Source organism: Grampus griseus, assembly GCF_964374135.1.
Source record: "Grampus griseus genome assembly, chromosome: 6".
In the NCBI taxonomy this organism is placed as follows: Eukaryota; Metazoa; Chordata; class Mammalia; order Artiodactyla; family Delphinidae; genus Grampus; species Grampus griseus.
In genome coordinates this window covers 49624548-49765111 of record NC_139000.1, presented here as the reverse complement: position 1 = coordinate 49765111, position 140564 = coordinate 49624548, and the positions used below count along the sequence as shown (strand labels likewise).

At 43.1% G+C, this 140564-nt stretch overlaps 1 protein-coding gene across 3 annotated transcripts; it reads left to right on the top strand.

The window, feature by feature from the left end:
- Positions 1 to 27904: 27904 nt before the first annotated feature.
- ENTREP1 (endosomal transmembrane epsin interactor 1) lies at positions 27905 to 89807 on the top strand (the record flags this gene model as incomplete). Of its 3 annotated transcripts, none has more annotated exons than XM_082657486.1 (11): positions 27905 to 28321; positions 38341 to 38397; positions 64860 to 64970; positions 72146 to 72274; positions 73777 to 73884; positions 74005 to 74138; positions 80498 to 80627; positions 80801 to 80879; positions 82195 to 82347; positions 84595 to 84887; positions 87639 to 89807. In XM_082657486.1, 11 exons carry the CDS (start codon positions 27905 to 27907, stop codon positions 87840 to 87842), a joined length of 1815 nt encoding a protein of 604 aa, XP_082513612.1. In that variant the 3' UTR covers positions 87843 to 89807. The 3 variants fall into 3 exon arrangements, with proteins under 3 accessions (XP_082513612.1, XP_082513614.1, XP_082513613.1); XM_082657488.1 differs by lacking the exon at positions 27905 to 28321 and adding an exon at positions 28400 to 28483; XM_082657487.1 differs by lacking the exon at positions 27905 to 28321 and adding an exon at positions 29213 to 29293.
- Between the last annotated feature and the right edge of the window lie 50757 nt (positions 89808 to 140564).

The window sequence follows — 140564 nt, the reverse complement described above, 5'->3', positions numbered from 1 at the left end:
GCCCCACTGCCCATATATCTTTTCTTCTTTCTTAAAAAAAAGTGGGGTAGGGGTGACTATAAAATGCCACTGCCAAAAATAGAGTTCTAGCAGACACAGCATCAGGGTTAGAAATGGTCAGCATTGGGTAAATTACATTCTATACAGTGTACAGTCAACTCTCAATGATTCTTTTTGTTTTTTAATAAATTTATTTATTTAATGTTGGCTGTGTTGGGTCTTCGTTGCTGTGTGCAGGCTTTCTCTAGTTGCAGCGAGCGGGGGCTACTCTTCGTTGCAGTGCACGGGCTTCTCATTGCGGTGGCTTCTCTTGTTGCGGAGCATGGGCTCTAGGCACGCAGGCTTGCTTCAGTAGTCGCAGCACGCAGTCTCAGTAGTTATGGCTCACGGGCTCTAGAGCGCAGGCTCAGTAGTTGTGGCTTCCCGGACCAGGGCTCGAACCCATGTCCCCTGCATTGGCAGGTGGATTCTCAACCACTGAGCCACCAGGGAAGCCCCCCCAATTATTCTTATGCTTCTGCAGGTCTCTTCCCATTTTTCATGTCTTTGCCTCCCTCGTGGCCGAACTGTCTGTGGCAGCAGAACCCTCCCTGTGGTTACCCCTCCAGTCTCGGTGCGTTGCTACTGTGACACAGGACAAGTAGGAGCCTGCAGATGCCAAGGTAAGGACCTTAGAAGGTTTCACATTTTATGCTTGGTTTGCTGTCCTAGTTACTCTGGCTGTCTAATAAATTACCTTAAAAGTAAGTGGTGGAGGGCTTCCCTGGTGGCACAGTGGTTGGGGGTCCGCCTGCCAATGCAGGGGACACGGGTTCGTGCCCCGGTCCATGAAGATGCCACGTGCCGCGGAGCGGCTAGGCCCGTGAGCCATGGCCGCTGAGCCTGCGCGTCCGGAGCCTGTGCTCCACAACGGGAGAGGCCACAGCAGTGAGAGGCCCGCGTACTGCAAAAAAAAAAGTAAGTGGTGGAAATAGCCACTTATCATGCTCATGGATTCCGTGGGTTAGGAGTTTGGACAGGGTGCAGCAGGGACAGCCTGTGTCTCTGCTCCACAATGTCTGGGACCTCAGGTGGAGCCCTTGAAGGCTGGAGGCTGGAATCATCTGAGGGCTCATTCACACACACATCTGCCAGTTGATGTCGGCTGTTGGCTGGAGCCTCAGTTCTTCTCCACTTCAGATTTCCCACGTGGTTCCTCTGAGAGTTGGCTTGGACTTCCTCACAGCATGGCGGCAGAGTTCTGAAGGCAAGTGCTCCAAGAGAGGGAGCCAGGAGGAAGTTATATCTCCTTTTCTGACCTAGCCTCACAAGTCATGAATAATTTCTACCACATCCTCTTCACTGAAGCAGTCACAAATCCCATTCAGGTTCAAGGGGAGACTAAATAGAATCTGCCTCTTCTTGGAGAGAGGCAAGGTTCTGGAAGAATGCGGGACTGGAAATTTTGCTGCCACACTTACATACAGGTTGCTAAGGGAGCTTCCACCAAGGTGCTTCCAAGACTGGATAATTGCATTTTGAAATATGGAAAGGTGATGGTGTTGGGAAGGAGCAAATGGCTGGCTCTTCTGTGACAAACAAGGATAGATTTCTTTTTTTATTTTTTTTAAATTAATTTTTATTGGAGTATAGTTGATTTACAATGTTGTGTTAGTTTCTGCTGCACAGCAAAGTGAATCAGTTATACATATATATGTATAAGGATAGATGTTTGATCTACTTTTCCTGAGAGACCCCTGAGAGCAAATCCAAGAAAAAGGAGGGCCAAAGCAAAGAGCCTAGGTAAATAGTGGTTACCAGATTGGTTGAAACACACTGCCTGCCCCATGACAGTGACCTTAAGTTTAAACAGTTGAATCTTCTGACAAACCTGAAGGACAAAGCTCTGTGAAGGCAGAGACTAAGTCGGCCTCGTTCTAAGATGTGTTCAAAGAGCCTCACACATACAGCTCTGGCAACGTGTGTGGACAAGGGGGCCCTGGGGAGGGCTGGGTGTTGGCGAAGATCTGGGAATAAAGATTATGTCCCTCGCTTGACCAGTAGGGTTACATTCTGAATGTCCTGAGGGGGCACTCGTGCTGTCAATGTACTGATCTTCCAAAGGTGGCAAAAGGATTGCAAACCTCTGAGGTGCTCTATGAAGAGGACCCTCAAGGCTTGTATGTACTTTGGGGCCCAATTCTTCATTCATGCCCGTTTCCTCAGGAAGGTACCTGAAAGTTGCAGAGGATTTCATGAGATATTCAGTCCTTGCTGAGAGGGGGCAGGACCAGTTGCCTCTATTTGCGTACTCTGAGTGGATTCATTGGGTGACTGTTAGGCACCAGATGTTGGATACAGGTAAGATTGTGTTTTACTGACTCTGTAGCTCCAACAATGCTCTAGAGTCTGATGGGGAAATGCTAAACAAAAGAAGGAAGAACAAGAGACAAGCAGGATGGGGGAGAGGTGGCCCGAAGGAGAGGGAGGAGAGGAGACTAAGCCTGAAGCTTCTGCCCCCTTCCTTTTACTAGCACTTCTGGGCTACCCCTTGGTGAAGGGCCCACATGGAAGGACCCTTCTGGGTTCCCAGCACTGTGACTCTCAGGTAACCACCTGCTGATAACAGCCAGGACCTAAAAGTGGATGAGAGTGGATGGCTGGGGAAAGGGTGCTTCTCGCCTGGAGACCCAGGCTTTGCAGACTTTTTCTTCCCTTCCTTTAACAAGCATATCCTCCTCTAGAAGGTCAGCTGGCACCTGCCCTTTGCTCCCTCTTCATTCCTTCCTTCATTCCTAGAATATGAACCTGATGTCTGGATCTGAAGCTGCTATATTATACCATGAGGCAAGAGTCATGTACAGAAAATAGCAGAACAGCAAGATCAAACAAACCTACATCCCTGATGACTTTGTGATGCTATCTACCCATCCTGTACAGGCTGCGCCTGGAATTCTTTTATATCTCAGAGATAAAAACTTACGGTTTGTTGAGCCAATGGTATTTTGGACTTTCTGTCAGTCATCAAGAGCACTGAAGATGTATAGTACTTCTTAAAGGAGTGCTGAACTATTGTTTACAGGAATTTTTGGCCAAGTTTCTGACACCCATTTTGAGAAGTTTCTTAGTATGTGATGGGCAATTCTTTTGCATGCATTTTAGTCACAAAATGTAACACAGTGTCATCTAGTCCTTTCTTAGGTCTCATAAAGCACAGACCTGCAAGGGCATATCTATCTAATCAAGGTCATTTCTCCAACAATGAAAATTTCTTTAACTAATATCAATTTTCTATGCAACTGATCTGTTTCAGCACCTTTCTCTGCACACAATAACGTTTCATTTCCATGCTGAATTTTAGTGCAATCTTTTTGAAGATCGCTTAACTCAACACATGCATACAATAATGCATTCTATTCAAATGAGGTGATGATAATGTGAACAGCCATGACCAAGTTCAGTCTTTGTGAAGGTAGCAACAAATATGTCCTGACTGCTGCCTGGTGAAGAGTAATTCCACAATGTCATAGATTGTTAGATCCATGCAGCCTGATTTCAAAGATAATAAAGTGTGTCTTAGAATCAATGACATACAGTAAGTTTTGATGTCTAACAAAGAAAAATCCTTCCATCTTGATGACTGTTGTTTTAAGTTACAAAATTTTTTGCGGGTGATTGTTAGGCAACAAAAGCTTAGTGATACAATCATTTATAAGAATAACCAGGAAATGCATCTGTCTCTAAAATTATACAAATTCCTCATTAAATAAAAGTTAGACATGTGTACAGCTTCAATTCTTGACACACATTTTCTGTGCTTATGAGAAAAGGAGAAATGGCTTCTTAGCCATTGCCTTTATTTAAATGGCAACTTGTTCTTTCTGTAAATAACCATCTACATTGGAAAAATCTGAAAGTCGCCCAGATTTAGGCCAAGGAGGAAAGACAAGTGAGTTCAGATAAACCACGAATCACACCGTGGCTGAGAACTCAGGCTGATATCTCTGAGCATTTATAGCCAAGATTCAGTCATTTAAAAATGTGTGCTTAAGTGATGAGTAATAAACCTTCCGAGAATTAAAAGGGTTCTTCTTGCTGTCAACTCCATTCCAATTCCTGTTCTCTCCTCCAGAGGAATAAAGAGTCAGATGATCATTTGAGCAACCTTATGCCTACATTTTTTTTTTTTTTATGCCTACCTTTTTAAAAGGAGTACCATTTTGCTATTGACAGTCAGTGAAGCTGGGTGATGGGCACATGAGGGTGCCTTGTTCAATTTTCTCCAGTTTGTAGTATGTTTCAAATTTTTTATCGTAAAACATTTCTTTTAAAAGGCTGCCACTTTAAACAAAGTTCCAAACAATGGTTAATATTCAGTAAGTATTTACCCATATTGGTATTTGTAGTTAGGTGCTCACAATGTATATTACTCCCTTAAAAATATCTAGATCATTTCTGCTAGAAGTAGACTCTGAAGTATTTATAAATGTAATGACAGGTGTCTGGGGTTTGCTTTAAAATAATTCAGTGATAAAGGGAATAGAGAGCATGGATGCAACAAGATTGGCCATGGGCCAGTAGTGGTTGAAACTCGGTGATGGGTACATGGGGCTGCTTATAATGTCCTCTCCACTTTTGTGAATGTTAGAAATTTTCTATAATTAAAATACTTTAAAACGATATGTCTAGGGACTTCCCTGGTGGTCCAGTGGGTAAGACTCCGTGCTCCCAATGCAGGGGGCCCGGGTTCCATCCCTGGTTGGGGAACTAGATCCCGCATGCACGCCACAACTAAGAAGTCCGCATGCTGCAACTAAGAGTTTGCATGCCACAACCCAGACCCGGTGCAGCCTAAATAAATAAACAATATATGTTTATGATCTGGCAATCCTGCTTCTAGGCATATACTCCCAAAGAATTGAAAGCAGAGACTTGAACAGATATTTGTACACCTATGTTTGTAGCAGTATTATTCACAGTAGTCAAAAGGAGGAAGCAACCCAAAAGTCCACTGATGAATGAATGGATAAGCAAAAGGAATTATATACATATAATGGAACATTATTCAGCTTTAAAAAGGAAGGAAATTCTGACATATTGTACAACATGGATGAACCTTGAAGACATTATGCTCAGTGAAATAAGCCAGACACAAAAGGACAAACTGTCTGATTGTAATTATATGAAATATCTAGAGTATTCAAATTCACAGAGACCGAAAGTAGAATTGTGGTTGCCGGGGGCTGGGGGAGGGGAGAATGTTAAATGTTATTTAAAGGGTATAGAGTTCAGTTTGGGAAGATGGGAAAAACTGGGGAGATTGGTGGCAGTAATGGTCGTACAACAATGTGAATGTGCTTAGTGCCACTGAACTGTACACTTAAGAATGGTTAAAATGGTAAACTGTACACTTAAAAATGGTTAAAATGGTAAAGTTTAACCATTTTTCATATATATGAAACATATATATTGCACCACATGAAAAGACATGCCTAGTTTTAAAAAGTGTTCCTAGGGAGAGAGAAGTAGACAGGGAAAAACAGAAAGTATATGTGAACGTCATAAGCATTGCTTGATCTCTAAAAGCAACGGTAGGGACTTCCCTGGTGGTCCAGTGGTTGAGACTCCTCGCTTCCTCCACAGGGGCGCAGGTTCCATTCCTGGTCGGGGAACTAAGATCCCACGTGCCATTCAGCCAAAATAATAATCGTAATAATAGTAATAAAATAAAAGCAGTAGTAACTCTTTCCATCCTCATCCATACCCATCCATCTGTTCCTTGTACAGATGCTCTGGGTTACTCTCCTGCTCTGCCCTTTTCCCCCAAAGTCCCGGTGCTTCAGAATCAGGAGATGAGGTGTCACAGAGCGTCAGTCACAGACAAAACTGTGCAAGGGTGCTCTCCTCCGCCTGCCTCTCATCCATGCTTCCCCTCTCCTCTCAGAGGGTGTTCCGACCTGTTCCTGCCTTTCTCTCTTCCTCACCAGACCGAACCACTAGGCCACTCTCCTCATTTCTCTGAGGAGAAACCTGAGACCTGGAGGAGGAAGGTGGCTCATTCACTGTGGCCAGAGGAAGGAGGCTGTGGGGAGGGACAGACCAGTGTGACCTTGTCCTACTCTTTGCACATCACACACGTGACGTCAGACCTCTGGGTTCTTCCCCCTGGCTGTGCTGACTTTCACCACTGCCCAGGTTTGCCGGTGCTTTCTGAATAGCTAGAAGTCTGTTTTGTCGTGGAAAATACTCCCAGAATGCTCTAGCAGAACTCAGTAGAAGCTCCTTATGACACATCATTTGGAAGAAGACCCATCATGGGAATAAATTCTTCAAAAGTTAAAAATATCAAGGTCATTTAAAAACACATGCTACACCTCGGGATGGAAAACGTTGTTTTGTAAATAGAGCTGTTGAAAGACAGGCAAGGCAAGATTACCCAAAAAAAGGGAGGTGAACGTATTTTCAAACAAGTTGTTTCTGCCAATTACCCATCTGATTTGTCTTTTCACTTGTTCATACCTTCTCTCTCCCCTACAGGGTGTTTAAAGTGGCTTGCAGAGATGTCACAGTAAAATAGGATTAAAAAAAAAGTTGACACCATCACGCTGAAGAAAGCCTGGTATAGGAAAAAAAAAAGATGTTCCCAGGGATGACTTGGGTATACACGTTTCATGCCATGGGATCCTACACTCTCTTCTGGTGGTACGATACCAACTGGATTCTGAACTACTTGGCAGCCAAAACAAAGTGGGCAGTGCCATCGATGACAAGAATCACAATTACTAAAACAAAAATAAATCAGCTCTTCGGGAGAGGCAGAACTTTTCCTGGAACTTCCCTTCCTACAACTGCCAGGAAGCCCTGCGTGATGTAAGGGACAGTATCCTCATGATTACCCCCGCAGCAGAAACAGTAGGCAGTGTCAGTGTGCCATTGAAACACGTCCTGTGTTTCTGTATGTGTATTCCATGTGAGAAAGGAGTGACACAGAAGTAAAGGTTAAGGAACCTCCAGAAGTGGGCAGAAGGGTGCAGGCCAGGTGTTTAGCTCTCAGATGACCAGACACAGTTGAAAGTCAAAGTTAACTTGGGGCTATCAAGTGGAGTGCAGATAGTGTAACATTCCTATTATTCCCCATAATAATACCCTTGGCAAAATCTGGACGACAGGGAGACCCATCTGACTGACTCAAGGACTTGTCTATGGAACTCGCATCTGATCCTTGTCTGGACCCTCCCTCTGGGTGTGGAAAACCTTGCATACAGCTTCTGTGACCTGGTTCTCTTTCTTGCACACTGTACTGTCCCAGGCTCCCCCACACCCTGTGGGGCGAACCCTCATGAACCCGAAGTCCTGTCCCTGTAGTGGTCCTGGTGCTAGCAGTTCTTGCATTGGCCTGATCCTCTGTTGACTAGATATTCAAAGACACTTCCCAAAGAATGCTCAGCCTCTATAGCTCTTGATTTGACAAAAAGGTTTGTGCCAAGGTCGAATCTACTTCCTCCACTAGGCTCTAAATTGCTTTGTTATCTTCCCGGCAGTGGAAGTGATAAAAGAAAAGCCTTCTGATTGGGAACTAGAGCAGATATGTTTATGGCAGTGATAAACTGTAGAGGTTTTTTTCTCCTACCACCTTCATCAATTTAGACAAAAATGTTTCCGTGCAAAATCCAGAACAGAAATAATAGTTTGTTTTCAATTTTGGTTTCACTGGTGTTTTATAGATTAGTAGTCGTTAACAAAAGCTCAACACAGGGCCACACTTGGGCATTTTGTTCAGCCCTGCACACTTGCTATTTTTATGGGCCTGATCCTGTGTGTCCCACGTGGGCTCTGAGTGGTAGGGAGAGAATGACCAGATACCACCCATCACCAGGAGGCGCTTGAAGCAACAGGCTCTCTGGGTGCCAGGCACAACGTAGGAGGAACATCTTCCCTAAAGAATCCTGATCCTGGATCCTAAACAGCCCAGACCAGAGAAGCCTCATCAACAGGCATTGCCTAGTCTTTGGGACTTCCAAGAGTTGAAGGGAAGGGCTCAAAGGGGAGCTTTGCTTCCCCTACAGCAGATATTGGGTCTAATCAAAGAACACACAACTGGCTTCTGGCAGATGCAATGGGCTTACGGAGTCCCTCACAAGGACTGTGGGAACCACACTATTGGTCCCCTCTCAGCCCCTTCCCGAAGCTCTTGGATATGGGGACCTGCCCCTCGTTCTTTGGAAGGGAGGATTGGGGGTGGCCAGGAGGGAGTTGTGCAGATGAGTCTGTACACGATGTTGACTTAAAAAAAAAACATACACAACGTGAGAGTTGCAAGTTCAGTTTTATTTGGGGCAAAATGAGGACTGCAGCCCGGGAGACTGTTTCACATGACTCTGAGAAACTGCTCCCAGGAGGCGAGGGGAGGAACCAGGATATATAGGAGTTTTGCAACAAAGAGCAGGTAATTGGGAACAACAAAAGATTATTGTTAAATAAAGAAAACCAGGTATCTCAAGTTAAGGAATTTAGCGCTTTTCAAGGTATGGGAAGATGCAAGACTCTGGGCTCACTGAAATCATTCCTTTGATATGCACCTCAGCTATCTGGGGCCTGTATTTTCACACCCTGAGTTTCCTCAGGGCTCGCCGCAGGGAGTGGCTGCAGTCTGATGGCTGCTAGATGGCAGGTATTCTTTTCAGCCCTGAGTTTCCTCACGGCTCTCCAGCTCACGCTGGAGGGCTGCAATCATTGGTGGCTGTGACATCCTTTGTATATGGATGTGGCAGGAAATATTATATTTATAAATATTCCATTCCATTTATAAATATTCCATTTATCAACAACTTACCTCAGCTCTGTGCACGGATGCATCACTTCAACGTTTCATTGTGGTAACTTCACAAAACCACCCGTTTTCAAGAAAAACCATTTATTTGAACACATGAAAATTTTGGTATATTTACTTTAAAAATCTGTACTCACAACCTTCAATATATTTAAACAGGTACAATTCTGATTAACTTGCTTAATAAAAAAAGTTGACTTTTTTTTTTTTTTTTTTTTTTTTGCGGTACGCGGGCCTCTCACTGTTGTGGCCTCTCCCGTTGCGGACCACAGGCTCCAGACGTCCAGGCTCAGCGGCCATGGTTCACGGGTCCAGCCGCTCCACGGCATGTGGGATCTTCCCGGGCCGGGGCACGAACCCGTGTCCCCTGCATCGGCAGGCGGACTCTCAACCACTGCGCCACCAGGGAAGCCCAGAAGTTGGCTTTTGATATACAACCTTATTATTTTTCCATCTTTATTGAGGTACAATTGACAAATTGTAAATGTACATATTTAGGTGTACAACTTGATGTTTTGATATATGTGTACACTATGAAACAATCACAGTCATCCATCACCTCACATACTTACCATTTTCTTTTTTTTAACTTTCTCTTTCCCCTTTTTTTTTTTGGTGTGTGTGTGGTGAGAACACTGACGATCTATCCTCTTAGCAAATTTCAAGTATACAATGAAGTGTTATTAACTATAGTCACATTGCTATACATTACATCTCCAGAAGTTAATCATTTTGCACAACTGACTGTACCTTTTGACCAATTTCCCCATTTCCCCTCTTACCAACCCCTGGAAACCACTATTCTACTCTCTGCCTCTATGAGTTTGACTACTTTAGGTTCCACATGTAAGTGAGATCATGCAGTATTTGTCTTTCTGTATCTGGCTTATTTCACTTAGCCTCCAGGTTCATCCATGGTTAATGTCCTCCAGGTTTGTACATGTTGTCTCAAATAGCATAATTTCCTTCTTTTTTAAGGCTGAATAATATTCCATTGTGTATATATTGATATATATGTGTGTGTGTGTATATATATGTATATAATCTGCATACTGTGTATCAAAGTGCCCATTGTGAGTATATGTACACACATATTCATATACAAAAATATATACATATATACAATGTATATATAACGTGTGTCCATTGGTCAGTGGACACTTAGATTGCCTGCATATATTGGCTATTGTGAGTAATGTTGCAATGAGCATGGGAGTGCCGATGTCTCCTCAAGATACTTACTTCATTTTCTTTGTATATATACCTAGAAGTGGGATTGCTGATCGTAAGATTGTTTTACTTTAATATTTTGAGGAAATTCCGTACTGTTTTCCATTATGGCTGTAACTATTTGCATTCCCTTCAACATTATGCAAGGGTTCCTTTTTCTCCACATTCTCGTTAATATGTGTTATCTTCATATTGTAGTCAGTTTCTCCCTTCAGATCTGTCAATATTTGCTTTATATATTTAGGTGCTCTAATGTTCGGTGAGTATATATTTATAATTCTTATATCTTCCTGTTGAATTGACCCTTTTATCATTATATAATAGCCTTTTTTGTCTCTAGAGAGCTTTTGATTTAAAGTCTGTTTTGTCGAAGTGTAGCCACTTCTCCCTTTTTTTGTTTGGTTATCATTTGCAGAGAATATTTTTTTCATCTTTTCACTTTCAGCCAGTGTGTGTCCTTAAATGTAAAGTGAGTCTCTTGTACACAGCACATCACTGGATCCTTTTTTTTTTAGTCCATTCATCCATTCTTTTGATTGGGGTGTGTAATCTATTTATGTTTAAAGTAATTATTAATAGATGAGGACTTACTATTATCATCTTGTTAGCTGTTTTCTATCTTTTTTGCAGTTGTTTTGCCCCTCTCTTCTTCTTTTGTTGTCTTCCTTTGTTATTTGTTTTGTTTTGTTCTTCCTAGTGATTTGCTTTGATTCTTTTCTCTTTGTCTTTTGTGTATCTGTTTATAGGTTTTTTCTTTGTAGTTATCCTGAGGCTTGCATTAAAATATCTTGTAGTTATACCCATCTATTTTAAGTTGATAACAACTGAACTTCAATCACATACAAAAACTGTTAAATCTTGGTTTTTCTGGGGAAATGAGGTCTGGGACCTCCTAGTCTACCATCTTTCTGATGTTACCTCTTCGATATGTGACTTTAATTTCCTAAAGTATTTTGACACTTTCTGTCCAATCCTTCCTCTCCCGTGCTGCAAAACACCTCGTGGTAATTTATATTGTGGTCAGTTTGTCTGTCCTTCTCATGTGTTTATTGGTCATGTATATATCCTCTTCTGTGAAACATCACATCGTGTCTTCTGCTCATTTTCTAATTGGATTGTTTGTCTTTTCATTGTTGAGTTTTGAGAGTTCTTTATGTATTCTAGATACCGGTCCTCTGTCAGATACACAACTGCAAATTTTCTTCTCAATTCATAGCTTATCTTCATGTCCTCTTAACAGCTTTTTGCAAAAGTTTTTAATTTTGATGAGGTCCAATTTTCAATATTGTATGATTGGTGTCAGAACTAGTAAGTCTTTACCAAGATCTAGATTCCAAAGATTTCATCCTATTTTTTCTGAAAGATTTATAACTCTAATATTACATATAAACCTGTGATCTATTTTGGATTAATTTTTGTATAAGGTGTGAGGTTTAGGTCAATGCTCTTTCTTTCTTTCTTTCTTTCCTTCCTTCCTCCCTCCCTCCCTCCCTCCCTCCCTTCCTTCCTTCCTTCCTGCCTTCCTCCCTTCCCCAGGGATTTCCAGTTGATCCAGCACCATTTGCTTAAAGGATCCTTACTTTTATTTATTTCTCATTCACAAACAGGAGAGGAGACCAACAGACGGAGAAACAGATTTTAATGACATAATTGGATCTAGGCTGTGGCAGGTATAGGAACACTGGATAAAGATAATAATTAGGTAAGAGGGAAGGATTGCCCAGGGAGTAATTAGCGTAGTTACGCACTGTTAAAAACTAAGGAAAATAGGGAGACATTTGATCTATGTGTTTTCCATTTTTAAGGGGGGAGGAAGATTGGTGGGAAAGAGAATGGAAAAAGTCCATCTGCATCTTTGTCCCTAGGTGAAGTAGCAAAGTTGAGCTGTCTTATAATTCTATGGAGAAGGAGGGTGAGGAGTAAAACAGGATAGCATCCAGGTGGGTGTTTCAGGAGATTGTATGCAGCTGATTAGAACCTGGAGAAGACGCTGTTTCCCTCCAGGTAGCCTCCAGGACTATAGCGGTGGCAACACCTCTTGCAGAGCACCCTAACGTCTCTACGGCATGACCAAACTTGGTATCTCCCTGGAGAGGAATGCCAGGGCTGCCTCTAACCCTCTCCTCACTGCATTTGTCCTCTTCAGCTTCCTTGTGATGTTGGAATGTAACTACTTAAGGACTCAAGAGCCTTCCACAAGAGACAGGAAGGTTTTGCATTCCAGTGCTTGGTTCCCTGCTATGTAACCTGCTCCAAATTTTTCCGTTATTTTTTGGAATGAAAAAACCAAACGCGGTATGGCTTCTTCGGAAAAGCAAGGTGATTGCTCTTCAGCTTGTTTTCAGAAAATAGACACTCTGGAGGGCTCTTTTCAATAGAGATTTAAAATTCAAGAAGAGTGAGGCTGTAAGGAAAAACCTATTTTGAAACAGTTAATTCTGTGTGTGCACTTTGTTAGTGGTTGTAGTGAAATTTGGACCAGAACATAACCAAACATTTTGGCACTTATATGGAGGGAGCAAACAATAGGAAGGGTGATATAACTCACTTAAAATTTTTTGTTTAAAAAAAAAGAGAAAGAGCCACCTGGCTAACTGATTAGCTCTGGGATTCTTCCAGCAGGAGCTATTAACATAAAAGAGGGGAGGATAGGACTATCTAAGTGGTAATGGCTTATTTTCTGTCTTCATTATACAACAAACTGGGTTGCACCTGTAACATACATTCATGCCATATGATTCTTCCACAGCTTTTCTTAATGTAATTTCTTCACATTATCTCCAACACTTATTATTGCCTATCTTTTCTATTCTAGCCATTCTGGTAGGTGTGAAGTAGTATCTCATTATGATTTTTCCCCAATGTTGAGCATGTTTTCATGTGCTTGTTGGCCGTTTGTATATCCTCTTTGGAGTAATGTTTATTCTGATCATTGCCTATTTTAAAATTGAGTTCCTTGTCTTTTTATTATTGAGTTGTAAGAGTTATTATTGAGTTATTTAGCCTACCAGTCAGATGTATAATTTGTGAAAATTTTCTCCCAATCTGCAGATTGTTTTTTCATTTTCTTCATGGTGTCCTTTGAAGCACAAATTTTTAAAATTTTGATGAAGTGCAATTCATCTATTTTTTCTTTTGTTGCTTGTCCTTTCGGTGTCATATCTAAGAAATCACTGCCTAACTCCAGGTCAGGAAAATTTACTCCTATGTTTTCTTTTAGGGATTTTATGGTTGTATCTCTTACACTTAGGTTTATGAGGTAATTTTTGTGTATTGTGCAAGTTTAATATTCTGTACACGACAAGCAGCTTAAATACACGTTTCCTTATTGCAGCATTTCCCAAGGCTCTTCATTGTTAACAACTTGGTGATATTGACTATGACACAACTCTCCCTCTGTGAGCTGGGGTTCTCCTGCTATACAGCTCTTACCTGAAATTGTCAAGGTCCCTGGGAATATTGAAATGTTTGTGTTGCCAGAGGGAGAAATCTAAATCAAAGTAGCCAGAAAAGGCGATTTTGTTGGAAAGATATCAAGGTACCTCATGTGACGGAAGGAAGAGTTGAAGACCCTGAATGCAGGACGTCTGAGGTGCGGCTGGTCCGGAGGAATGGCTGGAACTAGGACTTGAATGCCACTAGGACAATTCTCTCTCTTGCTCTCTCCCTTCCTCTCTACCCTTCCCCCCTCTTCTCGCTCTCACTCTTGCTCTTTCTCTGGGTCTTACTTCCATTTCTCTCTGCCCGTCATCTCCACTCTCCATGCAGGCTGGGTTCCTCCACAAAGCCCACAACAAGACTATGGGCAGGGCTTCCCTGGTGGCACAGTGGTTGAGAGTCCGCCTGCCGATGCAGGGGACACGGGTTCGTGCCCCGGTCTGGGAAGATCCCATATGCCGCGGAGCGGCTGGGCCCATGAGCCATGGCCGCTGAGCCTGCGCGTCCGGAGCCTGTGCTCCGCAACGGGAGAGGCCACAGCAGTGAGAGGCCCGCGTACAGCAAAAAAAGACTATGGGCAGCTCACAAGACCCTGGACTCCAAGCTCACACCAGAGACTCTTCTTTTTCCCCAGTTCCAGTTTGAAAAACTTCTAGGTAAGATCTCTGATTGGCCACTTGGGATCATGTGCCCCTCTGGACAGTCAGCACAAGCTTTCTGGTAACACTGAGGGTGGGTTTTATTTGTAAAAAAGACTCTTCAGAAGTTTACTTTGGGTTTAAACAAGTTGTTCTCAATGTATTATAGCTCTAGTTCTTGCAGAACTTTTAATTCTACTTATCATCTTGCAGTTGTTAATCACTTTTTAAGTGCTTTAAATATCATTTGGTCTGTTTGAAAACTCAGTTAATGAAACTGTTTCAACGTTTCAAACATCCTTTATCAATTTAATGTATTTGATTTTCTTTTAAAGTATTTTAATTGCTTGACCAAACAAGCCAATCTTCCTGAAGAGTTAAATAACTCTTAGAAATGCAGTAAATTAGCCTTATAAATAAGGGAAACCTAAAATTCTCATAAGTGTTCCAGTTCTGTGCCTGAACTTGGTAGGATTTCAACATAATATCTTAAGTCTAACTTATTCAATTGAATGTTTTATACTGGAGTTACAAGGCTGTCACTCTAATGGAACAAATTCTCTTCCATATTACAAACATATAGGATATCAAATCTATTCAGAGTCTTTCTAAACACCAAAGTATTAATACCATGGTTTTGATCCCCTTAAAAGAAATTTTTTAAACTAAATTTATTTATTTATTTTTGGCTGCATTGGGTCTTTGTTGCTGTGCATGGGCTTTCTCTAGTTGCGGCGAGTGGGAGCTACTCTTCGATGTGGTGCAAGGGCTACTCATTGTGGTGGCTTCTCTTGTTGCGGAGCACGGGCTCTAGGCACGCGGGCTTCAGTAGTAGTGTCACGTGGGCTTCAGTAGTTGTGGTACACGGGCTCTAGAGCGCAGGCTCTAGTAGTTGTGGTGCAGAGACTTAGTTGCTCCGCGGCATGTGGGATCTTCCTGGACCAGGGCTTGAACCCGTGTCCCTTGCATTGGCAGGCAGATTCTCAACCACTGTGCCACCAGGGAAGCCCTAATATATGGTTTTCTGTGACTGGCTTCTTTCACTTAGAGAAATAGATGCTGAACTTGATCAAACATCTTTTTAGGAAATATTAGAGGGATAGCTTACTTTTTTATTTGGACGTTTCATATGGATTTGTCTGACTTGCAGTCACCATGATGAGGTTGTTCTATTGAAATGGACCAACCAATTGTGGTCCTGAAGGGCGGTGCTGGGAGGGTCCCCTCAGATCAGGTGCCTGCCCCATACCCAATCTGCAGATGGGGGTGGAGTCAGGCAAGAACAAGGCAGCCCTGACTGGGAACGCATGGTTGTGGTAAAGCAAAGAACAGTCCCTGGAAATGAGGACAGAGAGAATTGAAGATGCTTCCTTAATTCAGCTCTTTGTGGGCCCTCTCCCATGTTTTCTGAATCATCTGTAATGTGGTGCACAAAATATTGCTGTGGTATACCGGGAAAGAGACTGAATTAAAAGTCAGAGGCCTAGGTTTTTCCTTTGACTTTGCAGTTTGACTTGAAGGAAATCCCTCTATATCTCTGAACCTCAAGTTCTTCATCTATTTAAAGAGTGAAAATTTACTACCCAGCATGGTTGTTGGTGTATTATGAGATGATGTGACTGAAAGATCTGCACAAACGTGAGACGTATGAGTGTCCAGTGTCTGTCTTCTCACTCTTTCTGATTCTTGGTATCCTGCAAGGTTGCTCCATAGCCCACTGCTTCCTGGAGCTATTTCAGGTTTAACTCTGGTTAAGTGCAGCGTCTACCCCCCCGCCAGTGCATGTTGCCATTGGGGGTCTCTGTTTATAACGCCCATTATCAGTGACCTCTGGGGTCCTCAGAGGTTTTCCCCAGGCTGCATCCATCCACACTTCCAAGAACACTGAAAACCAGGCACCACTGCCTCCCACCCCACTCCCACTTTAGGTCTCCACTCACCCACTCCATCCCAGCAAAGGTGGTTTGGTTGTTAGTTACATCAGTCCCCTCAGAGGTCTGTCATAGCCAAGCTCATCCTTAGTCATATTCTAAGCTGCAAAGGCTATGAGTTGAAGAGGGGCACAGCTCCTGCTCTCTGAGCTACGTTCTGAGGCTGACACATAACATAGCCACAAGTGGGACACCTGATATGTGGGTGGCAGGTAGCCTGACACCAGGGCTGTGGGGCCCTGGCCTGTCTTTCAGCTTCATTTACACACACACACACACACACACACACACACACACACACACACCTTTCTTTGTAGTTTCCCATTGAGATGATTCATAATCAGGATATTCCTCTTCAAAGGAGACCAAGGCACCTGGAGAAGAGAGAAATTCTATATGCTTGCATTTAGAATTATATGTCAGAGCTGGAAAGAACCTTGTACATGATCCAGTCTAAATCCCGCCCCATCTCTCTCCCATCCCTCGTTAATGGAAAAGACTGAAGCTCATTGAGGTGATGTGACTTGTCTAAGATCACACAGCAAGTGAGAGAAAAAGCAAAGATTACTCATTCATTCATTCAATAAAAGTTTATTGATTCCTGTTTACCAGGCACTGCTCTAGGAGGTGAGAATATAGGCTTATTCCACACAAAATCCCTCGTGGAGCTTACATTTGTCATATCTCCATGGAGATAATAAACAATGTAATGCCAGATGGTGTTAAGTACCAGGAATAAATCCAGAATATGAAGATAGGGAGTGAAGGAGGAGGGGAAGTGCCACATTTGATACGAAGGTCAGGGATGATTTCCCTAAAAAGTGACTACAATAAGGGAACAAGACACTTCCGGGAGAAGAGCATTCCAGATAGAACAGCAAGTGCAAAGGCCCTGGTGCAGTAAGGAGGCCAATAAGACCAAGATGTCTAGATTTGCCATCCTGAGCTCCTTCATCAAACCACACTGCCACTGAGTCATCAGGGGTGTCCCAAGGGACTTCATGCCACATAATGTGTCCAGGTTTGAGGATGACTATATAAACCCAGAGTCACCATGCTGCCTGGGTTGGAACAGAACTTGTGTCCCCCATGTGTACAACATTGACCCAGTACCTCAGTGTAACATAATAGAAACAGCTCTGAGCTGGGGATCAGGAGACCTGTTCTATTGAGTGAGTCATCTAGGTCAAGCCCTCTTGGAAGATCAGATTGTTGCTTAAAAACGTTTTTTTTAATATTTATTTTTGGCTGTGTTGGGTCTTCGTTGCTGCATGCGGGCTTTCTCTAGTTGCGGCGAGCGGGGGCTACTCTTTGCTGCAGTGCGCGGGCCTCTCATTGCAGTGGCTTCTCTCGTTGCGGAGCACGGGCTCTAGGTGCGTGGGCCTCAGTAGTTGCGGCATGTGAGCTCAGTAGTTGTGGCTCGCGGGCTCTAGAGTGCAGGCTCAGTAGTTGTGGTACACAGGCCCAGCTGTTCCGTGGCATGTGGGATCTTCCCGGACCAGGGCTCGAACCCATGTCCCCTGCATTGGCAGGTGGATTCTCAACCACTGCGCCACCAGGGAAGCCCTGCTTTTAAAATTTTAATTAAAATTTAATGTTTAGTTTTAGAATGAGTGAGTACCCAATTTTCATGTATCCTGACCTTTTCTTGTTGTGGTTGTTATAACTAAGTACAGAGATATACACGAATCTTCAATGCACAGCTTTATGAGTTTTTATGTGTGTATATATCTGAGACTATCACCCATATCAAGGTGTAGAGCATTCCAGTGTCTCTGAAGCTTCCTTTATTATGTATCTTCCCCCATTCCCCTCCACCCCCCATACACCACCCTCCCCTCTGGCAAAGATCACCATCTGACCTCTGTCAGCGTATATTAAGCTTGTCTGCTCTTAAACTTCATGTGGAAGGACTCATACAGGATGCCCCATTTTTTTTTTTTTTTATGGGCCTCGGCGTGTGGCTTGCGGGATCCTAGTTCCCCAACCAGGGATCGAACCTGAGCCCCCTGCAGTGAAAGTGTGGAGTCCCACACACTGGACTTCCAGGGAATTCCCAGGATGCACTTTTTTTGTGCCCGTCTTCTTTCACTCAGCATCGTGTCTTTGAGATTCGTCCATGTTAGTGAGAGTAGCAGTAGCTATTTTTTTCATTGCAGTGTAGTGTTCCATTAGATGAATATAACATTTTGTTTCTGCAGTGTCCTGTTAATGGCCATTTGGATTGTTTCCAGTTTGGGGCTCTTATTGAAAAAACTGCCATGAACATGCTTGTGCACATCTTTTGTTTGGACAATAAGAACTCATTTCTCTTTTACTTAGTGTTTATACTTAGAAGTTGAATTGTCTGAGCTTTTTTTTAAAGTTCAGGTATTTCTCAGAAAATCATGTGACAGTAGCTATTTTTAGTATCTGTTAACCCTAGATCCTGGAGTCATTATGCTTTTAATGACTTTATTCATTATGAACATACCTGTGTACATTTGGAAAAATATCCATATGAAACATTATTTATTCCGTCTTCAGATAAGGCATGGTGTCCAAGTGGTTCTTGAGCTAAGGTGGGGAATCATGGCCTTAGAGAATGACTAAAGTGTCCTTGAGACATAATCCTCTATGATTCTAAAAGGCAGTGTTCCTAAAGGTACACATATATTTTAATTCTCAGTAGAGCTTTCTCCTCTTGAGCTGTATGCTGGTGCTTAGAAATGGGGCTCCAGGATTTCCTTGGTGGTGCAGTGGTTAAGAATCCGCCTGCCAATGCAGGGGACACGGGTTCGAGCCCTGGTCCGGGAAGATCCCACCTACCGCGGAGCAAATAAGCCCTTGCGCCACAACTACTGAGCCTGTGCTATAGAGCCTGTGAGCCACAACTACTGAAGCCCGCGTGCCTAGAGCCCGTGCTCAGCAACAAGAGAAGCCACCGCAATGAGAAGCCCACGCACTGCAAAGAAGAGTAGCACCTGCTTGCCTCAGCTAGAGAAATCCCGTGTGCAGCAACGAAGACCCAACACAGCCAAAAAGAAAAAAAAGAAAAGAAGAGAAATGGGGCTCCATGCTGAAATTGTGTGGCTGTTAGACTCATAACATTATTCTAGCATTGAGTGATGAATATATGCAGTATCAAGTATTTTCTTTTCCTTTCATCAGGGACCCACCATCCCCCAAATTAGAGTCTAGGGTGCCATGGAAGGGTCCAGCAAATACAGTATGCTAGTTTATTCTTGGGGATCAGCAGGGAGTAGGGGTCCCTAAGACATCCTCTGATCAGGGTGACGGCTCGTCAAGGGGTGATGTGAAGGTTTTGCTGCAGGAAGGTACAGACGGCAAACCAAAATGACAACTAGATGGGTTGTGGCGAGGTTTGGTATGGCAGTATGGGAGCTACTTGTTCTGTCTGTCTAGCGCAGTCCCTCCTCTCTCCATTCCTAGCACAGACCCTACTTCCTAAACTAAAGTAGGAATGTGACCCAAGATGGCCCGTTATGGTGCTCTATTTTCCTGGCCTCAGGGATTGCTCAAAGAATGGGCAGAGAAGCTGGGCTGCACCAATCATGATCCTTCTAAGGACTTTCCTCGCTAGAGAGATGGAAGGATTCTTCTTTTCTTGGATGTAAACTGGAAAGATGAGATGCCAGAGTTCCTGTAGCCATGTCTGCTGTCATGGACACAAGCCTGGTAGAATGACAAGAGGTAGAGAGATGGTCCTGGCAGGTTGCATCCCTGTTTCTTGTCTCTGATGGCCACAATACACCCCCTTTCTTTTTTTTAAAATAAATTTAATTAATTAATTTATTTATTGGCTGTGTTAGGTCTTTGTTGCTGCACGCAGGCTTTGTCTAGTTGGGACGAGCGGGGGCTACTCTTCGTTGTGCGCGGGCTTCTCATTGTGGTGGCTTCTCTTGTTGTGGAGCACGGGCTCCAGGCACGCGGGCTTCAGTAGTTGTAGCACACGGGCTCAGTAGTTGTGGCTCATGGGCTCTAGAGTGCAGGTTCAGTAGTTGTGGCACACGGGCTTAGTTGCTCTGCGGCATGTGGGATCTTCCCGCACCAGGGCTCGAACCCATGTCCCCTGCATTGGCAGGCGGATTCTTAACCACTGTTCCACCAGGGAAGCCCTTACATCCCCTTTCTAGTCAAACTGGTATGGATTAGCCTGTTGAGCTTTGGTGGAAAGAATCTGAACAAATACACAGCCAACTCCTTCATAGCCAAACCTACTACTTAGTAGATGGTCTGGGTGGACTTAGTCTTGAGAGCTGGCAAGAAGGGCACACATGGCTGGCTCTTCATTTGGTAATCACTGCCAGTGCTGAGCAGAAACCGAAGTCCTCCCGTGTTTCAAAAATGATCCTGTCTTGACGATGCCACAAAAATATGAGCTACCTTTCTGGAGTGTCTCCCACGTGCAGAGTCTAGACAGGAATCTAGACAAGATGTCAGGCAATCACAATAGGGTGTGGCGAAGACCATGCTGGGAAGTAGAGAGTGAAAGAAAGCACCAAGCAGGCTCACCTTACCTGGCCTCTGGGGGGCCTCGTGGGGGTGTCGAGGACAACTTTCCAGAGCACAGGAGCTCCAGTCTGTAACTGGGGGTGAGTAGGAGTGTCCTGGGAAAATGTTAGGTAGGCTGAGCACCAAGGAGGTAAGCATGCAACAGTATTTTTGGCAGAGGGAACAGCACGTTTAAAAGCCCCAAAGTAAAAATGAGCCTGGGATAAGAGACTGATGTATGTCAAGATACCAATTTATAAAATCAGAGCAAGATGTGCAAGCGAGCGTGTGAGAGGCTTTCAGATGCGCAGAACTCACATCTGCTATCAAGGGCAGCCTGTTTCTCAAATCAGAAGAGGTGCGAGAGTGATTCAGTATCATACCATTTCATGGAGAGCAACTTTATTCTCGTGCTATGGACTGTTGAGAGACAAACAGTGACTACGAGCACAAGAGGCCCAAAGATGAATAGTTTTCCTTTCGTTTCTTCCTCTTCTTTTTTGGCTCAGTTCAGCTAAGGAGCTACCTCATAGAGATGTGAGTATTCCAAATAACGCACACAAAGCCTGGTCAGAGCAGACTGCCAAGACCAGTAGCTAGTGTTATGAGGAGGTTCAGAGAAAGCACAAGGTTGCTCCTTTTCCTGCATCTTAAGCTCCACGTTCCTCATTCTCAGTTCCTGTCCCAGGTACATCCTCTCACAGGATGACTGACAGCAGTTGTGCCCTCTCCATGCGGGGGAGACCCCACCTCTTTCTCCCTGGATGACCAAGTGGTCTTCAGTAGGTCAATGGCTAACGCATTTTAAATCCAGTGAATCTGTACATTTCCCATAGGTAGTCAGTCTTGAAAAACCCAATATGTGGGGACATCCACAGCTCCGTCTACATGGGCCATACCAAGCCCAGGCCAAATCCCTCTCGTCCTCTCTCCTCTGGTTTGATGGGCAGGAATGCCCATCCTCTGACTCTCTTTGGGGGCCCGAGGTTTTGTCTTCTGTGAATAGTTGCTAGAAAGAAGAAAACATGCACATACACACGCACACAGATGGAAAGGTATATTGGTCTCTGAGACATAGCTTTTGAGGGCATCTCCAACCTCTGGGGAACTTTTACTAAATAAATATGCTTGGGCCTCACCCCAACACACACCTCATAAATCAGTATCTCAGCAACTGGGGGCTTAGAAATTATATATATATAATTAATTATTTCTTTTTTGTTTTTATTGAAGTACAATTGACTCATAATATTATATTAGTTTCAAGTGTACAACATAGTGATTCAATATTTTTTTTTTTTTTTTTTTTGGCGGTACGTGGGCCTCTCACTGTTGTGGCCTCTCCCGTCGCGGAGCACAGGCTCCAGATGCACAGGCTCAGTGGCCATGGCTCACGGGCCCAGTCGCTCCACGGCATGTGGGATCTTCCCGGACTGGGGCACGAACCCGTGTCCCCTGCATCGGCAGGCGGACTCTCAACCACTGCGCCACCAGGGAAGCCCAGTGATTCAATATTTTTATACATTACAAAATGATCACCATGATAAGTCTAGTTATCATCTGTCACCATACAAAGTTATCACAATATTATTGACTCTATTGCCTGTGCTGTACATTAGAGTCCCTGTGATTTATTTATTTTATAACTGGAAGTGTGTACCTCTTTTTTTTTTGGCCACGCTGTGTGGCATGTGGGATCTTATTTCCTCGATTAGGGCTCGAACCCATCCCCCTGGCATTGGGAACATGGAGTCTTAACCACTGGATCGCCAGGGAAATCCCAGGAATTATGTATCTCTTTATCTCCTCTTCTATACAGAGGTGGTTCCAGGGGGGAAGGGGGGACGTGGGATGAGTGGAATAGGTGAGGGACAAGTTGGATATATTTTTTAAGCTCCCCTAGTGAGTCTGACAATCACCCCAGACCAAGAGCCCCTTAGTGGAGGATATGAAGTCTGCTCACATCTGGCAAACACAGCCTACCTTGTTATCCTACAGCATTTTCCTAAACATCTTTGTTCCTAAAAGTTCTAGGCTTCACATTTGCATAACTAAAAGTCTTGTTCAAGAGATTTCTTTAAAACAAAGGGATGGTCTCCACTCAAAGATGAATTAATTACAGCTTTGACTTATACAGAAACTTGAACCTGCAGGAAGCTCTGGTATTACAAGGTGTCACACACACACACCCACACAAATACACAAGTTCTCTCTCACACACACACTTATAAAACACATTTTATTACATATATTTGTGTAGCTTATCTCCCTTAGAAAGTTATAAGCCATAAATAATTTTTACGGCAGTTGACTTGAATTGTATTTTGTGAGATTTGCGTTATAAGAAGCTCTTCAGTATTTAATTTCAGCAATGTGAAAAGTATGGCTGCAGCCCTTCCCGTTTAACAAATAAGTCTGTCTTGGGGCCGGTGGCGTTAGAAATCCTTACAACCAGTCTGCACCATTATTTCAGAAAAATGGGGTGCCTGGTTTGTCCAGCTCTGCTCAGGGTTACTTTCTTTTCTTCCTTTCTCTCTCTCTCAATTAAAAAAAAAAAATTCCATAGCTCTTTCCTTGCGAAGTGAATTGTTATTATGGAAGTTGCCATTCCATTTCCTGGACACAATCCTTGTACAAAATTGTACCTCGTGGAAAACCAGGAGACCATGGAACTGGAGGCCTTAAAGTTTAGAATGAAGGACTTTTCATTTTGCCTGGGTATTTTGGGTCTGAAAGTTTACCATTCTGCACCCCAATTCACCTGCTTTTCTTGGTCTCTGCTCTCTTACTGGTGACCTGACAAATCATGGTGATGAGAATGGCTTGATTTCAAAATGCAGGCCTTGGGGATTCCATGTGATGACATGGTCCAGCCTCAGGCGGATGAAGCATCACAAATTTGCACTTGACAGATGAAGCAGTTGACGCTAGAGAGGCTTGATGCTGCTAAAGATCACAGAGTGGAGGAGGGGCTAGGGCCCTGGATGTCTGGCTCCTAATACAGTCCCCTTTCCATTAGAACCCAGTGGTCTAAGCCCTTCCTGTGCATTAGAATCACCTGAGCAGCAGTGTCTGCCTGGGGACCAGCCAAACTCCTCCCTCCAACATATTTACATCTCAGTTTGTCTTCAAGCCAAATCCTCTGTCTTCCCCTTCCAGCTAATTTGCTACTTCTTAGTCCCTTCCCATGTAAAAATCCCCATGTAAAGATTCTCGAGTCTGGCTACTACCATCCATTAACATTTTTAAAAAATTTGTTAAAATGTAGGCTCCCCATCCTCTCCAGAGTGTCAGATTCCATGCAGGAGGAGTAAGCCCATGAACCTGCATTTTGACCTGCTTCCGGAGTGGTTATTTAGTCCTTGGACCAAACTCTGCGAAGCTGCTCCAGAGTAGCCATGTTGAATGAGGACTTCTAGATTCCATTCTGCCTTACTCAGAGAAGCTCTTCTCGTAAAATGCAAGCACTGGAGGCAGGTTGCCAGGGAACAAGTTTTGAGGAGTTTCTGCAACGGCTCTCACTCTAACGGGGAATAACCTCCTGTAATTAGCTGACACGTTGGGGCTTCTGAGAAATGGTGGGAAGAACTGAAGAGTTTGTGTTAAAGTGCCCAGCGTAACCTGAGTGAGAGAACCTGAATTCCTGGGAGGTAAAGTCTTTGAGTTCGGGGAGTGGAAAATGAGGTAGAGGGAAGGGAAGAGTTGATGGAAATTTCTCCTCCTCGGATTTGGCTTTGATATCGAGGAAAGCTGGCAGCTGGGTTCCACCCAACAATACACTACAATCGTTGTTTCCTTGAACTTTCACCTACATAATGAGATGCCTGGTCAAATTTTCCATGTGTTCTTCTTTAATTACTTTTAATATTTTTTGGTAAGGGCTTTGTTGAGTCATATAGATTCACACGTAATCTTTATTGAGATACAATTCACCCATTTAAAGTGTTCGATTCAATGGTTTTTAGTATATGCACAAAGTTATGCAATCATCATCATAATAGATTTTGGATTCTTTTCACCTGAAAAAGTAAACTGAGCCTTTAGCTATAACCCTCCCCCAATTCAATCCTCTAACACACCCCCTCTGCCCCCATCCCTAAGCAACCATTAATCTACTTTCTTTCCTACGGATTTGTCTGCTCTGGAGATTTCATATAAATGGAATCATATAATATATGGTATTTTGTGACGATCTTCTTTCACTTAGCGTGATGTTTTCAAGGTTCATTCACGTCGTAGCATGTTCCACTACTTCACCCTTTTTTATTGCTGAAAATACTCGATTGCATGGCTATCCTGCATTTTGTTTATGCAGGATAAACAAATTCATCCATAATACCACATTTTGTTTATTCATTCATCCACATTTGGGTTGCTTCCACCTTTTGGGCTATTGCAAATAAAGCTAATTGTGTCCAAGCTTTTATGTGGATACGTTTTCACTTCTCTTGGGTATACACCTAGGAGTGGAATTACTGGGTCAAATGATAATACTATGTTTAACTTTTTGAGGAACTGCCAGACTGTTTTCCAAAATCCTCACTTAATTTTTTAAAGCCAACCTGAAATCAATGGCTCTGAATCATCATATAAGAATTTAGTTACATACAACTCAGCTTGATCACGTATAAATAAGGACTTACTGTAAGCAACTGCTTGGCAGATGCAAAGAGTCAAGCCTGGGTTATAAAAGTCAAAGCTCAAATACTCAAGAGTGCTATTTGGTATAATCTTAAAGGTTGGAGCAATTTTTTATGGATTTGTGTTTATGAAAAAGAATCTTCACAGCTATAAATGTGGCCAATAACAACAACATAAAATAAAATTACTGCACAACAACTCTTAATTAGAAGCTTTGAAAAACGTTTAGTGGCCTGAAAAAATAAGTAAAGCTATTGGATAAAACTATCTATGGATTTAAGTTACCCTCGGCTATCATCGTTTCTGTATAGGGAAATAGACAAAAAATTTAAGAAGAAAGGACTTAGAAATACTTTAAAGTGTTTAAATATAAAATGCAGAGAACTGCACAAAATGTAACTCCATAAATTTTCTCAAAATGAGTCTCACTCATGTAACTGTCGTCCACAGCAAGAAGCAGATGGTTATCAGCTCCCCTGGAGCTCTCCCTTTCCAGCCATTAACCATCCAACGGAAGAGGATATCTGACTTCTAGCACCAACTTACCCAGACCCAAAGAATACATTTTTTTTTTTTTTTTTTGCGGTACGCGGGCCTCTCACTGTTGTGGCCTCTCCCGTTGCGGAGCAACAGGCTCCGGACGCGCAGGCTCAGCGGCCATAGCTCACGGGCCTAGCCGCTCCACAGCATGTGGGATATTCCCGGACCGGGGCACGAACCCGTGTCCCCTGCATCGGCAGGCGGACTCTCAACCACTGCGCCACCAAGGAAGCCCAATAATACATTTTTGACAGTATATTTCAGGTGTCAGGGACTGACCACAGGAATAGATTTAAGCTGAGAGAATTTCCCAAGACTCAATCAGACTTTTTTATATTTCACAATATAGTAGAATCTTAAAAGTTAAATACCTTTAAGCTTGTGCATAAAATAAAATGTACAAACTAGCACACAAGAAGCTTTCAGTTTAACATCACCTGCCATTTAAGAATATGTACTGTAAAATGTTTTAAAGTGCATGAAACAACATACTTCAAATGTTTATTTTAAAAGACAGGTCCATTTTTTTCTCCAGGATTTGAAGTTTATTTTCAAGAGGAGTTTGTAAAAGAAGTCCTTGGTACTATTAATCACAGGTGCTTTATTTATTTTATTTTTTAACATTTTTATTGGAGTATAATTGCTTTACAATGTTGTGTTGGTTTCTGCTGTATAACAAAGTGAATCAGCTATATGTATACATATATCCCCATATCCCCTCCCTCTTGCATCTATCTCCCTACCACCCTCCCTATCTCACCCCTCTAGGTGGTCACAAAGCACCGAAATGATCTCCCTGTCACAGGTGCTTTAATTATTCAAAAAGTGTACATGTAAACACACATGCACATTGGCAGTGCATCACACTGCGGGCTGAAGTAAGTAATGACCAAAATAAATATAGCCTTTGCAAGCAGAGCATAAAGACGGATACACATTTCCTTTGGTTTATTGGACAGGAGGATATAAAATACCCTCACCTTACTGATAAAATGAGAAGCCTAATACAAAGGCTGTCTTACTGCAAAGCGACACTGCTCTGGTTCTTAACCTGGGGGAAAAAAAAAACTATTATGATCATTTTATGTATACGAACACTTTCAACACATAAGAATTCTTCCGAGGGAAGGGTAGACTATTAGGTAAAATCATTTTACAAAGGCGAGTCAGTTTTTTAAGCTCTAAATATATCTTATAAATTACCAAAAACAGATTATGTTTTTATTAGGCTGTTTCTTTGGAAGTTTGGGATTCTACATTCTACCAGGTGATGCCTAATACAGCTCATGAGTCAAGATGAGTCGGCCACAGAGTGTAACCCTTGCCACGCGCTCCGGGCCGCCCCCGCTTCTTTCTTTCTGGAGGCGGGATACTTCCAAGGTAACCTTGGGCTCCTGCTCGCTCCTACTCTGGTGCAGGGAAAGCACTCCCCCCCGCCCCGCACCGCCACGCCTCAACTTCCAGGCGGAGGGGCCGCAGCACAATGTCAGCGCCCGGAAACCCCACGCGAACAGTGACTTGGCTCTGCGTTGTGCTTCCCCGAAGCCCTGAGCCTTAGACTTTTCCCATCAAGTCACCCACAGCTCCTCTTCCTGCCACCCTCCCTCCCCGGGGGAAAAAGTTTAAAGCCAGGCTCCCTTCGTATTAAAGGTTGCCAGAGTCGCTCTCTGGGCTGGACCTGAAGGGGCCGAGGGTCCACAGCGCTTCGGCGACGCTCCTGTCCCGCCCCAGCTTGGCGGGTGGGGACAGTCTCAGACCGTCGGCTGCCTGTACCTCCGCGCCCAGACTGCCGTTCCCTCCTAGCCCGAGGGACCAATTTTAAATATTGGGGCAGGGCACCTTTCCTGGAGACCGGGGAGCGAGCGTGGGTTCGGCCGGACCCCAAAGGGTGGCGGCGCTGCGCGGCGTGAGCGAAGGGCGCGCGTGGGTGTGCCCGGGTGGGAGTGGGGCGCACCCGGGCGGCCGGAGGCGGACCCGCCGGCTGGCAGGTGGGTGCGGCCGGCGGGAGTCGGGGCGGCGGCAGCGGCGGCGGCGGCAGCAGCAGCAGCAAGTGGTTGGGCCGTGCGTATTTCCTTCCCTCCCCCTGGGCCTCGGAGCCCGCCCTCTTGCCCAGTGCGCGGCGCCCGCGGCTCCGCTCCGCGTCCTCTTACCGCCGCCACCGGCCGCTCCTTCCCCGCCCGTCCATGTCCCTGCCCGTGGTGCTCCCGGGCTCCTGCTGCCCTGTGGCTGGGCTCTCGGGCGGGCCGCAGGCCGGGGGCCCGGGCACCGCGGCGGCCGCCGCCCAGGAGCCGCCGCTGCCCCCGCTACGGCCGCGCTGGCCCCGGGCCGCGCTGCAGCCCCCGGCGCGGCCTCGCTGCGCGGCCACCGCCGCCGCCGCCGGGGTGCTGGCCCCGCCGCCCGCGCTCTCCTCCCGCCGGGCCGCCGCCGCCGCCGCCGCCGCGGCCCCGGGATCGGCGCTGCTGCCCGCTCGCCCGCTGTTGTCGCTCGGTCTGCTGCAGCTGATCCTGGGCTGCTGTATGGTGGCACTCAGCTTCGGGGCGCTGTCGCTGAGCAGCTCCCCGCAGGTGAAGAACTCGTGCCCGTTCTGGGCCGGCTCTTCGGTGAGTGCCGCGCGTGCCCCGCTCACTTCGGCAGGGCCCACCCGGGGAGCAGGGGGGCTCAGGCCGTTCGCCTCCACTGCCCCGTGATTGATCCTTCGGGAGCACAGCCCTTCAGGCCAGTTGAAGTTTTTGGAGGCGTTGAGGCTGGGGAAAAATAAAGGGGTAAGAGAGAGAGGAATTCTGGGGTGAATTGGGTTGCACCTGGACAGTGTCTATTCCTTGTAGGCTAAAGGGTTTTGTTGTTCCTGTCAAACTAATAGAATAAACCCGATTTCCGGCTCTTTGGGAGATTGGAAGGATGGGGGTGGGTGACAAAAAAGCGGGAAGAAAATGAATAAACTTCTTTCAGCTATTGAGTATTTACTTGCTGACAACGTCCGCACGGGGAGGGCAAGGATTTTGATCTGTTTTGTTCACTGATGTATCAACAGTGCCTGGCACATAGTAGGAGTATTTGTGGGATGGATGAAGTGACAGGTTGGCGCACGTCACTTGTTTTTATTCCGGACTAAGGCACAAGTAAATGTTAAGTGTCTGGTGTAGGCTAGCTCCACTGTATCTGGGGACGAGTTCAGGAGGTAATAACAGGGTGTGTGAACGCACCCACGTACTTGGTCATTAAAGGAGGGCCCTAAGCCCGCACTAGGTTCCTGGAGCCACGCAGACTGATGGGCAGAATTTAATTCTCCAGAACCCGAACCCATCGTGGATGAGCTTGCCGAAGTCCCAACTAGCCGGAGATGTCTGCCCCGCTCCTTTACAGGCCCTACCGGCCCTGCCTCCTCGGACAGGAAGGCTGTTCTGGGGCAAAAGGCTGCTGCCCTCGAGCGTTTATGGAAACTGGTGGCTGCTCGTCCCTGCCTCCTAACGATTTCACAGCTTCCAAGGCATCCTGCGTCTTGAGGTTTGCTGAGGATTGAGAGACCTGGAAATAGGTTTTCGTGGAATGATTGTGGAAGATGAATATTTAAAGTAAACGGCCTTTCTCTAAACTAAATCTAAAAGCCTGGCAATGCCTATAGTTTTTACTAAGATCTGTAATGAATGTATATTTTGAATGGCTGAAAATTGGCCTTGCAGGTCCACACAAACCCAGATTCAAGACCAAATTTTAAGAATATAGGGAGAACTAATTGAACCCAAAGTAATTGTTTGAAAGAACTGTAAGAACATTAGGTACCTAGAGCCTGGCCTGGCATTTTATACTTAAACTGATGCCAGTTTGTTCTTTTTGAAATACTTTAATGCTGGATGATCTTACTGTGGTGGGTGGAATTCACAATCTGTGCATCGTGTAAAAGGAATCCCACCCTCCTGGCCCTACCCTTGGGCTCTCCCACTGGCCTCTGGGAGTCCTTTAAAACTTCAGAAAGAGGAGTATTCCCAACAGGGTAGGGATTAGATCCGTTATGCTCCTTAGTCCGCTTGTCAGACTAAATTCAGCCAAATGGTGGCTGCATTTTATTTCTCTAAATACCATGGGGCAGAAGTGACTCTTGCATACATTTTTAGGGATTTGCTCTTTGTAAAATCATAATCTCTTGTCTTCTCAAAGATAGCTAGTTTAGGATTATTGAAAACTATTTTTTTCTCTCCTAAAATTAAACCCCTAAATCAGTGTACTATTGTGAATTATTTCAGAGGTAAATACACTTTAGATGTCAGTCAAGCCATAGTTAGATTTGATGAACTATTAAAAAAGAAAAAAAAAAAGAGGAATCAACCAGAAGATAAAGGCTGCTAGCTTGGGCCTGCTGGCTGGGCACATCCTTGTCTGTGGGACCCAGTAAACCAGAGCTGGGAAAGAATGAGTGATTTGGAACTAAGTCTCTTCCACAAGGTCCTTTTCCCACACTGTGCCCCCAACTCTATACGCAAACTTGCAACTGTTTGTTATTCTTATTTGTTGTGGCCTGTTTCTGAGGTTGTCCTCAGAATTTGCAAAGTGACAACAGAACCGACAGATAGTACATGTCCAGAGCAACTGAATAGGATTTGAGAATGGCGTCAAGCCCCATGACTCTCCTGGTGTTGCAGGAAAAAAGTCTCAGCAGTAGCATACCTTTTGAGTTTATGTATGTGAGAGAGATGGTTTTTTTTAAACTCTGCTTTATGGAAAATTTTAAATTTATTCAGACACTGTACAATGAATCTTCATATACCCCTCACCCAGCTCTAACAGTTGTTTTATCTCCTGTACCTCTTTCTGGCTCTGCTGCCGGCTCTATGTGTTCTTTTTTTTGGGCTGCACCGGGCAGCTTGTGGGATCTTAGTTCCCCGGGCTCTTGGCAGTGAAAGCGCAGAGTCCTAACCGCTGCACCACCAGGGAATTCCCTCTATGTGTTCTGATAACTCCAGAAGGATGGGTGTTCTAAGCAGGGTAGAAATTAGCTTCAGCGTGCCCTCTAGTCCATTTGTCAGATTCACTTCCCACGTTATTTTGAAACAAATCTCAGACATCACATCATTACACCTGTAAATATTTCAATACATGTATGTTTTTAAAAAGAAAATGTAAGTGGACTAGAGAGACAGCAGAGAAGTGACCAGGAAGTCTTAAGAACCCCACTCTACCTTTAAAATTTTATTTTGAAAATTTTAAATCTCAACACATATAGAAAGAACCCCCATTGACCCGTCACCCAGCTTCAGTAGTTATCAACATTTACATGGTCACTGTATACTCACACCTACTCCCCCTTGGTAACACCCACTGGATTATTTTAAGGCAAATCTCCAGTATTGTAGTTTCAGCATTAAATATTTCAGAATGTATTTCTAAAAGAAAGGGGCTTAATAGTTAACAGGAAGGGGCTTGATAGCACGTTGTAACTAATTTAAAGACAGCTAAACTAAAGTTTTTATGAGAAAAGCTTAAGAATTATGACTTGAGGACTGCAGAATTTTTTTTAAATGACAGCTTTATTGAGATATAATTCACATTCCATTTAAATCTACTTATATCACCCATTTAAAGTGTGCTGTTCAATGATTTTTATTAAATTCACAGTTTTGCAACCATCTCCACAATCAATTTTAGAAAATTTTCATCACCCCCCAAAAGAAACCCTGTACCCATTAACAGTCATACCCCATTTCTTCCTTACTCCATTATCCCTAAGCAACCGCTGATCAATTTACTTTACGTCTCTATGGATTTGTTATTCTGACCATTTCATATAAATGGGATCATACAACAAATGGTCCTTTGTGACTGGCTTCTTTCACTTGGCATAACATTTTCAAGGCACATCCATGTTGTGACATGTATCGCTACTTCATTCCTGTTTATGGACAAATGAGATCCCATTGTATTGCTATACCATGTTTTATTTATCGCTCAGAAGTTTGACTGGCATATGAAAGTAGGTAGTTGAGTGGCAGTGCCAGCTTAAGTCTAAGGTTACTTCAAACCCACGTAGGAACACAGTAGAAGGATATCCTCATATTTCAAGCTTTGAATGACCATTATATGCCTGAGTCTGCTGTATCAACTAAGTCAGCAAATCTTTTGGCTGCAGTAAAAATTTTGCTCATAAGGGACAAATATATTCATTTGAAAGGACTATTTTGTTAAACACACTATAGTTCAAGAATATTTTTCCATATATACCGCTGTAAGTGTTATTCTCACCTTGAGCCCAAGATTTGGAGTCTTCCTTCACTTGTCTGAACCTTGAAGGTGTATTTTATCTATTGTAATACATGTTTGAGAATTAACAAGTCCTATAAAGACTCTTTTCCCATACTTTACATACTTACTTTCAACAACTTGAAGGGAGTGTTTTTAATGTGCTTATTGTTTTTGAGCACTCTGTGATCATTTATTTTCTTGCTGGTGTCCTTGGTTAATGACTCAATCTATTATTATTCCCAAAGTTCATGAAACTAAGCGAGTAGACACTTTAAAAACATGCTGAAGTTTGACCCAGGTGAGGGCAGAGGGAGGATCTCCATGTCCGTGTTCAGGCCACGCTATCCTGGCTCCTGATTTGGAGGCATAGTTAGCTAATAGTAGTTAGATTCCACTGGGACTACGGGAGACCAGCCTACCACACTGTTTTAGATTAATGGAAGAGTAGAGAGAGTTGCATTGGTTCGTGTCTCCCTCAAAAAACAAAATTCCTGACTCTGATGACGTATATGATCCTTGGGAGATATTTCAGGCAAGTGGTAGAGAATTAGTTATTGTTTTTTGTTTTTCTTTGGGGGCCCTAATAGCCTTTATCATCTACATACATTCATGTCTCTCTGTTGAAGTCACTGACCTGAACTCATGGTCCCCCCTCCCTTGAGTCTGTGATTCTTTGGCAAGATTCCAGTTCCTTATAAAGAGACAGACATTGGTGAACCTTAAGGTAAACCTATTAAAAAAAATTTACAATGACAGAGTGTAAAAAAAAAGAATGTATGGTCCAGAGTGGAAACTAACACAAAAATTCTAGTCTCTACCAGTTAAACAACAGTAAGTACATTTTTTTCTATCATAATCATCAAATACTACTTTAATATTGAAGGAGTATTTTTAAGTATAACTTTTGAGATGAATTTAATTTTCTTTAGTCCTTTATTTTACACAACAGCAGAGTCACATGATAAGTTCTTTTTCTAATTCGAGTATAATTGCTTTACAATATTGTGTTAGTTTATACTGTACAGCAAAGTGAATCAGCTATACGTATACATATATCCCCTCCTTTTTGGATTTCCTTCCCATTTAGGCCCCCACAGAGCACTGAGTAGAGTTCCCTGTGCTATACAGTAGGTTCTCATTAGTTATCTATTTTATACATAGTAGTGTATATATGTCAATCCCAATCTCCCAATTCCTCCCACCCCACCCCCTTTCCCCCTTGGTATCCATATGTTTGTTCTTCTCTACGTCTGTGTCTCTATTTCTGCTTTGTAAATAAGATCGTCTGTACCCATTTCTTCAGATTTCACATATATGCGTTAATGTATGATATTTGCTTTTCTCTTTCTGACTTACTTCACTCTGTATGACAGTCTCTAGGTCCATCCATGATGATAAGTTCTTGAGCAGGTCATTGAGCCTCTCAACCTCAGTTACTCATCTGTAAAATGGGTGGGATGATTCTTGCCTCAGAATTGATTTTGTGAGAGTGTGATTAGAGAACATTTAGGAAAATGCTTCGTTGCTGAGTCCTAGCCCCAGGCCTGGCACATACTAGAACTTCTATCAATGTTTTTTAAACATCAAGGCAATATTTAATTAAGATAAGGTGAACAGTCTAGTTTTTTTTGTTTGTTTGTTTGTTTTTTGGTGGGACATTGTGGTAACCAACAAGCGTACATGAGAAATACCCAGTTGTCCACTTTGTCAGATCTTTTACTGAGTTACCCTGGGCAGATAAAGAAGGATACATGCACACATACATTTAAAAAATATATCCAGTGTAAAAGCTATAGGGCAAGATAGGTTATTAAGAAGTGGGACACCTATAACATGGCTCTTTTTAACTCTATGTTTAGATATGGCAACTTTTGACAAACAATTCAGAACATTTTTGCCCTAAGGTATGTTAATAGATTAACACAGAAAAATAAGGTAGTAGAATTACATGCTTTTGACTTTAATGATTTGATTTTTAAGCTGGAAAGTTAAGGCACATTCACCACATATGGTGGGTAACAGTGATTCTTGCCTGGAGTATCGTAGAATCCTTCTTTGCAATATCAGAAAAAAAGAAAGGCCTCTGCTTTTCCCCATGAGCTACAAAGAATGGGTCACAAGTGAGTGAAACCAAAATTGTAATAAATCTCATTATAGTGATATAGAGATAATTTGGTGTTAGAAAATAGGTTCTCGCCTGTTTATTCCGAGCAAGTTGCATCTTGCACTGGGTGGAAAGAATGCTGATGGAGTTGCTTTTTGCTGTTGATGTACTCTTTCAAGAAGCACGGGAGTGAAAAATATGTTTAGGCTTACATAGTCATCTTTGAGCAAGTTCATCTCCTGTTTTTGACCTTCATTCATTTATTTATTCATCATCCATTCAGTTGTTCGTTGACTCTTGCCGTAACTAATTGAGTGCCTCTAGCAGCCTTTAGTGGTACTTGAGTGAATATTCAGAGATCCAAGCCCTCATGAGATTGCAAGTGAGTGTAGAACACAATTGAACAAGGAATAGCATTATGGGGTAATGGAAGGCCAGTGTTAAGGGATCTTGAGTCCCTTCTGATGGAGCTCCAGGTGCTGCTGCCATTGATGGAAGCGGAGGCATTGAATACTCTGCCTCTTCCTCTTTCACTTCCCCATCCTCTCTCCCCAGTCATGAATTGCACACCCCTCCCCGAAATGTGAACCTCCATTCCCTTCAGTCTTGAGCTCTTAAACGATTCATCCCCAGCTGCAGCACTTTTATTCCACATTCCAGAGGCTTCCTACTTCCTCTGCTTCCCCTTCTCTTATCTCACCACTCACGGGGTTCCCCAAGTGTGTTGGGCTTACTTAATCTTGAAGAATGGGAGGGCAGGGCTCAGGACTGAGGTGGATGTAACTACAACTCCCACCTACAACTAGAATGTAGTTTCTTGAAGCATCCTATAAAGAAGGGTGGTTTACAAAAATCCTGTTGAAATTTAACATTTGTGTGTGCTGAGTCTACAAAACAATTCAAATGGAAATGATATCTTTAAGTATTTTGTCTTCCAACCCATGAATGTGGTATATGTCTTGATTTATTTGGGTCTTTAATATTGATCAATAAGCTTTATATTTCTTCCTACTGAGGTCTTAAGTTTCTTTGTCACATATATTTTGAGATTGTTGATATTTCTTTTTTTTAAATTTATCTCATTTTTTATTTATTTATTTTTGGCTGTGTTGGGTCTTCGTTGCTGTGCGCGGGCTTTCTCTAGTTGCAGCGAGCGGAGGCTACTCTTCTTTGCGGTGCGTGGGCTTTGCATTGCGGTGGCTTCTCTTGTTGCGGAGCACGGGCTCTAGGTGCATGGGCTTCAGTAGTTGTGGCACGCGGGCTCAGTAGTTGTGGCTCACGGGCTCTAGAGTGCAGGCTCAGTAGTTGTGGCACATGGGCTTAGCTGCTCCGCAGCATGTGGGATCTTCCCAGACCAGGGCTCGAACCCTTGTCTCCTGCTTTGGCAGGCGGATTCTTAACCACTGCACCATCAGGGAAGTCCCAACAATTATGTTTTAAATTTAGTTTGCTCATATATGCGAAGTCCTCTCTAAAGAGAAAGGGAGGGAGGGAGGGAGGGAAGGAGGGAGGAAGAAGACTATCTAGCTTAGGGGACTTCTCTGGCGGTCCAGTGATTAAGACTTCTCCTTCCAATGCAGGGGGTGTGGGTTCGATCCCTGGTCGGGAGCTAAGATCCCACATGCCTCGGGGCCCAAAAACCAAAACATAAAGCAGAAGCAATATGGTAACAAATTCAATAAAGACTTTAAAAATGTTCCACATCGAAAAAATCTTTAAAGAAAAAGACTCTGTGCTCCCAATGCAGAGGGCCCTGCTTTGATCCTTGCTCAGGGAACTAGATCCCGCATGCCACAACTAAAGATTCCGCATGCCACAACTAAAGATAATGCATTCCAGAACTAAAGATTCTGCATGCTGCAACTAAAGATCCCGCATGTGGCAACGAAGATCCTGCATGCCGCAACTAAGACCCGGCGCAGCCAAAGATAAATAAATAAATAAAAATAATAAATAAATAAATAAATAAATAAAATTCTTGAGTTTAAAAAGAAAGAAAGAAAGCTTAGTTCTTTTGTCCTAGAGACCCTTCATTTGAAATGATAATTGTATATGTCATGATCTATTAAAAACATTTTATTTATTTATGTACTTATTATACACATGCCCCTTTCAACTTAGCAATGCTACTCCTGGGACTTTATTCAGCAGAAATAAAAAGCACTTGTTTGTAAGGTTATATGGCCATGATGTTTACTGCAACATTGTTTGGGGGCAAAAAACTGGAAAAAGAGTGAATACCCATGAATATGGAAATGATTGAATACATTAGGTAGTGGTTGTACAAAGGAATATTATGTAACCATTAAATGGAAATGAATGAGAGCTAGTTCAGTAAACATGAAGTGATTTCCAGTGAAGTATTTGTTGAGAGAGAAAAAGAAGAGGAGGAAGAGTATCTTTTATGATTCTTTTTTTTTTTTTTTGTAAATATCATACCCCTGTGCATGTGTGTGTATAATTCAAAGCCAAGTAAGGAACCTGGACCCCAAGATGTCATGGATTCCAAGTTCCAATTTGTAAGTAGATGTCACCCATACCCTCTAGACAAGCCCCACCAAGTGTGTTTCCAGGAAGAAATCGTTTAGAGGAAGGAAATATCCTACTGAATTTAAGAAGATGAAAGGATATAGTGCCCAGTGAGCAGGCAGCTGATAGTATGTTTAAACATAGACATGATACAAAGAAATTGTCTCCTGTCTGCCCATGTATGTTTTTTGTGTGTGTGTGTGTTTTTTTTTTTTTTTTTGGCGGTACGCGGGCCTCTCACTGCTGTGGCCTCTCCCGTTGCGGAGCACAGTCTCCGGACGCGCAGGCTCAACAGCCATGGCTCACGGGCCCAGCCACTCTGCAGCATGTGGGATCCTCCCGGACCGGGGCACAAACCCATGTCCCCTGCATTGGCAGGAGGACTCTCAACCACTGCGCCACCAGGGAAGCCCCATATATGTTTTTTGGTCTTTGATATAAATGGGTAGACTTGTCCTCTACTGGTTTGTTGTGAAATGATTACCCTCAGTCAATAAATGGAGAAGAGAGAGTATCGCAGGTAGGCCTGTGAGCTTTGGGTTTCAAGTAGCACTGTAATCCTTACTGATTTGTAGTTAAATAAATAGTTATTGTGAAATGGTGCATTTGAGTGATTTTGGTGAAAAGTGCACTTGAAAGAAAATCCTCATAACTGCTTTCAGTAGATGCACTTTATTACGTACACAAAGGTCATCAGAGTGACCCTGGGCTGAATAATTACTTTGCTTATCCTTTCCTAACTGCTTAGTGAACTGTGTTATTCAAAAGGCTGATGTTGTCTTCCAGATTACGTTTTGGCAAAATGCTGGTTCTTCTTTACTGAGGATTTTAGGTTATTGTTTATTGACGTGTCATTTTGCAACATGAGATATTTCTCACTGTAGTCCCTCCGCCTTTGAGGAATAAAGGTTCAGGAACATTTACTAATTGCCAATCATGTGATAAGCACTTTGCTAGGAGCTGGGGATTCAGAGAGACAGGACAGGCATTCACAGTCAGTGGGCAAGACAAAAATGCAATGAGTTTTTTTGGGGGAAAAAGTTATATGTAGAGGGCTTACAGGAGTGTGGGGTGTTAAGATTAATATGGCTTATCAGAGGTGATGACTGTGTGTTGGGGCCTTGTAGAATGCATAGGAGTTCTCAGGCAGCTAGGAGGGGAGTTGAGAAGAGAGGACTCTGTGACAAAGAGAAGCACAAAGTCCTGGAATGTCTAGAGCCTGGCCAGTCTGAGGAAGGACAAGTATGCCTGGAAGGGGGGTGGGTCAGGAGTACATGGAAACCATGCTTAAGAAGTAGGCAGGGGAAGATCCTGGAAGGCCTTGTTTACCATTTTGAGGAATTGACTTGTCCCGTGAAGGATGGGTACCTACCAAATGAAGGGAGGGTTGCAGCCAGACATTCTTTTTATGCGGCTGACTCTGGTGACAAATTAGGTGCTACTGGGGGCAGGAAACCTGGATAGGAAATACTGATTCCTTAACTCAGAGGATAGGCTAGTTTCTGTTTGTATGTTCTTAACTGACCTTAAGAAAAAACATACGCAGTCAGTGAAAAAGTTTCCGGAACTTGGACAAGAAAGATAGTCTAAAACCATATACCAGGGCTCATGTAATCAACAGGAATATTAAATGTTTGAGTTAGAAGCCTTTGAAATTTCAGTATTTTTAAAAAATATATACTTCAGAGACTGGGGATTAGTTTATTGGAATTGGTCCCTTTTCTAGATTTATGATCCTGTTTATCCTTGTAGGTGATACTCTCTGGAATCATAGGATTAACAACTTGGAAACGGCCTATGATACTCCTGGTATGTACTGATCTTACAAATTTTTATCCTTTGTAAAATGTGCTGTTTATGAAGTCAGTTGAAATAAGTTGTTGAGGAAGTGCTAAAGCTTCCTTGTTCATTAAAAAAAGAAGTTAACAGTGGACAATATTAGAAGCCAGATGTTCTCATGACAGTAAAGTAAGATGATAATTTTGCTGCTTTTCTGATTCACTTTAAGCTTCTTATATACCCAGTTCTATACATGTGTTTCAAGTTCCAGGATTAGATCTATTGTAAAGATATAACAAAAGCAAAGCAAAACAAAACTAAATAGCTGGGACTTCCCTGGTGGTCCAGTGGTTAAGAATCTACCTTCCGGGACTTCCCTGGTGGCGCAGTGGTTAAGAATCCACCTGCCAGTGCAGTGGACACAGGTTTGAACCCTGGTCCGGGAATATCCCACATGCTGCGGAGCAACGAAGCCCATGTGCCACTACTGAGTCTACTCTCTAGAGCCCGCAAGCCACAACTACTGAGCCCATGTGCTGCAACTACTGAAGCCCACATGCCTAGAGCCCGTGCTCTGCAACAAGAGAAGCCACCACAATGAGAAGCCTGCGCACTGCAACGAAGAGCAGCCCCTGCTCACTGCAACTAGAGAAAGCCCACACGCAGCAATGAAGACCCAACGCAGCCAAAAATAAATTAAAAAAAAAAAAAAAAAAGAATCCATCTTCCAATGCAGGGGACGTGGGTTCGATCCCTGGTCAGGGAACTAATATCCCACATGCTGTGGAGAAACAGCCCATGTGCTGTAACTACGGAGCCTGTACACTCTGGAGCCTGCGTGCCACAACTAGAGAGAAGCCTGTGCGGCGCAACGAAGAGCCCGCGTGCTGCAAGTAATAACCCAAAGCAGCCAAATTAATTAATTAATTAATTTAAAAAATAGTCTTAAAAAAACCCCCACTAAACGGCTTACTCTGGGCATTTTGAACATACACAAAAGTGAAGGGAATGATATAATGAACTCCCTGTACCAATCATCCAGCTTCAACAATTATCAATCCTTAGCCAATCTTGTTCAGTTAGACCCTTACCCATTCCCCACCCCTTCCACGTTCTTTTAAAGCAAATCTCAGCTTAAATCATAAATACATTGTTTTTTATTGTTACAGTACTTTGGTTGGGCAATCTCAGAATTTCCTTGCTTAGACTTCCTATATTCTCTCTTTATCACACCTATATTATATGTTCATCGTAATAGAGACATATATTGTTGACTTTATCCTTTTTTTAGTTATTCAGGTAAAATTCACGTAGTATAAAATTAACCATTTTAAAGTGTACAATTCGATGGCATTTAGTAAATTCCCATCCTTTATTTTTATTTATGTCCTTTTGATTCAGGGAATACTATAAAAAAATAGACAAATGCCAATGGAGAGGCCAACTTACAAGGATGAGGTAGAGGATCTAGGAAATTCAATTTGAAGTATGCTTAAAAAAATTTATTTTTCTGTATAGCATCTCTTATGTTTCTCCCATCCATTTTGAAATAGGGTTAAATAATTTTCTGAATTCATTCCATTTATATACATAACGCAGCCAGGCTGTCCTTCAGACCACTGTTTGCTAAGTGATGGGTAACAAATATAAAACTAGTTAAATTCTTAAATACAAGGAGATGAAGCACATTTCAGGATACAGTGAGAACAATGGAGCCCAATACTGTGTTGACGATCTTGAAAAACTGAACTGAAGAGTTTTCAGACCCACAAGACAATGCAGGCAACATTTTACAGGTCCATCAATTATTGCATTTGGTGAAACTTTGTTAATATTTCCAGAAGGAGTAAATGATTGATACAGCATTTTAATATATTAGACATCAGGATAGGAGAAAATGAGGCTTTGGATGAGTCTTCTGGCATGTGTTATGAGTGCTTGGGGTTTGTTTTACAACTCTAGGTTTACAGTCACTGCAGAAAAATTTTTGATGGTGTTCAATGTTTATACTAATATTTGGTTATAGGCATCATCTTTGCACTGTCCTTTTCCATTGGGTCAATATTGAAATGCTCAGTCATACGAACCTCAGGTATTTAAAATCAGAAAACTATCTAATCTAATGCTATTTGTACTTTTAAAATTCCAAATGGTGAAGAGAATATGAGTGCTTGTTCTAGATAGATATTAAGAAAGTCCACCTTTTAAAATATTTCTTTCTTTAACATTGTTTTCTTTTGGAAAGGTGCCCTTGTAAATTTATTATGTGAGCTCAAGCAACTTTAAATGAAAATGACCTTAATAAAAATGTATTTCTCATCCTTGTTAAGTATATGTACTTTGTCACAAAGTTGTAACCAGTTTGTACATACCATGTTGTGCTCTGCTTTTTCTGTTTAATATGAAATTAAGTTCACATTAGTAGCTATTATGTTTCCCTGTATGAGGAGTCCACATGCCTATCACTTAGAATTGCTATGCAGCATTTTGTCATATTTCTATATTACCATCAGTCCTAAGCCTGTTGGACATCTGAGCTTCGAAGTTTTGACTGTTATGAATTATGTATTTAGAAGGTCATTTAGTGATCATTTTGAAATGTTAATTAACATCAGTTTATAAAGAAGATAAATTAATTGGCAGGAATTGTGCAAGGGAAAACTTTCTGAGTATATCAGTAGGTCATTTGAGCCTTAGTCAGTATCATAGAGGAAAAAACAGTCCATGGGAATCTTAGTAGTGTATCATTATAACCTCTGCCAAATGCTTTTGTTATGTTAAAAAGCCAGATGAAAGAAACTGACGCACCAGTCAGACACTCCTAGTTTGAGTCCTAGTTCATTTACGGAAGAGCTATGTCACTCTGTGCAAGCCACTTAGCTTCTCTGAGTCTAGTTTTCTTTTCTGAACAGAGGATAATCTAGTGACACTCAATGGATACTTTCCTTTTTTTTTGGTTCCCCACGCATCCCCCTTTCTGAGTTTTAGGGAATCTGCCATCAGATGATTTGAGTGGGAGGCTGTGTTCATTAGAGAAGCCAGAAGTGCCCGTGTGTTTTTGCAGACCCGGGCTGGGCTGGTCAGAGTCACAGCCCTACCGCCATTCACGTCCCACACTCTACCTACAGGGGCGCCTTCTGACTCTGACACAGCCAGGCTGTCCTTCACAAACCTAGGACTTTCTTTCCCTAGCTGTTTGCTTGGCTGCCTTCTTCTCTTCTGGGTCTCAGCTCAGCAGTCATCTCAAGAGAGAGACCTTCCTTGACCACCCTGATTGCAGTGACCCCTCCTCTGTGCCCCTCACCGGGTCCCAGCACTGAATACTGGCTTCTTCTTGGTCTGTAAGTAGCCTGAGTATGCCTCACCTGTCTCCCCCAGTAGATGGTCAGTTCTGTGAGGACAGGGGTCTCTCCCCAGGACCACTGTGCTCAGGACACACTTAGGTTTGAACGGTGGCAGTAATTTGGCAACCAATGAGAAATTCAGATCCTGGATTAGTTCTCAAAGTTTCTCTTTTACATTTGTCTTAAATTTTTCTCACTTGTTTTTGTTCACTTGAACTCTGTATTTACCACCTTTTAACTTCAGGGTGGTTAGAGAGTATTTTGGTAGTGGAGTTTGGGAGGGGGCTAGCTGGTCTCTTTAGGGGATTTCAAGAGGCAAGCTGTTCTCATTTTGAGTTGTTGGGTGTCTAGAACATTTGAACACTTCCTTTTGAGAGCGTTTACATTTGTGCTCCCTCTTTGTGTTTGTTTCAGTGATTACATCAGGTTTATACTGGTTTGAACAAAGAAGGTCAGTTTGACCTAGTTCCTTCAAACTCAAGTTTTCATGGAAACTCAGAGTTGGAAGATTTCATTCACTGGGTCCTCTTCTTTCTACTGATAGAATACTCAGGTGTCCAGAACAAAATAATAATTTTGGGAGACACTTTGTGAATGTTTGTAGCTATTTTGGGCTGTGACTGGGATTAAGGTTGGGGGTGTGTGCATGTGTGTGTATGGTATTCTATCAAGAATACTTGTGTATTTTCCATCAAGAGCAAACATTTTCCTTTTTTTTTTGCGGTACGTGGGCCTCTCACTGTTGTGGCCTCTGCCGTTGCGGAGCACAGGCTCCGGACGCGCAGGCTCAGCGGCCATGGCTCACGGGCCCAGCCGCTCCGCGGCATGTGGGATCTTCCCGGACCGGGGCACGAACCCGCGTCCCCTGCATCGGCAGACGGACTCTCAACCACTGCGCCACCAGGGGAGCCCAAACATTTTCCATTTTAAAAGAATGTTCCTTATATTTTCTAGATATCATTCAGTTTTCATTCTAATGAAGTGTTTTAGACTTGTTTAGAAATCACAGACTCAGTGCTGGGAATGCCCTCAAAGATTGCCTTACTTAGGCACCTCAGTTGGAAAACAGAATTGTCTTGATAAGATAGTTACTGAATTGGTGGACTGGACCCGGGCTGGTGTCCTAACCAGGGTGGAGACCCCCTGTCTCTGCCAGGAAGGTTCTTTCTCCTATTGGATTTGCACAGCCAGGAACAAAACTGATGCTGAGACTGGAACAGCACAAGCTTTTCTTTTTCTTTTTTTTTACTATAAAGATGTTTTTATTTTATTTTTTTTCACATCCTTATTAGAGTATAATTGCTTTACAATGTTGTGTTAGTTTCTGCTGTATCACAAAGTGAATCAGCTATATGTATACATATATCCCCATATTCCCTCTGTCTTGAGCCTCCCTCCCACCCTGGAACAGCACAAGCTTTATTCGATGGCCAAAGGATGGAGAAGAGGGAACCTAGTTCTCAAATCCACTTCTCAACCCAATTTGAGGGAGAGACACCAAATATATAGGAGGGTCAAGGTAAAAGGAGGGAGGGAATTAGAAAGAGTGGGAAGAACACTCATGAGTTATTCGAGAATCAGAGTGTGGTTTGGACCTGGAACCGATGCAGCTCTCCTTTTCAGTCCTTATGTGGGCTTTTCCAGTTGTCATGGCAATCATCAACTGTCATGGTGCTGGTGGGTGTGTCATAACCTGCTAATGTATTACAAAGAACGTATAATGAGGCTCAAGATCTACCAGAAGTCAGGCTTCCCAGGTGGCGCAGTTGGTTGAGAGTCCATCTGCCGATGCAGGGGACGCGGGTTCGTGCCCCGGTCCGGGAGGGTCCCACGTGCCGCGGAGCGGCTGGGCCCGTGAGCCATGGCCGCTGAGCCTGCGCGTCTGGAGCCTGTGCTCCGCAACCGGAGAGGCCACAACAGTGCGGAGATCTACTAGAAGTCAAATATTCCGTCATCTTGGGCCTATTTGGTTCTAACCAGTTTTTTTTTTTTTTTCTCTTTGCAGCTTCCTCCTGAAGCTTAGATTAAGACTAACTGGTTTCTATTTGAGGGAGGGGCAGGGGTCTGATTCTGGGGCAACAGCCTCAGTAACAAGATGTGTTCTCCTTTGGTGGTACATTTGGTGAGAATTGCCACTGTGAAAGCCCAGCCAGGCATTCTGCCTACAGTTTTGGTTGCTTATGAAGGTAATTTGAGCTATAGTTATTTTTATTTTTCTTGTCAGTTTGGAACAGAGGGGATGAATATGACCTTCAAGCTGATAAAAGACAGCTTTATCCTTTAGCACAAAGAATGAAGGTTCTTCCCTGGTGATGTTCTTGGGTCACATATGTGGTTTATTCTCAACTGCGGGTCCTGTTGATTTGAACCCTAGACTAAGAACAGAAGAGGTAGATGAATTGGCTGTTTTTAGAAAATGATCCATCAGTTTCTCTTCTAACTTCAAGATTATAGTATTTAGGGTAAAGCCTCCCTCGTTCCCCAAAGAGACTAAAAAATGGCGTCAGTATGATACACGAATATCTTATTACCCCTCAGCTAACAGTTCAAGTAGGCTAGGCTGGTAAGATGGTCCCACTCCATTTGGGGATCCAGGTTCTTTCCATCTTATTGTGCCTCAAAGGGAGGGTCATGAAATGTCCAGACACTTTGTCAAAAGAGATTGAGGAACTAGTCTCACCAGATAGTCAGAAAATACTTACAGGTGGGTTATGCCGTGGGACAGATGGTGGCCCTTTCATTCCTGATGATGAAAGAACAGGAGGGAGCAGAATACCTAGGCACAGTTTAGGGATCTGTACATTTATAAAAGGAACTCTGAAGCTCTGGCTTGTGCAGTCTGGTTCTTTCAGGAATATTTCATGATTGTCAGTCATTTGGAATGAGCTCCCTGGTTTGAGAGTTCAAGAAACCTCCATTTTAATGCTGACACGTTACCACTAATTATTGGATGATCTCAGGGAAATCTCTTGATTTCTGCAGGTATAAAATGAGGGGTTTTTTTTACCTGTAGTATTTGTTGCATCCCCTTGTCTTGAATACCACTGTTGATTCCCTGAAATCCCGTTGATCAAGCAAAGCTAAGTTTATTGGACCTGCTGAAGTAAGGGAGAACACCTTACCCGTAGTTCTCAGAAGGAGTGAGTCTAAGAGAGGATATTTATAGAGTTTTAGGACCCCGGCTGAGTGATTTTAAGGTGAGTCTTGCAAGATAGGCAGTTGACTGGACTTGGGCAGGACCTATGAGATAGTAGCTTTGGATTGGTGGGCAAATGGAGGGGAGGGCCTTGAAGCAAATTTGATGAGTAAGTTGTTAGTTTTGATAACTATTTTAGTTGGTTCACAATCTTACCTTTGAGGAGCAAGTATTTCTTGGAGCAAGTAGCTCAGTTATCTTTGCTTGTTCTCAGTATTGTTTATTATAGGGTCAGAAGAGTATGGCCAGTCCCAGAATTAGCACAGGGACTGGAAATTATGTTGATTTTAGTTCTCATCGTAAATTTTATGGAGGACCCATTCTTTTTTTTTTTTTAACATCGTTATTGGAGTATAATTGCTTTACAATGTTGTGTTAGTTTCTACTGTATAACAAAGTGAATCAGCTGTATGTATACATATATCCTCATATCCCCTCCCTCTTTCGTCTCCCTCCCACCCTCCCTATCCCACCCCTCTAGGTGGTCACAAAGCACCGACCTGATCTCCCTGTGCTATGCGGCTGCTTCCTACTAGCTAACTATTTTACATTTGGTAGTGTATATACGTCCATGCCACTCTCTCACTTCGTCCCAGCTTACCCTTCCCCCTCCTCGTGTCCTCAGGTCTATTCTCTACGTCTGCTTCTTTATTCTCGTCCTGCCCCTAGGTTCGTCAGAACCATGTTTTTTTGGATTGGAGGACCCATTCTTTTTTTTTTTTTTTTAGTGTTGAGCCTTTTTAAAATTAATTTATTTTTTAAAATTTTTGGCTGTGTTGGGTCTTCGTTTCTGTGCAAGGGCTTTCTCTAGTTGTGGCAAGCAGGGGCCACTCTTCATCGCGGCGCGCGGGCCTCTCACTGTCGTGGCGTCTCTTGTTGCAGAGCACAGGCTCCAGATGCACAGGCTCAGTAGTTGTGGCTCACGGGCCTAGTTGCTCCGCGGCATGTGGGATCTTCCCAGACCAGGGCTCGAACCCATGTCCCCTGCATTAGAAGGCAGATTCTCAACCACTGCGCCACCAGGGAAGCCCCGGAGGACCCATTCTTAACATCCATTATGCTAATTAAGCAAACTAATAATTTCATCAATCGGACAACTTATTTCCATTGTCACTCTGCTAATTTAGCAAAGCTGCTTGGATGTTGTTGGGAGATAAAGATAAAAGCAGCAGCTTCTGGAGTATGGCTTTTTTCATAAATGCTGAGTATCCTGGAATTTGAATTCTTAATTGTTCTGAGGGTGTAGCTTGGACCAGTTAATATGTACATGATATCACACTGTCTGTGCTGAAGTTTTTGGAGGTGTATTTCAGACATACTGTAGTATGTGTGCGTCTGGGTTGCCGAAGGGCCTTCTAACCATCCTGCATTCTGAGCCCAAAAGGCCATAGTGATCAATTTCTGAATATGCCTCTGAGACAACTGCATGGACTGTGAATGATTTGGGGCAAGGGAGGAGACCATTTTGAATCAAGGAGCATCTTAAAATAGATGTCGTGTGAAAAGTTGCAGAACAATGTGTATGGTACCCCTTGTGTTTTTTAAAAACATCGGGGGGATCATACTTGTGTTTGTAGTTACATGAAAAATTCTTGAAAAGACATACAAGAAACTGTTCACAGTAGGCACCTCTGTTGAGTGCAGTGGGAATGGGAAGGAAGGAGACCGACTTTCCACTTTATGTCTGGAGAGGACATGTGTTGTGTGAAGTGGAGGATGTTTTAGTTTCCCTGTTTTGTTTGGGTTCTGGCTGTCGGTACCTACATATCTGAACTCTCTTCCTCCGGCGTTTGTTTATCTGCCCTTGTGTGTCCTGATGAGAGGCAGGATCCTGTCTCTGGCTGGAAGCTTCTGAGGCTAGATGCTTACACTCCTGCATGCCGGCAGCCAGGATGTGAGCCATGACCTCCTCCCCACTGAAGCTCCGGCCCGGGACTTGGAAGCTGGAGCCCTTGATGCAGAATAGCCGGGGCAGTTTAGAATTCATTAGGCAAAAGAGGCAACCTGTGTCCAAGGCTGGCATCCAGTGACCTGGCTTTCCTGTGGCATGACCTTGGTAGAGGTCCCAGCACCCAGCTTCCCTGGGCTCCTTCCCAGATTTGTGAGCCTGGTTCCTGTGGATTCTGTGAACTACCCGATAGCCTGTTTATTTAGTCTGAGTTGATTTCTGTTGTTCATAACATAATCGGGAACTCCGACTGCTGTGGGACCATGATTTTTTTTTTCTTCTGCCAATGTTACTTTTACAAGAATTTTTAAAAAACCAGTTCAAAAATAGATTCATTTTAAACATTTGCTCATTTATGGTAACTCAGTTGAAGAACAAGAAATCCAGTGGGTGCTCAAGTTAGATTGATTGATGGTTTGTGCTTGACTTGGGTGGAAAGTGTTAGGTAGATGAGCTGGTGGGGGCAGTTGTCGGGGGTGGTGGTGGTGGAATTGGGTCTGACTAGCTGTCACTTCTCAACGAGGATACAAAGGGTTGCCTTGTAGAGCCCTTTAGTGAACAGAAAAGAATAATTTATAAACGGACATTGTGTATTAGCAGGTATTCTGCATGTTGATGGAGTGTAGATTTGAGTCAGACCTGGATCTGATTGGGGTCCCATAATTAGATGTATAGTTTAGGGCATAATAAATAAATCACCTCTCTGAGACTTTTCCCTATTTATTTCTATATCTATAAGATATATTTATTTATATATGATATACATACATGACACAGTATATATATATGTATATATGTGTATATATGACACAGTATATATATATGTATATATGTATATATATGATATATATACACACATACATAGATACCATAGATATATATTTCAAACATACCACTGTGACATTGTGACATTTTATAATTTACTAAGTGCCTTTTAAGAGGAAAAGAATCTTTTTTATTTAAAAAAGGGGGAGCTTGGGCTTCCCTGGTGGCGCAGTGGTTGAGAGTCCGCCTGCAGATGCAGGGGACGCAGGTTCGTGCCCCGGTCTGGGAAGATCCCACATGCTGCGGAGCGGCTGGGCCCGTGAGCCATGGCCGCTGAGCCTGCGCGTCCGGAGCCTGTGCTCCGCAATGGGAGAGGTCACAACAGTGAGAGGCCACGAACCCCCCCCCAAAAAAAGGGGGGGGGAGGTCATTAGCCTTCTTATTCTTATTGAAAGTAATAATTAGACCTCTGTGCATTTTTCCCAGCATCCAAACCTGACCACACTCCCCCAAATTAACCATTTTAATTTCTCTCTGCTTTTAGTGCCCCTGGCAGTTGTCTCCATCTCACTAAAAGGGAGGCATGGGTGACACATTCTCTCCTATTGAAGTTATTTTTATTTGAAAATAATCTTTATTTCTCCTATTGATGGCTTTATAATTTTAAATAATATTATAAAGTTCTGTTTCTTAATTCATTAACTTTGGACAGTATCTTTTGATTCTCTCTTTCATAAGATGAAGAAATTAGCAGTTAGCTCTGCTTCTTTCCCCCTTTTACCTCCTGTTGATGGTAACATTTCCTTTATATGGTCAGTGATTTAACATTAACATTTTACTCTTAAACTATGTCATACCATTCAGATTTTGTCTGTAAATTGTTTCTAAAAGAGTGAAAACCAATAATAGCATTTATAGTATTTTCATTATATGAATGTGATTGAAATAGGAGGTTAGAATTGGATTCTTGCTTTCCAGATTCACCTGAAGCCAAAATACAACCCATGCCAACAGCTCCCACGTTCCAGTGTGTGTTAGACTATCTAAGTAGGACTTGTAAAGCTTCTGGGTGAAACCAGCTTTGCAGCCCTTAGCTGATCTCCATCCCCCAGCCTATAAAAGGATTAGGGGTTAAAGAGACAAATGTTTGGAGAAAGTTACTGAATTGCTGTGGCATTTTAAGTTCCACCTCTGCATGGGGGAGGGGAGTGGTGCTTAAAGATAAGCACTGGAGAACCTGAGACAGGTCTCACAGTGGTTGACTGGACTGGTGTCAGACTCCTGCCTGGGGAATTTAAAGGGCTGGCTGGAGTCCTTGTGACCTGAGAGTTAACGGCTGCAGTTGGGAAATAATTGTACTTTCACAGACCAAGCCCAAGAAGTGTACTTCCAGCTGACCAGATGGGAGGGCTCTGTGAGAGAGAGTAGGCCTGGGATGAGCTTATATCCTGCCCCAGGGAGCCCCTTAGAGGAGTGAGGGGACCAGAGCAGAGAGAGGCTGGGCCTGCCCTGACAGATGCCCACATTAAGGGAACTGCAAGTTCAAGAATGGGTATCTCAGAGGAGCCAATGGAAGCCTCATTCAGGAGAGTCTCCTGTAAACACTTGCCAAGGCTGGTTGTGAACAATCAAGGGAACTCTTCCTGCCCCCCACCTTGTTTACGCACTTGGCCTGGCCTCCCCCTTGCTCCCTCCTCTCCAGAGTGGCAGGGCTGTGGCCGGCAGGCTCATGAGAAGTGGACACAAAAAGCAAGGAAGTAGAGGAGATTATGTCTTTTCACTGCCTTTCCCACTGCAGACGTGTTTGCTCCCTACAAGAAGAAGCCTGATGAGAAGGAAAGAAGGTGAAATTTAAATGCAGTTTCAAGTTTTGACTGGGACACAGGTCTGGACATTTTAAATACCAAAATGGGACTTTTTGTGACTTGAAGTTACTGGAGGACTTTTTGTATCTGATGTTGACCAGAGGAGTCATGGGCCCAGCCTCAGATTTCATCCAAGGGTTCAGGAAGAGCTAGCCCTACAAAGTGGGCGTGAACAGCATCGCTGGGGTGAGGGTGGAAGCAAAGTGGTTTTCTGTTGATGCCCATGAGTCCTGCTTGTTCAAAGGATCAGCTGCATTATTTTCTGTAGCACCAGGAAGAATGATTGGATCTGGAGAGAGAGCAGTTTCAAGCAGCCAAGTCAAATCTATTATTCTTTTTTATTCTCTATCATTTGCTCAGCATCATGTCATATTTTAGTTTGCTTCAGCTTTGGACCATGACTGATATATACAGTGACGTTTTTCTTAGCGTTTCTAAATGACTCTTCTTTTTCTTGTTGGCAAAAAAGGTACCTAATCTCAGAGATCATGTAGCTTCTTCTTTTTTTTTTTTTTTTTGCGGTACGCGGGCCCCTCACTGTTGTGGCCTCTCCCGTTGCGGAGCACAGGCTCCGGACGCGCAGGCTCAGCGGCCATGGCTCATGGGCCCAGCTGCTCCGTGGCATGTGGGATCTTCCCGGACCGGGGCATGAACCCGCGTCCCCTGCATCGGCAGGCGGACTCTCAACCACTGAGCCACCAGGGAAGCCCTTCTTGTATTTTTAAACAGCTTTATGGAGATGTAATTGGCATATCACAACATTCACACATTTAAACTGTACAGTTCAATGGCATGTTCACAGATATGCACAAACATCACCACCATCAGTTGTAGAACATTTTCACATCACCCCAAAAAGAAACCCTGTACCCGTTAGAAGTCACTCCTCATTTCCTCTCAATATTCCCACCCTAGGAAACCACTAATGCACTGTCTGTCTCTATAAATTTGTGTATTCTGGGTATTTCAAACAAACAGAATCATATAATATGTGATCCTTTGTAACTGGCTTCTTTCACTTAGCATTTTTTTTTAGCACAATATTTTTAAGGTTCATCATGTTGTAGCATGTATCAGTACTTTTCCCCCTTTTTATTGTTGAATACTATTCCATTGATGGATATACCACAGTTTATCTATTTATCAGTTGATAGACATTCCCACTTTCTGTCTACTATGAATAATGGTGCTGTGAACATTAGTTTTTTTTGTGGACATGTTTTCATTTCTCTTGGCTATATGCCTTGGGGTGGAATTGCTGAGTCATATAGTAACTCCATGTTTAACATTTTGAAGAACAGTTTCCCAAAGCAACTGTGTCATTTTACATTCCCATCAGCAGTGTGTGCGGGTTCCAATTTCTCTGAATCTTTGCCAATACTTATTATTGTGTTTTTAATTATAGCCATCTTTATGGGTGTGAAGTGGTATCTCATTGTGTTTTTGATTGGATGTTGAGAATTTTCATGTGTTTACTGGTCATTTGCGTGTCTTCTTTGGAGAAATGTCTATTCAGATCCTTTGCCTCACCATACCTCACCATAGTAACATTATCACAACTAACAAAATTACCCAATTTCCCTTTTCAAGTCCCTTATCAGATATATGATGTGCAGATATTTTCTCTCATTCTGTGGGTTCTCCTTCAACTTCTTCTATGGCGTCGTTTGAAGCACAAAAGTTCTTAATTTTCATGAAGTTCTTTTGTTGCTGTACTGTCATATCTAAGAAGGCTGGTCTAATCTAAGGTCATGGAGATTTACTCCTATATTTTCTTCTAGGAGTTTGATTGTTTTAGCTTATACTTAGGTCTATTTTGAGTTAATTTTTGCATACGGTGTGTCAGTGGTCCGAGTTCATTCTTTTGCAGGTGGATATCCATTTGTCCCAGCACCACTTGTTGAAGAGCCTGTTTTTTCCTCATTGAATTATCTTGGAACCCTTGTTGAAAATCAGCTGACTCTAAGTGTGAGTTTTACTTATCTAGCTTCTTAATCATACTTTTTGCTAGTCGTTTCACTTTCTCCTTTGGACATTTCTAAGACTATTAACTTCCTATTCCAGTTTGGACTTAATTGTTTTCTAGGTCTCCTGTACAGATGTCATCTAAATATTTCTTTTCTTGGTATTCTTGGATTAGAGCCATTGTTTCTTAGCTCTCAAGCCTCATGCATTCTTTTTTCTTGAATTCCTTTTTCATTTTGCCAGAGAATATTCTCAAGTAAAAGTTTTCATGAAGAATGTAAGGGAAACGAGCTCTCTAAGGGTTTGAATGTCTTGATGTGTCTTTGTTTTGCCCTCCCACTTGAATGATAGTTTGGCTACGTATAGAATTTGGGGTTCAAGATGATTTTCCTTCCAAAATTTGAAGGCAGTGCTTGATGACTTCCGTCACTGATGCTGACCTGATTCTTGTTCCTTAGTGGGCAGCCCCTTTCTTTCTATCTGGAAGCTTTTAGGATCTTTATCTTCGTATTGATAAAGTTTAATTTTCAAAAAGATAAAATCATGACTCTTAGGCAAATATAAAACGAACGTGTCAGTAATGAGGGAAAACTGGTTCAAAGCACATTTGAGGAGCTAAGTATTTATAGGTGATGTTAGAAGAAGATTGCTGGGATAGATACAAAACTGGTTGATGTCCAGTAGAGCCATAAACAGTAACTTTTGAGGTTTTCTGTTCCATTGGACAGAATTTATTTCCATCTTTACTGAAAAAAAAATCTGCAACTTAAACTCTGCCTCTACAGAGTTATAAAATAGCTGATCAAATAACTAAATAAGTAAATGGAATACCCAGTAATCTCTTTTGCCCATTTGCAAGTTTCAGATAATTTTTCTGACAGTCTTCTGAAATTACATGAAGGTATATTTAGGTGTGGGTCTTTTTTCCTTCATACTTTTTGACTGTTTTTACCATTGAATATTTGAGTTTTTTAAAATTTGAAGACATGTGTCTTTCTTAAACACCAAGCAATTTTCTTTGCTGTTTCTTCGATTATTTCCTTCCCTCCATTTGCTCTGCTCTATTTTTCTAGAACATCTAATAGTCAGATGTTGGACCTCTTGAATTGATCATCTTTGTTTCTTAACTTTTCAAAGTCTTATACTTTTTATTTCTTTGTCTTTTTCTTTTCTGTTCTCTGAGTAATCAGTGTTTTCTCCATGGGGGTCAGTAGTTCTGGTTGACATCTTGGTCCTTCTTGTTTGGTGCTGTTAGATTTTTGAATGTCTGTTGTTCCTTGATTATTCATAAATTCTAGTTGTGACTGAAGAACTAGGTTGGTAATATTTTTAATGTTTGTAATAATTTGTAATAATAAGAAGAATAGTAATAATAGTAAACACATAAGTAAGATGCGTGTATTAACCCACTAATCCTATAAGATGTTATTAGTATCCTCATTCTGAGGAAACCAAGGCACAGAGAGGTTAAGTAATCTGCCCAAGGTCACACAGCTATAAGTGACAGAGTTGGGTTGCAATTTCAGGTGGTTTCTATGTAGAGTCCATATTCTTAGTCACTACCCTTGTTTTTGTGGGTCTGTTTCCACAGCAAGCTTGTCTGTTAAGGGGTGGGAGGGCTGCTGGGAGCTCTGTGCAGCTGAGCGGGCCTTTGTGATGGATAGACTTTACTTTAAGGTGTGCTTGAGAGAAGTAGATGACTCTGTTATACCAAAAAGAAGACTTGACTTGGAGGGACTATTCCACCAGGACCCCTGTATCCCCAGGCACATTACTCAGCTCTTTTATAAAGAAGTTCATTAGTAATAGCTGGTGGGCACATGCTTCTGCTTCTTGTTACTTTTGCACCTGCAAAAGCCTCTTTAATATTTTTTTAATGTTTTATTATGAAAATTCTCAAACTTACAGAAAAGTTGAGTAAATACTGAATTCTCCTATACCTTCCACTTGGATTCAATAGCTTTTAATGTTTTGCCTTACTTGCTATGTTTATATATAAATATTTTACATTGAAGTGTTTCAAAGTCTCAGCCTTCGTGGTACTTCACCCCTGTATGCTCTAGGAGGCATCTCCTAAAAATAAGACATTCTTGTACCTCACCGTAATAACATTATCATAAGTAAGAAAATTATTTGTAATTTCCTAATGTCATCTACTATTCAGCCCATATTTAAACTTTCCCAATTATTCCAAAATGTTATATAATTTTTTATTCATCAAAAAGCTTTTCAACTGAAGTATGATTTGTGCATATTTGTGTATGTATATGTGTACAGCTTGACGGATCATTCAAAAGTGAATAGTCCTATGTGACCCTGTTCTGTTCTTCAAAATCCAGGACCCAGTCAAGGTTCAGTCGTTTTATTTGACTATGCTGTCTCTTTAGTCTTCTGTATTCTAGAATACTCTTCCTGCCCCCTTTTTTTTTCTTTTTCCAGGAATTGACTTTGTGAAGAGATGAGTCCAGTTGGTTTCTTTATCTTCTCCCCCCTCATCTCCTTCCCACCTCCTCCTTTTCTTCCTTTGATATGGGAAATTTCAAATATACTCTGAATATGAGAGAAACACAGCAACCCCCCACCTTGTACTCATTGCCCAGCTACACATGTTCAAGATTGTCTCCTCTACACCCCTAACCATCCATTTCTCTTCTTCCTTACCACTGTGTTGTTTTCACATAAATCCCAGCCTTCACGTTTCCTCCTTCAATATTTCAGTACATATATATAAAAGACGTGGCTGGGAGCCCAGCAAGGGCTGTTAACTAGAGCATGGACATGTGACCTCCTCCTGTAACAGCCACCCAGCATGGAGACTGGGTTCTGAGAGGGACTGTCTGTAATGAGTGTTCCAAGAGGCCCAGGTGGCCCAGGCGTCATCTTACCATCTAGCCTGGATGTACCAGAATGTCATTCCTGCTGCATTCTCTTGGTCAAACACGTTCCCAAGACCACCTTAGAATCAAGGGGAGGGGAATTGGAAATTGGACTCTACCTCTTTTCCTCTTTTTTTTTTTCTTTTGTGAGTAAAATGTACATATTTTCAATTTTTTTTTTTTTTTTTTTGCGGTACGCGGGCCTCTCACTGTTGTGGCCTCTCCCGCTGCGGAGCACAGGCTCCGGACGCGCAGGCTCAGCGGCCATGGCTCATGGGCCCAGCCGCTCCGTGGCATGTGGGGTCCTCCCGGACCAGGGCACGAACCCGCGTCGCCCGCATCGGCAGGCGGACTCTCAACCACTGCGCCACCAGGGAAGCCCCATATTTTTAATTTTACAATTTTAACATTTAAAAGTATACAGTTCAATGACATTAAGTACATTCACAGCACTGTGCCACCATCACTCCTATCCATTTCCAGAACTTTTTCATCATCCCCAACAGAAACTCTGCACCCATTCAACCATAACTCCCCATTCTCCCCTGGTAATTACCATTCACTTTCTGTCTCTATGAATTTGATGACTCTACATAGAATTGCAGTCATACAATATGTGTCCTTTTGTATCTGGCTTATTTCACTTAGCATACTGTTTTCAAGGTTCATTCGTGCTGTACCATGTGTCAGTACTTCCTTTTTAAGGCTGGATAATATTCCATTGTATGTATTAGTCTTCACCTCTTGACGTGAGGAACAGCCTGTAAAGTACAGAGGGAAGGACTTGACGGCAGCTGTCTTTGAGGACTGTTGGCTCTGGAAAGTTTCTCAAGAGCCTCGATCTTCATTGTGGGAAGTCGTTAAGATCTGACCCTCTAATTTGCTGAACCTTGAGAAGCTAAGAGCACTGGAGAAGGGGCTAGAAGCAGGGAAAGAACGAAGAGTAGAGATGCACAGATGAAAGAGAAGAATAACTTAGAAAGAAAGTGAACTCTTAAGAATCATAGATCTGCAATTTTCCTTAAAACTTTCTGCTGCCTTTCTTATCTTCAAATCCAAATATACTTCTGCCACCTTATTCCCCAGGGGCAGAGCAGACCACGTTCCTGACCCTCTCACCTTGTTTGAAGAGTACATCCCCTGTGTCGTGTCATCCTCTGATTATTTCTCTTGAGGCTCTCATTAGGATATTTTCCTCCTGGTCCTCTGCCACATTCCTGATGAGAATATATTAATTTAGAGTGGCAGAGCTGCCTAAGTTGTACCAGGGAATTATGGAGCCAGACAGATTATGAGGTCACCCCCTTCTCTGCTACTCCTGATTGCTTGGGTCATGAGAAGAGTCACTTTCCTGAGAAATGAGTGGTGCAATGTGCTGAAAGGCAGCCCTGGGGGATGGGGGATCTGCAAGGGAACAGGGCAGGGGAGGACCCCAGGTAAAGCAGAAGTTCCTCTCACAAGCTGAAGCCTTGAAAATACCCTGAGATTTGTATATTTTCCTCAGGAATTTGCACCTCTCAGTTATAAGTGCTTTTAGCTCACCTCGAAGCTGTGTCCCAAACTAGTGAAAATTTGTGTCTCACTCTGGTGGGGAGAGGAAGAAGCCCTTCACTACTGTTGAAAAAGGAATTCAAAATAAATGTTATTACACTTGAAATATTTTATAAAAAGAAAATCTGGGCTAGCCATAACATGAGTAAATCTGACACTTAAACATCTCTGAGAGGAAAGAGAGACAGCTGGTTCTGTTCACAGCCACGGGCCTGTGTTTGGCTTGTTGGCAGGGAGAACCAGTCTGGACATTGGTAATATATCTGCCAAGCTTCTGGAAGAAGTTTAAAAGATGTCAAGGGAGTGAAGCCCAGGAGCAGGTTCTCTTGGGATCTGAGGATTAAAGGCGCCCTGGCAAACCGAGTCAGCGCATGTGTGAGCTCCTGAAACAGCTTTAGAGCAGCAGGAGGCTGGGCTTTGTGAGTCGCTGTGATTTACTATGTTTTGTTGGTTGCCGTGGTGCTGAGCGGTCTATCGGAAGATTCATTTTGCTAAACTAGTTCAGAAAGGTTTTAGTTTGGTGTCTTGTCTTGGATTCTTTTTCCTGGTGTCATTGGTGTTGTATTCAGATAACTTTGCTCATGATTCTACACCTTTGTATTAACGTGCTTCTCCAAACTGAATTAAAATTGTAAATGTTAAAAGAGTCCAATAAGTGGTTATGTTCATTGTCATGGGTCCTATGACATTCGTCTTACTAACCGGTGACTGATAAGTGGTTTGGAGCTTGGACTTCTTGTCTCTGAGAACATAAATGTTAGAATGTTGGTCACATTCCCAGCCAGATCACAGAATGTTCTTGTTTCAATGGGAAAATGGAACCTGAATTCTAAGGACTGGGTGCTTTGTTCTTCCACCCAGTCACCCACCACCCCAACTCCTTCCTACAAAGGTTTGGGACAGAAGTCCCATCTTCCAGCCCCAGGAAGGGGTGAGTTCCCACCAGGAGCAGTAGCCATTTTCATGCAAGCAGTGATAGTTAATCTGGTGTTTGCCTTTCAGGGCGTGTCTGTATATGTTGCAGAATATTAGTAAGGATGCATGATACCTCCATATAGTGTTTATAATAAGAATCAATTTTCTTTCATTTGTTCATTGATTGATTCATTCATTCAGTAATATTTAAGACCACCTTGTTTTTGTGCCCCACTGGAGAAAAGTGTATTCTGTTTTTCATTTATTTTTGAGCAGTATCAAAAGAGTGCCTGTGGGGGAAAAAAGGCATAGTGACTAAATAGGTAGCAGTGATATTTTCTTGGGAAATTAAAAGAAGAAAGAAAGTGTGAAAGAAAAGGATTCTGAGGCAGTAGTAGTATTTTTTGAATTAAAAGTTTTTGAGAAGTTTCTAAAGGAAAGAATTTGGCGAGCTTTTGATATTTAAATAGAAAAAAAATACACACACACAAGTTCACTAATCCCATTCGTGAGGAATAAATTCTGTTGTTTTGCCTTTCCTCATTGCTATTGTAGGATTCAGTTTTCTCAGGACCACTGAGTCAATTTATGCTTGCCCATTGACTCTGCCCTTGTGACCTAATTACCTCCCCAAGGCCCCAGCTCCTAATACCATCGCTCTATTAGGATTTCAATTTACGAATTTTGGGGGACACAAACATTCAAACCATAGCAGTGGGTTTTATTTCATTTTTGAGTGGACTGCAATTTGTTCATCTGTTCTCCTATTCTTAGACGTTTGGATTGTTTCTAGCTTTTGGCTATGATGAACCAGTTGCTCTGAACATTCTTGTGCATGTCTTTTTCTAGGCATATACACTAATGTATATACCTAAAAATGAATTGCTGAGTCATAGGGTGGTAGATATTTAACTTTATTAGAAACTGCCAGTAGTTTCCCATAGTGGTTGTGCCATTTTCTAATTGTTTCTGAGACTCACAATCAGTCCTTTTCTAGCCTCACTTTCATATCCAGAGGTATCTGCTGCCACCCATTTCTGAACATTTGGAGATTCTGAGGAATAAATTCTGCTGTTTTGGCTTCCCTCATTGCTATTGTAGGAGATTGAGTTTTCTCAGGACCACTGAGTCAATTTATGCTTGCCCACTGGTTTTCTAACTTCTAAAATTTTACAGCCGTTTTTCTGTTCTCTCTGTCCTTATGGATTTCTGCATTTAAAATATTTCCTTTATTGCCATTTTAATGGGTTTTCAGGAATTAGTAGAACTAAATGCTTAAGTTCACTAAAATCATTCATTTTTAAGCTACTCTACCTTCACGCAATTACTGGAACTGTTTATTTATTTAAACATACATAGTTGACTTTTCAGATGCATCTTGAGCTTGGAGCAGTAGGGAAGTAAAAAGCAAAGTGGAAGTCCTTAAGCAGCAGGGAAAGGTCAGTCTATTTAGAGAATGAAATCTTGTATCAAAAAAGACACTCATCAATACCAAGCTGTGATAGGCGTAATTATTTAATGATGTTATGTGATGGAGATTATGAGGAACTTTCTTAGCAGGTAGGAATGGGCAAACTGAAGGTGATGCTTCTTCTTGGATAGCTTCAGGTTCCCCAGACATTCTTTTATTGGGTCACTTAACTGAGACCTGGAATGAACTCGGGGCACAGTTGCAAGAGATCAGTGTCAAGGTGAATTCCAAATACTCAATTGAAAAACATACCTTTTGTGTCAAGCTACCTGGTATATAAGTATCAGAAGATACTCATGATTCAAGTTAGTAACAATAAAACCCAAAACATAAAAGGCTTAACTCATGTTGCCTGTCCTTGTGAGAGGACCAGCTCTTTGGATCCTGGATTTTGCATTTTACCCTAAAAAGCCACAGGATGCAGTGAGGCAAGCTCTCTGCTTTCTGAGTCCCACTGTCTTTCATGTCTAAAGTACAAGTTCTAGGAAGACATTTCTCCATCAGCTCTGGGCTTTTCTTTTTCTTGATGGTAAAACCCAGTGATGAATTGGCTTCAGTAGAATTCAGGGACTGTAACCCACGGGGTTCACTTCATTGAACAAGTAATGTTGAATTTGAAGTGAGAACAATAGGAACTAGGCTTAAACAGCAGAAAAAAATTAGGTTAAATGTAAGGAAAAATTTTATAGAGAAGTTGTTGTTAGTCAAGGTCTTGGTAAAACACAGATGACAATAAAACTATAACTTGACAAGCAGTTAATTACGGGCCTGTTCACAAAGGTCTGTGCAGGGTGTAGGGGACAGTGAAGCTGTTACCATCCCTAGTCCTGACGGGAGAACGGTGGTCAGAATCCGGAAGTCGGGATCATGTACAGAGGGACCCCTTGAGACCTTGAGAGGACCTGTGGCTTTTCTTTGTTTTTTTTTTGCGGTACGCGGGCCTCTCACTGTTGTGGCCTCTCCCGTTGCGAAGCACAGGCTCCGGTACGCGCAGGCTCAGCGACTATGGCTCACGGGCCCAACCGCTCCCTGGCATGTGGGATCCTCCTGGACCGGGGCACGAACCCGCGTCCCCCGCATCGGCAGGCGGACTCTCAACCACTGAGCCACCAGGGAAGCCCGACCTGTGGCTTTTCATGAGGAACACAGCCATCCTGAGGCAGCAGAGAGGGAACCAGGAGAGGAACACCCCAGCCTCACTCTCCTCCCTCCCTTGGATCTTCTGCCAGGCCTCCCCATTGGCTGAACCAAACCAGACACCAGAGGGCAAAGGAGCCCCAGTGATACGGTCTGCGGGTCAGTCTCCATGGGAGGAGGGGATGGAGTGAAGAGTAGAGAGAGGATCTAGAGGGGCCAACAGGAGACACCCCGTACACGTGACAATGGTCAGCGTGGTGGAGTGAGTTCCTAAAGCAGGTCGCAGAAAGAATTATGGAGAAGTTTTGGAAACAATATACCTACAGATCATTCTTACAGTTTGTATATATCCTTTCCAGCTGCCACAAATTCAGGTGCATCACAAGTGTAAGATACAAGGTGCTGGTATTAGATGGAATGAAATTCATTTTATAATAAAAAGGTGCTCCCCTAAAGAGGAAATGCCTATTATTAGTAATAGTAAAACTGGTTGCCTAGCATTTTGCGAGATACAGAAGATTTTCATATACATCATTTTGTGTGAGTCTCTCATTAATCTTGGGAGGTACCTAGGATGATAGACCTTTTTTTTTTAACCTATTTTGTTGAAGTATAATTGATTTACAATGTTGTGTTAATTTCTGCTGTATAGCAAAATGATTCAGTTATACATATATACACATTCTTTTTCATATTCTTTTCCATTATGGTTTATGATACGATATTGAATATAGTTCCCTGTGCTATACAGTAGGGCCTTGTTGTTTATCCATTCTATGTATAATATTGAGTTTATGTCTGCTAATCCCAAATTCCCAATCCATCTCTCCCTCCCCCTCGCTCCCCCTGGGAAACCACAATTCTGTTCTCTATGTCTGTGAGTCTGTTTCTGTTTCGTAGGTAAGTTCATTTGTCATATTTTATTTCACTTTATTTTATTTTTTTAAATAAATTTATTTATTTATCTTTGACTGCGTTGGGTCTTCGTTGCTGCTGCAGGCTTTCTCTAGTTGCAGGGAGTGGGGACTACTCTTCATTGCGGTGGCTTCTCTTGTTGCGGAGCACGGGCTATAGGCGTGCAGGCTTCAGTAATTGTGGCACATGGGCTCAGTACTCATGGCTCATGGGCTCTAGAGCGCAGGCTCAGTAGTTGTGGTGCGTGGGTTTAGTTGCTCCGTGGCATGTGGGATCTTCCTGGACCAGGGCTCAAACCTGTGCCCCCTGCATTGGCAGGTGGATTCTTAACCACTGAGCCACCAGGGAAGCCCTGTGTCATATTTTAGATTCTATAGATAAGTGATATCATATGGTATTTGTCTTTCTCTTTCTGACTTATGGTAATCTCTAGGTCCATCCATGTTGCTGCAAATGGCACTATTTCATTCTTCTTTATGGCTGAGTAATATTCCATTGTATATATGTACCACATCTTCTTTATCTACTCATCTGTCCATGGACATTTAGATTGCTTCCATGTCTTGGCTATTGTAAATAGTGCTGCTATGAACATAGGGATGCGTGTATCTTTTCGATTTATAGTTTTGTCCAGAATATGCCCAGGAGTGGCATTGCTGGATCATATGGCAACTCTGTTTTTAGTTTTTTGAAGAACCTCCATGCTGTTTTCCATAGTGGCTGCACCAATTTACATTCCCACTGACAATGTAGGAGGATTCCCTTTTCTCCACACCCTCTCTAGCATTTATTGTTTGTAGACTTTTTGATGATGGCCATTCTGACCGGTGTGAGGTGGTACCTCATTGTAGTTTTGATTTGCATTTCTCTAATAATTAGCAATGTTGAGCATCTTTTCATGCATATGTTGGCCATCTGTATGTGTTCTTTGAAGAAATGTCAATTTAGGTCTTCTGCCCATTTTTCAACTGGGTTATTTTGTTGTTGTTGTTGAGTTGTATGAGCTATTTGTTTATTTTGGAAATTAAGCCCTTGTCAATTGCATCATTTGCAAATATTTTCTCCCAGTAGGACAATAGACCTTTTTAACAGATGAGAAAAGTGAGTCTCATGGAGGTTGTCTAAGATATCACAGCAAGCAAGGGGAAGGCCTGATCCCAAATTTTGGTGTCTTTCACAAAGAGAAACTCAAATCACCTGCAATGATTTTTTTAAAGGCAAGAATGATGACAATAGAAGAAAATATAAGAAATTCTTCCCTTTTCCAGGTATAGCTCTGTGGGCTTTGTGACTATGATGTTCTTCACTAGTAGCTGATTTTTCACTGTCTTCTGTTTAAGGGGATGCCATCTGGTGATGGTTCGGATGGATATTTGAGTCCTGGATGTTATACCATTATAACTAGGTGAAAGCCAGAGGGGTCCATTCTGAAGGTCCCTGTATATCCTGAATCCCTTATAACTCCAATATTTTGTGCGATTGAGCCTGATCCAACCTCTGAAAGAGATATGCTTGGTATCCTAATATCTGCCATGTCTGATATATACCACAGTGGTCTACACTAGAGTGCGGTAAGTCCCCTAGAGTACGGTAAGTCCCCTACCTACGAACCTTCAAGTTGAGAACTTTCAAAGATGCGAACATGCATTCAGGCATGAGTGAAATGGCAGCTTGTCCTCCGTCTCCTATGGCTGACGATCCTTCAGCTCTACCGTCTCCCACCTCCTCTCCCTCCTCCAGTCAGTAACTCTTCTTGCCTCTTCACTTGATGCCAACCCCTGTATGCCGCTGTTGTACTGTACTTTTCAAGGTACTGTACTGTAAGATTAAAAATGTTTTCTTTATTTTTTGTGTTGGTTGGTTTTTTATGTATTGTTTGTGTGAAAAGTATTATAAACCTATTACAGTACAGTACTATATAGCCGATTGTGTTAGTTGGGTACCTAGGCTAACTCTGCTGGACTTACGAACAAATTGGACTTATCAACACGCTCTCTGAACGGAACTCATTTGTATGTAGGGGACTTACTGTAATTAGATGACCATTTGGCCAATGTTTGGCCAGAGTTTTAATAATAGTAATAAAAAAGCCAAATTTAGGGATAAATTTGGGGAACAGTGCACGGCTATTTTGTACACAGCCGTGTGCCTTGGCCCATGTCCTCGTTCTGGGGTTCGCAGGGCGGCATTCTGGTGATGTGGCTTTAACTTCTCATTAGCAGCCCCTCCAGTGTAGGAGGGAAGCCAAGCCCACCAGGCAGTGAATCCCTGGGGCCTTCTCTCGTCTTGTTTTTGTTGTTCTGACATTTTAGAAGTAGATCGTATTCACTATATGATCTCACACTCCTGTCTTGGCAGCTGTACTCAGGATTTTCTTCCTTATTTAAAAAATATATATTAAATATAATTTATATAAATCCCAGATCATAAGTGTTCAGTTAGCTAAGTTTTAGCAGTTGGATACACCCATGTAGCCAATATCCAAAACAAGATATAGAACATTTTTATCACTCCAGAAAATTCCCTTATCTCTTCCCAGTCAGCCCCTCACTCCACGCCTCCTCCCCAAAACAGGCAACTACGCTTTTTTTTTAAAAAGCTCATATGTATATATATATATATATATATATATATATTTATTTATTTATTTTATTTTTGGCTGTGTTGGGTCTTCACTGCTGTGCGTGGGCTTTCTCTAGTTGCAGCGAGCAGGGGCTACTCTTCGTTGCAGCACGCGGGCTTCTCATTGTGGTGGCTTCTCTTGTTGCGGAGCACAGGCTCTAAGCGCGTGGGCTTCAGTAGTCGTGGCAAGTGGGCTCTAGAGCACAGGCTCAGTAGTTGAGGCGCACAGCTTAGTTGCTCCGCGGCATGTGGGATCTTCCCGGACCAGGGCTCGAACCTGTGTCCCCTGCATTGGCAGGTGGACTCTTAACCACTGCACCACCAGGGAAATCCTGTATTGATTTCTTAATGGTGTCTTTTGATGAGCTGGATTTAAGATTTTAACGGAGAGATTTGGGGTCCAGGGTTGGGTAATGAACTCTCACCCACTCCATATCTGATGCTGCTAAGTTTCAGTTATGAAGATTAGTGGTGGGCTGGTAGGAATAAGGATTATAACCATGTTTTCTTTTTAAGGCATCTGATATTTCATTAAAAAAAATTTTCTAAAGGCAAGTTCAAGACTTCCCCATAGTAACAATTATTGTGTTGCTGGGTGTGAAGATTCCAGATGTATTAAGTCTCTTTGCACAGCAACTGCCAGGGCATAAAAGAAGCCCATGTTAGAAGACCATGTCCCGTCTTTTGCCAATTATGCATTCTCATTTTCCCAAAAGCTTTGGCAGTGCAAGAGGGGGCTCTTGCAAGGGGGCACAGTGCAAGTCAAGTACTACAGACCTGGAAGAATCTAGCCTGGGAAACAGTAACACAGTAGCCGCTTCCAGCTTTCTCCTCAAGATTTGATGACAGGGCACACAGTCCTTTTACAAATTAACAAAAAAGGAGAGAAGCAGAAGCCAGATTCCTCAGTGAAAAACGAGTCGCCTTGTTCATTGGTCAGGAAAGAGTCTTCAGTCAAGTCCAGCAAGGGTCTGGATTCCTGGAGTCACTCGGTATTTATAATTCATAAGCTCCTCTTGGAGAGGAAGGAAGAATTCCTCTTAAGAAAAGTGGCATCATGTGATACTAAATATTGACTCATAACCTGGGTCTGGGGAGATACTTTCAAGCTTCTTGGAACACCAGCAATAAAGGATGAGCTTTCTGTAGTAGAGTTCACGTGTGAACTCATTTGCCAGCCAGTTCTGACATATCAGCTACCTGAAATGTTGCTTGGTTCTAACACTGATAATCATTAGCTCCAATCTTTTATATTTACATTAAGGTTTGATTTTGACAATAATCAGAGTTCTCAGGTTGAAAAGCCTTTGTAGTCTCTAATTTGCGCTAAGTAAATACTGGCTTCTTGGTTGATTTCTGTCGATTTTTAATCATTTAGGGTAGTATTTGTAATATTTAACTTTGGATACAAGTACATGGAAGATCACTGCACACCTTTTCTTTAGTACCAACACTGTTTGGAACTGAAAAAAGACTCATCTTTATTTTCACACATACTGTGATTTCTGGGTGGTAATGACTCTGAGCTCCTTGATTTTCCTGGGTTCCACTTATATTCTAGAATTCTCCATTTGTCTAGTTACCATGATCCTGTAAAAGTCAGAAAAAAATAACAATGGCTCAAGGAGGAAATAGCCATGGCTTAAGGTAGTGTACAGCTAACAGAACTCCCTCATTTGCAAAGAGCAAGAAAAATAGGGACTGGAAACTGAGAAGACTTGAGGGTCAGGGACATTCCTCAGCACAATTTAAAACATTCTAAAAAATGAAAAAAAAGAAGTTTGTACATTAAAAACATTGTTCTGACTTTTTTTTAATGTTTCCTCTAGGGAAAGAATATGAGTTTTTTTTTACTCAGACAAAACTATCTCTGAATTTAGCTACGGTCTTTTTTCTAACTGCCTCTTTTCTTGCTGTTTCAGGTGAACCTTTTTGTGCTGCTCTCTGTGGTGTGTGTCCTTCTGAATTTAGCCGGATTTATCCTAGGCTGCCAAGGGGCCCAGTTCGTGTCCAGCGTGCCCAGGTGTGATCTGGTAAGCAGTTCTGAATCATCACTGTGCGCCTGGGCCGACCCTGGCCTGCCCGGCTTTCCCGGGTGCCAGTGTGTGGCTGGCAACACCCAGGACCAGGCAGCATCTTAAAATGAAACCTGAAGTTGGTCAAAGGAAGCAGGAAAACAAAACAAAGAGCTTCCTGCTAAGTGTTTTACTCAGGTTGTCAATTTTTTTTTCCAAAGCAGGGACCAGCCAGGAGAACCACATGCATCATTAGTTAGTGAATAGATGGATCAGTTGTCCACAATCAATATCTATCCGCTCTCATCTAAAGAGGAAAAATGGATATTATCAGAATTTAGGTCAGCAGTCCTTTATCTGAAACCTTTGGAGGCCAGGTGTGTTTCAGCATTCAGAGTTTTCCAATTTTTAGAAGGTAAATGTGACGCATATACTGTTTATTCTGTAACATCCCAGTCGAGTCTGGACAACAGAATGTAATCCAGAATTTTTGGTTTCCAGAGCTTCTTGGATTTCAGAATTGTGGATAAGAGGTTATGGACCTGTACTATGTCAATTTCTATTTTCCTGTTTTTTTAGTTGTTATAGTAAAATGCCCGTAGCAAAAAATTTAGCATCTTAACCATTCAGTAGTGTTAAGTACATTCGCATTGTTATGCAACCGATCTCTAGAACTCTTCCATCCCCTCCTCCCGCTGGCCTCCGGCAACCATTCTTTCTTGTTGTTTTTTTATTTTTATTTTTATTTTTTTTGCGGTACTCGGGCCTCTCACTGTTGTGGCCTCTCCCGTTGCTGAGGCTCCGGACGCGCAGGCTCAGCGGCCATGGCTCACGGGCCCAGCCGCTCCGCGGCATGTGGGATCTTCCCAGACCGGGGCACGAACCCGTGTCCCGCGCATCGGCAGGCGGACTCTCAACCACTGCGCCACCAGGGAAGCCCAACAACCGCTCTTTCTGACGCTGTGGATTTGACTGCTCTTGTTACCAGATATAAGTGGAATCATACAGTATTTGTCTTTTAGTAATTGCTTATTTCACTTAGCATAACATGCTCAATATGTACGCATGTTGTAGTAGGTATCAGAATTTCCTTCCTTTTTAAAGCTGGATACTATTCCACTGTATATAGAGGACACATTTTGTTTACCCTTCATCCATCGGAGGGCACTGGGGTTCTTTCCACCTTTTGGCTATTGTGAACAATGCTGCCACGGAAATGGGTCAGTTCTCTGGAATATGTGCCTGGAAGGTGGAATTGCTGGCCATCTCTGAACTTTTTAAGAGGACTTTTCTGTAACAAATATCTCCCTGTGGCACAAAGCAAAAGAAGTGGACTCTTTACAGGTTGTAGTAAACCTCATCTATTTGGAACTTGGTTCCATGGCAATCTCGCCCTTTCAAAACCAGCAGGATGCAAGTGAAGAAGGCTGCCACATTTCTCAAAACACTGTGACCAGGTCCTTGCAGTGAAACTCATGGCCTTCCCAGATAGGAAAGCTCCTCCTGGACTCACTAAAAACCTATTGCTCTTCCTTAACAACCCTTCACAAATTTGTTTGATTTTTGCCATTCCCTCACTTAATAAGTGTAAGTTTTGGAAGCACAGGCTCACAATGTTTTCTGGTTTTTAAGGCCCTGTATCATTTGCCCTCATCCTGCTCTCCTGCTGCAGCAACTCACACTCCCTGTAATGGAGCCCGAGCCCGCATGTCATTACCCAAGCTCCTGCCCTACTTTCCTGTTTCTCACAATGCTGTCTCTCCCCCGACCATTCCCTGTCCCTTACATCCCTGTTCATCCAAATGGTGTCAGCCTTTTAAAGCCTCATTCAACAATGATCTTCTTAAGGAAATAGTCCCTGATCCCCAGGGAAGGTAATCTTCCAGAATTCCTATCTGTACATCTCTGAAGCATTTCTCGTTCCTTTTTTGGACTAAAGGTATTCATATACCTTTCTTCTCTCTTCTCCTGGTCTGGAATCTTCCTAAGAACAGTGTCTGGCTCTGTATTTTCTTGGGAGTTTTCAACAGCACCTCCCACAGACTTCTCTACATACATAGAGTTCCCAGAAAATAAATTTTAAACAAGGCTTGTTCTTCCTGTTACTAATTACACAGAAAATTGGAAGGGGCAAAGAGAACAGACAGGCTAGAAGTGAAAAGTCATAATATTTTAAAAGACAGTTCGATAAAAGAGTAGCATCTATCATATGCAAGACCCCATGCTAGAAACTGCAGAGAGTAGAAAGGAAAGTCAGACATCGTTTCTGACCTAGACGTTTATCACGTAGCAAGAGGAGTGGGATAACCATGGCAGGTGCTTGATCAGTGTTTGTGGAGGGGATGAATAAATGCCCAATTGCAAAGCAAAGGAGTCTGTGATCAGCCATCAGAGTGAGACAAAGTGCTCTGGGGGTGCAAAAGAAGAAGGACTTCTATTCTTGGGAAGACGGGAAAAGGATACCTGGAACGTAGGTATTTGAGATGAGGCTTGAACAATAAATAAATAAAGGGAGTGGGTCGAAGCCAGGAGAGGAGAGGATTCCAAGGGCAGTGGTTAGTTAGTAGTTAGTTAGCCTGAGTGGTTAGATCACTGTTGGCTCTGGAACAAACAGAAGCCAAATTACAAGGCATAAGGGTCTATATGGTTGACTTTTCTGAGAAATTCTGTGCTTCTCTACCCTGACTCCCTGTTAGAATCACCTAGGGGAACTTTTTAAAGAATACCCAGACTTGGGCCCCATACTCAGAGATTCTCAACTGCCCTGGAGTGGGGGTCTTAGCATCAGTATTTTTTTAAGTTTTAAAGTGTATTTTTAATTAAAAAATTTTCCCACCACAAAACCAACTCTGGGATTGTTTCTAATTATATAATTGGACAAGCCATAAAAGTGTAGGATGGAACTTAAAAATCATTTGAAATCTCACTGTTTGGGGACATCATAGTTAACCATTTGACAGGTTTTTTGCACTGTCTTTATGGATAAAAACACACCTAATTTTTCATCAACAGGACCATATTGTAATTGTTTTTCATTAGGGAACGTATTTGGCAAGTGGAGTCTTTCTGAGGAAGGGATTCTCTCCTTCCCTCTTTGCCTCACCATCTACACCAGTCACCCTGAATCCACGGTAACAAGCTGGGGGATTTCCTTTCATGTTTCATGCTCATGTAACCTTATGTAGATGTGTATGGGGTGGGGTTGTTCACTACTTATTCTTCAGAAATGGGAGCTTTTGTATCCACTTCCCTGCATATTGTTTTTCTCACTTAAAGATATATTAGGTACAGCTCTAACACCCTTTTTTCCTTTGAACAAGTCAGTTCTCTATTTTCTTGTTGTCCGTTGTGGTTTGGGTTTTGACAGATAGAAGCAGTGCTGCTATGAATACTATTCTGCAGATCTCCATCGGGGCTGTGACCTAAGCGGAGCAGGCTCCCAGGACAAGGATTGTTCTTCTGTTTATCTCATTTTTTTTTTATAGCACATTCAACCATTTGCTGATTCTATCCCTTTTTTTAAAAAACTGAGATAAAATCTATAGCGAAATGACCAGATCTCAAGTGTGCAGTTCATTAAGTTTTGACCAAAGTCTACATTCATCATGACAAATACACTCATGTGTACACCCCAGACAAAATCTAGAGCATTTTTATCACTTTAGAAAGTTATTTGCTGTCTTCTTTCAGGCAGTCTCAACTCTCTCATAGGCAGCCACTGTTCCAGTTTCTTTCACCATAGATTAGTTTCGTCTGTTCTTGAACTTCATGCAGGTGGAGTCATGTACCTTTTTGTGTCTGACTTATTTAGCTCAGCATGATGTTTTTGAGATTCATCCATGTTTTTGGGTCATATCAGTTGTTTGCTCTTCCCTTCTCACTCTCTTTTCTTAATCAGGGCAATATTTCATTGTATAAAAATAGCACAGTTTGTTTTATCAGTTCTCCTGTTGATGGGCATTTGGGTTGTTTCCAGTTTAGGGGTGTTATGAACAAAGCTGTTGTGAACATTTTTGTATAATGTTTTTTGGGGGCCTGTTTGCATTTCTCTTGAGTAAATACATAAGTATGGAATTGCTGGGTCATGTGGTAAACGTACGTCTAACTTTAAAAGAAACTGCTCAACGGTTTTCCGAAGTGGTTGGGAATAAGTATATTTAATTTAAAATGTATGGACAGTTCCTTTATTAAAGAGCTTTAACTTACATTTCTACCGGTAACCCTCTACCTACAACAAGTGTTACCCTCTAATTTTTTGCCAGTCTGATGGGGCTAAGTCAAGATCTCACCGTTACTGTAATTTGCAGTTCCCTAGTTGCTAAAGATGGCATCGTCATTTTGGGGAAATCTTCCCAGAAGATTCTAACGTGCAGCTAGGATAGAGAGCCATGATAGTGATTGATGACGGGAGGAAGGAGAGGATCTGACAGCTTCAGGTAATAGTGTCAAGTATGAAAGAGGGATTTTTTCATTTAAGAATGGGGAGATTCGACAGGGTTGTTTCCAGATGGTTAAAGACATTGAAGAGAAGTTAGAATAAGTTTTCAGAAATATTGGGCAGATGGGATTAAGAAGGCAGGTGAAGGGTCAGAAACAGGAAGAATGAGGAACACAAAAGGCACGGTTGCCTAGAATCATTTTGCACGAAGCCTCAGGGCTTTCCTGTATCAGCTGGGCACAGTGATAGATATTCATTATTGTTTGCATAGTAATTAACTTTCAGATAAGATCCTTTGTTTAAAGGGATTAATTATCACTTACCTGGAAAATCTTGCCATCCAAAGTTTCCAGAGAGTTGAGGTTTCTGTATGTGCAGCCCACACAGGATTGGTTTCTGTCTTAAAATAATGCCTTGGATTAAGAATGGACTCATGTGGGAAGGGAGTACTTTGTAAGATGACACCTAGTCTTACCTAGGGGAGGTGAAGTCCTCAGGTAAGATCTTGAGGCTTATACAATGTAAGAAATGGAAATTGCACTGTGTCGCGTTGAAAAACGTGAGCTTGGTTCCTGCTTGGTGAGAGAGGGCCTTGTGTACTTGAACAGAATGGAGACATGAGAAGAATGAATCATCTCTATTAGGTGCTTCTTTGTTATACTAAATAATGCTGTTAGTATTAAAACAGGAAGTTCTCAGCAGGAAACTTTCAAGGAGAAAGCCCATTGGGAGTAATATTTACCTTATGAATTTAGCCTGGTGTAAGGATATGATTAACTATGGAAGAGCAGCGAAGAGAAAGTCAGAGATCCCTGAGGGGAAAGAATAGTTCCCACCTGCCTAGGGAAGTCCTGTCTGAATGTCCACAGAAGTTTTCCTTTAGAAGCCAAGAATCTAGATATTAGCAGCAGGATGTACCTTCAAAAATGTGAGACAATGAAAGAAAAATTCAAATAGAAACAGCCTTGTGCCTTTGTGTGTGGAGTCGTGGATCTAGGTGTGGGGACGTCGCTGAGATAACAATCTCTTGTGGACAAACCAGGAAAAGACAGAAACCAAAGTAGTTGTGAATTGATAGATTATGGAGGCCATCGAGGTAACTCTAGTTGTAATTCTTTGTATCAGAGGCAAAATTTATAAAAAATCTGGGCATCCGTGTTTATTTTAGTAATGCGTCCCTTTCAATATGATTTAAGGACAAGGAATAAAAAATGTTCTAGGATTCATGGAATTCTGTAAGAGGCAAAACTAATCTATATGGAAAAAATATCCAAACAGTGGTTGTCTCTTTGGAGGGTGTGGGCAGGGGTCCATAGGAAGGGACGTGAAGGAATTCTCTCTGGTGATGGTATGTTCTGTATGTTGATAAGGGTTTGGGTTACAGAGGGATATGCATGGCTCTAAATTCCTTGAATGGTATGCTTATGATTTGTGTATGTAAATTGCAGTTCAAAAGAAAAAGAAAACCAAACCAAAAATTGTGTAATCCAGTGGTACAAATTTTTCCCTTTGGCTTCCTAGTCAACTTATATTAGAAGGAACTAAGTTTCCTCCTTATATGGAAACTACCATGAAATTTTCCACTATGACTAGAGGATAAGAATCTTAATTCAGTGAGAAAAAAGGCTTTTTTTTTTTCTGTTAAGCAACAAAAGCATTGTAAATGTTCAGTCATTCTTAAAGATTCCTGAAGAATTTTGCAGCTAGTGAAGTCAAAGGCGCCTATTTAATTGAACAAGTATGAAAGAGGTGTGGCCTTTCTTTTTAGCCAAAATAGAATAGCCAACTTTAACAGCTCAAGCTGCAGAGCAAGTAAGAATGAACCTCTGCTCCCAAATTATGGGTCTTATTAGCCCAAATCAGCTAGTTCTTATGTTCCCAACCTGACTCAATGGAAACTTGGAAAAGTGACCCAAAGTTTGCAAAGCATCTCACTAAAAATATATGAGATTATTCATCAGTAATTGTATCACTTCAAATAAAGAAAACTTCTACTAGACTCTGTGAACACACTGAAGATGTGAACTAAGAGATCTCTTTAAGCCTACATGGTTTAGGGCTACTGTTCACCAAATAGACCTTGTGCTTCTTCCAGGCATGTGGTAGAGTGAACTTCCTTGCCCTCTTGGATTAAGTGGAGCCATATGATTTACTTTGGAACTGAAACTGAGCTCATGTGAGGAGTGTCATTTCCAAGAGGAAGATTTAAGCTAGGGTGACCAGATTTAGCAAGTGAAAACACAGGACGCCAAATTAAATTTGAATTTCAAATAAAGAGTAATAGTTTTTTACTATAAACATATCTCATGCAATATTTGGGACATACTGACCCTAAGGAATGACCTGTTTATCTGAATTCAAATTTAACTGAGTGTCCTACCTTTTACCTTGTAAACCTGCTTTAAGTGCCCATGTGCAATTCATCATGTGCTCTCCATGTCTCTAGCATAGTGACCCTCAATCCTCAGATAGTAGATGCTCCATCAACTTCGGTCCCTAAGGGAATATGATGAGCAGAGCCCTCTGCTGACCTGCAGTGGACATGTAGCATAGTCAAGAAATAACCTTGGTTGATTAAGCCACTGAAATTTGGAGGCTGGTTGTTACCCAGCATACTCTAGGCTGTCCTGACTGATGTAGACGTTGCCTGACACTGAACCCTGCCATGTCTCATTCTGTAGGATTGGTGTTCCATGGTGTGGCCTGTGTATTCTTACTTAATAATTAAATTGTTGTTCTGCCTTTTCCCCTTAAGGTGGATTTAGGTGAAGGCAAGATTTGCTTCTGTTGTGAAGAATTTCAACCAGCCAAATGCACAGACAAAGAAAATGCCTTGAAACTCTTCCCAGTTCAGCCTTGTAGTGCTGTTCACCTTCTACTCAAGGTATCTGGAATAGATTCCATCCCCCACCAGTAACTACACCACAGAGACCCCAAGGAAGGCAAAGCTCCCTGAAATATTCCTCCTTTTTTACCTCCTTCAAATAATCCTATTGAAAGCAGATATGAGACTCCTTATCAGTGACCTAGAGAAAGAATTGAGAACCCACAGATTATTGTGTTTCTCTTAAGTTATGAATGGATAGCTTCTTTGTGCTCAAGAATTATAAGCTAGTAAAAAATGTAAAGGAGCCTAAATGCATACACATGTATATGTGTACGTATGTGAATTTACATATACACGCACACATATGCACACATACACACCCATGATGTCGCTACACATATAAGATGTAGTTTTAGCAGAACCTCTGAAGTCCATGCCCATTTGTTATTGTTCTAATGCTCCTTTGTTGGCTTAAATGAATCCTGTAGGCTGTTGAGTGCTGCCGTTCTAAAACACATAGACTAAGGAGAGGTATTGGCCAGAAAGTACAAGAGAAAGTCAAGACACTACCTCTTGTTTAATAGGCCGCAACTATACTAAGCGAAAGAGATGAAAAGCAAATGATACCAGCTGAAGAGAAATACAAAATTAACCTTTATTAGGGAATTGGATAAAAATCACATCCTGACTTAAGGTCTGTTAGCCCAGTGAGTGACAAGCTCAGTTGGTGAACCCTGAGATACTAGCTTTTGGATGGTCCGTCACTGATGGCTTTCTTTAGGTCTTTGTTTTGGGTTTGTTTTCTTGTGGGGAAGAGGAGTCTCTAAGCAAAGAGAGAGAAGCTGTCAGCTCTCTGAGTTTTGGAGGATGTGAAAATGGCCTTCTTTCTTTGGCTTCTGGATTTTCGGTAGCTGAGTCACTCCCAAACTTTCTGAGCCAGGACTTTGCTTGGGGAAAGCCCCGCTAAGCAGCCAGGACTGTGGCAACAGAAACTTTTGGAATTGGCTTTGCTGCTATTTTGAGACATGTGTTTAGAGGAGACAAGCCCTGTTGACACTCGGGCCAGCCTGCCCCCTGTGTTGTCTTCATTGGGTGCCCGGGGCAGCTCTGCCAGTGGCTCCTGAAATAGAATCAGTGGCCACGAATTAAGCAGCGTGCTGTCCTGGTGGGAGTCTGTGGGAGGGGGGAGGTTGGGATTTGCTATCACTGGGTACACTGACTTCAGAAGAGAAATTCAGTACTTTCCTGGAAGGGATATTTCCAGACAGGATTCTGATGCAAAAGGAAATATGGTAATACCAGGTCTGCCCGGGACAGGAATCTTCTAAGATAAGTTTTTAAAATTAAGAAGTACACACTATTGCATGACAGTGTTAATAATAACCAGTGTGTGTTTGGCACCCGGCATGAGCCAAACACCATCTAAGTCCTTTACATGCATTTTCTCATGGGAATTGTCTTCCTTGGGGCAGTATTATTATTATTTTTTAAAGTTTTTATGTTGCGTTCTGGTCCTCAGTTTTGAGGTACTCAGGTGCGTCCTTGTTTCCTGGTTCCAGAAAGTCCTTTTCGCCCTGTGTGCCTTGAATGCCCTGACCACCACCGTCTGCTTGGTGGCAGCCGCCCTTCGCTACCTTCAGATCTTTGCAGCCCGAAGATCCTGCGTCGTAAGTCCATGCAAGGCGGCAGGGTGTCTGTGACTCCACTGATCCCACCCTCGGACCTTGTTGTGTCATCCGTTGCTTTTCTCCCCGAGCTGTTGACTAACCGAGGTGCTGTTTAATTAGGATGAATCACAGATTTCTGCGGAAGAAGTGGAGGAACACAGACGCATCCCAGACCCTGACGACTTTGTGCCGCCAGTGCCTCCCCCTTCCTATTTCGCCACGTTTTACTCGTGCACACCCCGGACGAACCGCAGGTATCCTCCCTACATACCCCCGCCCAGGTCTCTGGGCTGCTCTCAGTTTTGAGGCCGAAGGGTCTCCAGAACTCACAGCACGGGCTCTGACTTCTCTCCAAAATCTAGACATTGTATTATTTTCCAGGATCGTCCGGGTTTTCTCTCTCTTTTTTGGTCTGACAAATTGCATGAAACCAAAGAAAAGTCAAACCTTGACCTAAGGATATAGTTTTTCAATTTCAATTAGCTTCTTAGGAAAACTGACACCCAGTGAGATAACTGCTGTAATTTGACATGATTGAAAACTGCTGTTGCCCTGGAAACGCTCTCAGTCGGGCCAAATCGATATTCATTATAAACCATCAGCAGGTCCTCAAATCATGAACTTCTTCCCAGCCATTAAAAAAAGGTTAATTATTAATTACATCTCCTTGGTCTAGGAAAAAAATAGATACCGTGTTTATTCTCCTTTTCAAATTCTAGCTCGAAATTTGATCGTCTGTTTCTTAAATCTCAGAAATCATTATTTGTAGGATGAAGTGCTGCATGCATTCATTTGGTTGTTAGCCACTTCTAGAATTGTACCATTCTAAAGAATGACTTCATTTATTCATTCAACAAACATTTACTCCATCCTCTGCTGCTTACTAGTTACTGTGCTGGGTTATTGGAATTCAAAATGAGTTATACCAACTTCCTACCCCTATCAAGGAGCTCACAGTCTAGGTCATTAAAAATGAGTGTTGAAAGGATCACAGTAGTACTCAAAAGGGAGATTTTGAGTGCAAGAGGAGGACTTCCTAACCTAGACTGGTGAGTGGGCTGCAGAGAGCTTGAAGGAAGAGTCAGCTGGTCAGGGTTGGCTTCCAGGATGAAGTGATGATCTTACTCCGAATTTAAAGGCTAAAACAACCCTACATTTAAACTTAAACCCTACATTTAAACTTCTAAACAACAAATCTCTGAATTCTACAAGAAAGACTAGTGTCTTTCCCTTGCTGTTGAGAGGGCTTGGAATTTCTACTTTTTAACCCTGAGGTACACGTGGAGAGTTGTCAGACAAATTTGATGTCAGGCTTGGGGTTTTTGGAAATCCATTTTCTAGTGCTCAGGGCAGCCACATGTCATTTTGAAAGAGCTCACCAGTGGGCTCCCACCCAGACACTGTTAATGTTCTTTTCAATGGGTTATCTTCCTGACTTGTCCCTCAAGCTCGTATCTAAACCCCACTCAAGCCCCTCCCCTGCCCACCCACCTCGGCGGAAATAAGAGATGACCGCAAAGCTGGAAAGGACATCAGCTGGCTGGACAGATGGCCTGGGGGACAGCTCAGCCTCCCTCTTGTACAGGGACTGGTGGGCTGGAATTTCGAAGCTTCAGGGGCCAGGATGGCTTCGCTGGTCGTTTAGGAAATGAGCCAAGAATTACAGAGGCCAGAGGGACATAGCAACAAAACACATATTCTTTGTGTACCATAGGACACGTTTGCTAAAAACGTAGCCCAATCTCAGGCTGTCTGCAGAGTGCACATTGAAGGACAGTAAAAGTGCCTGTTACTTCATGGTTGGGGAGAGAAATGCCCTCTTCAAGAAGAGTTCCTTGGCTCTCTGAGGTTGCGGGTGAGCACTTGGTTGACCTAAGAGGAGGCAGCAGACATTTAATTTCATGCTGTGGCAGAAAGGGAAAGTAAGTCATGTGGGTTTAGAAGTAGTGCTGACCTGTGGGATCCCCCGGCCTTCTTCCCTCTTTCCTTTCTCTTCTCTGCACCTCCATAGTCATGCTTATCACTGTGGGTCTTTGAGGATCTGGGTGCATCCCTGGATTTGCCCCTCTGAGCTCTGAGCCAGCCCCTGGCCAAGTCTGAGCTGGAAGAAGACAGACGAGCTTGTCATCAAGGGCTCTACCAACCAGAACTTCCCAGAGGAACGTGGGGGAGGGGGGTATGCAGAGCACCCTTGAGAGAACAAGAATGCTTGGCCTGAAGTATATATCTGGAGCACTAGCTCATATCTCCAATGGGCAAATAGCCTCATTTTCTAAAATTCTACAATATCTGAATGCAGCCACTTTTTTTTTTTAACATTTTATGTATATTTTAAAAATTGTAGTTGATTTACAATATTGTATTAGTTTCAGGTGTACAGCATAGTGATTCAATATTTTTATAGTCATATTCCATTTAAAGTTATTACAAAACAATGGCTGTATTTCCCTGTGCTGTACAGTATTTTGTGTTGCTTATCTATTTTATACATAGTGGTTTGTGTCTCTTCATCCCATGCCCCTGTCTCCCCCACTGCCCCTTGCCCACTCTCCTTTTTTAAATGGCTAAATTTATTCACCTTTAGATACATATTCTATCAGAGATATTTTTAAATTTGACTGACTTTGCTAGATTCTCAGTATAAATCAACATCATAGACACTAGCTGTTTAACCCCAATTGATAATTTTCTTTCTTATAAGCAGGCAGGCAAGAATATTAACAGATGTTTATCATTAATATTTCCACAATTAGTTATGTTAAGAGTTTTCACGTAATACAGGTTCCTGTTTTCCTGTAAGGTATTAGGACCTCTCAGAAGAGCTTTATTTATTTAACTTCTATAAATACAACCATTTCATGCATTGGTATCTCCTTGAAAAAGGGCTTCTCAAGTTACTCTCATAAGTAGAAGCCTGATTGCAGTCAAGGCTTCTATCCAAAGATGGTTATCTACTTTGTGAATCAATTTGTAAGTACTGGAGGGGGCTGTGTACCCAATCTCCTCTACTCCAGGGAGTCCCCCAGTCTCAGAAATTGGCTTGAGCCAGGAGTCAAAAAGGAAAGTCTCCAACCTAATTCGTGAATGTGGACCTGGTTATACTGTGGGGATGTTACCTGCTAGAGAAAACTGAAGATGAGCGCATGGGAGCCAGGTTGACCCGGGCATTTCTTAAAGGTGAAAGCAACAAGGCCCAACCATTTCCTTTCCAAATGAACTTCAAAACCCAAACTCAAGTGGAGCTGGGCTGTGCCTAGGCTTGACTCTGTGCTCAGCTTTGGGCTGGGCGACCCGGCCTCACTCCCCACTCCCACACGCCTACCAACATGTGCCCCGTGGAAGGGCCAAGCTCTCTCAGCACACAGAGGAGGATCGTTCTTTGGTCAAGGTCATATTAGTTGCTCCATCAGCCTCGGATAAGTTCTCAGGGCCTATTTGTAGCATCAAAGCAGAACGTATTTTGCATGATCTGTTCGGGTTTCCTGTTCATCTTGAGGTCTCATGAGCATGAACCAGCAAAGGTTTCCTGGAGACTTTGGGATGAATTTGAATAAGCCCAGGCTCTGGAGTCTCTTAAAAGGGTCACCTTGGGTGGATCTCTTACCATTTCTGAGCCTCAGTTTCCTCATTCACCTGCCTTGTCATGTGACTCCTGAGAGGATTATTATGAGATAATGGGCTAAAAAAATCTTTCTACAGGCAAAAGCTTTAGACCGTGCTCTACCATTGTTAGTTGCATGGTTTCAGATGTTCTTGGCATGTTTCTTACTCTTAAGAAACATTTAGCCCTTAATCTTACCCCTACCTTATCAGGCAACAGTTTTCTAAAGACACTCATTTTCAGTAAAAGTTTGATCACCTTTCCCAGCTATAACAGGGTTTTGATTTCAACCACCATAATCCATTTTGCTTAGCAGTGGTCTCAGTCCTGGCTGTGCCTTGGAACCACCTGGGAGCACTGACAGCATACAGACACCTGGGCCCCACCACAGGCAACTAGGGCAGAGTTTCTAGAGGTAAGGCCTAGGCCATGCCCAGTTTAGGAACCCTCCTGGGTGATTCTGCTCTATAGCTGGGTTGAGTACCATAAGGGATCACGAACAAAACCTGTAGCAAACAGACCTATTTCCCTCCATGGATCCTTATTTACCCAAAAGTGGTACAAATAAGGAAAAGTTGCTTAGTAGGAAAGGAACTTTCCTGCTACATCAACTCTAGCAGCATCTTCCATCTAAATGAGGCTTTGCTGGTCATTGTAATAACCACCATAGAAGCCATTCATTTTTCAGCCAATTTAGATAAAATGTACCCCCTTTCTCCCCCCAGTTTTCCTTCTTGAAGAGATTCTGTAGTAGTTTAGGATCTAAAGTGAAGCCCGTTCCTTCCACTTCTTGGTCCTAAGCAAGCCCTCTCTCTTCTGTAGGAACATATAGGTAGCCACTGGGTTGGGAATATGAAATATATAGCACCAGAGCTAACAAGCAAAGCTGGGGGATGAACTTTCCAGGCAAGGACACCACAGTGAAGAAACGCATGGGGAGTTGACTGAGGGGGGATTGTAAGTGCCGGAAAGATGCTCACAGGATTATGCTAATTAAGGATTAAAGATTGGCCCTCTGGAGCCGAAGGAAGGAGTGCATAGGTCTCAGTGAGTAAAACAAGTTGCCTTGTTCATTGGTCAGGAAAGTCTTCAAAGTCAGGTCCACGAAGGGTCTGTATTCCTGGAGTCACTTGGTGTTTATAGTTCTTAAACAGCTTCAGCTGGAATGGAGAGTTGGCGTGAAACCCGTGGGCAAGTCCTCCTCTAAGGGAGAAGAATATCCCTTTCTTGATGACTTTACCAGGACCCCTCCCAGCCGGGCTAGGGAGGGACCATTCCTGCAGGTGCCTCTCCTCAGATGTGCTGAGCCTGCACACATCCCTGCCTGGGATGTCAGCACGTGACCTTCTCCTTTCCTCTCAGGTCAAGCACGAGCTGAGAGTCTTGTTTTTGAATAAAGATGCAGGAAAAAAGGGGAGCACTTTCTCACTTTTTCATTCAGGCTGTAGGAGTCTCATCCTTCTAAATCCCAGAACTCCAGAAGTTTTATTGTTAGGAAGACAGAATATCACATCTTTTTCAATTTTTTTCTTCCACCAATTGCATTTTTGTAAATGGGCACAAATGGAACAACCGTAAATGCAGAGAGCACCTTTCAAAAACAAAACAAAACAAAAGCAGTCCCTTGTAGGCAGCTGGCCCCAGAATTTGTCTTTTCATCAATCTCCTTTAGTTTGTGTCCATTTTTGCATTTCAAGAACAAATGTTAAACTTTTGCTATTATCTTTTTTTTCATTCCCCAACACTTCATGGCCTGAGTACAGTTGTTTTTGTCTTCTGTGTATTTTTAAAGTTGTGATATAATTGACATATAACATTGTATTAGTTACAGGTAAACAAGTAACGATTTAACACTTGTATATATTGTAAAATGATCACCACAATAAATCTAGTTAACCCATCACTACATATAGTTACAAGTTTTATTTTTTCTTGTGATGAGAACTTTTACGACCTACTCTCTTAACAACTTTCAAATACACCATGCAGTATTATTAACCATAGTCACCATGCCGTGTATTACATCCCCAGGATTTATCTGCATGTATTTTATAACTGGAAGTTTTGTCCTAAGGTACAAACTTTCATGTATTTTTAACTGTCGTTTTCAAATTTAGGTTCTTTGTTATCTAGATAATTTGTGTGTGTGTGTAACCTTCTGTGAATGCTGGCGGAAAATCTTGTGGGTTTTTTTGTTTTTATTTTTTGCTATCAAAGGTCTCTCACCCACAGGCCAACAGCCACAGCTACAGCAAGCGCTCCATCAGTGTTTGTTGAACGACCACCTTTAGGAAGAGGCACTCTGTGATTCCTCCTGCAGCATTGCTGCTTTGTCTCTGAGCTGTGATGTTGTTCACTTTTTTTTTTGAAAAATGTGCTCATTATTTCAAACATTTATTTAACAAATAGTGAGTTTCTACCATGAATCAGACGTGAGGGAAACCCGGGCAAGAAACTTTTGTCATGTACTAATGTAACAAATAATTGAGTTTCCCTGAATCCTTTGTTTGTTTGTTTGTTTTTTATTGAGGTAAAATTCACATAACATGAAATTAATCTTTTGAAAGTGTATAATTCAGTGGCATTTAGTACATTCACAATATGGTGCAACCATCACTTCCGTCTAGTTCTAAAGCATTTTCCTCACCTCCAAGGAGACCCCGTACCCATTAAGCAGTCACTCCCCGTCCCCCCCGTTCCCCAAGCCCCTGTGCAACCACTAATTCGCTTTCTGCCTCTTATGGATTGTTGCTTGCTCTTTGACTAGTAAATTTAAAAGGAATGATGGTATTGCATTTTCTATGTTGTCACTTGCCTAAGAATTCTGGGCACTCCGTCCAAGAGCAGCTTAGGTTATTCCCCTGCTCCTGGACCAGGAGGTTGTAGCGTGGAGCGATGAGTGATTTTCCCCATTGTCAGTGGATAACCCTCTAAAGGTGAAGGCCAGTATGCTGGAGACACGACCATCAGATGGCCAGAACATGCTTCCTGATGCCAGGATGCTCTTCCTAGGATGGTCGGTCCTGATGTTATACCACTGCCACATATCTACGGAGCGCGAATCAAAGGCGTGGAAGTGTTCTGTCCTCTGGACCCCCCGCCTCCCTATGAAGCTGTGGTGAGCCAGACGGACCAGCAGCAGGTACTGTCCATAGAGTTTCTCTTTGGTACATTGACGGCAAGTAGGAAAAGCAGCCACACAGAGAGCGGGGTGGGGAAGGGACCATGCCCTGTAGATCTTTTCAAGTTCACTCCAGTCCAGATGATGGCTGAGCTGAATATCAACAGACAACGCTCTGTTTTCCTGTGTTGCAGGGATCTTCATTCCAAATGCCAGAAGGATCAGGAGCTGCCACCAGCCCTTTGGAACCGATCTGCATGCCAGTGATTCAAGGTAATAAATACATTCTTGCTGCCCAAACTCATGATTCAGTAGACTAAAAATGGTAAAATAATCATCTGTACGATATTTTGTTGGAGGTCAAATATTCTTGGAGCAAATGGTTCAAGCTATATCCTTTTTTCTGGGTATAAAAATATTATCAACTCTTAGGGCTTACAAGTAGGAAATAATATGTGAACAGAAATAAAGATCTCTTTAGAATCTTTTATGAATAACCAGACTTTTCAGAAATGGATTACAGAGTTTAATTTGGTTTTCCTGTGTTTTCTGATCTAAGATTTTTTTTCTCCTGTTAAAATAAGATAAGCTCTTGTAAAGAGACAAAAAGAGTTTTACCTATTGCAGAGTGATTTGCTGATTTATAACTAAGGACCCAGGTCATACTACCTTCACATGTACTGAATGCTGATTTGCAATCCTGCATTAAATACTAGAGTCCGTTTACAGTTATCCTTGTAACCTAAGGGAACATTGTTACTGCTTTCTCTCTTTGGAGAGGTTTTAAATGGCCCAGAGAACTGTCCACAGGACAAAATTGCAAATGGTGATAAATAATGGATCAACTTTCAGCTATTTTAGGTGGAGGTAATTTTTCAGCAGCGCCATTTAGAATGGATTTCTGCTCTGTTCACCTTCCGTCTTAAGTAGAATTATGCAGCAGGGTTCTGTTTCCTAAGTATGTTTTTAATTCTTACATTTCTTAAAAAAGTTTCCCAAACCACGAGTCAGGCTCACAAGTGATGGGACTTTATTTTCCTGAACAGCAGTCATCCAGTTCCAGAGTGCTTTGATTCATTTAGTGGCCACTGGCTCTTTAACTTGGCTTTCCGGGAGTTTCCCAACCTAGCCCGTAGACACACCCTCTGCTTGCATTTGGCCTGCAGCCCCAGGGCAGCCACCCCGCCTGTACCCCCATCACCTTCCACCTAATCAAGGTCAGCCTGAGTTGTCAGAAAGGGTAAAACGGCTAGGACCTTTCCGATGCTGCACGAGGCTGCTCCACTGGAGAAGACGCCAAGCACCTTTAGGCATTTTAGCATGGCTTCTTTTTCTGCTCCTGGATTTAGAGCTTTTTGTTCGTTTGTTTTAGGTGTGGAGGGGTAGTTTGAGGAGGCAGCATTTCTCACGGTGCTGCAAGATAAAAACTTACTGGGCCCACAGCCTAAGCAAATATTATGAACTGTATTACCCTTGTCCCAGAAAGTTTGGGCTCACAGGTGTTTCCTGCCCAGCATGTTGAAGGTGCCAGCTGAACAGAAATGATTTCTGTTTCTCCTCTTTAAAAAAAAAAAAAAAAAAAAATCAGGTGGGGACAGTCCTAACACACCTAGAGAAGAAGGCGCAGCCATTTCAACTCCCAGCTCCAGCCAGCTGTGTCCGGCGAGGAACCGGAGAGCTCTCCAGCCCCCGAGGACGAGATCCAAGAGTGACCCTGTGCTTCATCATTCTGCAGAGAGAGGTGATGTCATTTCCCAAGTTCTTCGCAGGGCACTGTGCTTGTTCGCCTATAGGTGCCGAGTGGCTCTGGCCACCCAAGGCCCTGGGGTTCAAGAGAGAGCTTGGAGGGGGGCTGACAGGTCTTGGGAAAATCAGGTATTCTGCATGCACGTTAAGGGTAGACATCTACCATGTCTTTTAAGACTGCTAAGAATTTTTCTTGTCAAGTCACTGTCATCAGAAGCGTTTGGTTGCACGTGATAGTGTGCTGGGTACCACACGAAGAAGACAGTGCAAACCTAGTTCTGATTCCTAGATGCTCCCAGTCCCGTGGGAGAGAACATTCTCTCTCCAGGAAAAAGTCAAAGGGGTGTATTTTTTACCACCCTCTTCTGAAATTCAACACTAGTTATCTTTTTACTGTGCATGAGTAGATTGAATTATTTAAATCTGACCTTGCTTTAAGAACTTTGGATAGAGCGAAGCTCTCACACTCCATCTCTCTCCCTTTCTGTTTTGAGTTTGTTTGTGTATAGATGTTATTTGAATAATTTTAAATTTTAAATTTTTTTAATTAAAAAATTTTTTTAACTGAAAATAACATTGAATCTTCTTTTCTGAATATATGACTGCCTGAACATCTTCAAATACCTCTTCCTTGTAGAGAATTGTAAAAAAATAGAGGAAATAAAGGAAGAAAATGAAAGTCTGTAATCCCACCAGCACAGGCTTCTTTCGGTGACTTGTCCTAACAAGTTGCCTATGCTGTCTTCAAGCTCTGTGCAAATACAGCTTTGCAGACCCTCTGGTCCTGCTCTGTCCCGGGCCCCACGTCACCTCCTAGTTGTATTCTGTCCCCCTGACAGCCTGTGTTGTTTGCTACAGCTCTGGACTGACCGTGTGGGAGCCAGAGGGAACACTCCTCTTGTCTCTCCAGCGGCTTCTGAGCGGGGAGGAGTCCTGCCCGGGACTGAGCGCCCTCTGGCCCCTCAGCTCCCCGGACCTGTCTTCACCGTGGGGTTCTCTGCCCCACCTGGCAAGCTGAGGACTCGGGATGGCCACCTGCAGCTTCCACAGGAACTTGGCTGTCTACACAGCTTAACGAGATCTTTCCAGAACCCGCTCCCCTTCTGCAGCGCTGCAGGGGCAAGGATGACACGTGTTTACCCGTTGGAGTCCTCTGCTGTGGAAGGGACCAGGTCGCCTTCAAGCGACAGTGGAGTCCCTGACTCTGTCCTCACACGAGTGTCTGTAGTGAGTGTTCCGCGAAGAGTCAGGTTCTCTGTGATGTGCACGTGGCAGCCGAGGAAGACGGCTGCCAACCCCTGTTTAGAACTCCTCATGCCTGCCTTTCTCCAGAGGAAAAGGAATGCTCCCCTTCCTCCACCTGTTTTCCCACCCCCCGCCTCCCTTCTTCCTTGAATATCTAAATTCCTGCTTGTCAGACCTTCACAGACTGAAATCTCCAGTGTCGTGTACCCTGAAGGCTGCTGGCTGGCTTATGAACATGTGGAGACCAGGCCTGATTTCACTTTACCCATCTGCCAGTGCAGTAATGTTCTGCCAGTCCTTATACCCTTGCTGAAGTAGTAGTTGTGGAAATTAGCCTGTGGTGGATTTCCCAGGCCCTCTGTTGACTTTCAGAATGACGTGTACTTTTTCTGCACTAGATTTCTCTTTCTGTAATAGTCAGCCCTAGCGCCGCCTCCCAGCCATGGTGTGACGTTGATACTATAAGTCAGTACAGTGCCCCTGAGGATGTTTAGGACAAAGGTACAGTCAGTGTGAGCAGAGCATTCCATTCATGCCACAAGTCTCGTCTCTCCTCAGTTCCTCTCTTCCTGTGGCTTCTTCATCCTCTCCCCAGAACATTCTTCCATCAGTCAACTGTGTTTTTTCTGCCTGCCCAAACCATCCCTATGTATTGGTGATCACCCCCATGAAACCATTGCTCCATCATGATTTGCATTCTGGATGCTCTTCTCTGTCATCTCTCTTTACCTTGATGGTTGCGTTTTATGTGGCACAATAAAATATTTGGGGGACGTGTCCTATTGAAATTACACTTCAAGGAGTAAGCTCGTGTCGTAGGTGTTAGGGTTTTTTTTTCTTTTTTTTCCTCCTGCAAGAGGAAAAGCAAGATGTGCATGGCCGTCAGCATTTGTCACATGTTTTCCACATGGAATTTCGTGGTTTGTGCTGTTTCAAGTACAGATGTGTGTTCACGGGGCTTGGCCAAAAGGTGCGTGTTGTTTGTCTCTGCCCACAGCTGTCCCCGTGCTCAGCTGTGAAGCCGCGACTCAGACTGAGGGAAGACCAGACCTGGCTGCGGTGACCTTGAGAAGAGGGTTGAGATCCCGGGCTTCGAGATGCAGACCAAGGTCTTTAATAGATTACAAATCTTACATGGACACCAAGTTGCTGGTGGCGAGGTTCCTGGAGCAGTCCTCCTGCAGCATGACCCCGGACATCCATGAACTTGTAGAAAACATTAAATCTGTTTTGAAGTCCGATGAGGAGTACATGGAGGAAGCCATCACAAGTGCCAGTTTTCTAGAACAGGTAGTTTTATTATTAATATCAGGCATGAATCCGATGACTTGTTTCCATAGCAGCTGAAGCGGCTTCTCTGGTTTCCTGTCGAAGGCACAGAAAGTCCATGGTCACTGTATCAAGGGGAATGGGGTTAGGAGGTGTGGGGAAGGAGAGGAGGAAGTTGCGTGCTTTCTTTTCACATGTGACTTTGCCACAGCCTTCTTGGCCCAAGAGAAGAGAAACCGATTTTTCCGAGATATGGAAGCATGCTTGGAAAAAGAAAAGGGAGCAGCTCAGGGATGAAAGCAAGGGCTATGGGCAGCGTGGAGTACATTTAACATTCCATTTCCTAAGTTGAACGTTTCCCTTGATCTGGCATGTTTTTTCAGCCCTTCAACCATGATGGACATGTGTGAATTTTAATACTGGCATGATTCTGGGAGCCATTTACGTTCCCATGAAATGTTTGGCAAGATTACCTAAGCTGATAGACTTAAAGGAACGAACACCTTTTCCCTTCCATTTATTAAAAAACACACGGCAATCCCCAAACAAGTAGCCTGTGAAAAGATAAAGCCGGGCACGTAAATATTCCACTTGCGTGTCAGGTTTCTCGTCTTTAAAGTGAAGTGTTGGACTAGGTGGTCTCTACACCCGTATCTCTGAGTGAATGGAATTCCCCTCTGACGAGAAGTGGGAATGGGTCGCAGCTTTCCTCACCCACCTCTTTCAAAAGCAGCGTTTACCTTTTGGGTGTTTGCTCTGTAGCTCCGTGTCTGTGGGGTGGCCGTTGGAGACCTCAGTGCGCAGTGGCTCACGGGTGTTACTCGGCTGTGCCTGTGGGTTTTACGTGCCCATCAAATACTTCTTGAGTGGAGTCGGCCTGATTCTCAGGGTCATTGCCAGATACTGGATCCTAGGTACGTTTTTCAGGCAGATTGAACAAATCCCCACCTCACTTTCCTTTCTGTTCCCCTTCCCACCTGCTGACCTCTTCTTACAGAAGCCAGAAGCCAGATTCTGTCCCATCCCTCAGGGGACTGTGGGGAGCAGAACAGTCTGATTACTCGTGTGAAGAGGTCCATGAACCATGGGCCCTTTTGTTGTTTGCTTTCTAAAAAAGTGGTCAACCAGTAGTCCTAGGTCAGGCTCCAGTTGGTAGCCTGTGTAGGAGAGAGATTTACACGCACATGTCCCTGGTCTCCTCCAGATGTCATTCCCTGCCTCCTTCCCTCTGTTCACCCCAATTGCCTGAAAAACAGAAGCAAGTATTTGGAGCTGCCAAGTTCTGGTGAGGTAAGAGCTGGAGCATCTGCAGAGCTGTGGGTCTGGACCTTCTGCAAAGTCTTGCTTGATGGAAAGTAGCTTTGGGGAAAGAGAACAAGCACTTATAGTTCAACAGATGCTATCGCTATAAATGTTTGCGAGGTCTTTGTGCACAGACTGGATCAAAATTCAGGTACAGGGATTGTTGCAGTAGACTCTGGGCCATCTGCCGGGGCTTCCAGAACTGGATCCCAGTGGTGAGGTATCATAATGCCACACCATCCCCCAGACAGAAGGAAGCAGGGACAAGGGCAAGGGAGCTTTTATTTCTGACTCTACCCAGCTTTGCACATTTTCACCTTCTCTAGTATTATTGGGATGTGTTTTTATATCCATTTTAATTTTTTACCAATATCCAAACCACTTGTCCTAACTTACCATGTAATAACAGTAGACATCTATGAATGTTGGAATTTTCTTCTTACTCAGGAAACAAAAACAGCCTTAAAGACAAATATAATAACAGAGTGTTAGAAAAATTTGATGTCCCATCTTTTGGGGGGATTAACCTTTTAATGACCTTAAAATCTCAGAATGGTGGAAACTAAACAAAAAGACATCCCAATGATCGTTCTGTGATGTTAGATGGTAGTAAATCACTTGAGTTTTTCCCAACATGCTAACAGCAATATAGGTCATACAGACACGACTGTGTAATTTTAAAAACTGTATGTACACAGCAGTTCTCCTCTTATCAATCTCAGTTGGATCGGGGATTGCCCATTTTTGCTGTTATATGATATATTTAAAGTTTTAAAATGTTTTACAATTTTAATATTTAAAATGTGCTGCATTGCAAAATAGATCTAGCAGTAGAAACATTCTTAACAGCTTTTACAAATAAATTGGCCTAATTTTTATGTTGTTTTCATGTTTTTCTTAATTGAAGAGTTATCAGATCAATTAGAAGCATCATTAGTTTTAGCTGACATTTTATAAACTTAAGCAGACCGATGGTTTTACAATTTTCAAGTATATTGGGATCACCTGAGTTCTTGTTAAAACTACAGATGCCCAAGCCCCGTTCCAGATTCCCATGTCAGAATTGCTAGGGGGGAGCAGGGAATCTACTTTTCTGACAGGCTCCCCTCCCCTCTCGTGATGTGCAGACCCAGTGAGAATCAGTGGCTTAGACCACAGGGAAGTTGGGGAAAAAGTGATGAGAAGAACGTTAAATATAAAGCAGGAGATTGCAACAGACAAAGAGTTAAGCATGGTAGGTCTACAGCTGAAACAACAGAAAATTTGGGGTATTCCTTAGGAACTTCAGAAAAGAGGCAACATGTTAAGAGACTCTCTGGAATTCCAAGTGGGTTCCACCTTGGGAAAACACCCTTTTTTCTTTCCCAAGGCGACTAAACTAAATATTACATGGATAAATGTAGGAGGCAGGTCTGAGGACCACATCTGGTGAAGCTTAATCTCTTTGTCACCCTGTTTATTCTCCCAAAGATCATGGGCCCGATGCAGCCCAGCACTTCCAGGGCCCTCGTGCTGCCCTCGAGGAGACAGCCTGGCCTGCTGCACCTGCGGAGTTGCGGAGACCTGAGCACCTTTGTCCCCGCGGGGAGGCCGAGAGCCGAGAGGAGGCCCCGGCGAGCGGAGGCTGAGAGGCCACACAGCCTCATTGGCGTCATCCGAGAGACTGTCCTGTGAAGCTGCGGGGCCCGGGCTTCTGAGGAGCAGGAAGAAAGATGGGCCCTGGAAGGCACCCAGGGCCTCTGAGGGGATGGATCCCCTTCCTAACCCTGTAGTTTCTTGGCTGGGAGTAGGGGTCCCCCTCTGGGTACTCCTCAGAAAGGGGGGCGCTCTGGAGAACATTTATTCCCGTTCTTTGGCTCCCCTTTCTGCCGGCCAAGGGCACTCGAGGAGGAATGACGAGTTATTCCGGACCCATTTGGCTTTTGGACGCGCAGAGTTGGAGGCCGTGAATGAAGCCGCATCTCCTTCTCTGCCCGGGTCTGCCCTGCTGTGGGCGGAAGCGGCTCAGGATTCTGTGCCCGCCGCGCCCCTCGCGGCTCCCCTCCTCACTGAGTTCTTTACCTGGCTGGAAGGGCAGATCTGCGGGGCGGCTGTTTATTTGCTGCCAAGTGAGAGTGGAACTGGCACGGAAGCAGGATGATTAACCCTGATATACTGCGATGATCAAGGCTCATGTGAGGTCACTTTCAAATCACACTCTCTTTAGGAAAGACAGGAAACTTGTTTGGTGACACATTTTATTGAAAGACATTTAGGGAGAGGATTCTTGTTGATTCCATTTATTCATGCTTGCAAAACTAGAGACAGCTAAGGCAGAACTGAGAATAAAAGTGTTTACCTTGGACTTCCGGGCTCACTGTGCAACATTTGTTTATGCTTAGGTGGCCAGGCCTTACCTTACAATGGGTTTGGAACTTGCAACAGTGGTGGCCAGGGGGTCAGGTCCGGGCAGGCCACCAAAGCAGCTTAATCTCAAAAGCACCCAAGCCCCGTGGATAGCAATGCATCCTTCATCCATTCAGTCAGTGCTTGGCTTCCCTGAGCTGCCTTCTCGTGGGGTCATGAGCAATAAGTCAGTAAAGTGGTTACAGATTGAGGATTAGTGCTAAGGAGGATGGGGCCATTAGAGAGGGCTTCTTTGAGGAAATGACATTGGAACTGGACTTGACTTTGAGGGTCAGGGAAGAGTGTTCCAGGCAGAGGGAACGGCCAGTGCAAGGACCACGGTAACTGCAGCCCCGAGCGAGGGGAGAGGTGAGAGGAGCCGCAGGCTGGATTTTTCTAACAGTGAGATATGATGGAAGAGTTTGCAACAGAAGAGTGCAGATTTAATTATATTTCAGATGATCGCCATGCCACGTGGGGACTAGTTTAGGTCAGGATATGGGATAAAGTGGCAGTGAGGAGCTAAACAAAGAGGCTGTACACTGTGAAGCTGGCTGTCCCTGTCGGGTACTGCCTGGGCTCCGGGTACTATGCTGGGGGCTTGACAGTCTCATGTCACCCTCGCAACAGCCTAAGAGGTGGAAGCTGTGATTGTCCCCATTTTAAAGATGAGGAAAATGAGGTTCAGTACCTTGCCCAAGATCACTCACAAGTTAAGCACTAGAGATACCATTCTCACCCAAGCCGCCCGTCTCCAGAAAGCACTCCATTCCTTGACCTCCCGAATAGTAGCAGTTTGCCATTTCATGTTTCTGTGAGAAAGTGGTTGCTGAGACTTCTGGCTTGGTTTGTGGAAGCACAGACTTCCCCAGCTCCAAGACAACAAACAAGGCCAGAGTGGGAATTGGGGTGAGGTCAGGGCACTGAGTAAAGAAGAGGGGAAAGACTGGAGGCACAGAGCTGGGGTGCCTCTGTGTTCTGGGGGAACACAAACTGAGGGCATCACCTGATGCCTATCAGCAGGAAGTGAAGACCTATCTCAGCTTTGAAGAATTGTCCCTCAGCCTGGGGATAGTCCCATGTATTTCCATGGTCTGAAGGTATTGGTGAACTCAGAAAACTGACTTTTGTCTTCAAGGAATATTAAAGTAAAAAATATATATTATATATTACAATATATATTTGCCCTGGGAGGGAACTTAGAGGCCATGCAATTCATCTCTCTATTTGCTGGGTGTAATATACTTTAAAAAATTATTTATTTTATTTTTATTATTTTTAATTTTAAAAAAAATTTTAATTTTACTTTTTTATTGAAGTATAGTTGATTTACAATGTTGTGTTAATTTCAAGTGTATAGAAAAACGATTGTTATAGATTTTTTTTAAAGATTTTTTTCTGTTGTGGACCATTTTTAAAGTCTTTGTTGAATCTGTTACAATATTGCTTCTGTTTTATGTTTCGGTTTTTTGGCCGTGAGGCATGTGGGATCTTAGCTCCCCGACCAGGAATTGAACCCACACCTCCTGCATTGGAAGGTGAAGTCTTAACCACTGGACCGCCAGGGAAGTCCCCTTTATTTATTTATTTATTCTTTTGTAGATTCTTTTCCCTTTTAGGTTATTATAAAATAGTGAGTATAGTTCCCTGTAATATACTGTAAAATACGTAGGCATTAATAATGTGCTATTTATGTGTATGTATAACTGAATGTACCACGGAGGGCAGCTCTTTTGCACTTAGAGCATCTTAAGAATCCAGTCCAGACGTGGTAACAAAACATCTCAAAGGTACTTATCAAAATTACACCAGAGGGCTTCCCTGGTGGCGCAGTGGTTGAGAGTCCACCTGCCGATGCAGGGGACGTGGGTTTGTGCCCAGGTCTGGGAGGATCCCACATGCCGCGGAGCAGCTGGGCCCGTGAGCCATGGCCGCTGAGCCTGCGCGTCTGGAGCCTGTGCTCCGCAATGGGAGAGGCCACAACAGTGAGAGGCTTGCGTACCCCAAAAAAATAAAATAAAATTACACCAGAAGGTTGACTAATTGGCATGAGAGGTGTTTGGAATACGTTTTCACTGGGGAAGTAAGTGATGTTCAAGATCTTGCTAGCTAGAAGCACTGGACAGTCGTCAGTGTTACCTCTGCACCGGTGCGGAGTGAGAGGCTGGTCCCTACTTCAGGAGACTGTCATGGCATGGAGCAGGACACAGGCTGCTCCTCCAGAATACTGTTGCCTCTGCCTCAACCTTTCACGCAAGTTGTGTGTCCCAGTGTCCTCAGACAGAGCAAGTCTTGCCCAAGCTTACAACCTATTTCGTGCACACTTGCCAGTGAGCTTTTGTGTCTGGCTGGCAGAATTTCCCCAAGACTTGCTTTCTCTGGAATGTCCCAACAAACGGTGAGGGGTAGGGAAGGGGTCCATGGCCCCTAACTGCCTGAGGTAGCCCATATTTACCGAAAGAACCAGCATTTGCTGAACAGCCACATTTGCTAGGTCTGGTCACTCTACCCCTTCAGTTTGCAGATGGGGAAACTGAGGCAGAGAGCTAAATACAGAGCAGCAGCAGGAGACCAGTGCTTCCGGCTCCTGGACTAGGGCTGTTGGTGCAGGTCAGAGCTTCTCACTATTTGCGATGAAGAATCAGTTTTTTTTCCCTCCAATCTGTCACAGACCAAAAGCTTTTGTAAACTATAACAAACTGACTAAAAGCTATCTTAGCTCAAGCTGCTATAACAGCATACTGTAGACTGGGTGCCTTTAACAACAGAATTATTTATTTCTCACAGTACTGGAAGCTGGGAAGTCCAAGATCAAAGTGCTGGAAGATTCAGCATCTGGTGAGAACAGCCACCTTCCTGGCTTGCAGACAGCCACCTTCTTGCTGTGTCCTCATGTGGTAGAGAGAGAGGGCTCTGGTCTCTTCATCTTCTTAAAGGGCACTAATCCCATCATGGGAGCTTCACCGTCATGACCTCATCTAAACCCAGTCATTTGCCAAAGGTTCCACATTCAAAAACCATCACATTGGGGATTAGGGCTTCAACATACGGATTTTGAGGGGACATAAACATTCAGTCCATAGCACTGATTTGCCAGGAGAAAGAAATAACCGTAATATAAAAAAAGACATACAAAATACAACCCACCCCAACCTTGTATTAAATAAACTTTATTTTTAAGAGCAGTTTTAGGTTCACAGCCAAACTGAGTGTTCTCATAGACCTCCTGCCCCCCCACAAGCACAGTCTCCTCCACAGTCCACATCCCTCACCAGAGTGGTACATGCGTCATAATCCAGCTTACACTGATGCATCATCATCACCCCAAATCCATAGTTTACACAAGGGTTCACTCTCCGTGTTGTATATTCTGTGGGTTTTAATAAATGAATAATGACATGTATCTACCATTAAAATATTATACAGAATAGTTTCTCTGCCCTAAACATCCTCAGTGCTCCCCCAATTCATCCCTCCCTCCCTGGAACCCCTGGCAACCACTCGTCCTTTTACTGCCTCCATAGTTTTGCCTTTTCCAAAATGTCATATAGTTGGAGCACACAGCAGAGAGCTTCTTCCGATTGGCTTCTTGCACTCCGTCTTTATGCGTTTGTTTCCTCCATATCTTTCGGTGGCTCAGTGGCTCATTCAACCCCTTATTAAATTATTAGATTCAATAGTCATAATAGAACTCTACCCAGTTAACAAACACCCTCAATCTGAACTTGCTCTTGTTAGGGACCAGGAACAAAGAGTTCTTGGCTCATGTGCACAACCACAGTTCTGGTTGGGGTTCTCATTCTAGCCTGAGTTTCCCAGTTCTGTGTGATTCTGTGTGGACATTGATGGATGGGAAGGGATTAATGGACTGGGAAGGGGAGGGCAGGAAGACACCCTTCCCTCTGCACCCACGTGTCTCCAAGGGTGGCTGACAGCTAAGGCTCCCCTCGCAGAGAAGCCCACACCGAGAAGGCCTCAAGCTTTGGTGAATCCCTCAGGATTAGGAAGAACTGGCAGAGGAAAGGGGTAGCTGTTGCCTCCACCCAGCAGGAGAGGAATTGGGGAAGCATAATAAAGGAATGCATCTCCACCTCCCCCCAGGCACGGCTGGATGCAGAAGAGAACAACAAAGGGTGGGCGAGGCTAGGGGCCTGGGCAAGGGCATCTTTGTTTACATGGTTTTCATCTCTGGGGTTCTGCAAGGGAAGCCAAGTCTGGGGCCAGAATGTACCACATTTCTTCCATTTCTCTCTCTCTGCAGGAGCTTTCATCCTCTCATTCATTCAGCTGGTATTTATTGAGCTACGGAGTAGCAAGCAGTGAGCCAGGTGCTGAGGAGAGAATGCTGAGTGGTGAGAGGGGGACAGACCAACAATAATAATAATAAATGCAAAGTTACATTTCTCTTGCCTGCTTCTCATAGCTCTGAGGGACTGTTCCAAAGAGGTAAGGTAGGGGCCAGGGTATATACGAGTTTTTGTTGAAAAAAACATGTAGTACAACATCAAAAGATTACTACTGACTGATCACAAAAAACAGACATCTCAAGATAATGATTTCAGTGTTTTTCTATGTGTGAGAAGATGCAAAGTCCTGGGCTCCATTGACAGTATTCCTTAGATAGGCATCTTAACTATCTAGAGCTAGTATCCTGTTTTCCTCCACCCTGAATTCTCCTCAGTGCTCACAGTTAGGGGCAGCTGCAGTGACTGATGACTTGATGGCGGGCAACATTCTTTGTTTATTGAAATGGCAGGCAACATTTTTTTTTTTTGTCTGCAGAACTATGGGAAGGTAAAGGAAACACCACTGGAACCCACGGGAATTGAAACATTAACACCAGTGTATCACTGCAAAATAGTAATCATGACTAACATTTATTATGAGCTATCTTACTAGCAGGCAGTCTTCACAATAACCTTCATAATTCTCCAGTGTATGGTCAGGCCACCCAAGATGACTGTTCTCTTGATCTCTGTATAACCCCTGCTTGCCCAATGCCTGCTTCACCTACACTCTACTTACCTGACTGATCTTTTTACATACTCGCCCCAGGTCCCAGCTGGGGATTGTTCTTATCTAGGGGGCAGTGAGGGGCTTGCCCTCTGCCGGTTTCCCTGGTAACCAATGAGCGCACCTGCCGTCAGTCCCCCTATAACTAGCGTCTCCCTCCCCACCCGGAAGCGCAGCCTGCTTCCGTCCTGCTCAGTGTCGGCCGCACACGGTGGGGTGTCTCTCCAGGACCTTGCTCCAGACAAGTAAGCTCCCCCTTCGGTTAAACCGTTGATGTCTCTGTCGCTGACCCCGGGCTCTTTCTTCGGTCTTGAAGCTGGGCGAGTACAGGCCTTGTAGGCCCGCGGGGTGCAGCCCATTAATTGGAGGAGCAGCCAGGACACCGAGGAAGCTCCTGTGAGCGCTGAGATGTGGGGAAATACCGGACGGGGAATGGAATGTTGCCAGGGCCGTCCACTAACTCCTGTGGCCCGGAAGTTCCAGGGGTGATCCTGAAAGTTGCGAGGGAAGTCCCAGGGTGGCCGTCCACCAGTATGTGGGGCTTGTGGTGGCTATCCTTGCGGAATGGGGGCTGCCAAGAGATCTGGAGAACAGTGGCCCCTAATGGCTCTGCTGTTGCATCCAAGTGAGCCTTTTGTAATTGGTTTAATTGGTTCCTCTCTAGAAGAAACTGGTATTTCTCTTCTTGTGCCTTTGAGATGTAAATGACTTACTTGGGCTCTCAGGAACTTTAATCATGTGTGATCTCTAAGACTGAAAGGGAAAAAAAGAGCTTTTAGGTAAACTCTACAGGAATAATTATGTTTTGGGAATGTCTATCTAAAATAATCTCTCCAGATTTTGGAAACTTGAAACTAAGTTTTTGGTTTTTTAAAAAATTGACTTATAGTTAATTTACAATGTTGTGTTAGTTTCAGGTGTACAGCAAAGTGATTCGGTTATACATAGATACATTTTTTTTAGATTCTTATATAGGTTATCACAGAATTTTGAGTAGAGTTCCCTGAGCTATACAGTAGGTCCTTGTTGGTTATCCATCTTATACATAGTAGTGCCTGTGTGTTCATCCCAAGCTCCTGAATTATCCCTCCCCTCCACATTTCGGCTTTGGTAACCATAAGTTTGTTCCCAATATCTGTGAGTCTGTTTCTGTTTTATAAATAAGTTCATTTGTTATCATTTTAAAAAAAATATTTAATTTTATTTATTTATTGCTTTGTTGGGTTTTCGTTGCTGCGCGCAGGCTTTCTCTAGTTGTGGCGAGTGGGGGCTACTCTTCTTTGTGGTGCTCAGGCTTCTCCTTGCGGTGGCTTCTCTTTTTGCGGAGCCTGGGCTCTAGGTGCTTGGGCTTCAGTAGCTGTGTTGCCCCGCGGCATGTGGGATCTTCGTTCCCTGACTAGGGCTCAAACCCACGTCCTCGGCATTGGCAAGCGGATTCTTAATCACTGCGCCACGGGGAAGCCCTGTATCATTTTCTTTTAGATTTCACATATGAGTGATATCATATGATATTTGTCTTTTTCTGCCTGACTTACTTCACTTACTGTGATGATCTCTAGGTCCATCCATGTTGCTGCCGATGGCATTATTTCATTTTTTTATGGCTGAGTAATATTCCATTGTATATATGTACCACATCTTCTTTATCCATTTCTCTGTCAATGAACATTTATTGTTCATATATACAATAGCCATATATTGGCTATTGTAAATAGTGCTGCAATGAACATTGGGGTGCATGTATCCTTTCGGATTATGGTTTTCTCTGGATATGCCCAGGAATGGGATTGCTGGGTCATATGGTAGTTCCATTTTTAGTTTTTTAAGGAACCTCCATACTGTTCTCCATAGTGGCTGCACCAGTTTACATTCCCACCAACAGTGTAGGAGGGTTCCCTTTTCTTCACACCCTCTCCAGCATTTATTATTTGTAGAGTTTTTGATGGACATTCTGACTGGTGTGAGGTGATACCTCATTGTAGTTTTGATTTGTATTTCTCTGATAATTAGTGATGTTGAGTATCTTTTTTATGTGCTTTTTAACCATCTGTATGTCTTCTCTGGAGAAATGTCTATTTAGATCTGCCCATTTTTGATTGGGTTGCTTTTTTTTCTTTTTTGACATAGAGCTACATGAGCTTTTTGTAAATTTTGGAGATTAATCCCTTGTTGGTCGCATCATTTGCAAATATTTTCTCCCATTCTGTGGGTTGTGTTTTCATTTTGTTGATGGTTCCCGTTGCTGTGCAGAGGCTTTTAAGTTTAATTAGGTCCCATTTGTTTATTTTTGTTTTTATTTTCATTACTCTAGGAGGTGGATCCAAAAAGATATTGCTGCAATTTATATCAAAGAGTGTTCTGCCTATGTTTTCCTCTAAGAGTTTCATCGTGTCCGATCTTATATTTAGGTCTTTGATCCATTTTGAGTTTATTTTTTTGTGTGATGTTAGAGAATGTTATAATTTCATTCTTTTACATGTAGCTGTCCAGTTTTCCCAGCACCACTTATTGAAGAGGCTGTCTTTTCACCACTCTATATTCTTGCCTCCTTTATCAAAGATAAGGTGACCATATGTCTGTGGGTTTATCTCTGGGCTTTCTATCCTGTTCCATTGATCTATATTTCTGTTTTTGTGCCAGTACCATACTGTCTTGATTACTGTAGCTTTGTGGTAGAGTCTGAAGTCAGGGAGCGTGATTCCTCCAGCTTCGTTTATCTTTCTCAGGGTTGCTTTGGCTATTCGGGGTCTTTTGTGTTTCCACACAAATTTAAAATTTTTTTGTTCTAGTTCTGTGAAAAATGCCATTGGTAATTTTTTTTTGGCGGTACACGGCCCTCTCACTGTTGTGGCCTCTCCAGTTGCGGAGCACAGGCCCGTGTGGGCCCAGCTGCTCCACGGCATGTGGGATCTTCCCGGATCAGGGCACAAACCCGCGTCCCCTGCATTGGCAGGCGGACTCTCAACCACTGCGCCACCGGGGAAGCCTGCCATTGGTAATTTGATAGGAATTGTATTGAATCTGTAGATTGCCTTCGGTAGTATAGTCATTTTCAGAATATTGCTTCTTCCAATCCAAGAACATGGTATATCTCTCCATCTGTTTCTGTCATCTTCAATTTCTTCTATCTGCATATTATAGTTTTCAGAGTACAGGTCTTTTGCCTCCTTAGCTAGGTTTATTCCTTGGTATTTCATTCTTCTTGATGAGATGGTAAATGGGATTGTTTCCTTAATTTCTCTTTCTGATCTTTTGTTGTTAGTGTATAGAAATGCAGCAGATTTCTGTGTATTAATTTTGTATCCTGCAACTTTACCAAATTGATTGATGAGCTCTAGTAGTTTTCTGGTAGCATCTTTAGGATTTTCTATGTATAGTATCATGTCATCTGCAAACAGTGACAGTTTTACTTCTTCTTTTCGAATTTAGATTCCTTTTATTTCTTCTTCTTCTTCTCTGATTGCCATGGCTAGGGCTTCCAAAACTATGTTGAATAAAAGTGGCGAGAGTGGACATCCTTGCCTTGTTCCTGATCTTAGAGGGAATGCTTTCAGCTTTTCACTGTTTAGAATGATGTTAACTGTGGGTTTGTCATCTATGGCCTTTATTATGTTGAGGTAAGTTCCCTCTATTCCCACTTTCTAGAGACCCATCATAAATGGGTCTTGAATTTTGTCAAAAGCTTTTTCTGCATCTACTGAGATGATCATACAGTTTTTATTCTTCAGGTTGTTAATGTGGTGTACCACATTGATTGATCTGCGGCTATTGAAGAATCCTTGCATCACTGGGATAAATCCCACTTGATCATAGTGTATGATCCTTTTAATGTATTGTTGGATTTGGTTTGCTAGTATTTTGTTGAGGATTTGAGGATTTTTGCATCTATGTTCATCAGTGATATTGGCCTGTAATTTTCTTTTTTTGTGGTATCTTTGTCTGATTTTGTTTCAGGGTGATGGTGGCCTCAAAGAATGAACTTGGGAGTGTTCCTTCCTCAGCAATTTTTTGGAAGAGTCTCAGAAGGATAGGTGTTAACTCTTCTCTAAATGTTTGATAGAATTCTCCTGTGAGGCCATGTGGTCCTGGACTTTTGTTTGTTGGAAATTTTTTAATCACTGTTTCAATTTCAGTACTTGTGATTCACCTGTTCATATTTTCTGTTTTTTCCTAGTTCAGTCTTAGATGGTTGTACCTTCCTAAGAATTTGTCTATTTCTTCTAGGTTGTCCAGTTTATTGTCATATAGTTGTTTTATAGTAGTCTCTTATGATCCTTTGTATTTCTGTGGTGTCAGTTGTTACTACTTTTTAATTTCTAATTTTATTGATTTGAGTTCTCTCTCTTTTGTTTCTTGGTGAGTCTGGCTAAAGGTTTATCAATTTTGTTTATCTTCTCAAAGAACGAGCTTTTAGTTTCATTGATCTTTGCTATTGTTTTCTTCCTCTCTATTTCATTTATTCCTGCTCTGATCTTTATGATATCTTTCCTTCTACTAACTTTGGGTTTTGTTTGTTCTTCTTTCTCTAGTTGCTTTAGGTGTAATGTTATGTTGTTTATTTGAGATTTTTCTTTTTTCGTGAGGTAAGATTGTATTGCTATAAACTTCCCTCTTAGAACTGCTTTTGCTGCAGCTCAGAGGTTTTGGACTGTCATGTTTTATTGTCATTTATCTCTAGGTATATTTTGATTTCCTCTTTGATTTCTTCAGTGATCCATTGGTTGTTTAGTAACATATTGTTTAGCCTCCATGTGTTTGTGTTTTTTACAGTTTTTTTTTTCCTGTAATTGATTTCTAATCTTATAGCATTGTGGTCAGAAAAGATGCTTGATATGACTTCAGTTTTCTTAAATTTACTGAGGCTTGATTTGTGGCCCAAGATGTGATCTATCCTGAAGAATCTTCCATGTGCACTTGATAAGAAAGCGTATTCTGCTGCTTTTGGACAGAATGTACTACAAATATCAATTAAGGCCATCTGGCTTAATGTGTCATTTAAGGCCTGTGTTTCCTTATTGATTTTCTGTTTGGATTATCTGTCCATTGATGAGAATGTGGTATTACTATTATTGTGTTACTATCAATTTATCCTTTTATGGCTGTTAGCATTTGTCTTATATATTGAGGTGCTTCTATGTTGGGTACATATAGATTTACAATTGTTATATCTTCTTGGATTGATCCTTGATCATTATGTGGTGTTCTTTTTTTTTTTTGCGGTACACGGGCCTCTCACTGTTGTGGCCTCTCCTGTTGCGGATCACAGGCTCCGGATGTGCAGGCTCAGCAGCCATGGCTCACGGGCCCAGCCGCTCTGCGGCATATGGGATCTTCTCGGACCGGGGCACGAACCCATGTCCCCTGCATCGGCAGGCGGACTCTCAACCACTGCGCCACCAGGGAAGCCCCTTACTTTTTATTTTTTGTCTCTTCCACTAGAACACAAATTGCAGGAGAGCAGGGATTTTGTCTGTATTTGTTCACTGTGGTGTCCCCAGTTCCTGGCACAGAATTAACCCTAAATAAATGCTAATTGGCTGAATGAATGACCATAATCTGAATAAAGAACCCAAACGTTTCATTCACCACCAAAAGACCATCAGATTTACCATTGTTTAGTAAATGCCGTTAGATGGCTAGACTTCTTGGTGCATTTAGAATCCACTTTAAAGTATTCTATTCCCACGTGATTTGTTGGTTTCTGTGTTTGCAGGAATAACATGACTCTATTTGTGGCTTAGAGATTGGGGGTGGAAGTGGGTAACTGAGGCGGGGACCCTGGCAGAAGGGAGGCTGGGGTTTGCCGGGGCTGATCCTTCCAAGAGTGTGTGAAAGTGCCATCCTTGATGTGCTGGATCCAGCGCGGTGCCCTGGACGCTCCGGTAGCAGTTGTGGGACTGGTCCTGGTTGGGGAAGCACAAGTCCAAGGGTGGTGTCGGTGGTTTCCGCTTGGGGGGTTTCTGGGCATCCCATATCCAACATCCACTGAGAAGGCAACTCCAGGCGGTTGTCAACACATCCACGGGATGAGCTGTGCTTGTAGCTCCCTAGATGTCCCCTGCTTCTGGTGTCCAAAGCTGCAGAGTGCCCCCACCCCCTGCTGGATTGGCTGGGACCCCTGGAACCCTGGCCAGTGAGAGCCACTGAGCTGGATGGAAGGTTCTGGAACTCAGGGTGGGGTTGGTGGAGACCCCTCCCCTGCCTCCTGGTTCCAGCCAGATGTTTCCTCTCCACCTAATCTATTTTTCCATGGCAGTAACTTGAGCAAAGCAGCAGAACAGGAAGGGTTTATTCCGTGCCCTGTCTTCACCCACTATGGATAAGCCAAGGGAATAGCAGCTGACTAGTTTCTCCTTTACTAAAGAGAAATGAGGATAACATAGGCCCTGAGCAATGCATGGGGAGTGAAATCTACACCATGCCAGCCCTTAGACTTGGTTCCCTCTAGAATCAGAATCATGGAGTTTATTGAATTAGTTGCTATACTCCCATAAGGCCCACCAGGGGGCTGTAGAATATCACAGATCAGCCCAGCCATCGCAGGAGGCCAGGAGAGCCAGGCACACCACAGAGATGCCTGGCTCACCTCCAGACGGGGCGATTCTGGGTATCTTAATGGGGACCCCAGATGAAGATACCAGCCACTGAGACTCTCCTGGGACAATCCCTGCTGACACCCACGGAGTGCTTACTACAGCCAGGCACCATTCCAAGTCCCTCATCTGTTTATCTCATTTACACTTCAGAGACACCCTCAGTGCTAAGCACTGCTAGCATGTCCCATTTCTCAGATGAGGATACTGAAGCACAATGAGATGAAGTAATTGACCAAATGCCTCCGTGCTGGTGAGGGCCCAGGTAGTAAGGGAACCAGAACTCACCACGTACTTACCCACCCTCCAGCCACACAGCTGATGCTGGGCCCTTGCTGTGAGCCCCCGGGCACAGATGGTGCCTCTGGTCCAGCTCTGCATCCTCAGTTCCCAGCACAGTGGTGGGCACCAAGCTCAGAAGTTGAAGAAATGGACTAAGGAAGTCTCAGGTGTGAGAATGGAAGCTGGCAGATAACAGCACAGGTAGAATTTGCGTGTGCCCTCCCCCAGAGCTACTCTTTAGTGAAGAGTGAAATAAATGAAATACCATGAAGCTGCATATGGACTTGCTCCTGTCTGGACTGCATGGGCCTCAAAACCTAAGTGTAGCCAACCTTTCCTGACACACTGTGACTTGACTGTGCTCCTCTGTGGCCCCAGATATCCTGTTCTTACCCCCTATTCTAAGGTGGCTGCATATCTATCTCCCTGGCCCTCTGCCCTTACCCCACATCCAATCCCCCTGCCACCAAGCCCCCTGTAGGTGACACCTTGTGATGAACATCCTGCTTGGCAGTCCAGGTACCTGTGTACTTGCAGGCCACGCCTCTGACCACACGCTCCTGCAGGAAGAGTGAGTGGCACTGCATAACCAGGATTGAGTTGAAATCATCCCTCTGGTACTTTGGGCAACTTACCTACTACATGTGAGTTCAAATTCTTCATCAGTATCTGCTTTGTGACATTGCTGTGCGATGAAATGTTGTAACATACATGCAACTCATCTGCCTGGCATCTTAGAGGTGGTCAAAGAATGCAAGTTCTCATTGTGACTGTTAGTGGGGCTGGTTAGAATTTATTAAACCCTGGTGAGTGGCAAGCATTTTGTTTTGCTCTGAGGCCACTGCACCCAAGGGACCCTCAGATGTCACCCAGAATGCATCTCTTTTCTCACCTTGCCAAGGCAGGCCCTGGGGACCCCACAGAGCCTGCCCACCTAGTGCTGTGACCAAGACTCACCAAGATTTTGTTGATACTTTGCTCTCAAATGGGCCATAAAAAGATTATTGTTTATTTCATGAATAAAGATTTGCGGGCTAAATCCCCACAAGTAAGCTTGGAGATGGTCCAAGAGAAGCTGGAGAAGCTGGACTGGAGAAGCTGGACTGGAGCAGGTGTGCTGGTAAGGGTTTAACAACCGGCTCTCTGGAGGGGAATATGTGTGTGTGTGTGCACACATATATACACACGTATATGTACATATGTACTGTAAATACACACCCAGCCCAGGGCTCAGAGAGGCTAGAAGAGGACCTGCAGGAGCCGCTGGATGGTCTTCGCCCTGAGCCAACTGCGGGAACCAGCAGCCCAGGGACACTGTGTGTGTGCTGCAGCAGCATCCAGCTCTCTGCTACATTTTCAGTGCATCGTGGCTGACGCTTCATATCTGCCATCCAAATCTCCCTCGTTCTCTTGTGGACAACCCTAATTTGGAATCACATAGGGAAGAGAAGTCTGGAAAACCAAGTTCCAGCTTAGCTAAGCTGACACGGTGGAAAGTCACCATGCCACACTTTCATAGTACCAAGTGCTTTTGCATCCTCTTACCACATTCTTCCAGGCCTCTATGCCTCTGCATGGACTGTTCTCCCCAGCCATGGCACCTGGAAAGTTCCTATAGCACCTTCAAAACCCTGCAGAGATATCACCTCCTCAGAAAAAATGTCCCTGACACTTTCCCTCCAGGACCAGTTCTGTACTTTGTACATAATGCCTGCCTCTATGGCACATGTTAATGGTTCAAGGACAGAATCTCTAATCTTAAGAACTGAGCCAAGCTGTGCCTATTTTACAGATGAAGACATAGTTGCTCAGAGTAGTTAATTAACTTGCCCAGGGTAACACAGTGAGAATATAATTAATATAAAAGCTGAGCTATAATTCAAATCCTTGTCTATGACTCTTCTAATTATAACCCACCATGACTTTCAAAGTTGAGAAAAATTTGGTCCCTACCCATAAGAAACTATTTAGTGGAGGGGAAAGAGAGCTGTCATATAGTTAAGCAGCTGGTAAGGTGGCCAATAGGAGCAGAGTGTGGAGTGGGCTCTGGGGAAGGGGGTGCAGAGTAGCGATGAGGCTGTGATTCCCACCTTCTGCCTCTCACACTGTCACCCTCAGCCCTCCTGGAGTGGCTTCTCCCAGCCTAGCAGAAGTGATGGGGTACCAGCAGTTTTCTGTGCTTTTCTGCCCAGCTCTCACAAAGACCCTGGAGGTGGCCCAAGGTTGAGGTCACGGCAGTGTGCTCAGCCTGCCCTAGGCAGCTCTCAGCCTGGCCAATAGGAAGATGAGCCTGCCCCCACCCCATTGGTCAGCGGCTGGGATTACACAAAGGAGCAGTAGCGTGGGAGCCAGGGAGTGGGGTTCTAGCTGACTACTCACTGCGTGGCTTCGGATGAGTCCTGTTCCTAGTTAGGACTTCTGTTTCCGTGTTGTGGCATGCGGGATGTTAGCTCCCTGACCAGGGACCGAACGCGCGCTCTCGGCAGTGAAAGTACAGAGTCCTAACTGCTGGACCGCCAGGGAATTCCCAGGGACTTTTGTTTCCTTATTTGGAAGCAAGGGGCCTGCAATGGGTGGCTAAGGTTCCTCATTAACTCAGTCACCATCTGGGATCCAGTTAGTCATCTGGATTGGGCATTTCCAATGTTACGTCACCGGAGGGTGCCAATTCCTAGCTCCTGCTACTGATGGGAGCACAGAAGAGGCGATGAGGAGAGCTGAGTGTGATGGAGTGAGGGGGTTTGTGTGGAAATGATTAGGGGAGTGTGTGTGTGTGTATGTTCGTGCACGTGTGCTCGCGTGGCACCGAAGATCTTACCCTCACCTACATTCACCACTGTGGCACTTTACCCCACTGGAGTGAGTTCATCTCCAACCACTTGCTGCCTCCCTCTCTCTGCTCCAGCTACACTGCCCTACAGCCCTCCCTGCAAGAGGGGGCCTCAGGGCCTTTGTGTGTGCTGTCCCTTCTTTGGAACCCTCATCCCCTAGACATCTACAGGGCCCCAACTTACTTCCTCTCAGTGAGGCCTTCTCTAGCCATTCCATATAAAATACTACCTCCAAACTCATTCCATCCTTGTGTATTTTTATCTTAAAATTTTTGGTAAAATATACATAATATAAAATTTACCATTTTAACCATTTTAATTAGATTAATTTCTTAATTTTTAACATCTTTATTGGAGTATAATTGCTTTACAATGGTGTGTTAGTTTCTGCTGTATAACAAAGTGAATCAGCTGCATGTATACATGTATCACCATATCCCCTCCCTCTTGCGTCTCCCTCCCACCCTCCCTATCCCACCCCTCTAGGTGGTCACAAAGCACCGAGCTGATCTCCCTGTGCTATGCAGCTGCTTCGAACTAGCTATCAGTTTTACATTTGGTAGTGTATATATGTCCATGCAACTCTCTCACTTTATCCCAGCTTACCCTTCCCCCTCCCCGTGTCCTCAAGTCCGTTCTCCAGTAGGTCTGCGTCTTTATTCCCGTCTTGCCCCTAGGTTCTTCATGACCATTTTTTTTTCTAAATTCCACATATATATGTTAATATATGATATTTGTTTTTCTCTTTCTGACGTACTTCACTCTGTATGACAGACTCCAGATCCATCCACCTCACTACAAATAACTCAATTTGGTTTCTTTTTAGGGCTGAGTAATATTCTATTGTATATATGTGCCACATCTTTTTTTTAACATCTTTATTAGACTATAATTGCTTTACAATGGTGTGTCAGTTTCTGCTTTAAAACATAGTGAATCAGTTATACATATACATATGTCCCCATATCTCTTCCCTCTTGCACCTCCCTTCTTCTGACCCTCCCTATCCTACCCCGCTAGGTGGTCACAAACCACGGAGCTGATCTCCCTGTGCTATGTGGCTGCTTCCCACTAGGTATCTATTTCACGTTTGGTGGTGTATATATGTCCATGCCACTCTCTCACTTTGTCACAGCTTACCCTTCCCCCTCCCTGTATCTTCAAGTCCATGCTCTAGTAGGTCTGTGTCTTTATTCCTGTCTTGCCCCTGGGTTTTTCTGACCATTTTCTTTTTCTTTTCTTTTTAAAATTCCATATATATGTGTTACAATATGGTATTTGTTTTTCTCTTTCTGACATACTTCACTCTGTATGACAGTCTCTAGGCCCATCCAGCTCACTACAAATAACTCAGTTTCATTCCTCTTTATGGCTGAGTAATATTCCATTGTATATATGTGCCACATCTTCTTTATCCATTCATCCGATGATGGACACTTAGGTTGTTTCCATGTCCTGGCTATTGTAAATAGAGCTGCAGTGAACATTGTGAAAACATGACTCTTTTTGAATTATGGTTTTCTCAGGGTATATGCCCAGTAGTGGGATTGTTGGGTCGTATGGTAGTTCTGTTTGTAGCTTTTCAAGGAACCTCCATGCTGTTCTCCATAGTGGCTGTATCAATTTACATTCCCAACAACAGTGCAAGAGGGTTCCCTTTTCTCTACACCCTCTCCAGCATTTATTGTTTGTAGATTTGTTTTTAACAAGTTATATTTATTTATTTATTTTTGGCTGTGTTGGGTCTTCGTTTCTGTGCGTGGGCTTTCTCTAGTTGCGGCGAGTGGGGGCCACTCTTCATCACGGTGCACGGGCCTCTCATTGTCGTGGCCTGTCTTGTTGCAGAGCACAAGCTCCAGACGCGCAGGCTCAGTAGTTGTGGCTCACGGGCCTAGTTGCTCCATGGCATGTGGGATCTTCCCAGACCAGGGCTCGAACCCGTGTCCCCTGCATTGGCGGGCAGATTCTCAACCACTGCGCCACCAGGGAAACCCTGCTTGTAGATTTTTTGATGATGGCCATTCTGACCGGTGTGAGATGATATCTCACTGTAGCTTTGATTTGCATTTCTCTAATGATTAATGATGTTGAGCATTCTTTTTTTTTTTTTTACTTTTTAGTTTCTAATTTCCTTTTTTTAATATCTTTATTGGAATATAATTGCTTTACAATGGTGTGTTAGTTTCTGCTTTATAACAAAGTGAATCAGTTATACATATACATATGTTCCCATATTTCTTCCTTCTTGTGTCTCCCTGCCTCCTACCCTCCCTATCCCACCCCTCTAGGTGGTCACAAACCACCTAGCTGATCTCCCTGTGCTATGCGGCTGCTTCCCACTAGCTATCTATTTTATGTTTGGTAGTATTTATAAGTCCATGCAACTCTCTCACTTCGTCCCAGCTTACCCTTCCCCCTCCCCATGTCCTCAAGTCCATTCTCTAGTAGGTCTGCGTCTTTATTCCTGTCTTACCCTTAGGTACTTCATGACCTTTTTTTTTTCTTAGATTCCATATATATGTGTTAGTGCACGGTATTTGTTTTTCTCTTTCTGACTTACTTTACTCTGTACGACAGACTCTAGGTCCATCCACCTCACTACAAATAACTCAATTTCGTTTCTTTTTATGGCTGAGTAATATTCCATTGTATATATGTGCCATATCTTATCAACTCATCTGTTGATGGACACTTAGGTTGCTTCCATGTCCTGGCTATTGTAAATAGAGCTGCAATGAACATTGTGGTACATGACTCTTTTTGAATTATGGTTTTCTCAGGGTATATGCCCAGTAGTGGGATTGCTGGGTCGTATGGTAGTTCTATTTTTAGTTTTTTAAGGAACATCCATACTGTTCTCCGTAGTGGCTGTATCAATTTACATTCCCACCAGCAGTGCAAGAGTGTTCTCTTTTCTCCACACCTTCTCCAGCATTTATTGTTTGTAGATTTTTTGATGATGGCCATTCTGACCGGAGTGAGATGATATCTCATTGTAGTTTTGATTTGCATTTCTCTAATGATTAATGATGTTGAGCATTCGTTCATATGTTTGTTGGCAATCTGTATATCTTCTTTGGAGAAATGTCTGTTTAGGTCTCCTGCCCATTTTTGGACTGGGTTGTTTGTTTTTTTGATATTGAGCTGCATGTGTTGCTTGTATGTTTTTGAGATTAATCCTTTGTCAGTTGCTCCATTTGCAAATATTTTCTCCCGTTCTGAGGGTTTTTTTTTTGCGGTACGCGGGCCTCTCATTGTTGTGGCCTCTCCCATTGCGGAGCACAGGCTCCGGACGCGCAGGCCCAGCGGCCATGGTTCACGGGCCCAGCCTCTCCGCGGCATGTGGGATCTTCCCGGACCGGGGCACAAACCCGTGTCCCCTGCATCGGCAGGCGGACTCTCAACCACTGCGCCACCAGGGAAGCCCTGAGGGTTGTTTTTTGGTCTTGTTTATGGTTTCCTATGCTGTGCAAAAGCTTTTAAGTTTCATTAGGTCCCATTTGTTTATTTTTGTTTTTATTTCCATTTCTCTAGGAGGTGGGTCAAAAAGGATCTTGCTGTGATTTATGTCATAGACTGTTCTGCCTATGTTTTCCTCTAAGAGTTTGAAGGTGTCTGGCCTTACATTTCGGTCTTGAATCCATTTTGAGTTTATTTTTGTGTATGGTGTTAGGGAGTGTTCTAATTTCATTCTTTTACATGTAGCTGTCCAGTTTTCCCAGCACCACTTATTGAAGAGGCTGTCTTTTCTCCACTCTATATTCTTGCCTCCTTTATCAAAGATAAGGTGACCGTATGTGCGTGGGTTTATCTCTGGGCTTTCTATCCTGTTCCATTGATCTATATTTCTGTTTTTGTGCCAGCACTATACTGTCTTGACTACTGTAGCTTTGTAGTAGAGTCTGAAGTTAGGGAGCCTGATTCCTCCAGCTCCATTTTTCTTTCTCAAGATTGCTTTGGCTATTCGGGGTCTTTTGTGTTTCCGTACAAATTGTGAAATTTTTTGTTCTAGTTCTGTGAAAAATGCCAGTGGTAGTTTGATAGGGATTGCATTGAATCTGTAGATTGCTTTGGGTAGTAGAATCATTTTCACAATGTTGATTCTTCCAATCCAAGAACATGGTACATCTCTCCATCTATTTGTATCATCTTTAATTTCTTTCATCAGTGTCTTATAATTTTCTGCATACAGGTCTTTTGTCTCCTTAGGTAGGTTTATTCCTAGATATTTTATTCTTTTTGTTGCAATGGTAAATGGGAGTGTTTTCTTAATTTCACTTTCAGATTTTTCATCATTAGTGTATATGAATGCCAGAGATTTCTGTGCATTAATTTTGTATCCTGCTACTTTACCAAATTCATTGATTAGTTCTAGTAGTTTTCTGGTAGCACCTTTAGGATTCTCTATGTATAGTATGATGTGATCTGCAAACAGTGACAGTATTACTTCTTCTCTTCCAATTTGGATTCCTTTTATTTCCTTTTCTTCTCTGATTGCTGTGGCTAAAACTTCCAAAACTATGCTGAATAATAGTGGTGAGAGTGGGCAACCTTGTCTTGTTTCTGATCTTAGTGGAAATGGTTTCAGTTTTTCATCATTGAGGACAATGTTGGCTGTGGGTTTGTCATTTATGGCCTTTATTAGGTTGAGGAAAGTTCCCTCTATGCCTACTTTCTGGAGGGTTTTTATCGTCAATGGGTGTTGAATTTTGTCAAAAGCTTTCTCTGCATCTATTGAAATGATCATATGGTTTTCTTCCTTCAGTTTGTTAATATGGTGTATCACGTTGATTGATTTGCGTATATTGAAGAATCCTTGCATTCCTGGGATAATCCCCACTTGATCATGCTGTATGATCCTTTTAATGTGCTGTTGGATTCTGTTTGCTGGTATTTTGTTGAGGATTTTTGCATCTATGTTCATCAGTGATACTGGCCTGTAGTTTTCTTTCTTTGTGACATCCTTGTCTGGTTTTGTTATCAGAGTGATGGTGGCCTCATAGAATGAGTTTGGGAGTATTCCTTCCTCTGCTATATTTTGGAAGAGTTTGAGAAGGATAGGTGTTAGCTCCTCTCTAAATGTTTGATAGAATTCACCTGTGAAGCCATCTGGTCCTGGGCTTTTGTTTGTTGGAAGATTTTTAATCACAGTTTCAATTTCAGTGCTTGTGATTGGTCTGTTCATATTTTCTATTTCTTCCTGCTTCAATCTCAAAAAGTTGTGCATTTCTAAGAATTTGTCCATTTCTTCCAGGTTGTCCATTTTATTGGCGTAGAGTTGCTTGTAGTAATCTCTCATGATGCTTTGTATTTCTGCAGTGTCAGTTGTTACTTCTCCTTTTTCATTTCTAATTCTGTTAATTTGAGTCTTCTCCCTTTTTTTCTTGATGAGTCTGGCTAATGGTTTATCAGTTTTGTTTATCTTCTCAAAGAACCAGCTTTTAGTTTTATTGATCTTCTCTATCGCTTCCTTCATTTCTTTTTCATTTATTTCTGATCTGATCTTTATGATTTTTTTCCTTCTGCCAACTCTGGGGGTTTTTTTGTTCTTCTTTCTCTAATTGCTTTAGGTGTAAGGTTAGGTTGATTATTTGAGATGTTTCTTGTTTCTTGAGGTAGGATTGTATAGCTATATACTTCTCTCTTAGAACTGCTTTTGTTGCATCCCATAGGTTTTGGGTCGTCGTGTTTTCATTGTCATTTGTTTCTAGGTATTTTTTGATTTCCTCTTTGATTTCTTCAGTGATCTCTTGGTTATTAAGTAGTGTGTTGTTTAGCCTCCATGTGTTTGTACTTCTTACAGATTTTTTCCTGTAATTGATATCTAGTCTCAGAGCGTTGTGGTCAGAAAAGATACTTGATATGATTTCAAGTTTCTTAAATTTACCAAGGCTTGATTTGTGACCCAAGATATGATCTATCCTGGAGAATGTTCCATGAGCCCTTGAGAAGAATGTGTATTCTGTTGCTTTTGTATGGAATGTCCTAGAAATATCAATTAAGTCCATCTTGTTTAATGTGTCATTTAAAGCTTGTGTTTCCTTATTTATTTTCATTGTGGATGATCTGTCCATTGGTGAAAGTGGGGTGTTAAAGTCCCCTACTATGATTGTGTTACTGTCCATTTCCCCTTTTATGGCTGTTAGTATTTACCTTATGTATTGAGGTGCTCCTATGTTGGGTGCATAAATATTTACAGTTGTTATATCTTCTTCTTGGATTGATCCCTTGATCATTATGTAGTGTCCTTCTTTGTCTCTTGTAATAGTCTTTATTTTAAAGTCTATTTTGTCTGATATGAGAGTTACTACTCCAGCTTTCTTTTGATTTCCATTTGCAGGGACTATCTTTTTCCATCCCCTCGCTTTCAGTCTGTATGTGTCCCTAGGTCTGAAGTGGGTCTCTTGTAGACAGCATATATACGGGTCTTGTTTTTGTATCCATTCAGCTAGTCTGTGTCTTTTGGTTGGAGCATTTAATCCATTTACCTTTAAGGTATTTATTGATATGTATGTTCCTATTACCATTTTCTTAATTGTTTTGGGTTTATTATTGTAGGTCTTTTCCTTCTCTTGTGTTTCCTGCCTAGAAAAGTTCCTTTAGCATTTGTTGTAAAGCTGGTTTGGTGGTGCTGAATTCTCTTAGCTTTTGCTTATCTGTAAAGCTTTTAATTTCTCCGTCAAATCTGAATGAGGTCCTGGCTGGGTAGAGTAATCTTGGTTGTAGGTTTTTCCTCTTTCATCACTTTAAATATGTCCTGCCACTCCCTTCTGGCTTGCAGAGTTTCTGCTGAAATATCAGCTGTTAACCTTACGGGGATTCCCTTATGTGTTACTTGTTGTTTTTCCCTTGCTGCTTTTAATATTTGTTCTTTGAATTTAATTTTTGATAGTTTGATTAATATGTGTCTTGGCGTGTTTCTCCTTGGATATATCCTGTATGGGACTCTCTGTGCTTCCTGGACTTGATTAACTATTTCCTTTCCCATATTTGGGAAGTTTTCAATATAATGTCTTCAAATATTTTCTCAGTCCCTTTCTTTTTCTCTTCTTCTTCTTGGATGCCTATAATTCGAATGTTGGTGCATTTAATGTTGTCCTAGAGGTCTCTGAGACAGTTCTCAATTCTTTTCATTCTTTTTTCTTTATTCTGCTCTGCAGTAGTTATTTCCACTATTTTATCTTCCAGGCCACTTATCCGTTCTCCTGCCTCAGTTATTCTGCTATTGATCCCTTCTAGAACATTTTTGTGTGTGTGTGTGGTACGCGGGCCTTTCACTGTTGTGGCCTCTCCCGTTGCGGAGCACATGCTCTGGACACACAGGCCCAGTGACCATGGTTCACGGGCCTAGCCGCTCTGCGGCATGTCGGATCTTCCTGGACCGGGGCATGAACCCATGTCTCCTGCATCGGCCGGCAGACTCTCAACCACTGCACCACTAAGGAAGCCCTCTAGAGCATTTTTAATTTCATTTATTGTGTTGTTCATCTCTGTCTGTTTGCTCTTTAGTTCTTCTGGGTCCTTGTTAAACGTTCCTTGTATTTTCTCCATTCTATTTCCAAGATTTTGGATCATCTTTACTATCATTACTCCGAATTCTTTTTCAGGTAGACTGCCTATTTCCTCTTCATTTTTTTGGTCTGGTGGGTTTTTACCTTGCTCCTTCATCTGCTGTGTGTTTCTCTGTCTTCTCATTTTGCTTAACTTACTGTGTTGGGGGTCTCCTTTTCACAGGCTGCAGCTTCGTAGTTTCCATTGTTTTTGGTGTCTGTCCCCAGTGGCTAAGGTTGGCTCAGTGGGTTGTGTAGGCTAAATCTCCCTGATGCATGGGGCTGGGTTCCCTCCCTGTTGGTTGTTTGGCCTGAGGCGACCCAGCACTGGAGCCAACCTTGCTCTTGGTGGGGCTAATGGCGGACTCTGGGAGGGCTGACGCCAAGGAGTATTTCCCAGAGCTTCTGCTGGCAGTGTCGTTGTCCCCATGGTGAGCCACAGCCACTCCCCGCCTCTGCCGGAGACCCTCTAAAACTAGCAGGTAGGTATGGTCGTTCGCCTATGGGGTGACTGCTCCTTCCCCTGGGTCCTGATGTGCACACTACTTTGTGTGTGCCCTCCAAGAGTGGAGTCTCTGTTGAGACTCCGAGTCTCTGAGTGCAGTTGAGACTCTGAGAGTCGAAGTGGAGTCGCACAGACTCTGGGTCCTGTGAAGTTTCGATGCTTTGTGGTTCTAGAAATCCTATAGGAGACGGTCCGCAGCACGTGAAGCTAATGCTGTCAGTAGGGGTGGTGAAGCCAAAGATCTGCCGTTCCAACCTGAGGTGCCGATGTACATACAGGACAAAATCATCTTGTGTGAATGTAGTTCAGGCACATTGAAGATGAATGCAGTCATGTTAATGCCTAACATCTTCTATCTTGTGCCTCTCCTCATGGACCCCCTCCTCAGTTCCTGAGGCTCCTGTAAGTCATGTACAGGGGAATGGAGAGTGGGCTCTGTCCAGTCTGAGCCCTGAGTTACCGTGTGTGTATCTTAGGATACTTTGTATTTCTGTGGTGGCTGTTGTAACATCATCTGTTTCATTTCTGATTTATTTGGGCCCTCTCTTTTTTGAAAAAACATACTACTGTTGTCTTTTATTATTTACAGAAGTTTAATAAGTGTTTGATCTACTACCCTTACTCTGTGTATACTTTTTTTTGTGTGTGTATACTTTTTGCAGTGAGATTTTTACTTTTGTTTGTTTTCTTGTTACTATCAATAATTAGTGAGACTTCTTTTAAGCTACCGTCAACATTGCTTATAAAGCTGCTTCATTAGTGATGACAGAGCTTTAATGGAAGTCGTGTTCTTGTTGTAAATTAGAACGCAATGTGCCAGCAAAAAGCCCCTTAAGTTTATGTCTCATTACTTCTTGTTCTTTTTTAAATTTAATTTTTTATCAGAAAATTTGATGAAAATGTTTTGTTTGTTCTAGGTGTGCAAGATGTGGTTCTTTTACACATATACATGTATCTATACTCTTCAGATCGTTTTCTCATGTAGGTTATGACACAATGTTGAGTAGTCTTCTCTTGGTATTCCGTAGGTCTTTGGTGATTATATATTTCACATGTGTTTGTATATCTATGTTAACCCCAATATCCTAATGTATCCAATCCTCACACCTTTCCATTTGATGAACCATAACTTTGTTTAATGAATCTGTGATTGCCTTTCTCTGTGGAAATATCTTCATTGGTATCAATTTTTAGCTAACACCTATAAGTGATATTATAGGATATGTGTCTTTTGCTGTCTGACTTAGTACAATTTGCCTGATTACCTCTAGAATCATCTACGGTCCTGCAAATGGCATTGTGTCATTTTTTTCCTTGGCTAATATTCCATCTGTACATGTACCAGTTCTTCTTTGTCCACTCACCTCTTGATGGACTTTTTGGTTGCCTCCATGTCTTGGCTATTGTAATACTGCTGCAATGCACATTTGCCTGCCTGTGTCTTTCCAATTCTGTCTTCTTATGTTATAGGCCCAGGAGTGGGCCTCCCGTATTATACGGTATCTCAGGATTTACCTTTTAAATGCACCATGATTCTGTTCTCATTAGTGGCTCTTTCCAGGTTACATCCCACTTAAAGTTGAGGGTATGCATTTCTCCACAACACTTTCAGCATTTATTGTTTGTAGTTTTCTTGCTGATGGATATTCTGACTGGTGTGAGCTGATACCTCTTTGTGGTTGAATTTGCATGTGACTCATAATCCGTTGAAATTGAGCTTGAAGGCATGTCCTTGTTATTTTTCAAACTGTGATTACAGCTTAGTTCTTCAAAGTGTTTTCCTAAAGTATGTGTCACATTTAGAAATTTATTGGCCATTACCTCCCTCAAGACATTTTGAGGGCAGGTTTCATTTACAGCCCTGCAGTACTTGTTCACATGAAGTGACCATTAGCACAGGCTTTAAAGCTGCTTTTGCAGGTAACGGCCAGAGTGTGGCAGCCTTTCTTCATTCCCCATCCTGGTACTAGGGAAACAGACCTTCCGGCCAGTGGTCTTCCTCGGTTATAAATTAGAGTGGAATGTGCCTGGATAGACCCCGAAAAGCTGATGTCTCCTTACTTTTGTTTGTTTTTTAAATTGAATTTATATTTTTATTGGAGTAATATTCCATTGTGTATATGGACCACTTCTTGGTGCACTCCTCTGTTGAGGGACATTTTCATTGCTTCCAAGTGTTGGCTACATTAAATATTGCTGGAGTGCAAGATTGCCAGCCTGTGACTTTTTTGCGGGCCTCTCACTGTTGTGGTCTTTCCCATTGCAGAGCATAGACTCCGGATGCGCAGGCTCAGCGGCCATGGCTCACGGGCCCAGCCGCTCCGTGGCATGTGGGATCTTCCCGGACCGGGGCACAAACCCGTGTTCCCTGCATCGGCAGGCGGACTCTCAACCACTGCGCCACCAGGGAAGCCCCGCCTGTGACTTTTTGATTCTCATTTTCTCAGGTGATAGGCCCAGCAGTGGGTGTGACTGATTGACTAGTAGCTCAATGTTTACCTTTTCAAAGCACCTCCATTGTGTTTTCATTAATGGCTCTTACCCCGTCCCCCTTAGACCCGAGGGTATGAATTTCTCCACAATCCCTTCAGCATTTATTGTTTGCAGCACTTTTGCTAATGGCCGGTCTGACTGCTGTGACCTGATAGGTGTTTGTAATTTCTTTTTCCATGTCTTTAAAAATTCCTAAAATTCACCATTTTTCCACGCCCTTTTCTTTTCTGTTAAAAAAAAAAAGTGTGAGTACAATATATCTCTTGAAATTGTCTTCTTGGAAGGTTGCCCTCTTTTGAATTTTTTGTCGATATTCGACCCCAGGATATTTTTGGAGGGTAGGTGTCATTACAGACTGCAAGTTTGGTGAATATTTAGTGACCGTTAGCACTGGGTTTAAAGCTGCTATTGTGGGAAATGGACACAAGGAGGCAGCATTTCTCCATTCCCAAATCTGGGTACTAGGGCAGCAGAGCCTTTCTGGAAGTCGTGTTCCTAGGTTGTAAGTTAGAATGGAATGTACCAGGAGAAACGCCCGTAAGTTTATGTCTCATTACTTCTTCTTGGTTTTTAAAATTTATTTAATCGGGGTAATGATTAGATATTTTTTGTCCAGGTGTACACAATCTGATTCTTTTGTACAATATATATGTCTATTCACGTTAAGATCCTCTTCCCATGTAAAATATTACAGAGTGTTCCGTAGACCTCCCTTGCTATATGGTCCGTCTTTTTGATATGTTTATAATATGTATTTGTATACATATGGTAACGCTAATCTTAATTTATCCATTCCGCCCACCTTTCCTTTTAGATAAGCATACTTAATTTCTAAGTCTGTGTGTGTCTTTCTCTGTGGAAATATGTTCATTTGTGTTAGTTATTAGATAACGCCTATAAGTGATATCATAGGATATAGGTCTTTTGCTTTCTGACTTACCTCATATTCTGTGATTATCTCCAAGCTCATCTATGGTGCCTCAAATAGCAGTGTTTCATTGTTTTCCATAGCTAATATTCTATTGTGTACATGGACCACTTCTCTATCCATTCATCTGTTGATGGACATTTTGGTTGCTTCACTGTCTTGGCTATTGTGAATAAGGCTGCAGTGCAGCTTTTGCATCCCGGGCCCTCTCGATTCTGGTCTTCTCAGGTGAGAGGGCCAGCGGTGGGCCTGCTGCATCGAATGGTAGCTCAATTTTTACATTTAAACGCAGCTCCTTTATGTTCTCATTATTGGCTGTTACCACTTTACATCTCACCAGCAGCTAGAGGGTACACAGTTCTCAAAAAATACTTCAGCATTTATTGTTTGTAGACTTTTTGTTGATGGTCAGTCGACCTGTGTGAGTTGAAACCTTTTTGCAGGTTACATTTGCACGAGTGTAATAATTCCTGAGGTTGAGCTTTTATCCATTTTCCTCTTTTTAAAAAGACAGTGAGTAAAACTTATGTCTTCATACTATCTTCTTGAAAAATTTGCCTGTTTTGAATTTTGTTGGCCATTCCCTACCTTAGGACAGTTTTTGAGGGCTGGTGTCCTTTACCGGCCTGAGTCCTTGTGAATGTTAAGTGACCATTAGCTGTGGGTTTAAAGCCGCTCTTGCGGGAAACGGCCACAAGGCGGCAGCATTTCTACATTTCCAACTCTGGGTTTTTGGACAACAGAGCCTTCCTGGAAATCGTGTTCGTAGGCTGCAAATTAGAGTGGAATGTGCCAGCGCAAACCCGCAAGAGCTTATATCTCCTTACTTGTTGTTTGTTTTTTTAATTTAATTTTTATTAGGTATCAGAGCAAATTTGATAAAAATGTTGTTTCTCCTAGGTGTGCAGAATCCGGTTCATCATATCAATGTATCTGTCTGTTCCTCTTTGGGTCCTTTCCCGTGTAGGTTATTACAGAGTGTTGAGTAGACCTCTCCTGGTATTCTATAGGTATTTTGTGATTATATATTTCATATGTCTTAGTACATGTCTGTTAACCCCCATATCCTAATTCACACATTCCTTACACCTTTCCATTTGGTTAAACATAATTTTTTTTTCTTAATCCATGCTTTTCGTTCTCTTGGAAATAAGTTCATGGGTATCAATTTTTAGGTAACACCTATAAGTGATGTCATAGGATATCTGTCTTTCAGTTTCCTTCTTACTTCAAGTTGGGTGATTATCTCTAGGTCTTTATATGGTGGTGCAAACGGCCCTGTTTCATTGTTTTCCGTGGCTAATATTCCGTTGTGTACATGGACCACTTCTTCTTTGTGCATTTTTCTGTTGATGGACATTTTGGTTTCTTCCAAGTCTTGGCTATGTTAAATGTTCCCGTAGTGCAGGTTTGCCAGCCTGTGTCTTTTTCATTCTTGTCTGCTCAGGTGATAGGCGCATCAAAGGACCTACCGGATCACATGGTAGCTCAATTTTTACCTTTAAATGCACCTCTATTATGTTCTCACTACTGACTGTTACCAGTTTACACCCACCCAGCAGCTAGAGGGTACACAGTTCTCTCAAACCACATCAGCATTTATTCTTTTTAGACTTTTTTCTGATGGTTGGTCGACTGGTGTGAGTTGCAACCTTTTTGTAGATTAGATTTGCAAGAGTCTAATAATTCCTGAGGTTGACCTTCTATCCATTTTCCTTTTTTTAACAAGAGAGTAAGTCAAACTTACTGCTTCATACTACCTTCTTGAAAATTTTGACTTTTTTGAATTTTCTTTGGCCATTCCTCACCTCAGGACATTTTTTGAGGGCAGGTGTCCTTTACCGGCCTGCGTCCTTGTGAATGTTAAGTGACCATTAGCTGTGGGTTTAAAGCCGCTCTTGCGGGAAATGGCCACAAGGCGGTAGCATTTCTACATTTCCAGCTCTGGGTTTTTGGGCAACAGAGCCTTCCTGGAAATCGTGTTCGTAGGCTGCAAATTAGAGTGGAATGTGCCAGGGCACACCCCCAAGAGCTTATATCTCCTTATCTCTTGTTTGTTTTTAAATTATTTTTATTATCAGAGAAAATTTGATTAAAATGTTGTGTTTGTTCTAGGTGTACAGAATCTGTTTCATTATATCTATGTATCTATCTATTCATCTTTGGTTCCTTTTCTGTGTAGGTTATTACAGAGTGATGAGCTCAATTTTTAACTTTAAACGCACCACCATTCTCTTCTCATTACTGGCTGTTACCAGTTTACGTCCCAGCAGCAGCTAGAGGGTACACAGTTCTCTAAAACCCTTTCATCATTCATGTTTTGTAGCCTATTTTGCTGATGATCATTCTGACGGTGGTAAGGTGAATGTTTTTGTAGATTGCATTTGCATGGCTTTATTAGTTCCTGATATTGAGATTATTCCATGCATTTTTTTAAACCAAAAGAAAAAGAAAGAAAAGACAAAATGTGTGCAAAATATGCCTCTTGACATTGTCTTTTTGAAATGTTGACGTCTTTTGAATTTTCTGGTCGATTTACGACCCCAGGAATTTTTGGAGGCCTGGTGTCCTTTATAGTCCTACACATATTTTGAATATTAAGTGACCGTTAGCTCTTGGTTTAAAGCTGCTGTTGTGTGAAATAGCCACAAGGCGGCAGCCTTTCTCCTTTACCAAATCTGGTTACCAGGGCAACAGAGACTTAATGGCAGTCCTGTTCTAGGTTGAAAATTAGAATGGAATGTGCCAGGAAAAATTCCTTTAAGTTTATGTCTCATTATTTCTTGTTCATATTTTTAATTTAATTTTTATTTTTTATCGCAGCAAATTTGATTACAATGTTTTTTTGTGTGCAAGATGTGGTTCTTTCACACATATACATATATCTATTCTTCTTCGGATCCTTTTCCCATGTAGGTTATGACATAATGTTGAGTAGTCTTCTCTTGGTATTCCGTAGGTCTTTGGTGATTATATACTTCACCTGTGTTTGTATATCTCTGTTAACCCTGACCTCCTAATGTATCCAATCCTCACAGGTTTCGATTGGTGAACCGTAAGTTTGTTTAATGAATCTCTGATTGCCATTCTCTGTGGAAATATCTTCACTGGTATCAATTTTTAGGTAACACCCATAAGTGATATCATCGGATATGTGTCTTTCACTTTCTGACTTACTACAAGTTGCGTGATTACTTCTAGACTCATCTACGGTGCTGCAAATGGCGTTATGTCATTTTTTTCCTTGGCTAATATTCCATCTGTACATGTACCAGTTCTTCTTTGTCCACCCATGTGTTGATGGACTTTTGGTTGCTTCCATGTCTTGGCTATTGTAATACTGCTGCAATGCAGATTTGCCTGCCTGTGTCTTTCCAATTCTGTCTTCTTAGGTTATATGCCCAGGATTGGGCCTGCTGGATCATATAGTAGCTCAATGTTTACCTTTTAAAGGCACCTCCATTCTGTTCCCATTAGTGGCTCTTACCAGGTTACGTCCCACTTCAAATTAAGGGTATGCATTTCTCCACAACCTCTTCAGCATTGATCGTTTATAGTTTCTTTTCTGATGGTTATTCTGAATGGTGTGAGCTGATACCTCTGTGTGGTTGGATTTGCATGTGTCTCATAATCCCTTGAAATTGAGCTTTCAGGCATGTCGTTTTATTTTTCAAGCTGTTATTACAGCTTAGTTCTTCAAATGGTTTTTTTGAAATATGTGCCACATTTTGAAATATTTTGGCCTTTACCTCCCTCAAGACATGATGAGGGCAGGTTTCCTTTACAGCCCTGCAGTACTTGTTCATATGAAGTGACCATTAACCTAGGTTTTAAAGCTGCTTTTGCAGGTAACGGCCACAGGGCGGCAGCATTTCATAATTCTATGAAATGTAATTGAACAGACTATATATATATATTTTTAAATTTCCATTGTTACTTTTTTAAAGTACAATTATAATTCAAGTTCTTTGTAACAAGTGAAATTTAAAAAGATTAAAGGAAAAGATAATATTTTACCACTTGTCCTCCTTTCCCATTTACTGAAACGACCAGCATAATGTGTAGATTTCTCATTTTATCCAGGTGTTCTATACATCTAGAATATCATGTTTCTCACTGTAGAAAAACTGATTTAGCTCTCACACTTTTCATAGGCTACATAACAGTCCATAGAACAGAAGTACCAACAACTTCAGACTTAGCTTTTTGAGGGACACTCAGGTTACTTACTCTTTTATTTTGTTATTCTGCTATTTTGTTTTAACCCAAGAAAATATTTTTTTAAAAAAAACAAAACAAAATTAAGATAGGGGTAAGGATTAGGGATTAGGGTACGGATTGGGTTAGGCTACAGGTTAGGATAAGGGTACAGGTTAGGGTTAGGGTAAGGGTTAGGGAACAGTTTAGGGTACGGGTTAAAGTTAGGGTTAGGGTATGGGTTAGGGTATGGCTGTGGGTTAGAGATTGGGTTAGGGTTAGGGTACGGGTGAGGGTTCGGGTTAGGGTATGCGTTAGGGTACAGATTAGGGTACGGCTACAGGTTAGGGTTAGGATAAGGGTTAGGGTACGGGTTAGGATTAGGGTAAGGTTTAGGGTGTGGGTTAGGGTTAGGGTTGTGGTACAGGTTAGGGTTAGGGTACAGCTTAGGTTATGGCTACAGTTTAGGGTTAGGGTACGGGTTAGTGTTAGTGTACGGGTTAGGATTACGGTCGTGTAGGGGAAGGCTTAGGGTAAGGGTTAGGGTTAGGGAACGGGTACGATTTAGGGTGCAGGTTACGGTACGACAACGTGTTAGGGTTAGGGTACGTGTTAGGTTATGGGTTAGTTTTAGTGTACGGGTTAGAATAAGGGTACGGGTTAAGGTAAGGTTTAGGGAGATGGTTAGGGTTAGGGTATGGTTTAGGGTACAGGTTGGGTACAACAACAGATTAGGGTTAGGGTATGGGTTAGTGTTACTGTACGGGTTAGGATTAGGGAACGGGTTAGAGTAACGGTTAGCGTTAGGGTTAGGGTTAGTGAATGGGTACGGTTTAGGGTACAGGTTAGGGTACGACAATGATTTAGGTTTAGGGTACGTGTTAGGGTACAGGTTAGTCTTAGTGTATGGGTTAGTACTAGGGTACAAGTTAGGGTAAGGGTTAGGGCTAGGGTTAGGGTTAGGATTAGGGAACGGGTACGGTTTAGGGTACAGGTTAGGGTACGACAATGGTTTAGGGTTAGGGTACGTGTTAGGGTTAGGGTTAGTGTTAGTGCACACTTTAGGATTAGAGTACGGATTAGGCTAAGGGTTAGGGTTCGGGTTAGGATTAGGATTAGGGTTAGGTAACGGGTACGGCTTCGGGTACAGGTTCGGGTATGACAACGGATTAAATTTATTGTACGTTTTAGGGTACAGATTAGTGTAGTGTACGGGTTAGGATTAGGGTACGGGTTAGGATAAGGGTTAGGCTTAGGGTTAGGGTTAGGGGTAGAAAATGGGTATGGTTTAGGGTACAAGTTAGGGTACGACAACGGGCTATGGTTAGGGTAAGTGTTAGGGTACGGGTTAGTGTTAGTATATGGGTTAGGGTTAGGAAATGGTTTAGGGTTAGGGTTAGTGTACGGGTATGGTTTAGGGTACAGGTTAGGGTACCACACGTGTTAGGCTTAGGGTACGTGTTAGGGCATGGGTTAGTGTTAGTATACAGGTTAGGATTGCGGTTCGGTTTACGGTAAGGGTTAGGTTTCGGGTTAGGGTTAGTGAGCAGGTACATTTAGGGTACAGATTATGGTATGTCAATGTGTTAGGGTTAGGTTACAGGTTAGTGTTAGTGTCTGGGTTAGGTTTAGGGTACGAGTTAGGATAAGGCTTAGGATTAAGGTTAGGGTTAGGGAACGGGTACAGTTTAGGGTACAGGTTAGGGTACAACAATGGGCTAGGTTTAGGGTATGTGTTAGGGTAAGGATTTGGATCAGGGTACTGGTTAGGGTAAGGGTTAGGGTTAGGGTTATAGTTAGGGAACGGTTACGATTTCGGGAACAGGTTAGGGTACGACAACGGGATCGGTTACGGTACGTGATAGGGTACGGGTGTTAGTGTATAGTATAGGATTAGGGTATGGGTTAAGTGTTAGGATTAGGTTTAAGTTTAGGGTTAGGGTTAGAGTTAGAGAATGGGTATTGTTTAGGGTACAGTTTAGAGTATGACAACGGGTTAGGGTTATGGTACATGGTATGACAACGGGTTAAGGTTATGGTTCACGTTAGTGTATGTGTTAGTGTATGGGTTAGTATTAGGGTACAGGTTAGGGTAAGGGTTTTGGTAAGTGTTAGCGTTAGGGAGCGGGTACCGTTTAGGGTACAGGTTTGGGTACGACAACGGGATAGGGTTAGGGTACGGGTTAGGGTATGGGTTAGTGTTAATGTACGGGTTAGCATTAGGTGACGGGTTAGGTTAAGATTTATGTTTTGGGAACAGGTATGGTTTTGGGTACAAGTTAGTGTACAACAGAGTGTTAGGGTTAGGGTAAATGTTAGCGTAGAAGTAGTGTTAGTGTAGGGGTTAGGATTAGGATATGGGTTAGGGTAACGATTAGGTTTAGGTTTAGGGTTAGGGAACGGGTACGGTTTAGGGTAATGTTTAGGGTATGACAACGGTTTAGGGTTAGGGTACGTGTTAGGGTACAGGTTAGTGTTAGTGTACGGTTTAGGATTAGGGTACAGGTTAGGGTAAGAGTTAGGGTTACGGTTAGGGAACGGGTACGGTTTAGGGTATAAGTTAGGGTACGACAACGGGTTAGGGTTAGGGTACGCGTTAGGGTACGGGTTATTGTTCGTGTACGGGTTAGGGTACAGGTTCGGGTAAGGTCTAGTGTTAGGGTTAGAGAACGTGTACGGTTTAGGCTACTGGTTAGGGTATGACAATGGTTTAGGGTTAGGGTATGTTTTAGGGTATGCGTTATTGTTAGTGTATGGGTTAGGATTAGGGTACGGGTAAGTGTAAGGTTTAGGGTTAGGATTAGGGAACTGGTACGGTGTAGGGTACAGGTTAGGTTATGACAATGGATTAGGGTTATGCTACGAGTTAGGGTATGGGTTAGTGTTAGTGTATGGGTTAAGATAAGGTTTAGGCTTAGGGTTAGGTTTAGGGTTAGGTAACGTGTTAGGGTTAGGGTTAGGGAACTGGTATGGTATAGGGTACAGGTTAGGGTACAACAGCAGGTTAGGGTTAGGGTACATGTTACGGTACAGTTTAGTGTTACTGTAGGGGTTAGGAGAAGCGTACGAGTTAGTGTAAGGTTTAGGCTTAGGGTTAGGGTTGGGAACAGGTATGGTTTAGGGTACAAGTTAGGGTACGACAACGAGTTAGTGTTAGGGTAGGTGTTAGGGTATGAGTTAGTGTTAGTGTAAGGGTTAGAATTAGGGTATGGGTTAGGGTAAGGTTTAGGTTTAGGGTTAGGTTTAGGGAATGGGTATGGTTTGAGGTACAGGTTAGTGTACCACAACGGATTAGGATTACGATACATGTTAGGGTACAGTTTAGTGTTAGTGTACGGTTAGGATTAGAGTACGGATTAGGGTAAGGGTTAGGGTTAGGTTTAGGTTTAGGGAACGGGTACGGTATAGGGTACAGGTTAGGGTACGACAACGGATTAGGTTTAGGGTACATGTTAGCGTATGGGTTAATGTTAGTGTACAGGTCAGGATTAGGGTACAAGTTAGGGTAAGGGTTAGGTTTACGGTTAGGGAATGGGTATGGTTTAGGGTACAGATTAGGGTATGACAACGGGTTAGGTTTATGGGACGTATTAGGGTATGGGTTATTGTTAGTGTACGGGTTGGGATTAGGATATGGGTTAGGGTAAGGTTTAGGTTTAGGGTTAGGGTAAGGTTTAGGTTTCGGGTTAGGGTTGGGCTAGGAAACAGGTACAGTTTACGGTACAGGTTAGGGTACGACAACGGATTAGGGTTAGGGTACATGTTAGAATACAGGTTAAAGTTCGAGTTAGGATTAGAGTAAGGGTTAGGGTTAGGGTCAGCATTAGGGTTTGGGTTACGGTTAGGGATCTGCTAGGATTTAGGGTACAGGTTAGGGTAAGACAACGGATTAGGTTTAGGGTACGAGTTAGGGTATGGTTTAGTGTTAGTGTATGGTTTAGGATTAGGGTACGGGTTAGGGTAAGGTTTACGGTTAGGGTTAGGGAATGGGTACAGATTAGGGTATGCGTTAGGGTAAGAGTTAGGGTTAGGGTTAGGGCACGTGTACGGTTTAGGGTACAGGTTAGGGTACGACAATGTGTTAGGGTTAGGGTATGTGTTAGGGTATGCGTTAGTGTTAGTGTACAGGTTAGGTTTAGGATACGGGTTAGGCTAAGGGTTATGTTTAGGGTTAGGGTATGGGTTAGGTTAAAGGTTAGTGTACGACAACGGATTCAGGTTAGGGTAGGTGCTAGGCTATGGGTTAGTGTTAGTGTATGGTTAGAATTAGGGCACGGGTTAGGGTTGGGGTTGGGGTTAGGGTTAGGGATGGTTACGGTTTAGGATACAGTTTAGTATAAGAGAATGGGTTACGGTTAGAGTAGGTGTTAGGGTACGCGTTAGGGTAAGGGTTAGGGTTAGGGTTAGGTTTAAGGTTAGGAAACGGGTACAGTTTAGGGTACAGCTTAGGGTAAGACAACAGGTTAGGGCTAGGGTCCGTGTCAGGGTACGAGTTAGTGTTAGTGTACGGGTCCGGATTAGCATACTGGTTAGTGTAACAGTTAGGTTTAGGTTTAGGGTTAGGGTTAGCGTTAGGGAACGGATACGGTTTAGGGTATAGGTTAGGATACGATAACAGTTTAGGCTTAGGGTATGAGTTAGGGTACAGTTTAGTGTTAGTGTATGGTTTAGGATTAGGGTACGGGTTAGCGTAAGGGTTAGTGTTAGGTTTAGGGAATTGGTATTGTTTAGGGTACAGGTTAGGGTACGATAATTTTGTAGTGTCAGGGTACGTGTTAGCGCACGGTTTAATGTTAGTCTACGGGTGAGAATTAGGGTACGGGTTAGGGTAAGTGTTAGGGTTAGTGTTATGGCTAGGTTTAGGCTTACGGTTAGGGAACGGGTACGGTTTAGGGTACAGGTTAGTGTATGACAACGGATTAGGCTTAGTGTACGTGTTAGGGTACAGGTTAGTGTTAGTGTACAGGTTAGGATTAGGGTTCGGGTTAGGGTTAGGGTTGGTACGGTTTAGGGTACAGGTTAGGGTACGACAACGGATTAGGCTTAGTGTACGTGTTAGGGTACGGTTTAGTGTTAGTGTACGTGTCATGATTAGGTTACTGGTTAGGGTAAGGGTTAGCGGTAGGGTTAGGGTTAGGGAACAGGTACAGTTTAGGATAAAGTTTAGGGTACGACAATGGGTTAGGGTTAAGATACATGTTAAGGTACGTGTTACTGTCAGTGTACGTCTTAGGATTAGGGTACAGGTTAGGGTAAGAGTTCAGGTTAGGGTTCGGGAACGAGTACGGTTTAGGGTACAGTTTAGGGTACAACAATGGATTACGGCTAGGGTACGTTTTAGGGTACGGGTTATTGTTAGTGTACGGGTTAGTATTAGGGTATGGGTTATGGTTAGGGAACTGGTACAGTGTTGGGTACAGATTAGGTTATGACAACAGATTAGGGTTACTCTGCGATTTAGGGTATGGGTTAGTGTTAGTGTATGTGTTAGGATTAGGGTATGGGTTAGGCTAGGGTTAGGCTTAGGGTTAGGGTTAGGGAATGTGTATGTTTTTCGGTACTGGTTAGTGTATGACAGTGGGTTAGGATTAGGGTATGTGTTAGAGTACGGGTTAACGTTAGTGTACGGGCTAGGACTAGGATACGAGTTAGGGTCTGGTTTAGTGTATAGGTTAGGGTACAACAACAGGTTAGGTTTAGGGTACGTGTTAGGGTACTGTTTAGTGTTAAGGTATGGGTTAGGATTTGCGTACAGGTTACAGTAAGGTTTAGGTTTAAGATTAGTGTTAGGGTTAGGGAATGGGTACGGTTTAGGGTACAGTTTAGGGTATGACAACTGATTAGGGTTTGGGTATATGTTAGGGTAGGGGTTAGAGTTAGTGTACAGGTTAGGATTAGGGTACAGGTTAGGATAAGGGTCAGGGTTAGGGTTAGGGTTAGTGTTCGGGTTAGGGAACGGGTTTGGGTTCGGGTACAGTTTAGGGTACGACAACGTGTTAGGGTTTGTGTACAGGTTAGGGTATGGGTTAGTGTTAGTGTATGGGTTAGCATTTGGGTACAGGTCAGGGTATGACAACGGGTTAGGGTTATGGTGCATGTTAGGGTACAGATTAGTGTTAGTGTACGTGTTAGGATTAGGGTACGGGTTAGGGTAAGGGTTAGGTTTAGTCTTACGGTTAGGATTAGGGAACGGGTACGGTTTAGGGTAAAGGTTTGGGTACCACAACGGGTTAGGGTTAGGGTACGTGTTACGGTATGTGTTAGTGTTAGTGTACAGGTTAGGATTTGGGTACGGGTTAGGATTAGGTTTAGGGTTAGGGTTAGGGAATGGGTACGGTTTAGGGTACAGGTTAGGTTATGACAACGGTTTATGGTTATGTTAGGGTACAGGTTAGTAGTAGTGTACGGGTTAGGATTAGGGTACAGGTTAGGGTAAGGATTAGTGTAGGGTTAGGGAATGGGTTCGGTTTAGAGTGCAGGTTAGGGTACGACAATGCTTTAAGGTTAGGGTACGTGTTAGGGAACAGGTTAGTGTAGTGTATGGGTTAGCATTAGGTTATGGGTTAGGGTTAGGGTTAGGGAACGGGTACAGTTTAGGATACAGTTTAGGGTACAACAACGGGTTAGAGTTAGCATACGTGTTATGTTGCGGGTTAGTGTTAGTGTACGCGTTAGGATTAGGGTACAGGCTAGGGTATGGGTTAGGGTTAAACAGGTACAGGTTAGGGTACGACAACTGGTTAGGGTTTGGGTACGTGTTAGGGTATGGGTTAGTGTTAGTGCACAGGTTAGGATTATTGTACGGGTTAGGATAAGGTTTAGGGTTAGTGTTAGGATTAGGGTTAGGGTTAGGGAACGGGTACGGGTTCAGGTACAGGTTAGGGTAGGAAAATGGGTTAGGTTTATTGTATGTTATAGGGTACAGGTTAGTGTTAGTGTACAGGTTAGGATTATGGTACGGGTTAGGGTAAGGGTTTGGCTTAGGGTTAGGGGTAGAAAATGGGTATGGTTTAGGGTACAAGTTAGGGTATGACAATGGGTTATGGTTAGGGTACGGGTTAGTGTTAGTGTATGGGCTAGGGTTAGGAAACGGTTTAGGGTTCGGTTTAGGGTTAGGGAATGGGTACAGTTTAGGGTACAGGTTAGTGTACCACAACGTGTTAGGGTTAGGGTACATGTTAGGGTATGGGTTAGTGTTAGTGTACGGGTTAGGATTAGGGTTCGGGTTAGGGTAAGGGTTAGGTTTAGGGTTAGGGTTAAGTATCGGGTACATTTTGGGTACAGGTTATGGTATGACAATGTGTTAGGGTTAGGTTACGTGTTAGGTTACGTGTTAGGTTACAGGTTAGTGTTATTGTTCGGGTTAGGTTTAGGGTACGGGTTAGGATAAGGCTTAGGGTTAGGGTTTGTGTTAGGGTTAGGGAACGGGTACAGTTTAGGGTACAGGTTAAAGTACAACAGTGGGTTAGGTTTAGAGTATGTGTTAAGGTACGGGTTTGGATTAGGGTACTGGTAAGGGTAAGTTTTAGGGTTCGGTTTATAGTTAGGGAACTGTTACGGTTTTGGGTACATGTTAGGGTACGTCAACAGGTTCGGGTTACGGTTCGTAATAGGATACGTGTTAGTGTTAGTGTATAATATAGGATTAGGGTATGGGTTAGGGTAAGGCTTCGGTTAAGGGTTAGGGTTAGGGAACGGGGACGGTTTATGGTACATGTTAGGGTATGACAACGGTTTAGGGTTAGCGTACGTGTTAGGTTACAGGTTAGTGTTACTGTACGGGTTAAGATTAGGTTACGTGTTAGACTAAGGCCTAAGGTTAGGGTTAGGGTTAGGGAACGGGTACGGTTTAGCATACGGGTTAGGGTACGACAACATGTTAGGATTAGGGTACGTGTTACTTTACGGGTTACTGTTAGTATTTGGGTTAGGATTAGGGTAGAGGTTAGGGTTAGGATTAGCATTAGAGAACAGGTATGGTTTAGGGTGCAGGTTCGGGTATGACAACAGTTTAGGGTTAGGGTATGTGTTCGGGTAAGGTTTGGTGTTACTGTACGGGTTAGTATTAGGGTATGGGTTAGGGTAAGGTTTAGGGTTAGTGTTAGGGAAAGAATATGATTTAGGGTACAGGTTAGGTTACATCAATGGGTTAGGTTCAGGGTATGTGTTCGGGTAAGGGTTAGCATTAGTATATGGGTTAGGATTAGGGTACGGTTTAGGGTAAGGGTTAGGGTTAGGGAACATGTATGGTTTAGGGTACAGGTTAGGGTACGACAGCGTGTTAGTGTTAGGGTACGTGTTAGTGTTAGTGTACGGGTTAGCATTAGGGTATGAGTTATGGTAAAGTTTAGGGTTAGGGTTAGGGAATGGGTACGGTTTAGGATACAGGTTAGCGTATGCCAACAGGTTAGAGTTAGGGTACATTTTAGGGTACGGGTTAGTGATAGTATATGGGTTAGGATAAGGGTACGGGTTAGGGTAATGTTTAGGGTAAGGGTTAGGGTTAGGGTTAGCAAACGGGTATGGTTTAGGGTTCAGTTTAGGGTACGACAATGGGTTATGATTAGGGTACTTGTTAGGCTGTGGGTTAGGTTAGTGTACGGTTTAGGATTAGGGTATGCTTTAGGGTAAGGGTTAGGTTACTTTTAGGGTTAGGGTTAGGGTAAGATTTAGGGTTAGGCTTAGGATTAGGGTTAGGGAATGGATACGTTTTAGGGTACAGGTTAGGGTATGACAACAGGTTAGGGTTAGGGTACGTGTTAGGGTACAGGTTAGTGTTAGTGTACGGGTTAGGGTAAGGGTTAGGGTTAGGGTTAGGGAATGGGTACAGTTTAGGGTACAGGTTAGGGTACGACAATGGGTTAGGGTTATCGTATGTGTTTGGGTACGGGTTGGTGTTAGTGTACGCATTAGGATTAGGGTACATGTTAGGGTAAGGGTTATGGTTAGGTTTAGCGTTATGCTTACATTTAGGGTTAGGGTTAGGGTATGATTTAGGTTACAGTTTGGGGTACTACAACAGGTTCGCATTAGGATGCGTATTAGGGTATGGGTTAGTGTTAGTGTACCGGTTAGGATTAGGGTTAGGGTTAGGGTTAGGGTATGGTTTAGGGTACAGCTTAGGGTATGAGATCGGGTTAGGTTTAGGGTACGTGTCAGGGTACGGGTTAGTGTTAGTGTACGGGTTCGGAATAGGGTATGGCTTAGGGTAAGGTTTAGGGTAAGGGCTAGGGTTAGGTTTAGGGTTAGGGTTAGGGTTAGGGAACGGATACGGTTTAGGGTACAGGTTAGTGTACGACAGTGGTTTAGGGTTAGGGTACGTGTTAGGGTATGGTTTCGTGTTAGAGTATGGGTTAAGATAAGGTTACGGATTAGGGTAAGGATTAGTGTTAGGTTTAGGGTTAGGAAACGGGTACGGTTTAGGGTACATGTTAGGGTACGACAACGGGTTGTGGTTAGGGTGCGTGTTAGTGTACAGGTCAGTTTCAGCGTACGGGTTAGGATTAGGTTACGTGTTAGGGTTAGGGTTAGGGAACGGGCATGGTTTAGGGTACAGGTTAGGGTACGACAATGGTTTAGGGTTAAGGTACGTGTTAGGTTACGGGTTAGTGTTACCCTAACGTGTGACCCTAACCCTAACCCTAAGCCGTACCCTCATCCTAACCCATACGTGTCAGCTTCACTTGTGGTCAGGAACGAATGCTTCACAGATTCACCTTATGGCTTCACTTTATTCCCTGTGTGTGTGCTGTGTATATGAATGTGCCTGTTTGCTTACATATGCTGTGTATGTGCATAGGTATGTGCACTTGCACACTTCAGTTAGTGTTCACTTGCTCACGTTGGTGTGTGCATGGGCATATGTGTGCATGTGTGTTCATATGCTAGCATGTGAATATATTTGTGCTGTGCAGCTGCATATGTTTGTGTGTGTGCTGTGTCTGCCTGTGTGCACAAGTGTGTGTCGGTGGAACCACTTGCTGATATATCCACGTGAGAGACCCATGTGTGTGAAATGTACCTCCTATGAGATCAGCCCTAAGCTAGTTTAAACATGATCAAGTTCTGTTTACATTTTAGATTTAGACCTCTGCGTGTCCTGTCTACTGATTATTTTTAGAGCTGACCATGTGTTGTCTATAATAAGATTTAGACCTGATCATGTTCTGTGTATGCTAGGACTAGCATGTGTATGGGTAGAAACCCAGGCTTGCCTCAGTACTGGGAAGCTCCGTGCCTGCATCTGAAGGTCAGGGCTTAGATGTCTGGGGTCTGGAGCTGAGGTGGGCTTCTCTACGTAACAGCCTCTCTTCTGAGTGTGGTTACCTGGTCCTCCCAAGGGTCTGTGCTATGGTCGGGGCCTTAGCCTTAATCCCTGTAAGGTTCACCTTCCCTGGGGCTTGGGGAGAATCTGCAGGAGGGCTACCTGGCAATAATTCCAATTCTCCAGCATGTGCATGGTGTGTAGGGAGGCAGGTTTAGCTGATGAATTCATTTCAGGGCACGCAGATTGGGCAAAAGGCCGATGGGTAACAGCTGAGGCTGCTGTTGAGCTGTCCTTCCAGTCTACCATCCCTACTCAGCAGACCAGAGCTGCCCCTCGGCTTTCAGCCCTGCTGTCCTGTGAGTTTTCTCAACATGTAAGTGAGATGAGAAAGGACAGAGCCTGCCAGAACCAAGGTCATGTGTTCAACTCTAGCATGAAAGCTTTAAAAACAGTTAGAATCACACAGAATCAAAGGGAAAAGAGGGGGACTTCTCTGGGACAAGTGTGGGGAGGGGAGACCCCCCTTACACTTTTTCCCATCCCAGGAGGTCCCAGGGACCCAGCTTGTTTCCACAGTAGGGGAGCTACCAGCAGAGCCATGGTGTCCTGACCAAGGGGACGTGTGACCCCAGGTGCAGAGTCTGGGGAGGTGAGTTCACCCTGGGACTGTGGACATGTGACCCAGGTGGAGATGTCTGGGTAGGAGGGGTCACCTGTTGAGAGAGAACGTGTGACTTTAGATGCAGGGTCTGGGGAGGTGGGTCACTCTGGTGAGTGTGGATGTGTGACCCCAGGTATAGGGTGCAGGGACTGTGTGGGTCTCACCACATCTGCATGGGTCAGGATCACATGTACGGGGAGACCGCATATGTGCTCTTTGCCTGCCGTGTGTCCTGTCCCCTTTGAGATTTCCACCCTCTGCATTAAGGGTGTTGCCCTGATTAACCTGTGGTACCTTTTCTTATCTTAATCTTGTCACATTCATATGAGATCAGGCATGTTTGAGTGGGTTGCTGCTCTGTGTTCTGGTAAGTAACAACACTTGGTTGTATCATGTTAATACCATCACATATCATAAGTCTAATATATGGGGGTCACCACTGCCTGGGTCCCCCTGGACAGAGGTCAGTTGAGCACAGACTAGCCCCCCCTAAGAATGGTCTCCCACGTGCTCTGTGAGGGTACCGTGATGGCCCCTAAGATAGGGGACTGTGTCTGGGCCTCCGACATTTGTGATGAGGGGGAGTTGAAATGGAATCTCAATTAACAAGACATTATTTTAAGAATTTATTTTAAATGAAATAAAACACACGTCACATACCCTTTACCATCACCACCATTTTAAGTGCACGCTTCTGAGGCATCAGATCTATTCACTTTCTTGTGGAGCCGTCACCACCATTCCTAGGACTTCTCATCTTGCAAAACCAAAATTCTACCACCATGAAAGTCTCACTCCTCGTTCCCTCCCACTGCCCCTGGCACCGATATCCACTTCAGTCCCTGAGTTGTCGACTCCAGGGCACCCACTGGAGTGGAATCCTGCAGTGTTTGCTGACGGGTCACTTTGGAAGAGCTGACTTTCAGTCTGAAGCTCTGCCTGTTTGCATCTGAAGCATCTGCATTTAAGGAGAGGGTGTATGAGGAAGGGGGTGTATGAGGAAGGGGGTGTATGAGGGACAAAGGTGCCCGGGGTGCAGATGAACCAGGACCTGACCAGCTGCCTTTTGGGGCCTCTGGTTCCACCTCTTGGCCTGGGCCTCATCTGCATCATCACTGGCCCCACTGGCACCCCTGGGGTGTTGTTGTCTGAGAGAGATTCCCCTGGTGCCCCTGCTCTCCTCCCCTCCTCCTGCTGGTTGGGGAGGGAACTGCTTGCCATGTGGTCTTTACTCCTGAGGCACAAAGGACCCTGCAGCATGGACCTGAAGAGTGTGGGTGTGGTCCCAAGAGCATGGGACCCACATAGGACACAGCACTGGGGCATGACAAGTGCTAGGGCTGCCTCATCACTGACAGGGAATGTTGCCAAGATCCTGCTCGGGAGGGCGCGGTGGGTGGCCTGGGACCCTAGAGACCCCATTCCTATCCTGGAGCTTGGACAGTGCATCCCCATGGGCTCCAGATTCACCCCATGTCTCAGCCATATCCCTCTGTCCTGTCTTTGAACTCAGGAAAACGAGGTGTCTTGTGCACAACATAGGCCTGGTCCTGTTGGTATTAGGATTCTTTAACTTAGGCGTCCTGGGATAGCAGCTCTTTTTAGGCCTGAGAAGGAACAGCTCAGGAGTGTACAACAATTTCGGATGAAACTAACTAATATTCAATGACTATCTCTAACTACTCGGTTGTTGACTTCTATTAGTCATTATTCTCCTGGTTTTAGCTCTGATGTGGGGATTACAGAGGAGTCAACATTTAAGTCTTCATAATCTGTGTATTTGTAGCTTCAATATCATTACTGACCCATAGTTTTTTATGGTTGGGGAAGAGTTATTGATTTCATGTATCATGTAAAGGATTCACAATGATGATAGAGCAGCTAAGATTGCAATAATGGCTGGTAAATTGTTCACATTTTCTCTCCTTGTGCATCTATTGTATATATATGAGTTAGTTTAGATGTCAATATTAGTGAAATCATATAGAGGACTAGAGAGCTTCTTTTAAAAATCACTATTAATGGGCTTCCCTGGTGGCGCAGTGGTTGAGAGTCCACCTGCCGATGCAGGGGACACGGGTTCGTGCCCCGGTCTGGGAGGATCCCACATGCCGCGGAGTGGCTGGGCCCGTGGGCCATGGCCGCTGAGCCTGCGCGTCCGGAACCTGTGCTCCGCAACGGGAGAGGCCACAACAGTGAGAGGCCCGCGTACCGCAAAAAAAAAAAGCCGCTGAGCCTGCGCGTCCGGAGCCTGTGCTCCGCAACGGGAGAGGCCACAACAGTGAGAGGCCTGCGTACCGCAAAAAAAAAAAAAAAAAAAAAAAAAAAATCACTATTAATGTGTGTGATGAAAATGTAAAAGTTCTTCCATAATCGGTGATGTTGTGTCTTGAGCGCCTAGATGAAATTGATATACCTCAGTGATATACAGGATTTTAGCCTGTGATTTAACTTTGACAAAGCTACATCACTTTTTACTTTTATCTCATTTATTGAGAAAGACATAATTGTTATGGTGTTGGCTTGAAACTGGTTGAAAAGGACTTGAGTCCTTCCGTATTTTACATTTACATAGGTAGGATCTTGAAACATAGGATATGGTGGAGGGCATTCTAGGATATGGTGTAACCATTCTAGGTTAGGAGTAGCAGTTTCCATTGCTAAGGCTTCTTGTTTAGACGCAAATGCTTTTCAAAGTATGAAGATTATTAGCGTTACTGCTGCTACTGAGATGAATGAGCCTAAAGACAGCATATTTCACGTTCTGTGTGCCTCAGGGTACTCAGACTAACGTAGCGACATCCCTGAGAGGCCAAGAAAGTGATGCAGGAAGTCATATTTACTACTACAAATATACTTGTGAAGTGAATTTTTGCTCATGCTGAGTTAACTGTATAACCTGAGAATCGTGGGAATCAGTGTAGGAAGCCTCCTATAATAGTGAAGACTGCTCCCATGGACATTAGGTCATGGAAGTGTGCTACTACATAGTATGTATCCTGGAGAACAGTGTCTGGGGATGAGTTGGCTAAGATGATTCCTGTCAAACCACCTACTGTAAAAAGAAAAACGAAAGCCTAAAACTCATAATACAGTGGGAGGTCATATAATATTACCTCCGTGAACAGTTGCTAACCAGGGACTTCCTTGGTGACGCTGTAGTTAAGAATCTGCCTGCCAATGCAGGTGACACGGGTTCAAGCCCTCGTTTGGGAAGATTCCACATGCCGCGGAGTAAAAAGCCCGTACAACCCAACTACTGAGCCTGACCTCTAGAGCCCGTGCGACACAACTACTGAAGCCCACGCGCCTAGAAGCCATGCTCTGCAACAAGAGAAGCCACTGCAATGAAAAGGCCGCGCACCTCAACGAACAGTAGCTGCCGCTCATCGCAAGCAGAGAAAGCCCACGTGCAGCAACCAAGACCCAACGCAGCTAAAAAAAAAAAGAAAAGAAAAATTGAAGAAAGAGTTGCTAATCAGCTAGATACTTTTACTCCTGTAGGGATAGAAGTAATTACGGTAGCTGATGCAAAGTATGCTCCTGAGTTGACAGCTATCCCTGTGGTAAACATATGATGGGCCCATAAGAGAAATCCTAAAAAGCCGGTAGACATGACTCATACTATTCCCAAATAGCTGAAAGGCACTTTTCATCCTGAATAGTAGGTAATGATACGTGAGTTTATAACAAACCCTGGTAGGCCATGAATACAGACTTCAGGGTGACCAAAGAATCCAAATAGGTGTTGGTACAGGATTCGGTCTCCTCCTGACGGGTCAAAGAAAGTAGTGTTGAGATGTCTATCTCTTAACAGCATGGCAATTCTGGCTGCTCGGACTGACACTGGTAATTATAGTAATATGGCTATAGTTGGGGAAGATTAAACTAATAGTGGTGTTCGGTATTGGGATATGACTGCTGGTTTTGTATGAAAGACTATAGTAATAAAAGTAATAATACCAAGAATTGAAGAGACACCTGGTAAATGTAAGGAGGAAATGGTTAGGTCGACAGAGGCTCCTGCGTGGGCCAGATTGCAGGATAGAGCTGACTATACGGTTCCACTGGTACCAGAACCAGCTTCTACTGTTGGTGATATGAGTAGGAGTAAGAATGATGGGGGAAGTAGTCAAAATTTTACATCATCTTTTTGGGGAAATGCTACCTCAGGTGTCCGAGTTATTAGTGGCCCAAGTCAGTTTTCAGACCCTGCAATCATAATGGGTACAACTATAAAGGAAATTATTACAAGTGCAGGGACTGTTATGACTACCTTACAGATTTGGGCATCTCCAAGTAGCGCTCCAGGTTAGCACAGCTCAGCCTGGATTAATATACTTAAGGTGCTGCCTGCTACTCCAGCTCAAGCACCAAATAGTAAGTATAAAACGCTGATATCCTTGTGGTTTGTTGAAAATAATCAGCAGTGTATGAACAGAAGTAAAATGACTGAGCTAGCTTTAGGCTGTAAATCTAAAGACAGAGATTGAGCCCTCTTTCTGGCAAACCCTGTGGTGAATCAAATTGGACTGTGACTTCAGAGAAGCAGCTTCAGTTCTGCCGGTGATTTTCCTGCCTTTTTTTTCTTTCTCAAATGAAGGAGAAGTAGACTGAAGCCAGTTGACTAGAGGATTTGCCTGTTAACTATAGTTTCCTGGAGTTAACACTCATCAATCTCGTAAAGATTTGGCTTAATTACAATGTTTGCTTTACATTCAATTGATGTAGGATGAAGTCTTGGAATCCTTATTTTTAGGAATTAAGTAAATTTTACTGGTTTAGGGTTTTGAAAGCTCTTGGTCTGAACTAACCTAAATTCCTAGTCCAGCACCGATAGAATGGGTGTTATGTGTAGCAATCATGTGGGTATTATGATTGGTAATGATAGGAAGGTTATTTCTTTGTATGTTCAAATTGTTTTGTTTTTGTGTTGTTTAATGAAGGGAACATAGTTAGTGATGTGGAGTATATTAGCTGCAAGTAAAAATATATGCTGAGGACTGCTATGATGGCTGTTAGTGTTGGTAGAATGATATTGTCATTTTTGTTATCTCTTGGATAATTATTCATTTGGGTAAAAACCCTGATAGTGATGGGCGATGTCCTAATGATACTATAATGGTGAGGAAAAGGATTGTGATGGGAGGTGTTTTATCTCATGTGTGTGATAATGATACTCTTGTAGTACATGATCTGGGCATAAATAATAAGAAGAGAGTGTTGTTATGATATAAATTAGTATGTTTAGGATTGTTCTAATTGAAATATACTTTATAATAGCTGTTATTCATCCTATATGGGCAATTGATGAGGAGGGTGTAATTTTTTCAGGTGAGTATGGCTAAGTCTGCCTCAGCCTCCAGCTATGATTTATAATATCACTATGATTAATAGTATATTTAGCTTGATAGATGGTGACATGTGATATAAAACTGATAGGGGTGCACTTTTGTCATGTAAATAGCATCAGGCCTGCTGTTCATGGGATGCCTTGTGTTACTTCGGACACTCAGAAGTGAAATGGGGAAAGTCCTACTTGTGTGACAAGGGCGATTGTCATGAGGGTGGATGCTGCTGGATTAAAGATTTTTGGTATTCACTGTGTTCTTTGCCCAGAGTATATTAGGTTAATGATAATAGCCATTATAAGTAGTATTGATGCGGTGGATTGTTTTAGGAAATATTTGTTGGATGCTTCTGTAGCTTATGGGTTCATGTTTTTTATTAGAATGGGGATACCATTAACCAGTGTGAGCTTGTTATACAATTATATTTCCTGAGAAAATGGTCAGTAGAATGACAGTAAAAACAATGAGAGTTTATTAGTACAGGAAGGATAAACGACAACATTTTGGGGGTATGGGCCTGAACCTTACTTAGAGAACCTTACTGTATAGCATGTGGTTAAAGTGGTAGCATGGAGAATGTAAAATTCTTAGGAAGAATTCAATTCCAGGAATAAGAGCATTGAAACCTCTATGATTTACTCTATCAAAGTAACTCTTTTGTCAGACATATTTCTTAAGTTTGTGGTGGGTTGCCTGGTACGATGACAGGTAGTGAAAACTCTCATATACATAGAGCTAATGTTAGTAGTAAAAAAACTTTTTATAAGCGATGTATATGTTGATCATATCAAACTTCTGGGTAGGATGTTCAAATTCATAGAAAGGAGTTTGTTAAATGTGTTTTAATGATGACTTGGGCTGTATATAATTCTCGCACTTAGGGATTGTCGAATGCTCCTAAAAATAGATTGTTGTGGAAATGTTTATTATAAGGAAATTGACATATTTTCTAGGAATATGGGGTGAATGGACCTGCTACATTTTCTACATTGAAGACATATACAGGTTTTGATTCTACTTCTGTTAAATCAAGTGGGGCTTCATTGGATTTCTGCTACTGTGGAGATAATCAAATTCTGGGTAGGGGTCAGGAGAAAATTAGTCATAGGTGTTCTCGTGTAATAATTACTGTTGAAAGTGTAAATGATCCATTTATCAGTAAGACTGAGAATGGAATAACTGCTACATTACTTCATATGAGATTGTGTGTGCTACTGTCCCTAGGGCTCCAGTGAGTGAGTATTTTGAATGCGAAGCTCACTCATCTTGGTCCAGACATTCTCACTCCTCTTGAGAGAAATCTATGGGCACATCCTGGAATGTCAACAGTCCCTGAAATTAAAGGTACACATGCCGTGTGGCCACGGGAAGAGTTCATAATGTGACCCAAGAAGAAAACAGCAAGTTAAGAGAACTGAGTTTAATTTGGAAGAGTGTCTTCAATTATCCACTAATTATATATATATATATATATATATTTTTTTTTTACAAAGTAACTTTCTCTACCTTATTTTTAACTACAAGAAAAGAGTGTGGCATGTGATCCACAAAACCAGTATAGAGACTATACTTATCTGGAAAAGAAATGATAAATGATGGTTTCAACACAGGCATATGCATTTTTGAATGTTTTATTTATATCAAATTGGATAAAATGTGTGTATTTCTCAGACAGAAAAGACATGTCGAGGTAGAAATGTACCTTTCAACTATTCATGGGTACACAAGTACACTAGGGAGATTGTAAAAGTGCAGATTCTGATTCAGTAGGTCCGGTGGGCCTGAGTTCTATTTTTGTCATAGGCTCATTTTTAACTAGTGATGCCACAGTCTCTGATTCATTAACAACGACTGTGAATAGCAGAGACATAATTAGAAAGGTAAAAATTCGTATTTAATTTTGAACTTAAAGTGTTTTATGGATTGTACACCTTTAGTAGGATAGTAAGCACAGCAGCAACAATCATTTGCGAATATTTACTATAGACCGTGTACCTTTCTAACTGTTTTGTGTAGGATTCCAGGAAAAAGGCCTGGGCTGCGGTCACAGTGGGCGGGGCCCCCAGGCCGGGCCGCCCCTCCAGGACCCCCGCTGGGGCCCTGCGCTCCTGGCGGCTCCAGCCCCTTCCCAGCCCCACCTCTCTCCCAGAAGGCCTCGGGGCAGAGCGGTCCCATCCCCTGCGCCCAGAACTGAGCCCGCGTTTCCGCAGAGCTGGAACTCCCGGCTTGGGGTCTCTTCCCTCCGCCGTCACGGAACTGCCCCGGAGCCCGAGGGGAGGGCGGCCTCACTGAGGCTGCCGGCTCTGGAGGGGCCCCGGCGGCCGAAGCCGCGACAGTCGTGTGGACGGCTGGCCGGGTAAGTGGGCGCTGACCCTCTGCCTGGTCCGGTGCCCGGGCGGCAGCGCAAGACAAGCTTTTGAGGGGCACGGGGTCGCTGCCACCCGCCGCTGCTGTGTAGAAAGAGCGGCGCCCAGTGTCTGGTCCGGGGGAACTTCGGTCCCTCCTCTTGCCCTTGCCCTTGGCCTGGCTCGCGGGGCCTGGGGGGTGTGGGGAGGGTGTCGTCTTGAGCGTCCTGAGGGGAAACTGGGCAAGGGAGGCGCAGGGTCCGGCTGCAGCGTCAGCGCCCTTCCTCCCGACTGCGGGGAAGAGGATCGCAGGCCCTGGCGCAGGTAATGGGGAACATCAAAAGGTGGTTGTTACCTAAGGAAAACCAGCTCTCCTAACGTGAGGAATGTAGCGCGTTTCTTTGTATGCGAAGATGCCAGAGTCTGGGCTCATTGAAATCCTTCCTTTCATATGCACCTCAGCTCTCTGGGGCCTGCATTCTGTAGTTGCATATCCTGAGTTCCTCAGGGCCCATGGCTCACACTGGAGGGCTGCAGGTGCTGGTGACTTTGACATCCTTTGTTTACTGAGATGGCAAGAAATATTCCATTTCTCACAGGATTGAGGCGCCGACAGTGAGAAAGAGTCGGAGAATCTCACTCAGCATGTACTTTGGTTTACATATAGATAATATTTATATGTAACTGTGCTAATAGAGGTTCTCAAGTCCAATCAACTTGTACTACTGCCCTCTATGTATTAATTTCATCAATATCATAAGATAAATGCCTATAGAATTGACTTAATCCATTTAAATAGGATAATGATTTTTAAAGGAAACATAGTAGGAATATAACAACAAAACCTTTACCACTAAAGGCTGGGTCTGGAACAACCTAAATAAATGTTCCATTGTTAAAATATTGAAAGATGTATTCAATACAAATATCAACAAAAATGACAATAAGGGCAGCAGAATGTTGAAATGTTCTATCTTTATCATTAAAGTGGCAGAAAATCATTTATTAGTAGGCACTGGAGGCAGAAGATGCCTGATTTTATATATTTGTCATATTTGTACAGTTGCTTCAACAAGTAACTTAAAGACAAAATGGAAAAACAAGGAGGTTTGTGCCTGACATCGTGTTGATGTGAAACCAGGGATGGCCACCTTGTGCCAGGTGAGTTAAGTTTACCTGGCAGGTAGACCGCAGAGCTCCTGAGAAGCAAGGATTGGAATTTTTCTGCTGGGTGCCCTTTAGGTTCTGTGACTTGACTGACTGTGAGTCGTGTTTTAGGAAAGACCTGATCACAGGAAAAGGGTGGGAATAGAGTGATTTGGGGAGCAGCTAACAACATTCATTATGGCTTTTGGCCTGAATGAATTTTAAAGAAACAGGAAAACAAATGCTTCTTATGGAATCAGAGAATGTGAGGGCTGGACAATCCTACAAAATGAGGAACACCCATCCCATTTTCCAGATGAGAAAACAGAGGCCCAGCAAGGTGAAATCCCTCGCCCAAGTTGCACCCATCTCTCCTCCCCACTACATGGTTCATGAAAGCAGGACTCTTCCTGTTGTGATCACTGCTGAACCCCCAAAAGGGCCAGGCATCTAGCAGCTGCTCCAAAAATTTTGGTTGACTGTAGGAACAATGCTATATCTTTCTTTCTCACTCTTATTCAGGATTGTGCCAAGAACTCCCCAGTTTGCAATGTAATTCGATAAATGTAAATATTAATTGAGTTTTGTTGTGATGAGGACTTAGGCTTTGAAGGTAACAGACTTGGTTCAGATCTTGGTTCTGCCACTCAATAGCTGTTTGGCTTTGGGAAAATTACTAAACCTCTCTGAGCTTATTTCCTCCTTTGTAAAGTGGGGATAAATGTATCTGAGCCAGCAGAGCACCTGTATGAGAGATGTGCACTAAATATTGGTATTTCTCACTCTCCCACGCCATCTCTCTGTTCTTCCCAGAGAAGTTGTAGAGAAGGATATAGTACTTTTTAAAAATTAATTAATTAATTAATTAATTTTTGGCTGCATTGGGTCTTTGTTGCTATGCACGGGCTTTCTCTAGTTGCGGCAAGCGGGGGCTACTCTCTGTTGCAGTGGGCAGGCTTCTTATTGCGGTGGCTTCTCTTGCTGCGCTTGTTGTGGAGCACCGGCTCTAGGCGGGTGGGCTTTAGTAGTTGTGGCCTGCAGGCTCAGTAGTTGTGGTGCATGGGCATAGCTGTTCCGCAGCATGTGGGATCTTCCCTGACCAGGGCTCGAACCCATGTCCCCTGCGTTGGCAGGCATATTCTTAACCACTGCGCCACCAGGGAAGTCCGATATAGTACTTTATAAAAAGGGGTTTTAATTTATTTCAGATAGTGTACATTTTTCTTTTAGAAAAGATTATTACACTATAGAAACATTAACACGCAATACCACTACAAATGCAGAATTCTATGGGTTAGGTATTATCAGTAAATTTTATAAGTAATTGGGCAAATGCCAAAGCACTAGGTACTGGGGAGTAAGAAGACTCAAATCTGGGGTGCCCCACCCGAATTTCAAGAGCAGGGTGTGTTTTCAAATCCATATTTAATCTGCTCTTTGTTTCTCATCCATCCTCTGTGTCTGCCTTTCTCAAGACGGCTCAGATCCTCCGCTTTCACACCCTCCCGGCTGGCTGTGCCCCAGCTCCCATCCTGGACCCTCTGCATGCCTGGGTGTGCCTGCTCTCCCTGTGCGTCACCAGCTTTGCCAGGGAGCTGCTGTATCGTGCACTGCTCGCTGTATCCCAGAGTACCTAGACCCTTCTGGTACATGAAGTACACCCTCATCACCATGAGTGCACGCCCATCCCCTTACCTTATATCCTGCCTCTAAGGCAGGCTTGGGGGTGACTACAGTGTGCATTCAGCTATGTGAGGTGCTGGGATGAAAGTGAAGTTCCCAACTTTTGAAGTTGCAGGCTTGAGGGGCACACAGTGATTTAAAGTCGGGTCACCTGACTTAAAGGGGG